The sequence below is a fragment of the Hypomesus transpacificus genome, chromosome 2 (genome assembly GCF_021917145.1).
Source record: "Hypomesus transpacificus isolate Combined female chromosome 2, fHypTra1, whole genome shotgun sequence".
In the NCBI taxonomy this organism is placed as follows: domain Eukaryota; kingdom Metazoa; phylum Chordata; class Actinopteri; order Osmeriformes; family Osmeridae; genus Hypomesus; species Hypomesus transpacificus.
The window spans coordinates 5,689,997-5,834,175 of NC_061061.1; the positions used below are offsets into that span (position 1 = coordinate 5,689,997).

A 144,179-nucleotide genomic window follows, 5' to 3' on the forward strand; every position below is an offset into this window, starting at 1 on the left:
TTTATCCAAAATGAATTCTTCAGGCCGCCGTTTTCCCAGCTGAAATGACCAAACTCAGCAGAAACTAAATGTAGTTTGGCAACTGGCAGAACCTAATTCAAAGTGACCCAAAGTAGGAATGAATGACTAATAATTTTTAGTCTTGACTGCCTGAACTATCTAAGGCTGCAATTGGTGTGGCATAACATTCCTTATCTAAAAAGAGAGGAAGGCATGTGAAATCTCATCAAAACACTATTGTAAGATGTAAGATTAGCTTCACCTAGTTTCATCTCAACAATCAATTTGTTTCTGTGTTGGATTTTTTTTTTGAATGGGTCAGGAGAGGCAGGAGAGAGTTCAATCAGTCGAGTGGATTCCTTGATTTCATTCACTTGGTCTATTGACAAAATATTCCTTTATTTCTGTTGAATTCATTAAATGGTAATGAAGCATAACTTGAGCCATCGTATCACATTTTAATAATTACATGAATATTTTCTGTTAAAATAATTGTCTAATTATTAACTCTGACTAATTTGACATATATCAGATACAAAACTATTAAGAAACTACCATCCAATGGTCACATTTGCTAACTGCAATCTCTACGGACTAATACAAATGTTGTTAGTTACTGATGAGTTCCACACAGTTTTTTTATGGAGTGAAATTAGTTGATTATTCAATTATGAACTTTATTTAAGGACACAACTGTGTTTCTCCCTTGAAAACAGAAATCTAATTTACATGGTAACTTAAGTATCTATTTATTTATTTTTTACAACCAGAACAGTCTCCAACGTTGAAACATTTAATAAAATAAACATTCCAGGAATCACATCTCATGTCTTTGAGTTCTGCTTTTTCTGAATCATCCTCTTCATCATGGTATCCAAGATCAAATCCTCCTTCCTCACGTCTGTGTTGCTGCAGCCCACCCTTGGACAACTGGAGATGACGGAAAACATACACAGAGGAGGAGGAGGAGGGAGGGAGGGAGGGAGGGAGGGAGGGAGGGAGGGAGGGAGGGAGGGAGGGAGGGAGGGAGGGAGGGAGGGAGGGAGGAGGAGAAGAAGAAGACTTTATTTATATAGCACATTTCATACAAGAATTGCAGCTTAAGATGCTTAACATAAAATCTATAATACAAGTGATAAAAGTAATAATTAAAATCGCAAACAATAACATAACTAACAAAAGTAGTAAAACCCTTCTGAGATCAAATTAGTTAAATACTTTGGTAAAAAGGTAGGTTTTAAGCTGGCTTTTAAAAATGTCTAGCGTGTTTGCTTCCCTAATATTTATGGGTAATTTGTTCCATAGCTTTGGGGCGTAATTAACAAAGGCCGCATCAACAATCTTCTTATGACTGCTTCTGGTGACCTGTAATAGGCCTGCATTTAATGATCGCAGTGTTCTAGCTGGTGTGTAGTTTACAAGAGAGTTAGCAATGTAGCTAGGCCCTTGTCCGTGTAGAGCTTTGTATGTGAGGAAAAGGACCTTAAAATCAATTCTGAAGGTAACAGGGAGCCAGTGTAAAGTAACTAAGACAGGACTAATGTGTTCTCTCCTTTTAGTTTTGGTTAATAATCTAGCTGCAGAATTTTGAATGAGCTGTAGTTTTTCAGTGGTTTTCTTGGGAAGACCAATGAAAAGTGCGTTACAGTAGTCTAGCCAGCTGGATATAAAAGCATGGATTAACTTAGTAAACATCTTTATTTTGGATTTGGGGCCACACAGTGGGACTTCAGTTTTGTCTTCATTTAATTTAAGAAACTTATCATTCATCCATTTGTTTATTGCCGACAGGCAGTTGATAATGGATTTGATGGCCGCTGCATTGTTGGGTTCAGTGGATATATATAGTTGTGTGTCATACACATAGCTATGGAAATCTATGTTATGTTCTCTATGTCGCCAAGTGGTAACATATAAAGAGAAAAAGTAATGGACCTAAACATATTAAAACATTCTCTATATAGTACTCTATTTTACAAAATAACTTCATTGGTCTGCAGAAGATAATACACAGACAATTGAAGCAAACAGGCTAGACTCCAGATAACAAACACTATGGAGATTCAAACAAATCACAGAGCTAAAGCCAGGGTCGGTAAATAAACTTAACTTTGTCAATCTGTCATCCATTTCCGTGTTGTTAGTCAGTGATTGTTTCATTAGAACATTGGTCTGGCTCTTCAATCATTCAGCAACATTTACTTTATTGGCTAAAGGATGGCTAACACATTGCAGGTTAGACTGCAGTTGGTCTATAGTAGATTTGAAAAAAACGTGGATTTGATCAAATGCGCATATTGGTTTCTAACTTTGTTACGAAGGGTATTACGATCCCTTGATGGTATTTTTCCATAGATAAAATAGCTAATCTGCAAGAGGTTTCTTCTACACTGTCACTGGTACTGCCCCAGTTGAGCTTTTCACATGGCTACAGGCTTATCGGTTGACTTAACAGCTGAAATATGAAGCTAAAAGGTTTCTAGCCTACTGCCTCTCCATGAAACGAAAATGGCAGAGTGGGGCACAATAAAGGCAAAACTGCTCAAACTAATTTGTTGGTGAGGTCCGAGATATTTTGTGGCGAAATATGGCCAATAGAAATTAATGGATGGATGTTGAGGATTAGAGCGTAGCTGTCGCCACAGACAACCTTCTGGTGACTCCAGCTTTGATGTTCTAAGATGTCCGAATTTTTGGGGGATGAAAGTAGGAGTTACCTAGCTGTGTGTGTTATGATAGTAGGTTAGCTAGCCAGCTGTAGAGATGTATCAGCAGTGCAGTTAATTTAATAGTTGATAGCAGCACGGTCGGACACTATGCACAAATGAGGCGGCTCGCAAGTAAACTTAATTTTCCCAGAAATATAAATTGTAGGTTAGTTTTTGACATCAACATATAATTGTATAGCTTTTTGTGGGTATATAGTGTGTAGTACAGGATAAGATAATAATAGAACATTATATTCTTAAAGGTTTTTTCTCCCAAAAATGTTTCGGACTCGAAACCAAAATTCGATAAGAATCGTTTTAAAAAACCAGAATCTCTAAAATTGAAACGATACCCAACCCTAACGCTGCGTGTCCACTAGAGCAACACAAATTGCTTGCCACCGCTTGCCTTCCCACAGTGCACCACACTCGGGGCTTGTCAGACAGATGAATGCAGAGTTGTAGTTCTCCAAGGTCACTGTTGTAGTTTGTAGAACGTTATGGCCAAGTGTGTAGACTTAGTTTTACGTACTCACAATATCGATCAAAATACAACTTTTACACACATGATGCAATAAATCCAATACACTGGCTAGATGTAGCATGATATTATCCACTAGGCTGCTCACAATACTTTTTTGTGTGTATTTTATTCAGCATGAAAGATTCACTGTTACAGTATGCCACTGGGTACTCAGGGTAACCAGTGATGTACCGCTGGCGGGGCTAGCTAGCTAGCAGTGCAATGTTACGTTATGTTATGAGACTGAATTTAAAAGTACAAAAACCCCACCAGCAGCACCGACAACAATGCGCCATGCCTCATTTTTTGGGTTAACCGAACATGCCTGGGTATGCCACACAGACGATTAGTTTGTCCTCCATCTTGAAATTGTGAAAGCTAAAAGTGTTTACAATGACCAACGGTTGCTACATTACAAGAAACACCAATAATCCAATTGGCCGTTGCTCGCGAAAATCTCTTTTACATAAAGTTGAGAATATCTCAACTCAAATCACTTGGATCGCGTCGCTTTGCTACCCACAGTGCAACACCAGCGATTCGCCTCCCGTTGCTCGCATCGCGTGACTGTTGTGGACACGCACTGTAATAGTAACCCGACATTATCAATATTTCATAGTCGGGTGACAAGATTGCGTTGTGTTGGCTCAATGTTGGGTTTTAGTTGTCACCATGGAGTGTCGGTAAGAACACTAGAAGACAAGGCACAGGCATTCTTTCATTTATTTTACTGTAATAGCTTCGGTTTGTCTATGTACAGTACCAGTCAAAAGTTTGTACACCCACTCCCATGTGTCCAAACTTTTGACTGGTACTGTATATGTGTGGTGTCCCATGGTTGGCCAAAGCATGCCCTCTCATCCGCTCTCTTTTACAGCCGCTCCTACATTCATTGGGTGAATGTATGTCCTGTAGACAGTGTTATCTACGGAAGAGGTGCCTGCTAGTTATCGTCATCAGGAATAGCAGGCAGCCTGATAAGGCAAGCAACTGGTCGATGGTAGCGTCTGTCCTTGACCTGGATGTCCGCTAAACGTATGTGGCCATATGCCCCAGGATAGGTGGTCTCAAACCGGCCTACAGGCCAGAGTGCTCGGGGAAGTTGGTAGTCCACGATCATCACCAGTGGTGTAGTGGTAAAATTAGAGGTGGGTAAACTATGATTTTTATTATTTATTTATTTATTTACAGGGTCGTCAAGTTTGGAGTGAGATTCCCAGAGATCCCCCCCCCGCGCATAAATGCTATTTAGAGGTGGATAGACGCAATTGTGGATAAACGCTATTTCCGAATTTCGGGAGGTGCGTAAACAGCGTTTACGTGCGTCTAGCCCCCACTACATCCCTGATCATCACGGTGGATCCAGGCTTGAGGTCTTCAGTGTCTTTCATCTACTTTCGTCTTAACTGAAGGTTGGGCAGGTACTTCTTAATAAAGCAGTTCTAGAATCTGCAAGTACCTGGGAGTGACGCCATCTCCGCCGACTCAGCAACTACGACTTGGGATAGACTACCTGCGGCAGTTAAGTGTCCTGCCACCCCATGAACAGGTAGTTTGGGGTGACGGCTCAGGATTGGCCACATCATAAGAGACATATCCCAGCGGTTTGGAATTCAGTATAGCTTCAACCTGTCAGGGGTGTCCTGAAGACTTCCTCTGTCCGTGTTTGACATCCTACTGTTGTATGGAGAGCAGCTTTGACTGAGCGGATTTCACGTTCCCACATACCTCCAAAATGTGGTGCGTTAGGGGGATTGTATTTGAACCGGATATTCTGCTTGGCCAGGTGTGTTTGGAGGTCTAGACTCATGGCGCTGAAGGCGTCCTGCAGCTCTCATCACCCCCTTGAAAGTTGGTTCCATGGTCAGAGAGAAGTTCAAAGGGAGTTCCACGTCCAGTCACAAACCGTCTCAGAGCCATAAGAAAGGCATCTGTGTCCATATTATAGAGCAGGTACAAATGAACACAACAGGTGCTCCTGCACTTAAAAATCACTCAGATCTCCCCCGCTTCACCTGGAATGGTCCAAAGAAGTCTACATCTGTAGAGTATAACGCTGGCTTTAGGAGGCGAAGGCAGGCTGGAGGGAGGTCCGCCATCTTTGGGATCGTGGGCTTGACCCTCCACTTCTGACACTATGCAGGAGTGTTGGTGCCGTCGTATAGCTTCTCTCCCTCTGAGGATCCAGAAGGTTTTCCTCATTTCCGCGAAGACTCTCTGGCCCAGGATGGCACAGTTTGCTGTCATACTGCCTTATGAGGAGACTGGTGATGAGATGCTTGGGATCCAGGACTTTGGGATGCAAGGCGTCTAAGATGAGGTCATCGACGTGACATAGTCTGCCACCCACGCGGATGAGCTGGCATCAAACTCTGGAGACAGAGTAAGAAGGCGACTGGATAGGGAAAAAGGCTTAACAGATTTGCAGGCCTGTGTTTCTTCTGGGAAACTGTCCCTCTGGGATTGCTGAATCAGTGTAGTTTCGGCTTTTTGGTAATCAGCTGCTCCTGGGTTTCCTGTCTGGCCTGTTGTCCGCTGCTGAGACCTGCAGGTGGCTTCAACCAGGTCTTCAAAGTTTGGAGTCAAAGCAGGCTGTCCTCCTGAGTTCTCGGATCTGGCTTCTGTGGGTAGGTGGCTTACAATAGAAATGTAGTTGCTGGTCCACTGCCGCATCTGAAATCCACCCGAGGCGAGCAGGGATGTCATCTTGTCTACCTGCCGAAGGGGTGCTTTGTAAGCAGTAATCCACGTAGAAACGTTCAACTGACCATCGAATCTGGTCACTTGGCTGGTAGTAGGTGAAGACGTGATGATGTAGTACAAACGTCGCACATCATGGGCTGCACGTTGTGCCGAAAGGAAGAACCTGCCACTCAGGTGGTGTTTTCGGATCCCGCCACAAGAACCCTTAGAAGGGACTTATATTGGGGAGCAAGTGAACCTGGTGAAACATCCCCTTTATATCACCACTAATAGCCACTCGATTTGTTTGAAGCATATCAACACACCTAAGAGTGTGGGTCCTGGTAACATGAGCTTATTGAGAGTTTTTACATCGTAGGTGTAGGAGCAGTTGAACACCACTCTGTCCTTTCCATTGTGGGAGACAAGGTGGTGGGGGAGGTACCACAAAAGTCTTACCACAGTGGTGTCCAACTTGATAAAAATATTGCTGTCATGACCTGGGGTGCAATCATGAGTGTATAAGGTGTATAGCAGGGGACTCAACACACAAGCCTGGGGGCCTCAGTGCTGAGTATGAGGACAGAGGAAAGTTGGGAGCCCAGCCAAACTGACTGGGGGCGGTCTGTTAAGAAGTCGTGGATCCATCTGCAGATGTCAGTGCTGATGCCCAGGCTATGTATCTTGGACACCAGTCTTCCGCAGATGATGCAGTTGAATGCAGAGCTCAAGTCCACAAACAACTTGCGTAGGTGCCAGGATGTTCAAGGTGGGTCAGCACACAAGGCAGGGCTGAGTTGATTGGCATCCGCGGTTGACCTGTTTGCTTTATAGGCGAACTGGTGCTGATCCAGTGTGGAGGGGAAGGAGGCTTTTATGTGATTTAGCAGCAGTCTTACAAAGCACTTCATAACAGTAGAAGTGAGGGCCACTGGTCTTTAGTTATTGAGGCTTCACAGCTGTTTTTTTCAGAAATGGCAGAATGGTGGCAGATTTGAGGCACTTGGGGATGGAGCAGGTAGACAGAGAGAGGTTGAAGATGGAGGTAAATATCTCAGCCAGCTGGTAAAAGTAAAAGTATAACTTTCATGCTTTTAGTTGATTGGTTAAACTCTAATTGGTGTCGGTCATTTCTTACAGCACATGAGCATTGTTTATATGAGATAATTTTTGGTTAAAGTTATTTGGGATCGAAGGAAGCTGTTATTAGTTGGAAACTAAAGGTTTTTTGACCGTCATTCTGTTGATAAATAAAAGCATTGAAGCAAGGATTTTATGTTTATCAAAGAAAGGATTGTTTTGGATAAAGTTTTTCCTTTGGATTATGACTTGTACTGGACATTAATTTTGGAAATCAATTAACTGCCACGCACCTTTCACCTGTGTTGGAGTCATGAGTTTAGCCTATTTAGGCTAAACTTTGTCTGATCGACAGACTTGTGCAAGGGAACCCTTGCGACATCTGCCGATAGAAAGGCAAATTGCAGCCTTGAAAGGCAAAGAAAAACCTTTATGAATGCGCAATTAAAATCCTTGTGCTGCCTTCGGGTCATTGTGACCCACCTTTTGCACCACGACTGTGGGTCATAATGACCCGAAGGCAGCACAAGGGGAAAACGTGCAAAATAGTTTTAAATTAGCTTTCCCTGGTGATACATTTTTCTTTGTTTGACCTGGTAAACCATGAATAGGCTACATCTTTCAGGCAGTTTTCGGAAAATGCGATTTGCACCAACAACTTAACACATCACTTGACCATAATCGGGCCAGGTACAGTGCAATATAGTCAGTGCAAAAATACTGGGTGATAAAACACATATCTAGGATTGAGTGCAAATGTTGTTTTCTTTTTCTTTCCTTCACTGCAGCCGGCGCTCGACACTTCTAATGACACCTCTTTGAAGGCGTGAAAAGGTTTACAAGCTTTGAAGCTGATTATCTAGGCTACAGCTTTCCAGGTTTACCAACATTCAGATATACATATCAACTTCTACTATTTTAAGATTTCAATGTATGACACATAATTTAAAAGCTTACTATCTGCACTTTCACACTCTGTAAAAAAAAAAAAACTGAGAAATTACCTAGGTGTTTGTACTCTGATAAAACGCGTTACAGCACGGAAGAAAGGCAACTGACCGGAATTTCTTCCTGTTATCGTGTTTGGCCTTGATCATGCTCAGAGCTGCTTCCTGGTCGTAGTAGTGGCAACATTTCCTGTTCTTCACTGGGTTCTTCATCTCCACCTGCAGGAGACAAAGATCTAGTCTCAGAGAAGCACCAACACACAGCATCTGACCACGACTATGAGAAGCTGCGTAGGGTTGGGATTTATAACGTGTGTGGGGGGGGGTATTTTCTTCCAGTTAATCAGCAGTTATCATATATTTTTTATCACCAGATCTCATAAATTCAATTCAACTTTACTTAAAGACCAACTGTTAGCACTACACATCAGAGCCCGGCAGTGGTCCTATGGCTTATTTGCTACACACGAAAGGGTGTAGACATCGGTTAGTCTGAATGTGAAAGGGGTTGTTTGTGATCACTGGCTCTCTAAGCAGTTGAGTGCCATTGTTGAACAGTGATATTAGACAATAACCATATGGCCACATAATTTTGCAACTAAAAAAACATTTATATAGCCAAATGAAGTAAGAGTAGGGGTAGCATAATGTGACTTGGCAGCACAACTACGCAGTATATTAGGTACTGTAATGTGAGAGAAATGAACTGGCCTGAGTGAGGGGACAAATGAAGTTCACTTGACTCTGTGTCACAGCAATGTCTTCGTCAAGCTCCTCCTCCATGTCCTCTGCTACGTTTGAATTGGCTAAAGAAAGAATTGAATGTCTTGAAGTTGTATGCTAAAAAAACATTACTGACAGTAATTTAACAACGTTACACGTCTTAGTAAACAGAAGACAAATTACTTCACCATGCAATTAACTAAGTAAGTTGTAAATTCAAATATTGTTGGTATTGTTGCATCCTACCTTGTTTTATGGAACTTCTAATGCTCTCCTTGAAACTGACCACCTTGTCGTGGTTTTGTAACTCAGCATCAGAGAGCCGGCTCATAGCCTCAGTATACTGGTCTCTCACCCGGTCACTCAGGGCAAACAAAGCTTCAGGGTACTGCTGGTGTCTGGCCTGAGGTGCAAAACAAACTCACTTTATATCCCTCAAAACCTAAAGTGTTTAGATGTGTTCCCTCTAGTTCAAGTTCAAGTCTTTTATTTGTCAGGTGCACAGAGCAACACAAGGTTAGACTGGGCACTGAAATTCTTAAGACAAGACAACGCAAGCACTTGGCATAACATAACATATAAGTACACAGAACAAATTTACATCTATGCTGAGCTTAGATAAGTGAACTTTCTAAATATACAGATAGCAATAAATAAACGACTATACTAACCCTAACACTAAAACTTCCTAAATTACAGATAACAATAAATAGTACGCTATACTAACCCTAATACACAAAAAAAAAAAAAAAAAAAAACCTGTTACAACCCTATAAACTAATCTAACCTAAATGGAGTACAGTGCAGTAGTGCAAATTTACAGATCAGTGACTTTGTCAATGACCAAACAGGAGCCTGGTGGCGAGGTACAGTAGTGCAATGTTACTGAAAGAGCAACCAGTAGCTGAAAGTGACAGTGTATAAGTGACTAGTGTGCAGTAAAAATGTCCATATCAGTGTCCATTGAGAAGCCTGATGACCCTTGGGTAGAAACTGTTGTCCAGTCTGCGTGTGCGCGACCGGATGCTGCGGTAACGCCTGCCAGAAGGCAACGGGGTAAAGAGACTGAAGGATGGGTGGGAACAGTCTCTTAGAATCCTGCTGGCTTTCCTAAGGCAACGTGTGTGGTAGGTGTCCTGTAGGGCTGGGAGCTTCCTGCCGATGATGAACTCAGCAGAACGGACCACACTTCGTAGGGCCTTGCGGTCCCGGTCTGTGCAGCTCCCATACCACACTGTGATACAACCAGTCAGAATGCTTTCTATAGTGCATCTGTAAAAGTTAGTAAGGATGACTGAGTCCATACCAAACTTCTTCAGTCTCCTCAGGAAGAAGAGGCGCTTACGGGCCGTTTTGACCACCTTGTCCGTGTGAACAGACCAGGTGAGGTCATTGCTGATGTTCACCCCGAGGAACTTGAAGCAGCTGACCTTCTCCACTTCCGATCCATTGATGAATAGGGGTGCATGCTCCTCCTCCTGCCGCCTCCTAAAGTCCACAATCATCTCCTTGGTCTTGCTGATGTTAAGAGAGAGGTTGTTGTCCTGACACCATGATGTCAGGGTGTCAACCTCCTCTCTGTAGGCTGACTCGTCACTGTCAGAGATGAGGCCCACGATGGTTGTGTCGTCAGCAAACTTAACGAGGAGGTTGGAGCTGTGCGTAGCCGCACAGTCGTGGGTGAACAAGGAGAACAGGAGAGGGCTGAGCACACAGCCCTGGGGGGTGCCTGTGTTGGTGATCAGTACAGATGAAGTGCGGTCACCGATTCTCACCACCTGTGGCCTCCCCGTCAGGAAGTGGAAGATCCACTTGCAGAGGGAGGTGCTTAGTCCCAGGTCCACAAGCTTGGAGACCAGTCTGGAGGGGATGATGGTGTTGAATGCAGAGCTGTAGTCAATGAACAGCATCCTCACATATGTATTCCCCTTGTCCAGGTGGGAGAGAGCGGTGTGCATGGTCAGAGCGATGGCATCGTCTGTAGACCTATTGGACCGGTATGCAAACTGCATAGGGTCCAGTGTGGGGGGCAGCGAGGAGCAGATGAATGATTTGACTAGCCGCTCGAAGCACTTCATGATGATAGAGGTCAGTGCTATTGGGCGATAGTCATTCAGACATGTGACCTTGGTGTTCTTGGGCACAGGGATGATGGTGGTCCTCTTGAAGCAGGTGGGGAGTACAGACAGGTTAAGGGAGAGGTTGAAGATGTCACTGAAGACCCCTGCCAGCTGGTCAGCGCAGCCCCTAAGGGCCCTACCTGATATGCCGTCTGGGCCAGGTGCCTTGCGAGGGTTGATCTTCTTAAAGCATAGCCTCACCTCAGCTACAGTTAGTGTAGGCACACCACTGGCTTGGCCTTCAGGTAGCTCCACTGCAGGGGGTTCACTGTCCCTCTCAAAGCGAGCGTAGAAGGAGTTCAGCTCGTCTGGCAGTAGGACAGAAGACTGGGTCTCATTGTAGCCTCTCCCTTTGTATTCTGTAATGGCTTTAAGTCCACTCCACATGCGCCTGGGGTCAGAGCCATGGTAGCTGGACTCCACCTTGGTCCTGTAGGCCCTTTTCGCTGCTTTGATGGCCTTCAGAAGGTCGTATCTGGCCTTCCTGTACTCATCAGGGTCCCCAGAATTAAAGGCGACAGTACGGGCTCTCAGCTTGGCCCGGACCGCGGCATCAACCCAGGGCTTCTGATTTGGGAAAGACCGGACAACCTTCTTGGGGACAACGTCATCAATGCAGTGCTGGATGTAGCTGGAGACAGTGTCTGAGTATTCGTTAATGTCCCCATCTGCTGCGTCCCTGAACATCAGCCAGTCAGTGGTGTCAAAGCAGTCCTGGAGGGTCGCCACACACTCGTCACTCCATAGGTGAACTGACCTCTCAACCGGTCTGACCTGTTTGAGCTTTTGTTCATATGCGGGGAGAAGAAGAATGGAGGTGTGATCAGCCTTCCCAAAGGCAGGGCGGGGGAGGGGTTTGTAACTGCCCTTGAATGTTGTATAACAATGGTCAAGGATCTGGTCTCCACGTGTGAAGAAGTCAATGTGCTGATAGTATTTGGGCAGGACTTTCTTCATGTTAGCTCTGTTGAAATCACCAACAACAATGAAGGCTGCCTCTGGGTGCACATTTTCCAGACCATTGATAATCCCATACAGTTCATCCAAAGCAGCGGCCTTGTCTACCTGGGGGGGGATGTAGACTGCACTCATGACGACCGCAGTGAATTCCCGAGGTAGATAGAAGGGTCTGATTTTTACAGTTAGCAGCTCAAGGACCGGAGAGCAGTGAGATGCTAATACCGCTACATCCGTAGCCCAGAGAGAGTTAACCATAACACAGACCCCTCCGCCCCTGCACTTCCCTGAGTCAGCTGTTCTGTCCTGGCGGTATATGGTGAATCCCGACGGGGTAACCGCTGCGTCGGAGATCTCCGGAGACAGCCAGGTCTCAACGAACGCCAGTACACAGCAGTTCCTGATGTCCCGTTGGAATTTGACACGAGCGTTAAGTTCATCCATTTTGTTGTCGATGGACTGAACGTTAGCTAGTAAGATGGTTGGAAGAGCAGGTTTGAAGCATCGTTTCCGAGTTCGAACAAGGACTCCAGCACGCCGGCCACGTTTCTTCTTTCTCCGTCTAGCGGGTAAACAGAACGGCGAAACAGCAAAGGGCCAGCTGCAGTCCGAGCTCGCACTCCGAGAAGTGGAATTAAAGTTCGTAAAATGATCCTTGCCAAGTGACAACTTAATGTCCAGAAGTGTCTGCCGGTCGTACTGAATAAACGACAATATAACATTGACAAAACAAGTAACGAACACTAAAAAGACTAACAAAAAGCTGGGTTTTTGCGGAGCTCTTGTCGACGCAGCCATCGCGTAGGCGCGCCGGAAGTTTTTTCTCTAGGGATGCGTATTGTGTAACCGTTAACCAACAATACGAATGTTAACCCTCTCCGGCTGGACCATTCAAATATGGGAACTTAAATTCCCATGGCTCCTGCCTTAATATCTTAGCCGTCCAATCACCAATTTTATTTATGAAAACTGCCAGATACTCATGACAACATAAGCTAAAAGCACATATAATTGGTTAAAGTGTATTGTCATCATTGTCATCCATCTTTTGCCTATGCGGAGTCAGAGAGGATACAATGTTAGATCTACCGCTTCAAAATGAAAACTGCGGCAATATTTCTAGTAAAGACAAGTTTCTTAACATTGTCAATTGTAAATTGTCAATTAAAAGTCAATTTGTGTCATTTTAGTTATGAAGCATTTGTAGGAGTAACGAAAGTTTTTCAGAACAAAATTACATGATCCTGCTTCTGTGTTTGTGACAGGCAGCTACTGACCGTAGTAGTTCTGCATAGCCTTGTTTTTTGCAGATTTCTGTAAAACTAGCTAAATAAACATTAGCTAGCTACACTAAGTACCCTTTAAGATACATATCTATAACGTATTTGGCCAATTTGGTCGATTGTGGAAGAAAGTCAAACCTTTTCAGTTATGGAGAGGAGTATAACTAGCTAGCGCCAGCTAGTTTTTTGGGGGGGAATTTCAATTTTTCGCTCGCCTTAGCCAACTCCTTCACCCCTACATTTAGTCACTAACGGAGCTAACTGGAAAATCAAACTTTTCCCGAACCCCATGGGGAGGAGAGCCATAACATGTAATAAAACTTTGCAAAGATTGTTCTTGCTCCGGCTTTAACTTTTGGATATTCAACAGCGTTTGCCACAACGGACCGAATGGCTTTGTTCACATCTTTCTCCTCCTCCATTACCGAACTATAACTCAAACTAGCGCACGACATCAACGTCATCGTTCTCAGCGACTAACTCTGTCCACTGATTGGACCTACAAAAAGTGGATTTGAAAAATCCAACTAATATGCCAAAATCCCAGATCTAGTTTAGAAACAAATTGAAAATTGAGCTGAAGTTCATAGGAGGGCAGAAGCACGCTAGTCAATGTCCCCAGCAACTTTTTTTTTATCTCGCAACAACTGTAGCGATTTGGGCAATTTCCGTTTTTGTTGATGTGCAGCAGCAAAATAACATTTGTACTTCCATATAGCCGCCAATCATCTTTTTTTTTTTTTGCAGACGCTCTTATCCAGAGTGACTTACAGTAAGTACAAGGACATCTATCCTATCATGACAGTACCCCATCATCTTAATAGTTTGAATTTACGAATCACGTAAATCACGTAATCTAGTGACTTTCAGAGAGTACAAGTACAGTGCAATACACTCTGGGATTCATTGTGTTTTAATTTTTTTTTTTGTTGTTGTTGTTTATGCTGCTTTTTACAAATCAAGTTTTTTTTTGTATAGTTTTTGTTTTGTTCAATATGGGTAGACGATCGTCCATTCTACATTTGATCTTGTCTGTTAACGGTTAATGGTCGTAAACAAGTGTTTGTTATCAGTAAAAAAAACAAAAAACAACACTGCTTTTTTAGAAGATACATGAGGCAATGTTGTTGAGAAGCACTTTTTGTCATATTTGCCAAAATAAACTTCACATCTTGATGGCAACCACTACATCTAAAGGTTTGACGGTGAAATCATCATGAAATTGCACGTTACTGTAGTTTTCAACCAATCTAGGCAGAGGTATTCTAAACAACCGAACTAGAGGCCCAAGAATGGCGGAGGAAGAGCTGGGAATACATTCAGTTCCAGATTTCACAGTTAAAAGACAAAGGAGAAAACACAGTACTTGAAAAGGCTACCAGCAAAAAGAGATTGGACAGTAAAACCTGAGTCAATATCGGTGTTGCTTTTCAACACTGGCAAGAACTGAGAGATTTAAAGGGGCTGCAAAGTGACGCCATGGTAGCCGTATTTCTCTTGGACTACAGTACCAGTCAAAAGTTTGGACACATTTTCCCAGACTTTTGACTGGTACTGTATGTAGTACTGAATTGTGGAGTTAGACCGTTAAGCGGTTTCTCAACTTGTGTTCAGGATCTTTTGGGCGGGGCTGAAACCATGCCTTGATGATGCAATGGAAGGACTGAGCATAGCCCCTCCCCTAATACTTTAGTAACTACAGAGCGCATAAGCTGTTATTAAAACTAATAAACTGTTATTTATTGATAGCCTAGCGATATTGTTGGAATGCTGCTTCAGCATTCCAAGTATTGTTCTTTGAATCTTTATTCAACTTCTTCATATTCTTCTTATTATTCTATTTCTTCCGCGACACCCTTCAGCGCCTTCAAATCTTCAGCTATTAAAACCGTTCAGCTATCAAAAAATTTTGCAGTTTCAGGCCATGGGCCCTATGACTTTTCAGCTTTGTACCTCTTATGCTTGAATTAATATAAATCAATATTCATAATATTTTTTACATGGTTTGCAATGGAGTTCTCTTTCAAATTGTCTCAAACTTCTTAAAACTTCTTCAACTTCCAAATTCTTCTTCTTCCTCAATCTTTCAGCTAGAGCCACCATTTAAACTTTAAAAAGTTGACAATACCATGAACTATTTTTTAATAATTCAGTTTTTTGATATTTATTCAACTTTTTTCAATATCACTGATTATGTTTCATGACTTTTTCAACTAGTTTCTGAGATTTACATGGGTGTGTACGAGAAAGCCTAGAGTGGAGACTGAATCGCTTAGAGTGGAGGGGAGCTTCAGATGTCGTTGAAAACATATTTCTAGTTTGCCAGCATTGCCACAATTTTGGCTCTTCATGCTTCGTTTTTGGATCAATAGATAGCTAATTTTGAGCTGGTCGTAGACAGTTGTCTGTGGAATCCAAAAGACTTAGGCCGAATCCCAATACTCCCCCTTACCCCTTACCCTTTCCCCTTAGTTTTGCGAGAAAGCGAGACAAAGTCCAACTCTCGCCCCATAGAGTCCAATGCAAATCTGGTGACAAATTCGTCAGAAAAGGCAAAAAACAACCAGATTTAGAAACTGCCGGTAGAGTCATATTTCGGACCGCACAGACATATAAAGGACATCTCTGGTTTAATCTATACTATATAATATCAGAACGTTAGCAGCCATAGCTGCACCATCACCGTGGCAACCACACAAACACGCGCCAGTCTCTTACACAGGAGATAGGTATTAGCTGATTATTGGAGATACAAGACAAGCTATCCAGTCAACTCGTCTCATTAAAAGACTAAGAGCACCACAACACAACTACTACCACTACCGATACTGCTATATCTTATGCCACACTACAACTACTAATTCTGCAGATGCTGCTAATATCTCTTTTACTAACTACTATGCTAATTACACTGTTTTGTTCTACTACGCCACTGAGTGCGTTCACTTGACCATGAGAAACGCCATAGCAATTGTCGGTTTATGCCAATAATATGATTACTCTGTTTACATGTGTAATTAGTTATGCGATTACTCAAACACGTCTACATGATTCTTTTTATTAATTGTTGTATGCTCCACGGACAAAACTTGCACCATCATCCTTCTGCAACAAAGTGTCGCCGTGTCTTCCTGTATCGGCCCTACTGCTTTATGTTTCATTCAATCAATACATTGAATCCTACTAAGAAAGCCGAGTAAACGCACTCAATAATACATTGCTACTGATATTACTATCCCAACTAATTTCAGCTGTTAAAACTATAATATCCTTGTTACAGCTAGCTAGCCTACTTCTTCTTGTGTTTAACAGTTCAACTTTCAGCTTCTCCCGCATTGTAGGCTATTTAAGCTCTTAGCTTTGTTAGATGATGCAGTTCAGCTTCCACACTGCCTCTTGAAATTCAACTTTTTCTTCCATTGCTTCACAACATTCAAACTTATTCTCCTGCATTGTAGTTAAGCACTTAGCTTTGTTAGATGATGCAGTTCAGCTACCACACTGCCTCTTTAGAGTGAGTCACACATTTTTTTAATTAATTTCAGCTTGCAGGTATTTTCTCATTTCTGTATTTTCAGCCATTAAAAAAAATAATTTCAGATTTCCAATGCATTTTCAGCAGGAAATGCCTTTTCTAGTTTGGCTTAGCCATACTATTATCATATTGATAACATGCTACACTAGCTTGCTAAGTAAATCAGAAATTTCCATTCGATTGCAGACCGAGAACGACAAGATTGATTCCAGGGTAGAATTCAGATGTCCTCTGAATTTGATTCTGGCTCTGTAGGCTCAAATTTAAATGGCTGTGTAAAGCCTATCCTGCAAGGAGCATCAATTTTTGTTGTAGAGTCAAACCCCCTATTCACACCGTTACAGCTGTGACGCAACTGTCTGAGCTAATCGCGGCCACTCTAGTCAATGGTGCAGTTCACACCAGATGCACCATGATGCATTTCAGAAGCACATCTTTGCAAGAGATAGGCAGCTTTTGATGGAGGTCGCGTCCAAGCCGCAAGGTAAAATACAAGATAAAAGTCTGAAAATCGGGGGCCTGATCCATAAAGCGAGTTTACCAAATGAACGGGAAAGTAACTGACATGCCTGGCTTAAATTTGCTTTATGGAACATGCCCCCGGTCACGTCAAAGTAAAAACAGTGTGCATTAAAACAGTGTGTGCATTAAAACACTGTGGGCCTCATGTACTAACGCTTTTGCGCCCACTTCAGGCGTATTTGTTTCGCAACGTGCGCGTAAAGGCATGGCGAGGTATGTACAAACATGCCACACTGAGGTAAAAGCGCAGACTGCCTGTTGCCGGAACTGAAAAAGGCAAATTGCACTTTTCTGTGTCATGCATATGCATTCACGGGAGGGTCAGGGGGAAAGTGGGAGTTTCCCATAAAGAGATGGGAGGGGATGTGTAAAGTGCGCCTAATTATGTATTCCGCTGTATGTACAAAAACCGCCTGTGAAAGCGCACTTCTATTTTGCAGTGAAAATTCTGCGCCTCTTAAAAGCAGGTTGGTAAATATGACATAAGCTGAATTATCACAGTGTGCGCTGTCTGCGGGTTGGCCATGGTGCAGATAACGCTACGCTTGCAAATGTACGTACGAGGGCCTCTGTGCATTAAAACACTGTATGCGGACTCCCAATTGTAATTCACTTCACTACATCAGTGAAAGGAGGCCAGAAGTAGAAGGATTTTACATTATGGACGGCGAGAGATTCATCCTAGAAGTTGAGCAACACTAGTTGTATATATAATTTTTTTTACGAGCACAGTGTGCGACTAAAGATTACAAATTACCGTAATCTATTTACCACACGTTTAAAAACTAGTCCCACATTTCACAAGTGGTATGCGCCAACACAGTAGAGTTTTATGTGATGATGCAGTCCAGTCAGAGATTGAAAGGTGAACAACGCTTGAAAAGAAAAACGCTGGGAAAAAGTATCCGTGTAGGCAGAGTGTGGCTTCTGGTGCTTGAGCCCCAAATGTTCATAAAGCACCGAATCAGTTGGCAAAAATACCTTTGGGTTGTCATTTTCGACACGTGCAGTCTACGCACCCTCACAGTCATTAATTTTAGTATTATAGTTCACAACATCTAAAAAAATAAAAGATAATTTATGAAACAGAGCAAGCTATCTGTTGATATGATAATAGTTAATGTTCAATGCCAAACTGTAGGTTAGTGTAAACTGTAGTTGGTGCTTTATTCAGAGGTTGCTTGCTAGCTAACCATTGCAAAGTTGGCTAGGTTTGAGCCATGATGAGGATCACTCCCCCAATGAATTGTCTAGTAAAATAACCAGACATGTAACAAACTTACAAATTCATGTCTGACAGCACAGAAAAACCTGTATTTTGCGCTCAAATTAATGCCAAACTAAATTCTAAAGTAGGCATGGGTCAATGTGTGATTTTGGTGGTAGGTAATATGCTGTTCCACAAAACCATATGCCATAGCTTGTATTCTAAACATGGCCATTTTGAATTTCTTAAGACATTTGGACCATCTCTGCTTCTAATTGGTTGCCGTCTTACCTTTCCATATTCCACAAATGTGTCCCTTAGTACACACATACACACGCAGTATAAATATGTATGTAATGAATTGTTTGTAAAACTCGAAGAAAATTTCACTGTACTCTTAAATTTCAATGTTTGCTACAAAAAAAAGCATTAAGGAGCACTCTTTGGGGAAAAAGTTAGCGTAGAGCCCTGCAGACGTGTTCAGTGTGAATAGAGCTCCGGTAGTTGACGTTGCGCAATCCCAGCATGCACCAGTCATTTTGCCATTTTGGCAGGTATGTGGAGAGCAAAGTGGAGCGCCTGAGTGTACATACATACATATTATACATAGCTTACAGTGTTTCCCCTATGTTGGCGGCCCGCCACGGTTAAATTTCAGCCGCCACGGTATCAGAATTAGAGCTGTAAAAAATTTTGGGCCGTCTATCAGCCGTGATTGTTAGAGCGCATGTCGGAGAATATCACAGACGCACTTCACAGCGCAGTTGAGATTGCGCGTGTGCATCCTTGAGAACTGAAAGTCGTATAATTTATGTTGTCAGTTCATTTAAGCCTGTTAATGTATTAGTCTATAGTTCTTGCAAATTTAAATTAAGTTAACTGGTGTTTGTTTTTATTTTCGTTGTTTGTATTCTTCCCCTGCCAGCGAAATTGCACGTCTGTTGATTCGATAGCGATTGCTGCCCTTGCTCTCGTTTTTATTTTAGGTGCATTATTATGCTTAAGTAGCCTAGTTTTAATGAATAAATAGTGGGTATATTGTTATTATTTGCTACACAATGCTTAGCCTATCAAGATCAAATGAAGCAGACAGTGTACATGCTTCCGAGTGGCCTACCTTAATTTGTAGGATAGGCCACTGCATTTACAATAAGTCGTTACGTCAATTATTAATTTGCAGCATTTATGCCATTTAGAACATACTGTAAGGTGTCTTTATGTATGCTAATTTTATTTATTTAGGGGAAATAGGATGAAAATATGTGCAATATTACATTAGCTATTAGACTATTAGATTAAGATGCTCCGAAATACAGGGTTAGCACTTTGTTTTGGCCGGGGGGGGGGGGGGGGTGTTAGACCTGACCTGCCCCCACTGCTTAAAAAAATCCTAGGGGAAACACTGGCTTAATTTGCTGCCTATTTCGATAAACGTTGATTCAACATGCCTGAACCATCAGGAAAAAAGATAAAGGGAGTGCATTTTATAGGATTCCTAAGATCCAGAGAGAAGAACCCCATAATTCCTGACGATCACCCATGGCTTCAACTGACGATCATTCAGTCTTTCGGAATGACTTATTTTTAATAAATATGTAATGACATTTTTTTTTATGAAAAGTACACTAATATAATGTACGTTAGCCAACGTTAGTAGCTAACCGTTGACAAACGTTACAGACTAGCTAACGCTAGCTAACTTACAAGTTATAAAACTGACTGCATTAACGTAACACATAGCAATTTGAAGCCGGAAGACTTCAAAAGCTGAATATTCATCACTAATCCATCTGATTGTGTCCACATATAACCCTCCAGGCTTTTGTAGGCTTTCAAAGAATCTCCAGAGTAGGACGAAGGAAAGTTGATTCAAGAGTTGTAAATATCTGGATACCGAAGGTCAGGGAAGCTTTTCGTTTCACTCGTAAAGATCGTAAAAATGACTCCAGGAGCATTATATGGATCACACTGTTTAATCGATCCAAGTTTTGCTTTATAGCTGCTTATGTATTTTGAATTAAAATGCGCAGTGAACAGGTTGAAATCCGTGCTGGAGCCGTTCATTTTAGCCACTACTATCCTGCCAAAATGGTTTGGAGACTGTTAGCACGAACAGTTTAACTTATTTTTAAAAATAAAAGTTAATAGCCTGTTCTCCTATTCTTAAATGGCCGCGGGGCAGTTAGGCTACATGACAGTAAACAAAAGCTGCAAGACACCCAATGCAACTGCCACGAGACACTTGCGTACCACTATCAACAGAACAGCAACTGTCATGTACCAGCGGAGGCGCTGTCACGTACCACTAGCTAATGTCATGTACCAGCGGAGGCACTGGCATGTACCACTAGGTGCCAGTAGAGGCGCTAACACGTACCATTAGCTACTGTCATGTACCAGCGAATGCTCTGGCATGTACCACTAGCTACTGACACGTACCACTAGCTCCACTGGCATGTACCACTAGGTGCCAGTAGAGGCACTGGCACGTACCACTCGCCCCACTGGTATGTACCACTAGCTCCACTGGTATGTACCACTAGCTCCACTGGCATGTACCACTAGCTCCACTGGCATGTACCACTAGCTCCACTGGCATGTACCACTAGCTCCACTGGCATGTACCACTAGCTCCACTGGCATGTACCACTAGCTCCACTGGCATGTACTACTAGCTCCACTGGCATGTACCACTAGCTCCACTGGCATGTACCACTAGCTCCACTGGCATGTACCACTAGCTCCACTGGCATGTACCACTAGCTCCACTGGTATGTACCACTAGCTCTACTGGCATTTACCACTAGCTCCACGGTCATGTACCCAGACCCCCACCCCTCGCCCCTCGGCTTGAAGTAACGGCCCCGTGGATGTAGGTGGTATTGCATTTACGGTTAGGTTCCCGTGTCTTCCGGTCGTTTTTATTCTATTAACTCCAGTCAACATTTACAAAACATAGAAGAATTTTTCCTGATTTTTGCAAAGTTTGAAACCAATACGAAATGGGTAAACTAGCACCCAATTTATTTGCCTCCGTCAATAAAAGTTGCCTGCAAATGTGCTCGCGGATACTAACAGGGCACGAGCACCAAAGTTCAAATTGCCCGATAGCCGATTTACATAGAGCTGAATGAGCCATAGACTTAATGAATGAGCACAGGGAGAAATGGCTTGAGTTGCCTGCGCTGTTGTAGCTAGTTTAGCAAATGGTTGTCACACATACATGAAATTGTGTTAATATAGGCCTAGTTTATTCCCGTTATTTTAAAACAGATTTGATTTTTCATAAAAACGTTAATGACATGATGGCAAATATATTATGTTAAGAGCGAGCATAGATTGTTGACATGTTTATCTGGAGCAAAGACGAAGAATAATACTTTAACTGTTAACCACAATTTATATTTTTTAATATTATTAGTCTTGCCTTCAGAAGCTTTTTTAAACACACCCATTATTCTTTTTTTGATCGTGTCATCAAGCCAGACTGATTTTGTGGGACAATGAAGGTCCTCAGTGATTATGTTTCACCCCCACTTACATCTGATGGAAACGTCTTGTAGCCTATATGGTTCTGTGAATAAGCCCCTTTCAAAGGCAAATGTTCAATAAAGTATATTTTAGACACAGTTCTCAAGCTTTTATTTATTACATTATTTCCAAGTCTTGTTAAATCACGTTATATCCATTAATAGGTGTTTGGTTTTGTAGAATGAACATATAAAACACTGGCCACATTTCTACACTGATGATAAACTGAAGGCAGTGTGAATTTCGTGGCATTTCGTTTGAATATAAAGTTGACAGTAAGCTATGGTAAGTCTGCATTATGGAAGATTTTGGTTACCAAAATAACTAAGCTTTCTTTGCCTGGCGAGAACAACGACGGAGCTGTTCATGTTAACAGTTTATTTCATCCGATACAATGCGTTGGAAATCATACTCCTATCACTAAGAAAAAAAGCAACATATGTGATGAGTTCCATCTAGAATAGCCCTATATTTAGCCCTATAGCCTATTTGTAAAAAACAAGTGGAAGGAATACTATACAGTGACAGAATACATTTCCGTTAAGTTTGCATTATGTCTCTGATTCTTATCGGACATTCTGCCCATATCTGCCACTGCAATGCCTTATCTCACGCTCGTAACCATATAAATCTATGCTTGTGACTGGTTGTCGCAAAGTATGACGTGTACAGCTAGTTGCAAGCGTGCACAAGGTCTCGGAGCTAGGGAAAAAAAGAGCCACTGTTTAAAGCTAGACCGGAAGACACGGAAGTGGAAATAAGGCCACGTCCAGTCTTGCGCTCTCGCTTGCGTCACTGCGCCACTGAGCACTTTTCATAGAAATGAATGGAGACGCCATCTTGGAAGACAAAAGTAGCTTACTCTAGTTATATTAACTCTATGCATGTACCACTAGCCGCTGTGACGTACCACTCGCTCCACGGCCACATACCACTAGTCACTTCCACATACCACTCGCTCCACTGGCACACCACTAGCTACAGTACAGTACAGTTTTGGTTCTAACTGCCTCTCCAAATTGGGCTGGGTGGTTAGGAACACATTTTTCAGTAGTGTGATAAATAAAACACATTTTATTATCACTTTACAGGGACTTTAAAGCATAATATAAAAACGATTCACATCTTGAGGGACTTTTTATAGTCTTTAAGAATACATCTGAAATCACATTTAATAGCACATAAGACTTTCTTAGTAGAGGGTGCAATTTTACTGACCTCGGTTGTGATGTGGTGAACGATTTCATCAAAGCAGTTGATCTCTCTGTCCAGTCTGGCACAGTCCACCATCATGTCCTCCAGTTTTTTTAGGTCTGCGTTTTCAGCACCTTCTATAGAACGACACACAAGCTTAAAGAAACAGAAAGAGACCTACAGTTCTGTAGTCTACTACTACTGTCGTAGTAACAAAGAATAAAGTATGTTGTATTTGCTACTTACCCTGGGATTCAACCAAGTCAAGTGCAAGGTTTGTAATAATGTCCATTCCTGTTCCGATATCTGTCTGACATGATTTTAGGCTGGACACCGTTGAGTGGACAGCGCCAAGTGACATTCTTAAATCTAGCTAGAATAAAGTAGCCTTCTCTATCGTTAGTTATTGTTAGAACAAGGTAAGAAATATGAAGTGACTAATTTCCCTTTCAAACTAGCTAGCAAAACAAGTGGTTAGCACGAGCTTACTTTCTAGTTAGCAAACCGCTAACTTTTCCGTGTCGTTGGCTAGTTTCTCGTTAGCCTACGTAGCTCTAACAGGTTTACCATTATTTTGACTGCTGGCTGCCAAGGAACAACAACTATAAACATTAAGGCAAGAAGTAGTTAGTCTACAGTAATTAGCTAAAGTTTTTAGTAGTTAGCTTGTTATTATCTCTGTCTGAACTTCGATCAATCCAGAGACACAAAAACTACCGGGATGCAATGAAGAACATCCCATCTAGTATATGCTTCAAAATAAAAGTCCGCACAATAATCTACGTTTACAGATTTTCTCCCTTTCATGCCGTGTATCACCCGATGCATGACTCTCTGGATTGGCACCCCCTCGCGGGAGCGCGCGCGATTCAAAGAGTGAAGGATTTCGTCTTGATATCGCATCCAAAAGAAGGGGAGACAGAAGTCTCACATTATACCGTCTTTGTTGTTGAATTCAAAAGAAGGATGTCTGTTATCTGTGTAAATATCAGATGCTTTTTTCAAGACAAAATCCTTAAAATTCGTCATTCAAACGGTATAGTAACGAACGCGAACCAACATTCTTGCTCCACGACATCGCGTTCTGAGGAAATATACCCCAAGTATGATCATGATTATTGCTACACAAAAGCAGGTTCAAAGTATTTCACATGGCATGGCTCTTCATACTAATGTATAGGTTCAAAGGCATGCGATGTTAATGCAGTTAGCCTGTGCGTATAGGGTGGGTTACTCAGACAGGTCGAAAACAACAGCCTTCTGATCCAGAATAGGCTATCAACTGTCCTGAAAAGGGACCAAAGGTTCACATGAGCCTACAAAAGACAAGTACTAAAAACAATGTATCAACCATGTATCAACATCAAAAGAACCATCAAATCCTTTTTTAAGATATGAAATATTATTCTTATTGTTTAAGTCAATGAAATAAATGAAAAAATAGAACATAATAATCCCTCACCTACCATGGACTATTCTGTTTTCAGACCTGTCCACCCTATACATACACATGTAGGCTATTGGTATTCAATTGATGCTATTAAATGTACATAATGCTGGCGTAGAAGGATAGAAACGTATGCGGGGGGAGAGCATTTCATGGCAGGTTTTCCATTTGATGTAAGTGCAATGCACCCCCTGCTAACACTGACTTGGAAAGTGTCACATGCCTGAAACTTACTGTGGTTACTCATACTAGTGCCCTCAGTGTACAGCAAGAATTTTTTGATGCTGGCAGGGCTCGACATTAAGGCTTCCGCTTGTCCGGGACAAGTGGATATTTTGTAGGGCAAGTGGAAGAGAACTTTACTTAAGTTAAAACTCAAACAAAATATTTGTCGCTTTGGATAAAAGCGTCTGCTAAATGCATAAATGTAAATACCTAGTACTTAAGGGACTGTAAAAGGAAGGGTTACCCAAAACTGTTTCCCGGTGTTGTAATGTTTAATCATTACATTTACATTTATGCATTTAGCAGACGCTTTTATCCAAAGCGACTTCCAAGAGAGAGCTTTACAAAAGAGCATAGGTCACTGATCATAACAACGAGGAAGTCCCAAACATTGCAAGCAGCCAAAACATGAAGCATACATTGTGAAAAAACTAAACAAGTGCCAAAAGGGAAGACCCATAAGAGCATGCAGTTATACAAGTTTACAAATTAAAACAACATGAACCACAAAAAGTGCAGGACTGTACCTGTGGAAGAACAATCAATAGTAAAAAATATTTCACAGCGAGTACAAGACTTAACTTTGTTATAACTAACCTACAAGAGCAACAAGTCACTCAATAAGAGTCATTGTGATCCTGGAGGAAACTAACAACAGGTCTAGCCAAGCATTCCTAAGTGCCGTTGTACTCCCGGAACAAGTGCGTCTTGAGCCTTTTCTTGAAGGTGGGGAGACAGTCGGTGTCCCTGATGGAGGTGGGGAGCTGGTTCCACCATTGGGGGGCCAGGCAGGAGAAGAGCTTGTGTTAGGACCTGGCAGTCTTGAGCGGTGGGACCACCAGGCGGTTGTCTGAGGAAGACCGTAGGTGACGGGTGGGGGTGTAAGGTTGCAGGAGAGACCTGATGTAGTCGGGTGCAGTCCCGTTGACTGCTCGGAAGGTCAGTACCAGGGTCTTGAATCTGATACGGGCGTTGATGGGTAGCCAGTGGAGAGAGATGAGGAGCAGGGTAACATGGGAGCGTCTGGGTAGATTGTAGACCAGGCGGGCCGCTGCGTTCTGAATCCTCTGAAGAGGGCGGGTTGCGCTCCAACTTGGAGAGGACCATTGCTTGGACTAGCAGCTGGGTGGAGTGCTCAGACAGGTATCTCCTGATCTTGTAGAGGGTGAATCTACACGACCGGGAGACTGCGGCAATGTGGACCGTGAGGGACAGCTCGTCATCCATGGTAACCCCAAGGTTCCTGGCAGAGGATGAAGGGGTCACCGTCGCCGATCCCAGGGTGATTGACAGATCATGAGAGATGGAGGGTTTAGCCGGGATGATGAGAAGTTCTGTTTTGGCGAGGTTCAGCTGGAGGTGGTGCTCGGTCATCCAGGCAGAGATGTCTGCGAGGCAGGCCTCAATCCTAGCTGAGATCCCTGGATCAGTCGGGGGGAACGATAGGTACAGCTGCGTGTCGTCAGCGTAGCAGTGGTAGGAGAAGCCATGGGAGGTGATGATTGGTCCAAGTGAGGTGGTGTACAGAGAGAAGAGGAGGGGGCCAAGGACGGAGCCCTGTGGGACACCAGTGGAGAGCTGGCGAGGGCCTGACAGTATGCCTCCCCAGGAGACCTGGTAGGATCTTCCCGACAGGTAGGATGAGATCCACTGGAGTGCAGTGCCAGTCATGCCCATCTCAGAAAGTCTGGAGAGCAGGATCTGGTGGTTAACCGTGTCAAACGCTGCAGAAAGGTCCAGCAGAATGATGACGGATGACCTGGAAGCCGCTCTGGCAGACTAATCATAGTCTTAATCATATTTACATAGGACATCATTTACTGCATCTGGCGTATATATACGCTTGGAGACACTGTCTCGGCATCCAAGCAGAGAGCAGTGAACGCATTCTCCCTACAAGGAACACAGAACCAAGGGTGGAGGCCGGGGAGGCGGAGGCAGCAGATTGAAACAGTGAGCATCCTGTGTCACACTAAGCAATGCAGAGTGCGGAAATATCCAGTTTAAATAGCCCGCCCTGCAAAGAAGGTGTGCCCCGACTTGGAGTCTCCTGCATGAACCAGTTTTGCCTGATTAGCAAGCTATTTCTGCTAATGTTTTGTTAGTAAGTAAGTAAGTAAGTGAGACTTTATTTATATAGCACTTTTCATAAAAGAATTGCAGCTCAAAGTGCTTTACATAAAATCAACAAAAACAACAATACAAGTGTTTATCTAACTAGCCGCACTCTATCTGCGCTCTCTCTGATCCATCTTAGGTCCGAGCTGCCACTTGCAGTTTCTAATACACAAACATGACAAGGGGGTAGACAGGAAGAAGAAATTTCAGCATAACATGAGGAGAGAGAGGAGAAAAAACCCCCAGACTATGCTCCTAGAGTAGTACAGTGTGGGAACAGGCAAAAAACACCTCAGCACATAAGCACATACATTGTACAACATTACAGAACCACATGACTTGCATCAGGTCCCAGACAGAGACAACAATCCTCAGGTGTCTGTTGGAAGGGGGTAGGGAATGCAAGAGAAGTCTCGCTGCAGCGCTCTTCTAGTGATTGAATGGTAATGCAAGCTAGCTAAAAACAATGTTAGTTAGCTTGGCTAAACTGGTTTTCATAGCAACAGAAATCAACAAATCAGATCAATCGAACTTTATTCAGAAAAAGGGGGGTGGCGGGAACATATACAGCAGGGGTGTCCAAACTGTTTTCAAAGAGGGCCAGATTTTATAATGTGAAAATGCTCGGGGGCCAACCGACCCTTCGGAAATGTTTTAACCATAAAAGTTACATGCAAATAATACACAATTTTCATTGTCACAATTTTTTTTATGGCAATGTAACCAAATATAAGCCACTCAGGCGGGCGTGAACAACTGTAAAAACACAATTCTGCTTTTCATTCATATCTGGAGTCAGATAACATTGAACAAACTACATGAAATACCTTAAACTTTCATGAATTTAATTTTAAACAGGAGTAATAAGTAAGGCTGTCTGTTGTCTGTTAAAACATGTAAAAGACAGAGCAAAATTCAGAAGATTATTCAGACAGTAATAGATCGTGTCACATCTGTAGGTACATAACATCAAAAGTTATAGCCAAATCTTATTCAAGAGTTTAATAAAATAAGTGCCATAAGTCCAAGTGCATATATTAACTGTGCTTTTGGATTTTCACTGTTAATAGTGACAGATGTTACTGTTAAAAACACACATAATTTCAGATTGACCAAGAAACAGATAACTTGCTGACACTAATGAGAAGGGTGATACTGAGATCTGGATTTCAGTAAACAGGCCAGGTCGGGTTTGACGGCACTGGTTGAGATGCGTAAAATGTCACGTAAGTGGGAGTCACTTAGTTTTGACCTCAATTGGCTCTTGTTTAAATTCATGGCAGAGAATGTCTGCTCACACAAATATGTGGAGCCAAATAAGCTCAGCATTTTCTTTGCATGTGTTCGCATTTCTGGAAACCTGCCTTTATGCAGCTGCTGGTAAAAGTCAACAAGAGAAAGCTGCTGGTGTCTGCCGCGCCACTCGTCGTCACACTGCAGCTCAATGAGCTCCAGCTGCAGCTGTGGAGGAGCATCATCAGGGTCCACGGAGAGGGGAGAAGAGAAAAGCAACATCTCCTTTTCTATAGCTGCAAAATCCCGAAAGCGTTTGTTTAATTCCACAGAAAGAGATGTGACGTCTGTTGCATACCTCTCCATTTGCGCACCGATGTTGTCCTGTGAAAAACTGTCAATTACCTCTTTCAGAGCTGGGAAATGTGCAGTGCAGGGTTCTGATTGTGACAAGTGTCTTCGGAAAAGTTGCAGCTTGCTTCCAAAGGCCTTGATGTGTGCATATAGCTGGCTCACCACTGCGTCTCATCCTTGAAGATTAACATTCAGTGCATTCAGATGCTTCGTTATGTCAACCAAAAAAGCCAAATCTGCCAGCCATACAGGATGTGACAGTTCTTGCATTGGTTGCCCCTTTTCATCAAAAATTTCTGATTTCCCCTCTGAGAGAGAAAAATCGCTGCAACGCAGACCCCCGACTGAGCCACCGCACATCGTTGTGATATATTACGTCTCCGTATTCAGCCTGGATGTCAAGCAAGAACTGCTGAAACTGGCGGTGGTATAGAGCTTTAGATCGAATGGAATTTATTGCCTTTACCGCCGGTTTCATAACGTGATAAAATTTGAGAATTTTTGCGCAGAGAGCCTGCTGGTGAATTATACAGTGGAGTTTTATAGCGTTACCTCCTTCTTCGCTGACTTTATTGCAGATCAGTGTGGACAATGCACGTCGTTCACCAGTCATGCGCACCATCGGTAATAATCCCACAAACTTCTACAGCAGTGACTGTAACAGCAGTGAATAAATCCGTTCCTCTTGTTTGGCCTTTGAGGCTTTGGAGGTCAAGCAGCTCCTCTGTTACCTTCATGTCGTCATCAACTCCTCTTAAAAAAATCAGTAGCTGTGCAATGTCAGATGTATCTGTGCTTTCATCACAGGCTAATGAAAAATAATCAAAAGTCACTCCCCTGTCCCCCAATTGTCTATGAATATCTGATGATATGTCCTCAATTCTCCGTGCCACAGTATTTTACGAGCCAGGCAAACGTTCATAAATTCTTGCTTCTTCTCGGGGCAAATGTTCTCCACCATTTTCATGACACAGTCTTTGATAAACGTACCCTCTGTAAAAGGTTTGTCATGTTTAGCTATTAACAGGGCCACTTCGTAGCTTGCTTTGGTAATGTTTTCATTTGAATCATTGTGCTCCCCCCCAGTCTGGCAAAGCCCAGGAAGTGGTTGCTGCTCTTTCCCTGGAAGACAGTTTACTATATGAGGTGGTTAAAACCACGGTTCTTAGAGCGTATGAGTTGGTTCCCTAAGCTTATAGGCAGCGCTTTAGGACTCACAAGAAAGCCGGGCCTAAGACATTCGTTGAGTATGCATGAGAGAAGCAGACTCCGTTTGATCGCTGGTGTACAGCCAGCAATGCTACCGATTACGCGGGTTAATGTTGTTAGAGGACTTTAGGAACACCCTCCCAGATCATATTGTAGTTCATTTGCACGAACATAAGGTGGCCATGTTGGCACAGGCCGCAGTGTTAGCAGACGAGTATACATTGACACACAAGAGCGTGTTCCCTGCATCCCATGCTGAGGGTAGACAAAGCGTGTCCCCTGCACCCCGTTTTGAGGGTAGACAGTTTGTGCCGTCGGTGCCTCTTCCAGCTCGCCCTTCCGCCAGCGGACCATCCCCTACGAAGGCGGCATGTGAGTGTTTCTATTGCCGCCAGTATGGTCATTTGATCGCAACATGTCCGGTTTTGAGCAATAAAGACCGACGTCCCACGCCTCACGTTAGTAAACCAAAAGGGGTGAACCTGGTTGGTTGTCGTCCAGGGGGGCTCTGCGCAAAGGCCGCGCCCATAAAACCCGACAACATTTACACCCCGTTTCTGTTAACTGGCTTGGTCTCCCTGACAGGGATGCAAGCTGATAACCGGCTGCTGATTGAACCAGCTGATTACAGATCTTGAGAGACACCGGTGCGGCGCAATCAGTCATACTTACGGATGCGCTACCTTGGTCGGCAGATACGTATTGTGGATCACATGTTATGCTGCAGGGTATTGAAATGGGGACAAGGTCATTGGGTCCATTTGGCGTCCAACCTAGTGACAGGGCGTTTCCGTGTTGGGGCCATGGACAGTCTGCCTGTAGGGGGGTCGCACTGCTGTTGGGAAACGACATAGCAGGTGGTAGGGTGACCCCGGTACTAGAGGTGTTAGACAACCCGACCCCTGCAGTAGAGGGGGACCTGTCAGGGATTTTTCCTGATGTTTTCTCGGCGTGTGTAGTCACCCGAGCTCAATCCCAGAGACTCGGTGAGGTGGTGAACCGCCTCGGTGAGGTGGTGAACCGAGTTTTGGGCCGGAAGACCATGAGGGGTGAGGTTCCGTGTGTGCTCCCTGAGTCGGCTGGTTTGAGTCCGGCTGACCGAAGAGGCGACGCAGTAAGCCTGCCCAAGTTGGATGCGTTCCTTGTGTCGATCACACCTGAGAGAGTGCCCGAACAGCAGAAAAAATATGTATCTCTCTGTAAATGCCTTGCTTCTGTTGTGTTGCTGGGAGAAGCAGAAACAAGGAAACATCCTACTTCTTAGAAAACGGGGTTCTAATGAGAAGGTGGGAAGCCCATGCGTCCGAAAGAGCCTGGAGCGCAGTACACTAGGTGGTGGTACCTACCCCGCTTTGGCAGCAGGTGTTGTCCCTGGCCCATGATCAGGAGTGGTCAGGACACCTGTGATCGGGGAGCCGTTCGAAAGAGTAATAGTAGATTGTGTCGGCCCTTTGCCCAAAACCAGAGCGGGTAATCAGTTTTTACTAACAGTGATGTGCAGTGCTTCTAGATATCCAGAGGCTATTCCTCTTCGGAAGATCACTAACAGGGCAGTAGTTACAGCGTTGATCAAATTCTTTTCTACTTTTGGTCTGCCCAAAGTGCTGCAAACAGACCAAGGCACAAACTTCCTGTCTCAGTTGTTTGCAAAAGTGTTACAGACATTATCCATAACTCACAATGTATCAAGTGCGTACCACCCGGAGAGCCAAGGTGCCTTGGAGCGGTGGGACCAGACCCTCAAGGCGATGCTGCGCAAATATTGTGCGGAGGCCCAGAAAGACTGGGACGAGGGGGTGCCACTGGTGCTGTTTGCTATACGCGAGACAGTGCAGGAATCCTTGGGGTTCAGTCCGGCGGAGCTTGTGTTTGGAAACACGGTTCGTGGGCCGCTGAAAGTCCTGAAGGATGAGATCCTGAGTCCTAACACAGTGGGCTCTGCTAAAAGAAGCGTGGTAGACTACGTCAGCCAGATGAGTGACAGGCTGCATGTTGCATGTGCGGTAGCCAAAGAGTCTCTGTCTGCCTCGCAACAGAGAATTAAACACCGGTATGATAGAAAGGCAGTAAGCCGTGACTTGACTCCAGAAGATCAGGTTCTAGTCCTTTTGCCGGTCCCTGGATCTTCTCTGTCGGCGCATTTTTCTGGTCCCTACGTGATCGAGAGAAAAATTTGCGAGACAGACTACGTAGTCAGGACCCCAGATCGGAAACGTTCATCCTGCGTGTGCCATGTGAACATGTTAAAGGCCTACCATGTTCGCGGGTCCCCAGTTGGGACCTCAGGTATGCCGGTAAACCCGCTGTCGTGCCTGTGGCTCACGTAGGGTTTACGAAGGAGCCCATGGCCGAGGATGAGCAGAAGGATGGGTTGGTGGTGCACAATACTCTCCAGCCAGGTGAACGTTTGTGTTTGCAGATGTTAAAGGCACTCCACGCCCAGTTGGGGCATCTGGAGGTAGAGCAGGCAAAGGACCTTAGGGGTTTGATCAATGGTTTTCCCAGCCTATGTTCCCACCTGTACGTCTGTTTTGGAGCATGACGTAAATGTGGGGAACGCTGCTCTGATCAAACAGCATCCCTACCGTGTGAACGCTGTGAAGAGAGCCGCGATGAAAAAACTGGTTGGTTACCTGCTAGAACACCGGATGGCAAAACCCAGTAGCAGTCCCTGGAGCTCCCCTTGTATACTAATTCCCAAACCCGACGGTACCTTCAGGTTTTGCACGGATTACCGCCGGTTGAATGCTGTCACAGTGCCCGACTCGTTTCCGTTACCACGCATTGACGACTGTGTCGACACGATAGGTGCTGCTGCCTATGTTAGTAAACTTGACCTACTGAAAGGGTATTGGCAGGTGCCTCTGACCTCTCGTGCCTCTGATGTTTCGGCCTTTGTTACTCCTGATGTCTTCCTGCAATACACGGTGATGGCGTTTGGGATGCGCAACGCCCCCGCCAACTTCCAGCGGCTGGTCAATATCGTGTTAGGCGACGTACCGAACTGTACTGCGTACTTAGACGACTTAGTCATCCATTCCGCCACGTGGTCTGACCACATCTCCACCCTTACAGATGTGTTTCAGAGGTTGGAGAAAGCGTCCTTGACCCTCAACTTGGCCAAGTGCGACTTTGGCAGGGTTACAGTCACATACTTAGGCAAAGAGGTCGGACGTGGACAGGTGCGGCCTGTGGCGGCCAACGTGAAGGCTATAGTTAACTTTCCGGCCCCTCTGACCCGTCGTCAGCTACGTCGGTTTCTGGGGATGGTAGGCTACTACCGCATGTTTTGTCTGAACTTTTCCACTGTGGTAGCCCCTCTGACTGACCTGCTTAGCCCCAAGACACCGTTTCAGTGGTCTCCCAGTTGTCAGGCTGTTTTCGACTCCGCCAAGATGCAGCTCTGTACTGCCCCAGTTCTTGCTGCCCCTAATTTCGAGAAGCCTTTTAAACTAGAGGTAGACGCTAGTGCCATAGGGGCTGGAGCAGTGCTTCTGCAAGAAGATGGGGACGGAGTGGACCGTCCTGTCTGTTTCTTCTCTCGGAAGTTCAACCCATGCCAATCCAGGTATTCAACCATTGAGCAGGAGGCTCTCGCCCTGTTGTGGGCTTTACAATTCTTCGAGGTGTACGTGGGCTCGAGCGCGTTGTCTGCGGTGGTCTTCACGGATCATAACCCCTTGGTGTTTTTGAGCAGGATGTACAACCAAAATCGCCGCTTGATGCGGTGGGTCTTGCTTGCCCAGGGGTTCATGTTCAGGGATCTAGCAATGTGGTGGCCGACGCCTTGTCCCGTGCATGGTGTTAAGGGGCGTATGTGTTGTGTTGGCAGAAAAAAAAACAGGGGATTTGTGTTTTTTTGGGGGGGGGGCGTGTTACGTGTCCTGCCCTGTTTGTGTGTGTGTTAACTGTTTCCTTAGGAGATGTGGGGAGTGCCCGCCAGCGAGTCACCACCATCACATCATCACCAGCCCCGCCTGCATCCAATAAACCACTCATCATCCAATCAACCAATCACGGCCGTTTGCACCAAGTTTATAGGGCTGTTTGTGTAGAGACTGGGGGGGGAGCACACGTATGCTGACGTTAGTTGTGACACGTACCCCAGCACACTTACTGACATCATTCACACAGACATTCCAAGGCTCGTGTCTTTTTTGTTTTGCTCCCTGTCATTCTTTTTGGTCCATGTGGGTATGTCAGTCTTTGTGTAAGGTGTCTTTGGATGTTGTTGAGTCATGCATTGTTCGTGTGACCCATTGTTTGTTCTTTAGTGTTCATTGTTTGTTTCTTCGTTTTCCAGGGGAAAGGGGAAAGCATCCCGGGAGTGTTAAGGCTAGAGGCCCCAGGGCTTACATCACCCATGGCTAACCTCTGTCTAAGAACACTAGGCAAGACCTGGGCGGACCACCCCTTGTACTTCAGGTCGTGAGCCTAGCAGTATCTGCAGGTTAGTAAGCTTAGGGCTTCTTTTGGATTTTTACTTTCTTTGTTTTGGTTCGGCTCAGCCCCTTTCCCCCATTTACCGTGTTAAGGTTGAATAAACCTAGTTCTGAACGGTATCCCTGTTTGTCTGCTTGGTCTCCTGCCTCCCGCACAACCGTACCACCACACACCCACGTCATAGAGGGCCCACGTGTGGCAGCGCATTACTGTCTCCTCCAAGGGAGTGCGTAACAGCCCGCGTGAAGAATCGCTGTTGTGAAGCCAGAGCAGCTTTGAGTTGTTTAACTTTTTCAGCATGGTCACTCGCCGTTAGCTTGTCAAATGCGTTAGCATGTGTTGTCTGGTAGTGTCTCTTTACATTGAATTCCTTAAACAAGGCAACAGTCTCTTGACAAATTAGGCAAACACAATTGCCTCGAGTGTCAGTGAAGAAATATTGTAATTCCCATTTCTCCTGAAAGCGGCGGCCCTCACTGTCAACTTTCCTCTTTTTACTTGCCATGGTAGAAATGATCGGAGAAGGGTTCGCGGCAACGTGTGTTTGAAAGTCGGTTGGACAAGTGTGTGCAACAGTAAAGCTGTACTAACGATCACACTGTTGCCTTGTTCTCGCGAGACGAACATTTGATCGATGCCAAAGTAAAAGTCCAATACCCTACCCTAGCGGTTGAAGGAGGAATTGCTTTTGAAAGTTTTATTATTTATTTAACAGTGCTGGTGGGCCATAGATAACACATTATAAGACCGAAGCTGCGGGCCACATGAAATCTGACCGCGGGCCGCGATTGGCTCGCGGGCCGGACTTTGGACACCCCTGATATACAGTAAAAGTGAAATGGAACGCATCTTACTGCCTTGAAGCTGCGTGCGCATCCTCATTGTTTGTAAACACAAGACCCCATCTATATGTAACGATAACCTCCAAGCTAGCAATTTTGCGAAATCTGATTGCAGTTTTGTATACCATATGTACTGTGTTATGGTTGTTTTAGTTAAACAATTTGCTAAATGAATTAAATGCCTGTTAAATGAAAAATCCAACTATAAATGTATAAAAGAGTGTTCCAATCAAATCAGATAAAACATTTTAACCTACAGGTTTAAAAGGCTACCTGTGCCTAAACTGAGTTGCAACATCCTCCTAATTGCATTCACTCTTATTCCCATAGCTATTGTGTTCTGAAACTACATGTGTGGCCTGCACATACATACTGAATTTCAAGCCAATTGGAGTCATGGTTCATGGTCAAGATATTTGCACGTTTTAAAAATGTTCACCGTACATGGTGTACTGTATGGGTATAATATGGGTATATAATAAGGCAACTATAGATACATTTCTGACATTTTTGACTCATGTGGTGGAAATGCCATTACTTTGAAAATGGACAATTGGGGCATGGCCTGTAGTGCTACCTATCGGCTAGGGTTGCTTTCGTCAACGAAAATTAATTAAATATCGTTGTCAATGAACCTTTTATAACGTGATAAACGAGACGCAACGTAAATGCTAGTTATGTGACAATGACTATAATTAAATGTACAGTATAATGCAATATCGTTGACAAATTAAAAACCAGACAAAATATTATAACGTTATTTCGTCTCATTTAGTCGCGTTAGTATTATTAGCTAACTCATGCGGCTGTGGTTTGTGTCTCATTTTAACGTTAGCTTTAGATGTTAGCTTTAAACATTAGCCACTAAAGCTGAAAATGACAGTCTGAGACAAACGTGTGTCGAGTGTGTTTGTGTTTGTTTGTGAGAGTGTGAAGTGGGTTAATATGTGTGACTAGTGTGTGTACTGTGTGTTTGTATTTGTTTGTATGAGAGTATAAAGTGGGTTCTTAGTTCCTACCTGACTGACTGCATCTCTTGTTGACCAAATAATGTAGCTAGTTTTGTCATTCACATAGCAATCACATTGAACTGAATTTGGCATCAACAACATGACTTTGAATACCTTATTCTAAAACCAATACATACATTTAAACTTAAGATGCATGAGTTCTAAATATTTCCGACGCTCCCACCAGAGTGACTTATTTTTCAGAAACGGAAGCTAGTTAGCTTCCATTACCTGGCAACCTAGCATAATACTCGTAGCAATGCTGCTACCGGCTAGTGTTAGTTGTTAGCCTCCTCATTGTAAATTTTGAAGCCAAACTATAGCGTTTGTCATTTTTGTCTATCGGAAAATAGTCAGTTGGAATGTTAGAAATTGCACATGTGCGACGTTACGCTGTGAAACCCGCATTTGAACGATCATATGTCGCTACTCCTTAACGGGTTAAACAAATGGTTTTGGCATTAACATGCCACTCGAAACTATTGCTTAGACTACTGTTTTGATTAAAAAGAGACTAAAATACAATTTTCATTGACTTAAACTAGACTAAATGTCCTCAGTTTTCGTTGACTAAAACTAGACGAAAATAGTAATGGTTAAGTCTGACTAAAATGAGACTAAAATGCTCAGCCTTTTAGTCGACTGAAACTTGACTAGACGAAAAACAGTATGAACGTGACTAAAACTAATAAAAACTAAAATGACAGCTTGACAGAGACTAAAACTAAAATTGAAACAGGCCGCCAAAAACAACACTACTATGGGCAATGGTGGGCCATTTGGGGTGTGGTAGTTACTCATGGCCTATACTATCAATGTTTCAGGATTTTGAGAACTTTTTACCATTGCACACAAAATGGGAAATGCAATTACACCAAGGTCCACAAGGGATTTTGCTAAAAGCCAAGGAGTGAGGGTGGGGTCTTGGTCAGCCCACAATTTCCAGAAAGGATGTGCGTGTGTCTCGCCAATCTTGCATGTGTGTCAAGGGCCAGGATGAGTCAGTGAGAATTTGAAGAGTGCGCGCTGTGGAGCAAGGGAGACAGGATTTTGGAAGAAGCCATAGCAATTAGTCAAGCATGTATGGCAAGCCGTTTTTACATTTATTTCTATAAACGTACTAGTCACTATTTTAAAGTTACTTGTACTTATTCTTTAGTTACTAGTAACTAATCCAATAGTTACTAGTATCTATTCCTGTTTTACTACTAACTTTCATTAGATACTAGTAACTAATCCAATAGTTACTAGTATCTATTCCCGTTTTACTAGTAACAAATTGCACATTTTTACAATTGTATTCTATGGGGCTCTGCTTTACAGATATTTACTATTTGTTTCCAACTAGTATCTATTCCAATAGTTACTAGTAACTATTCCCGTTTTACTAGTAACTTTTCATTAGATACTAGTACCTATTTTTTAGTTACTAGTAACTAATCCAATAGTTACTAGTATCTATTCCCGTTTTACTAGTAACCAATAAGTACTAGTAACTATTGCCAACAAGATATCTAGTTAACATGCTAATTAGGTTTAGAAGATATCTAGTTAACATGCAAAATTGCTTTTGAAGATATCTATTTAACATGCAAATTAGCTGCTGAAGACCACACCTCACAGAAGACGGCACTAGAGAAAACATATCGACTCGAACCGATTTCAGAAATGGCACACACGTGTTAATGAACAAATTCCAACAAGGCAACATACGCCACGCACAATTGATTGCCTATTGATTCATCACTGGTGAATTTAAGAAGACTCAAGGCATTTTATCGATGGAGACAATGGAAGAACTTGTTGCTAGTCTTTCAGAACTCCGAGCTCTCATCTATGGAGGATTATAGGGGCCAAAACTAAATAAATAAATACTTGGATAAATAATAATTATATAACACAAAGCTTAAATAAATGACACAAAATATATAAATGTTACATGTATTTGTGTGTATACATATATATATATGTTTGTGTTTTCATGTGTTTACATTTATTAATTTATACTTACATTTATTAATTTATACTTACATTTATGTATTTATACTTACATTTATCCACGGGGCGGGTCAAAGCCTCTGATTGGTGAATAAACAGTATTACACACCAGGCAGGCTCAACCAGTCGATCAAGCTCTCTTCAACCTAGAGGGATCCTCTATCGCCTCACTCTACAGCTGCTAGGGGTGTGCGACACTGCACGATGTGGTATAGATCCGATACCAAGGAGTAAATACAGGGCCAGTATTGCCAATACCGATGCTTTGGGCTTAGAAAATCAGTGGAGGGGCAAAGTGAGTTTGAGCGAAGTTTGACGGTGTTTGCACAACCACTATGATGTAAAGGGAGTTGTGTACTCAGTGTGGAATGAAACTTAAGTATCGATCTTATCACGCTATCAATCAGGCTATTGATACCAACGTTGGTATCAATAGTTGCCGGGTTTCCCAACCCGGCCACTGTCGGTCTTAAGATCGATATGCCCACCACTATGCTGTATCATCTCGCTGAGGATCGTGAACACATTTTCATTGATGTCTGTGTCAGTTAGGGCCAATATCATTCCTATAATTTCAGCGAAGCTCTCAATATGATGTAAAAAAAAAGTGAACTGGCAGGTGCCTCCATCTCTTCAGCTTCCGCCAACATTTCGACCACTGTAGCATTTAATATTTCATTCATTGAATCCGCACAAGGTGCTGCCACCTTGGAATAGTCAAAAGCAGTCGATTCAAGTTAAACCACCAATCAGAGGCTTTGACCCGCCCCCTGACTTTGTGACTGGGGGACGACAGATTTATTTTGCTGCAGGAAGTTTCACCGTGGATAAATGTAAGTATAAATAAATAAATGTAAGTATAAATGTAAACACATGAAAACGTAAACATATATATATATATATATATATATATATATATATATATATATATATACACACAAATACATGTAACATTTATATATTTAGTGTCATTTATTTAAGCTTTGTGTTATATAATTGTTTATTTATCCAAGTATTTATTTATTTAGTTTTGGCCCTTATAATCCTCCATACTCATCACCACGCACTCGATGTCAATAAGAGAGCACAGCGAAGACGCCTTCTCAGACCCTCGTATGCCATTAGGTAACTTTTGGATTTCCCTTTTAGAATAACATTACTCATACCATGGTAATATGGTTAGCCAAATATACCTTGTATTAGAGATCCCCGTAGGTTATATTACTTAAACTAGCTTGCTAGCTGTCGAGGGCTGTTATCTACCTAGAATACCAGAGCTTGGCTTATCAAAATGTTCTAGCCACTGGGCAGGGCACAAGGCAGGCTAGGCCGTAGGGGAACCTATTAATGTTAAATAACCTCATAAAGTGACATTGTTATGCCTTTAGACCTTTAAAAAACAATCACCATGGCAATAACTACACAATGGAACATGCATTTAGCTTAGCTTAGTTCTAACAATAAGGGCCAATATATGGTTATGGTGTTGCATGACAAGTTATTGGCTATCCAATCAGAATATGCAAAATGTGAGTCATTAAACAGTTGTGATGGATCCCTTACCTGTGTTGCAGCTGGCTAGGGCACACACTCTTTTACACTTGTGTCCTGTCGCTCCCCACTGTCGTATCTGAGGCAAAGGCTACTATTTGACTAGTTCCAAATTTGTGACCTGTTTTTCATTACTGCAGGTACATGGATGACCTCCGCGAAGCAGGACGACTGACATTATCCACCTCTGCTGCTCACCAGGCTGCTGCGCTGCTATTTGAAAATGGCGTGGGCACAGAATTGGACATGGAAGCTGGGCAATGCTCTGTGCTGTCACAGTCAACCAACACAGCTTACAAAGTAAACTTGTTACACTTCACGTGTGAGGAGTGAAGTGTGGAGAGGGTGGCGGGACTCCCGCTTCCTGGGGGTCCACATACAGGACAGCCCTCCTGGAGTGTGAACCCCTCTTTGCTGCTGAAAAAGGCCCAGCAGAGACTACTTCTCGAGAACACTCATGAGGAATAACATCACACTGCTGGGGTCCTTCTACCGAGCCTCTATTGAAAGCATCTTCACATACTGCATATGTATTTGGTTTACCAGCTGTACAGTGGCTCAGAGGAATGTTATCCTTTTTACTGATTTTAAAGTCAATGAATGATGCATTGACTGGAAGCACTTTAATTTTGTTGTACCTGTGACAATAACAATAAAGATCTATTCGATTGTGTTGGGGGCACAGCCTGGCCCAAGGAAAATGCTGTAGACTGTAGTTACATGGAGATTTTTATTAATGGACCCAGTTGTATTTGTTAGAGGACAATTTTATACATTTCATTTAGTCAATTATATATGCATGAGATGATCAATAAAACTACCATACCTGAGAAATCCCCAGAACAATATAATGATCAATTCTCGCAACTGGCTGAGCCTACAACATCAGAACAATGGCCATTTGGTCTCATAGACACAAGCCCTTGTATTCCACACCTACACTGGTACAACATGATACTAGTGTCCATTTCTCACAGGCAGACAGTCTGAGAGGTCAACCATCCCAACACATATTTCCTACATTATATTACACTAACTGCAGCTGAGGTGAGGCAGCGCTTCAAAAATATCAACCCTCGTAAGGCTCCTGGCTCAGACGGTGTATCAGGTAGGGCCCTCGGGCTGTGCTGACCAGCTAGCACGGGTCTTCAGTGACATCTTACACCTCTCCCTGAGCCTGTCTGTACCCCCCACCTCCTTCAAGATGACCACCATTATCCCTGTGCCCAAGAACACCAAGGTCACATGTCTGAACCACTATTGCCCGATAGCACTGACCTCTGTCATCATGAAGTGCTTCGAGCGGCTAGTCAAATCATTCTTCTGCTCCTTGCTGCCCCCCACCCTGGACCCAATGCAGTTTGCATACCGGTGCAACAGGTCTACAGACGATGCCATCGCTCTGACTATGCACACCGCTCTCTCCCACCTGGACAAAGGGAATACGTATGTGAGGATACTGTTCATTGACTACAGCTAAGCATTCAACACCATTATCCCCTCCAGACTTGTCTCCAAGTTTGTGGACCTGGGACTAAGCACCTCCCTCTGCAAGTAGATCATCAACTTCTTGACGGGGAAGCCACAGGTGGTGAGAATCGGTGACCGCACCTCATCCACACTGATTACCAACAGAGGCACCCCCCAGGGCTGTGTGCTCAGCCTTGTTCACTCACGATTGTGCGGCAACACACAGCCCCAACCTCCTTGTTAAGTTTGCTGACGACACAACCATCGTGGGCCTCATCTCTGACAGTGTCAGCCTACAGAGAGGAGGTTGATGACCTGAAATCATGGTGTCAGGACGATAACCTCTCTCTCAACGTCAGCAAAACCAAGGAGATGATTGTGGACTATAGGAGGTGGAAGGAAGAAGAGCATGCACCCCTACACATCAACGGATCCGAAGTGAAGGTCAGCTGCTTCAAGTTCCTCGGGGTGAACATCAGTGATTTTCTATATATATGTGAGGTTGTCTCTTGCTGTGGTCAAGAGGTCACGCAGCGGGCCTTTGACAATACACATATATATCAGGGAATGTGCTGTTTAACCTTTGAGAAAAGTACAAATAATGAGTTATGACGCATCACCTGTGTGTTGTTTCTCCTGTGCATTAAGTTGTGAAATGTGTATCGTTTAAGGGCATGTTTTGGTGGTTACTATATCTGTATGGGCCAGCTCATGTATATAATGGACCTCGAGAGACTTGTTTCTCACTCATGCTATCCCTCTGTCATGGACTGATGGCATGATCCGACATCGTTACTAATAAAACCGAGTCAACCCTTTTCTAATTGTCGTGCCTCCTTCCGGCTTGCTTGAAGACAGAGATCTCATCCTTACAATCAGCAATGATCTCACCTGGTCTGTTCACACAGACAAGGTGGTCAAAGCGGCCCGTAAACGCCTCTACTTCCTGAGGAGACTGAAAGTTCAGCATGGACTCAGTCATCCTCACTAACTTCTACAGATGCAATATAGAGAGCATACTGACTGGTTGCATCACAGTGTGGTATGGGAGCTGCACAGACAGGGATCGCAAGGCCTTAAGTAGTGTGGTCTGTTCTGCTGAGTTCATCATTGGCAACACAATTCATGATGAATTCTCTTAACCTTCATATATAGCATCGTCAAGAAATAGCTATTCAATTGAAATGTACTCAAAACAGAAAATGTCATTGATAATCATCCAACTTGTTGTAGTGCTGATACTTCTGGCTTGTACATTTTGCCATTGAACCACAACTTCCACCAGTTATTTTGGGACAAAATGCATATGAGATATATTAATTATACAGGGATGGTACCACACTGGTCCCATGGGAAAATACAAATAATCATTAAGATATGTCTTCTTTCTCTGGTGTCTTCTCCGCACGGACAGACCCCGCGTCAAACGTCATGCAATTGTTGGAAATATGTGTTGGACTGTTTGATCTCTTAGACTGTCTGCCTGAGAGAGGTGGACACACTAGCATCATGTTGTACCAGTGTAGGTGTGGAATACAATGACTTGTGTTTATGAGACCAAATGGCCATTGTTCTGATATTTTAGGCTCAGCCAGTTGCAAGAATTGATCATTATATTGTTCTGGGGATTTCTCAAGTATGGTAGTTTTATTGATCATCTCATGTATAAATTGTCCCCTAACAAACACTACTGGGTCCATTAACAAAAATCTCTGTGTAACTACAGTATACAGCATTTTCCTTGGGCCAGGCTGTGCCCCCAAAACAATCTCATACTATACAAATGAAGAGAATAGATCTTTATTGTCATTGTCACAGGTACAACGAAATTAAAGTGCTTCCGGTCAGTGCATCATTCATTGACTCAATATCAATAAAAAGGATAAATTGCTAAAGTGCTAAAATTACTCAAATAAATAAGAATAAATATACCTAAGACAGTACTGTGAACAACCACACACAGTCATTACATAATACATAACATAACATTGTGCACATTGTTTTGGCAGCATTAACAGTGGTGATTGCAGTTGGATAGAAATTGTGTTTTAGTCTGTTTGTCCTTGCCTTGATTGATCTGTATCGTCTGCCTGAAGGCAACATTTCAAACAGGGAGTGCCCAGGGGTGTGTCTTTTATGATGTTCTGGGCATTTTTGAGACAACAGGATCTGTGTAGGTCTTCCAGTGCGGGGAGAGGGCAGCCAACAATCTTTTGAGCGGTGTTGATGACCCTCTGGAGCGTTTTCCTCTGAGCCACTGTACAGCTGGTATACCAAATGCATATGCAATATGTGAGGATGCTTTCAATGGAGGCTCGGTAGAAGGACCCCAGCAGTCTTTGTGTGATGTTATTCCTCCTGAGTGTTCTCTGGAAGTACAGTCTCTGCTGGGCCTTTATCAGCAGCTCAGAGGGGTTCACACTCCAGGATGGGCTGTCCTGTATGTGGACCCCCAGGAAGTGGAAGTCCCGCCACCCTCCCCACACTTCACTCCTCACACGTGAAGTGTAACAAGTTTACTTTGTATGCTGTGTTGGTTGACTGTGACGGCACAGACCACTGCCCAGCTTCCATGTCCAATTCTGTGCCCACGCCATTTTCAAAAAGCAGCGCAGCAGCCTGGTGAGCAGCAGAGGTGGATAATGTCAGTCGTCCTGCTTTGCGGAGGTCATCCATGTACCTGCAGTAATGAAAAACAGGACACAAATTTGGAACTACAAATAGTAGCCTTTGCCTCAGATAGGACAGTGGGGAGCGACAGGACACAAGTGTAAAAGAGTGTGTGCCCTAGCCAGCTGCAACACAGGTAAGGGATCCATCACAACTGTTTAATGACTCACATGTTGCATATTCTGATTGGATAGCCAATAACTTGTCATGCAACACCATAACCATATATTGGCCCTTATTGTTAGAACTAAGCTAAGCTAAATGCAAATGCGCTAAATGCGCTAGCAAGCTGGTTTCAATAATATAACCTACGGGTATCTCTAATACAAGGTATATTTGGCCAACCATATTACCATTGTATGAGTAATGTTATTCTAAAAGCGAAATCCTAATTTACCTGATGGCATACGAGGGTCTGAGAAGGCGTCTTCACTGTGCTCTCTTATTGACATCGAGTTCGTGGTGATGAGAACTCGAGTTCTGAACTGTCTCCATCGATAAAATGCCTTAGAGTCTTATTAAATTCACCAGTAATGAATCAATAGGCAATCAATTGTGCGTGGCGTATGTTGCCTTGTTGGAATTTGTTCAATAACACGTTTGTGCCATTTCTGAAATAAATTCGCGTCGATATGTTCACTGTAGTGCTGTCTTCTGTGAGCTGTGGTCTTCAGGAGCTAATTTGCATGTTAACTAAGCTAGATATCTTCTAAAGCCAATTTGCATGTTAACTAGATATCTTACATTTACATTACATTTACATTTATTCATTTAGCAGACGCTTTTATTCAAAGCGACTTCCAAGAGAGAGCTTTACAAAGCGCATAGGTCACTGATAATAACAACAAGATAGCCCCAAAGCATTGCAGGTAGCCAAAAACAAAAGTACACATTGTGAACAACCAAAAATGAGTGCTAAAGGGAAGAAACCATAAGAGCATGTAGTTAAGCAAATTACAATTACACAACATGGATCTCTAAGTGCAAGTGTACCTGTAGGAAAGCAATAAAAATAGGATTAAATATAATACAACAGTTTAAATCAGCTACCACTAACCAACAAGAGCAACAGTCTAAGCAAGAGTCATTGTGATCCTTGAGATAACTAGCGTTGGGTTCAACAAACCATTCCTAAGTACCGTTGTACTCTCGGAACAAGTGCGTCTTGAGCCTTCTCTTGAAGGTGGAGAGACAGTCTGTGTCTTTGATGGAGGTGGGGAGGTGATTCCACCACTGGGGGGCCAGGCAGGAGAAGAGCTTGTGTTGGGACCAGGCGGTCTTGAGCGGTGGGACCACCAGGCGATTGCTTATGACGAGTAAAAATGACTACTTGATAGTAACATTTAAAATGTTACTAGTAAAACGGGAATAGATACTATTAACTATTGGATTAGTTACTAGTAACTAAAGAATAGTTACTAGTGTCTAATGAAAACTTACTAGTAAAACGGGAATAGATACTAGTAACTATTGGATTAGTTACTAGTAATTAAAGAAAAGGTACTAGTGTCTAATGAAAACTTACTAGTAAAACGGGAATAGATACGAGTAACTATTGGATTAGTTACTAGTAATTAAAGAATAGTTACTAGTATCTAATGAAAGTTACTAGTAAAACGGGAATAGATACTAGTAACTATTGGATTAGTTACTAGTAACTAAAGAATAAGTACTAGTCACTATAAAATAGTACGTTTATAGAAATACATTTTAAAACGGCCTGCCATAAGCATGCACATTTCAAATATTCACAATAGATCTACTTTTCGTCTTACATTCAACTATTTCTCAGAAGTACAAAATATTGTCAAGAGTCTTCATATGAACTTTTGATTGAATCAGAGTTGAATCAGTTTTTGACCGGTGGATGTGTAAAGATTATTTTACCATTAGCGATGAATTAGATTTCCTTTAATTCAATCATTTTTGGAGATATGAAGTTGCCTTCGCACATGGTAACATTTTGTAGTGTCTTCCTCATGTGGAAGAGATCTAGTCCCTAGGTAAATGTGGCACTTTATTAACTGCAAAATGATTGAAAAATTAAAATGTTATATGATTGATGTAGCATAAGGTATGAGCTTCAGGTTGTGGTCATTGTGTCTCTGCAACTGTGTTCCAGTGTAGTGTAATCAACTGAGAAAAAGCATATGATTTGTTAAAAGATGTATAATCTCATTAGACAATGGCACATTTACATCACAAAGTTGGCAAAACAATGTTGGTTATTTAAAATGTTAATCTACTTTACAACTTCATTATTGCATTAGTGATACATTGTTGGTCAAATGAGGCCTCAAGTAAAAAAAATTTACAACAGAAATTAGACTGAAAAGATCTTCATCCAGATTTTCACAGGACCGTCCTGAACTCATCAAAGATGAAACTGGGCACATGAGCTTCTGCCACCTACGGTCATAAAGACCAATCAGTAAACGATGCATGATTTTCAATATCACCTAACAAAGAAAATACTGAGGAAATACCATGTTTTATTGTTGTTATTAAATTCCTACCTTGCGGGGAAGTTTAGTGTACCGAACATAATCTTCTAGGAACATCAATGCTCCAACCACATCAGATGGCATGTCTGGGATTCTCTGACTGCAAATGGCAACATTCAGAGTCAGCTTTATTCACGCCAAGTAAGTTTGCACAAACAAGGAATTTACTATGGCAGGAAGGTATACACGATAAACATGTAACAGTTTTAAATATAAAATGTAGGAAATATAAAATGACGAAAATATTAAATGTATAGAAAATGTACAACAGTATCTTAATAATTCTAACCACTACTATGCAATGTACAATTACTTTATAAAAAATATGCAATACACATAAAATAATGAAAAATACTTTTTTTAAGAAATCCCCCAAAAGAAAAACACAAGAAAATGGAATTATGATGGCCAAAATATTAAACCATTTAGGGCTTTTGATTTAACTTAATATTTACCTGGTGCACTGTTCCATTATGGATCGAATAAATTGACCAATAAGAGCTAAGAATTGCTCAGTGTATCTGGAGTGAAACTGCTTGAGAAGGGTGAGCAGACCAAGCACCAGTGGTGGCCAGTCAATAGGGTCTGTGGCTTTCCTGCATGTCATCCCTGTACAAAACAGAAATAAGTCAACAAAATGTAGAAACTAAACGTAATGGCAGTCTGTGATGAGATAAGATGGTGGCTGTTCTTACTCCGGTCTCAACTGAGTATAAAGGATGTGCTATGACAGTAAGCTCTGGAAAGGTTTTCAGGCCTCAAACTGACTTACTTATCAAACCATCTTTGTTACATTGTCTCACCTTGGTTTTTGCTATACTGCAGTTTGGGCAGCTGAGCAATTATGAAGAGGAAGTTCACGATTGGAAAATAAGGCAGGCGCTTGGTGGTAATGTAGATCTACAAGACATGAATTGGACCATTCTCTATTATATTTGTTAGTCATTTTCATTCTCTTACGATTGTTGTCTTTGTTAAAATGGAAGCCAAATCACTATAGTGCTGTCGTCCCTTCTGTACACACCTTGTTGAGTGGATTATGTATGCCAGCAGCCTCCAGATATGCTGTGATCTCGTACAACAGAGTGTTGTCCTCCTTGGGGTAAGGAAGTGATGGGTCCTGGTAGTGGGCCTCAATGTCTGCCAGCAGAGACCTACAAGCATATATATTTATACCAGTTAACATACACAGATGCATAATACATTAAAAGGGGCAATTGATTGCAAAACCGATTTGAAATGAACATACAGTGAACCTCAAAGTCCATTGACACCTCTTTCCTATGCAAATCTCAAAATGAACAAATTTGGCTGTAAAACGCTAGCTTTTCCACAAAGCCACCGGACTGACGTCAGTCCGGGGGCCGCCTTTTTTGGATCTGGTCTGTATCTTTGTCACGCCCCAAAATGAACATCCAGACCAGCCCGAGGTAGCGTAGTTCTCCGATACTAGTTTAGCTGCGCGCTGCTCTGTGTAGGCTACTTCTAAGGAATTACAAAGAAGAACGTTTATAATTATAACAAGGACATTGAAAATGGACCACGGTCGTAAATGCTGTGTTCCAGGCTGTACAGGGAAGGTTGACACTCATAGTCTTTCCAAGGAGCCAAACATTCGACAGGCGTGGCTGCTGTTTGTCTATGAGAAGATCCCTGCGAAATTCGACACTCAACTATTAATTTGCTCATTAATTTTAACATTTCACCCAAGACAGTTTTGACAACCTTGGACAATTTCAAGCAGGATTTGCTAAGAAGCTGAACCTGAAAAGAGGTTCCGACCGTATGCTCATTGCAACCGCAAGCTGTAAGTACAGTATGATTTTGTCGCTAACAGTTATTAGCAATGCTAACGTCTCCTGTATCTAGCATAGGTAGAATGCTAAATATTTTTCTAAACACATAAACATACTTTACTTAGCAAATGACTCTAGCTAGACTAGCTGTAGTCGGCATTAGAAGGAAAGCTTCCGAAAAAATAGCCAGAAAACAAATAGCAGTCTGGCCTATTGCTAACGCCTGTCTAGATTTTCTATTTGAAAGAACTGGAGAAAGGCAGGTGCTAGATATAGGATACGTTAGCATTGCTAATAACTGTTACCGACAAAATCGTACTACAGCTTGCGGTTGTGATGAACGTAAAGTCGGAACGCACGTCTTTTCAGCAACAGCTTTGTACCAAATCCTGCTTTACATTGTCCCAGGTTTTCAAAACCGTCCTTGAAAAGGTTCGCGCAAATGTGTCGAGGGTCAAACTGCACAGGGATCTTCTAAGCTACGGTATAGACAAACATCAGCCATGCCCGTCTAGTCAACTTTAGCTAGACTCATCTGCTTTTTATTAGCTGATTTGCAAGGAATTCAAAAACAGCTAGGTAGCGAAAACACCTAGACTGTAGGCATGTAAACTAGTTTAGCTTGGTAACGCAAGAGCATAGGTAGAATGTGTGATGATTTATAGTTTATTGGCAATTGGGGCTATTGTTTTATGTTCCTGACGGTTTCATTCAAATAAATGTGTGTGTTTTATGTAAATCTATAATTCACAATGCATGATTGTCCACATCTTTTTCAGGTTATTTTTCAGCAAGATATTGTAATGGAAATTTTGGTCATATGCATAGATGTATGTGTATGAAATCTATAATCTTCTATGTTCATTGGTAAGAGACAGGAAGGGAAGATAATTAAGTTGAGTTCAAAGGAATGTGAAGTGCTGATGGCTGTGTGGGCAGCTTGCCCTGGGGGATGGGTGAAGCATCTTATATGGCCTTCTATCCTCTGGTCACTGTAAGGGGTCAATGAGACAGTTGCTCTGAACTTTGGCTAGAAGGACTGTGTCCTGTTTCATTGTTTGTGTTAATTAAAAGTATTGTTTGAAGATGGTCACACAAAGGACAGTTGACCATTTGACTGGTCAACCCCTGTGGCTTTATTATCTACTGCTCTGGAGAGAGCTGTGACATCAAAGAACTTTGGGACACACCGGAGATGTATTGTTTCAAGCTGTCACTAAGTTGAGTTAGCCAATCACAGAGTTTGCTACATTGATTGATTGACCTTATAGAATGCCATTTGATCTTAAGTTTATATAAGGCAGTGCATGTGTGATGGTTGGCATCACTCTTGCGAACGATTTGTGGCTAGCACACCCTTCGTCGAGACTGATCACAAAGTACTTTGTTTAAATCATATGTAATTGTATAATCTAAATAAATTGTATTTGAAACCATATCTCTTGACGATTCAGATTTACACAGTGCCATTCGAATTCTTCCTTAGCAATATCTAGAGCTAGCTAACTTAAGCTGAGTTTAATCACGATACAGACCAATTATCACCCTACGTCACACAACTGTCAAGCAGGCTCAACTGCGCATGTGTTGTAGAAATGTTGGTCATATGCATAGATGTATGTGTATGAAATCTATAATCTTCTATGTTCATTGGTAAGAGACAGGAAGGGAAGATAATTAAGTTGAGTTCAAAGGAATGTGAGGTGCTGATGGCTCTGTGGGCAGCTTGCCCTGGGGGATGAGTGAAGCATTTTATATGGCCTTCTGTCCTCTGGTCACTGTAAGGGGTCAATGAGACAGTTGCTCTGAACTTTGGCTAGAAGGACTGTGTCCTGTTTCATTGTTTGTGTTAATTAAAAAGTATTGTTTGAAGATGGTCACACAAAGGACAGTTGACAATTTGACTGGTCAACCCCTGTGACTTTATTATCTACTGCTCTGGAGAGAGCTGTGACATCAAAGAACTTTGGGACACACTGGAGATGTATTGTTTCAAGCTGTCACTAAGTTGAGTTAGCCAATCACAGAGTTTGCTACATTGATTGATTGACCTTGTAGAATGATCTAAAGTTTGATCTAAAGTTTATATAAGGCAGTGCATGTCTGATAGTTCTCTATCACTCTTACGAACGATCTGTGTGGATGGCACCTCCTTCATTAATGACTGATCAGCAAAGCTTTGTTTAATCATATGTAATTGTATAGTCTAAATAAATTGTATTGAAACCTCCATCTTTGACTATATTCAAATCTTCACAGTCCAGGAAGAATTTTCTTTGACACATGTCGGTTGCAAAAGACGAACTTCTCCCCGGTCTATTACACTTGGATTGTCGATCAGGTCATCATATATCTCTGGCCACTGGATTGCAGGCCTTGATATTAACTTTTTGAGGCTCTTGGCCTTTGGACAAATACATTTACGTTTCACTTGTCTATGCACAAAAGTCACTTGACCCCGATACCCTTAAATAGCCTGACCAAGTGATCGGGCAAAACTAGCCTGGCTAACGGAGGTCGCTTTCTCAGGCAAATGTCGAAAGAAACAGGCTTGGTTAAAGAAATCAGAGATGCTGGCCATCTTCATCAGGCTCGTATCTACATTAGGCAGTCCTCACTGACGTTTTCAGATGTAGAATGGAGTGAAATACAACATTGTGCACACTGCCAGTGAGCAGGTCTGACTGAGGCTAACGTCAGTGTAAAGGGGACGCAGTCTCACTCAGATTGCCAGTTTAAACAAATCAGAAAAATAATCAGACCAGCTGGCTAAAAGCAGAATTCCCATATCTCTTGAAAGCTGCCCTGCTCGACTTTTTAGATGTAGAATTGACTGTAAAAATGTAAAATTATGAACTTTGAGACATGACGTGAAGACATGGTTGTCGCTCGACTATGCGGTCTAGACTGTACCGGGCGACATTCTCACTCAACTTTCAAGACTTTTGTGACCCAAATCAAAATTCTGATGCGACAGATCAATGGGTAATCGCTTTTTCTCTTAAAGGCTGTCCTCTTCGACCTTTTTGGTCTTTTTAAATCTAATTGTTTGTATTACCTTTTGCCATTTTAAATGCTATCCTTTCCCGTTTTTCTGCAACCACATTGTAACCATTTGGGATGCACGCGCAAACAAAAAATTGGTCTATAGTGTGGTTGCTAAGCTGTAACGTTCTACCAACCTAAGTCAATCCAGTTTGCTTCGAAAACAGAAGTGGAAACAACTAACGTTATCATGTCAAATGATATGCAGTCAATCTGTTGAAAACAGTGTTGTGTAGACACAATAGATTTGTTTGCGCGTTTTTATTTCAAGTCTCCACCTTTGGTGTTTCAGTGAGTGCTGTTGGCCGTGTTGCGTTTTTGCTCCCGTGCTTCACTTGTTGAAAACCCACCAATCAACGCGCAGTTCATCTAAATATTAATAAGCTTACCATAAAAGGAGAAAATCTATAGTTTTTTTCCCAGGCACATTTCAGAGGATCTATCAGGGGGCATAGAACAGCACCCGGGCCATTTTCAACCCAACCAATGTTACATACCCTATTCGGAGACCTTAAGGAACAGTGTGAAATACCCCCCAAAAAAAGTCAATCACCCCTTTAATAATGAACCTGCTACATTGTAGGGGAAATGTTTTCATACTGCAGACAATGCATGAACATTTTGTAAACAACAGCATTGTCCTCTCCTGTTTGCACAATAATTTTGAAAAGGGAAGGTGGGTGTTGAGAAGGAAACAGACTTGTTGAGGTTCTCCAGAGCTGCAGCGAGGTGTTTGGAATCAAACTTGCAAGAGTAATTCAGCTCGTTGGCAATCTGCTGCCTGAGGATCTGCATCTGGCCCACCTGGATTGTTTACAACAAAAACATTTAGTCATTCATCCTTGATTTCTACATGCTGCAATCTCACAGAGCACAATACTAAATTGTCCAAGTAGTGACGATTGTCGTGAAACACCAGAAAGGTATGACAAACCTTCACGATGGCCTCCAGGTAAGAGCCCCAGATCTTCTGTGTTTTGGCCACAGCACTAGCATAGACTTTACTAGCATTTGCTGGGATGGAATAAATACCTTAATTTATTACATTTGATGGATCAGGGCATTATTTACAATGCTTCTGACAATATTATCATGATACTTACCAACAATGCCTTTAACTGGGTTGACGGCACTCAACATGGATTTAAAGACGTCAACCACCGCCTTGTCTCTTAAAATGGTTTTCTGTAGCATTGTCAGGAAATTCTGATGGGAAATACATGAAAACATTTGTTTTATCCATACAGTACCATACAATGTTCTGTGAACCATCTGATACAATTAACTTATTATGCCAATAACTAAAGTTATTGGTTATATGTTTTTCCATTGTCTGGGAATGAGCAAACATTACACTTGAATTACACACTACAAAATACTGTACTGTATGATTACTCTTTATGTGTTGTAAATCACAAAAGCCATGTCAAGCTGTCAATTAGAATGACTGCTGAGTCACTAGTGAATTCCACTGATGCAAGTTATGATTTTCTTTTACATACAGTCATACAGCCCATTGTCAAATTGTCAAGTGTACCGACATTTTGAGCCCTTTATGCACCCTTTTCATAAGTCTGCATCTTTGGAGAAGGGTTCAACTGCAGACAATCTCTCCTCAGGCTGTTCTCTACTCAGGTCCCTCTCATCCAGGTGTTACCGTCCCCGCTGGTCGGAGAATGTACTGTATTTATATTAATAACTTACATTAAACTTCGGTTTTAGCAGAAATCAACAGTGTACATAGCAAAAATGTGTATCGCGACTAGTGTTACGTATGGCGAAAGTATGGAAAGGTAGTTGGCTAGACCCATATTTATGCCATAAACATAGGCTAGTTTAAGACAATAAATAAGTAGAATGGTAAACAAACAAGCATGGAAGGTGAAACCAACATTGACTTAAACATGGTTAGAAACTAGAAAAATGCATTTCCTGCTGAAAATGCGTTGGAATGCTGAAATCTGATTTTTTTTTAATGGTTGAAAATACCTGCAAGCTGAAATGAATTTAAAAAATGTGTGAATCACACAAAAGAGGGAGTGTGGAAGCTGAACTGCATCATCTAAGTGCTTAAATACAATGCAGGAGAATAAGTTTGACAGCCATGCCTGTCGAATGTTTGGCTCCTTGGGAAGACTGAGTGTTAGCTTTCCGTGTACAGCCTGGAACACAGCAATTACGACCGTGCTCCATTTTCAATATCCTTGTTATAATTCAAAACGTTCTTCTTTGTAATTCCTTATAAGTAGCCTACACAGAGCAGCGCGCAGCTAAACTAGTATCGGAGATAGACGCTACCTCGGACTGGTCTGGATGTACATTTTGGGGCGTGACAAAGATACAGACCAGAGCCAAAAAGGGGCGGTCCCCGTCCTACGTCACACCGGTGGCTTTGTTGAAAAGCTAGCGTTTTACAGCCACATTTTTTCTTTTTGAGATTTGTATAGGAAAGAGGTGTCAATGGACTTTGATATTCACTGTATGTTCATTTTACCCACAGAACTGTCGTTATTCAAGGTAAAATCGGTTTTGCAATCAATCGCCCCTTTAAAGGTCACATGACATGAAAACTTCACTTTAGGAGGTTATTTAACATTAACATGATTTCCCCTAGCCTGCCTTTGGTCCCCCAGTGGCTAGAATTTTCGATAGGTGTAAACCAAGCCCTGGGTGTTCTTCTCCGCCTTTGAGAAAATGAAGGCTCAAACGCTCTGTTTGAAAATCTGCTCCTTGTGACGTTACAAGGAGCATCTGCACAACCAGTGCATATCTTAATTTTATTTTTGCTGGAAATGCGCCGACACAACCTCTCAAAGTTTTGCATGTCTGCGCCAAACATTTCAGCCACCACTGTTTCCTTAACTTGAGCCAATACAAATTTGGCCTTGCTGGCCGTCTGAAATTAAATTCTGGATCAGTACTCCTTGGTCCAGCTACAAACCATGTAAGTCAACTAACGCTATATCATTTTGTTGCTTACTATATGGTTACCTAGCTTGCTACCCTTAGAATCTGGCTGTAACATTAGCTCTGCAGCTATCAGCTGAGGTAGCCTACTGTCGCTAATGTAAAGGTAGATAACATCAAGTATGTGTGTGAATACACATTCTCTAACGCAGTGTTGTACGCTTCGTTGTTATGTGGATAACGTTCTGCTGTTGGTGTTATGGCGCGGGCGATATCCGCCTTTCCCCACATTGAAATTACTTAGTGTGCAGCTCTGCAAACCAGGGTTATCAGATGAGAATGGGCAAATTTGAGGCATCTTACAGCAACAGGTCAACGAGCCACTGCGATACATCCACTGTAAACATTAGCTCATGGTGCCGCCTCTCTCCTCCTCATTTAGCATTTAAAGCTACAGACACAGAAACAACACGTTCTGAGGAAAGCTCATTGTGGGACTACTCGTAGTGGTTATAATTCTGCACCAAGGCTGAATTTTGGGAAAGAGACTTCAGATACAGTATTAGGGGACCACTAAGGCCTAATAAAAAAGCATCCAAAAACAGCATTTCATGTGACCTTTAAATAACCTACAATGCGGGAGAAGCTGAAAGCTGAACTGCTAGACGAAGTAGCCTAGGCAAGCTAGTCGTAACAAGAATATTATAGTTTTAACAGCTGAAATTATAGTTGGGATAGTAATATCAGTTGCAGATGTAGCCTATCATTGAGTGCGTTTACTCGGCTTTCTTAGTAGGATTCAATGTGTTGATTGAATGACACATACAGCAGTAGGGCCGATACAGGAAGACACGGCGACACTTTTGTTGCAGAAGGATAATGGTGCAAGTTTTGTCCGTGGAGCATACAACGATTAATAAAAAGAATCATGTAGACGTGTTTGAGTAATCGCATAACTAATTACACATGTAAACGGAGTAATCCTATTATTGGCATAAACCGACAATTGCTATTGGGTTTCTCATTGTCAAGTGAACGCACTCAGTGGCGTAGTAGAACAAAACAGTTCTATTAGCATAGCAGTTAGTATATAATAAGAGATATTAGCAGCATCTGTAGAATTAGTAGTTCTAGTAGTGGCATAAGATATAGCAGTAGTGGTAGTAGTTGTATTGTGGTGCTCTCTCATTTATGAAACTGTGCGTAGGATTCTTACTAAAAGTGTACGTACGCCCAAAAGCTTAAAATGGCGTACGCACAAAAAAATTCTGATTTATAAAACCGTGTACACCTGTATGCAATGTTCCCTTTATAAATCACAGATTACCCACAAGTGTGCGTACGTGAATCAGCATTGTACCCCGCCCTGAACACGCCCATTTCTAACCATAAATAGTCAATGCAAAGCACCTCATGAATGCTAATCTAGTATCTAATCATGACCATGGGATGCGAGGGTTCTTTACAGTGAATCATAGCGCATGAAATCTTCTCAGACACTGTTAGCCTATTGGTGGAGCCCGAAAATGTGGTGGCCGGTAGATCACCAATTTAAAAAACTGCGAGTGGCGTCAACTGTGCCAGATACCGCAAGTCGAGATTTGAAAACAAAAGCGTTTTATAAACATTAATCTATTAAAGTCTGGACTGATAACGAGGACGTGGTGTAGCTAACGACTGTATTTCCAGTTTTTCACATATGATGATATATGCACAGTATTAAAGAAATATATTTGGTTATACCTACACTGTGTTCTGCAGTTATCTAAAGGTAGGATTTGTTACGTTATCCTGTATTCCATGCAGTCGGGGAATCTCCCCCTTCTGCACTCCCGTAGTGGACTATGGATGGTGAGACTACATACGGTCATCTGCGTCGCCAATTCCAACTGTTTTTAAAATGTGCGTAGGCCTATGGGAGGGTCAGAGTTTGCGTGGAGGACCGCACATTCTCCCGTCAAGTTTGTTTTTTATAAATCACAACCTTTTCGTGGAAAGTGGCGTACACACATTTTCAGCCCCGTTTTGTGCGTACGCAAGCTTTATAAATGAGACCCCAGGTGCTCTTAGTCTTTTAATGAGACGAGTTGACTGAATAGCTTGTCTTGTGTCTCTCCTAATCAGCTAATACCTATCACCTGTGTTAGAGACTGAGTGGCGCGTGTTTGTGTGGTTGCCACGGTGATGGTGCAGCTATGAATGCTAACGTGCTGAGGGCAGAGAATAACAGAAATGTAGCTAGAATCCATACCTCAAACAACTTAACCTAGACGCAGAACTATACGTCCACTCCAAAAAATTTGGATATTTTCCGAGACCCAAGACTCTGCTGAAACCAGAGATGTCCTTTATCTGTCTGTGTGGTCAGAAATACAACTCTACCGGCAGTTTCTAAATCTGGTTGTTTTTGCTATCTCTGACGAATTTGTCACCAGATTTGCATTGGACTCTATGGGGCGAGAGTTGGACTTTGTCTCGCTTTCGTGGGGCTCTGAACAAATGTGTAAGTCTGTTGGATTCCACAGACAACTGTCTACGACCAGCACAAAATTTGCTATCTATTGATCCAAAAACGAAAATTGTGGTAATACTGGCAAACTCGAAATATTTTTTCAAAGACATCTGAAGCTCCCCTCCACTCTGAAGGCCGATATATGCTTCTGCGTTTTTCGAAAAAAACGAACACATGGGAACGCCCTCTACGAGCTCTCCGTCAGCCCTCGGAGAGCCTCGGAGAGCTTGACGTGCACCTCCTGAATTTTCAAACTATCCGTCGTAATGGCCGAAATATGCTTCGGCGTCTCCGTTTACGGATGGGAGGGCGCACGGATGCGCACGGATACAGACGGATACGGACGGATAGACGGCGTTTATGGTTCTCCGTAGGCTGTGGGTACTGAAAACAATTCACCGCCAGAAGAGTAGGTGGCGCAACGTTTTTTTGTGAGATGTAGTCGAGTGTTTATTTACCTAGGTTACCGAGAAGTCAGAGCAAATTTACAAATTAGCCGTTTCATCAATAAAATATGCACATTTTCAGCAACTGCACTGCCCATTTTTCGTCACATTTTAATTCAGATGCTGATTTACATGTACTGTTTAGCTGAAATATGAATTTTAAAAACTTACAGCAATTGCGGTCAAAGGATTCTGTTCGTCCTGTTTTTCACGGCAACCCCGCCGTAGCTCTCCGTCGCTTTCCGAAATTACGATGGATAGTTAGAAAATTCAGGAGGTGCACGTCAAGCTCTCCGAGGCTCTCCAAGGGCTGACGGAGAGCTCGTAGAGGGCGTTCCACGGAGACAAGGGCGTTCCCATGTGTCCGTAAAAATAAAAATGCAGAAGCATATATCGGCCTTATTTTCGGAGAGCGACGGAGAGCTACGGAGCCTTGGCTGTGATTGGTCAGTATTAAGAACCGCTTGCGTCAGGGGCGGGGTTGCCGTGACCCCCTTGGCTGTGCGTTTCAGTCTGCACTCCAGGCTTTCACGTACACACCCATGTCAATCTCAGAAACGGTTTGAAAAAGTCCTGAAACATAATCAGTGATATTGAAAAAAGTTGAATAGATATCAAAAAGCTGAATTATTTAAAAGTAGTTTAGGGTTTTGTGAACATTTTTAAGTTTAAATGGTGGCTCTAGCTCAGTCGTTCTCAAAGTGTGGTCCGCGGGGTTGCGGCATTTCTAACATACAACTCAGAACAAAGAGAACACAGTCAGTAGTGGGCTAATCTATTAAAGTAGACTACACATGTTCCGCATTCTGACACCGCAGCCTCTGCATGGGTTGTACCATGTGAGAGAGTTCTCCCCTCCCAAATAGAGTTGGTTGGGTCCATAACCCGTCTTTTCCAAAACCTTTTCTAAGATAGGCTACCAATAACTGGGCCAGGCGGCCCTACAGTAACGATACGCGTCAGGGATGATGGATGGGAGCAGGGCCGGAGTGATGGCATCATTAGACAAGGTTTTACCAATAAATAAAAAACTGCTGTTTATTTTACATAAAGCTCAAAAAACTATTCTGCGCTCCACAAATGGCCACAAATGTTCGCATTAAGTGTGGAAATCTCTATCTTGCATCACATCAAACCCATAGGGTTTGCGTCCAAGGTTTGGGCTCGAATGTTCACAACGTCTGGCTCCGTGCCTGATTAACATTGGATCGTTAAGCAGTCTCAAAACCTTTATTTTTTTCTTAGCGGAAACCATAATTAGCAAAATACAATATCCCTCAGAAAATCATGTGCCGCTAACAATTGTATGGTGCCAGGTCTGGGTAGGAGGCCTGTTGTTCCGGGGATATACTATTTAGTTGGATGGTCCGCAAGTTTTTATTTATTGGCGAAGTGGTCCTTGGTCTGAAAAAGTTTGAGAAACACTGCTCTAGCTGAAAGAGTGAGGAAGAAGAAGGATGGTTGAAGTTTTAAGAAGTTTGAGAGGATTTGAAAGAAAACTCCATTGGAAACCCATGTAAAAAATATTATGAATATTGATTTATATTAATTCAAGCATAAGAGGTACAAAGCTGAAAAGTCACGGCACCCATGGCCTGAAACTGCTGAATTTTTTGATCGCTGAAGATCTGAAGGCGCTGAAAGGTGTCACGGAAGAAATAGAATAAGAAGAATAAGAATATGAAGAAGTTGAATAAAGATTCAAAGAACAATACTTGGAATGTTAAGCAGCATTCCAACAATAAAAGTACAGAAAGCTCACTGATGGTTAATATAGCCAGAACTGTGTGTAGTTTGTCTTTTCATGATAAATTCCAAATAGCTTTTATCAGATTTGATCCAACAACATGACTATTTTGCAGATAATGCAGCAAAGTGCTGTCCCATTCCTATTCATAGCAATTTGAGCCCTTGCAGCCTCTTGCACTTCACTTCAATCACTTACCATGTGATGTCAAGTAAGTCTGTGAGGGTTCAGGGTTTATGGGGGAGATTGGGCCTCACTACCAAAGACTTGCAATTTGGCAAGAGAGACTTGTTCAAGATGGCAGCAAACAGCAACCATCACATTTTGTAATCCAATAATTTTGCACCTTTGTCTCTACTTCTGATCTTACCTGTAGTTCCTTCACAATCATGAAGCAGAGGAGTCTGTCGAGGCCATTGAGTCCAAAGGTTCCCAAGGTGTCCTGGATCTCTGAGAAGAGACTGTTGTTGGTCACCTCCAGGTGAGTCTTTATGTCGTACCACGTGTTCATCTGGTCAATGTAGCAGGTCACTCTGAAAATATACAAAGCTTAGACGTGCACTGAGAACAAAGTTTACTACCAAGTTCTGCCACTATCTGCCCCATCTCAGTATGTAGTACTGTAGGTTGGATTTCTAAAAAGACAAAAGGATTATCCAAGTTACAGAAGCCATCTACGTTAAACTCTTCAGAGCAAACTATATAGTCATGTGAACAAACACCCCATGAAATATTTTGTTATTTTTTGGGAAATATGAACAGGGTTCGGCCGTTTGTCAACCCTCAGATTGAAGAGGAAGGGGGTTCCATTCTGGTCGTGGAACGACGGATCCCGGAAGGGGCCTGGGAGTATGCCCATCTGGTCTACATGTGTTTTGTGAATCTGGAGAAGGTGTATGACAGAAACCCCCGGGAAATACTGTGGGAGGTGCTGCAGGAGTACGGGGTGGGGGTGGCCCTTCTTAAGGCGATCCAATTCCTGTACACCCAAAGCGAGAGCTGTGTCTGGGTCCTCCATGAAGTGTAGTTTATTTTGCGTGGGGGTTGGTCTCCGCCAGGGCTGCGCTTTGTCACCAATCCTGTTTGTGATATTCATGGCCTGGATATCGAGACGTAGTCGGGGTGGGGAAGGGTTGTGATTCAGTGGGCTGGGGATATTATCGCTGCTTTTTGCGGATGATGTGGTCTTCTAGTCATCATCAGTCCGTGACCTTCAGCACTCACTGGATTTTTTCGCAGTTGAATGTGAAGTGGCTGGGATGAGGATCAGCACCTCTAAATCTGAGGCCTTGATTCTCAGCAGGAAACCGATGGAGTGCTTACTCCGGGTAGGGAATGAGGACTTACCCCAATACCCCCTTTCCACCAAAGGGAACTGGGAGCTAGATCCGAGCTGGTGCTAGAGCCGGTTCGGAGCTGGTTCAATTTGCGAGCCTTCTAAGAACCGGTTTGCATTTCCACGGGCTTGAGAGCCACCAGAGAGCAACGTCATTACGTCACTGTATATACGTCTTATCTTTCCCAGCAACGCTAGCTCGGCAGTGCCAAACACGAAGCAAAGCATATTAATTCAGAGTTTATCAATCCAAAGAACGCTAAGAACGCGAGGTTGAGATGCGTGTTTTCTTGGCTATTGCGCAATACCCTGGACTCACAGCACTATGACAACACTGGCATTATCAGCGCAACATTTTATAAACTTTTGCTGTATAGTGCTGGTTTATTACATTTGTGTTAAATATAGGCTCATACTTAATAAAGTTCAAAACAAACTCAACATTTGTGTTTGTCATTTCACTCATTTGATAAGATTATGATCAAATGCAGCAACTAGTGTCTGCACTGCACTGCACGATGCTAGCTTGGTTATCGAAAATTCTGAGCAAATTTACAAATGAGCTGTTTCATCAATAACATAAGCACATTTTCAGCAACTACACTGCCCATTTCTCGTCACATTTGAATTCAGATGCTGATTTACACATACCGTTTAGTTGAAATGTTTTTTCCTGTGATCCCATAAATGTAGTTTACTGTTGAAAGCTACCTATAAGCTCTTCTTCCATGGCAAAGTGCTGCAAACGTTAGAAAGATTTCACTCATGCGACGCACCTGCTGTCCTCATCCAAATCCGGACAAGTGCGGTAGATTAGCCGCAGCAGTGCAGATTGCATTGTCATGAAATATTAAGAAAAACTCATATTGTGCTTCAGAATTATACCGTAATGTACATTCTATGTCATACCGCCAAGCCCTACTGTCTATCAGTCTTCGGCATTGAATGGGAGAATGTTCTTACAACTCCATGCTGACTTTTTTCAGTTGTGTGATGTGAGGATTTTCGAATCACCCCACAGCATTTCAATAGGATTAAGATCAGGGGCCTCATGTATAAACGTTGCGTACGCACAAAAAGCTTGCGTACGCTGGTTTTCACGTACACTTTGTAATGTATAGAGATATACTTGTTGTGAGAATGTGTGGACCGTCCGTAAAGTCTTGTTTGGCTCTGTAACGTGGCAAATTCGAACTGAAAAGTGCCAAAACTCACCAAATATTACAGAATAAAGTTTCCACTAATACGTTTACATTAACTATTTAAAAAACTTAAAAATAAAAGTTTGCTCATTAATGTGGATGATTACATCAAAATTCCAAAACGGAAAATGCTATATAGCCTTTTGTTTAATCCGCCACCACTTAATAACTTCTGATAAACTTGAGGGTGTCAAACAAGACAAAATCATTCAGGAAATGCATGTCATGATAACGACCCTATAGCTGCCATGCTGTTACGATGCGCCACCACTTGTTTCTTCATTTAAAGTTTTACATCAGACCATTTCTTCTTAATTTCTGCCATGGTCCGGTTCACTGAACCCACAGCATTTTTGGCCCTATAATAATAATAATGATTTTATTTGTAATGCACTTTACATTTAGCTAAATCTCAAAGTGCTACAAGTTAAAAACAAGAAAGGGCGCAAATAGTGACAGTTTTCCAATCCGCCTTGTAAGTCGCTCTGGAAAGAGCGTCTGCTAAATGACTAAATGTAAATCCGGCGACTTTCTTTTGTCGCTAATACCTGATGACAGTCTCAATCTCACGTTGATTGTGATTTATAAAGGAAAGGTGCGCAGGACCTGGCGTACGACCGGTTTTATACGTGAATATTTCTGTGCGTAGATACTTTGAGTTTTGGCCGGAAGCCATCTTCTGGTATGAAAGCTGCGCAATCCTTTATGCCCATGAGGCCCCAGGGTTTTGACTTTTTTCTCAATTTCTTTCTTTTGAGCCATTCCTTGGTGGATTTACTGGAATGTTTTGGATCATTGTCATGTTGCATAGTCCACATCTGCTTCATCTTAAGTGTAGGTGTTACATTTTCCTCAAGCACCTTCTGATGCAATGAAGAATTCCAAGTGTATTATAGAATAGTGAGCTGGCCAGGCCCTGTAGCAGAAAATCAGCCCAAAACCATGACATTTCCACCCCCATGTTTCACAGTTGGTATGAGGGTTCTTGTGCTCAAATACTGTCCTTGGTTTGCGCCAAACATGTCTTCTGTTACTGTGCCCAAACACATCAACTCTGGATTCAGCTGTCCAAAGCAAATTTTCACAGAAGTCCTTGTATTTGTCTGTGTTCTATGGCAAACTTCAGTCTTTCCCAGATGTTTTATATTTTTATGTTTGGTTTCATTTGTTAGCCTATCATGTACAGTTCGGCCTAAGGGGTGTTTGCAATGTTTACATGAAAGTTTAGATTTTTTCCGTTGTGCTATGCAATGCAGTAAAATAGTCTTGTATTTTTTGTATCGCATTCGCATAAGGAAGACACACCAACTGGCCGAGGAGACTAGATGTGTACGTTGTGAACATTGTTTCTGTCGTATGCCCGTTTGTGGAATGGACTGCATTTATATAGCGCGTTTATTTATACCTTGGTGGCACCAAAAGTGCTTTACATTTTTCCTCTCATTCATCCATTTATACTCAGTGCTCAAGGACACAGTCATACCAGTGGTGTTAAGCTACAACTGTAGCCACAGCTGCCCTGGGGCAGACTGACAGAAGCGTGGCTGCCAATCAGCGCCTACGGCCCCTCCAACCACCACCAACATTAATTACCAAGATTCATTCACATCCATACGATGCATTGTGGATTGCTGTCCTTGCCTCAAGAAACCGACCAAGGAGACTTAAGTGGTAGCAATAGTGCACATCTCCGTGATACAGCTAGTGATTATAATGTCGTAGTTGATTTGGTGTTAAGAGTTTGTGCACATTAGAAATGTGCAGGCAGTTTTGATATCAGTAAACACTCTGATCAATACAGAAAGTATCCCTATATTTTGTTGTTCTGTTAGCTAGCCAGCATTTCATCCATAAAAGCAAACCCTTTGAAAGAAGCTAGTTCAATGTTATGCCAGCAGTTAGAACTGCTAACCTGGCCTTATCAGTAAAAGCAAATTTGCTTCTAAATAATGAAACAAAATGTTCCCATTTTCCATACTACAAACTCGGGTGCGTTAAGCGCTTAGTTTCATTTAATTGTGAATGCCTTTGTTAATTACATTACTTCATTAACAAAACAATAGTAATGGAGATTATACAGCCTCCTACCTCTAGTGAACATTAGTCCAAGCGCTTAGTGAAGAGTATAGTGCGAGCTCAACATGGCTGGAAAAAATAGATCGCAAAACTGGCCGCAAACAATTTTTGGGAAATGTCGAAATGCTTATCCAAACAATGTCAAATGCGGCACTGCACTCCATTGGATCATCGAAAGGCCACCTGCAAAATTTGAACTTTACAGAATGCCCGGTTCTCAAGATAAACATGGGAAACTCGCTACCCTAAAACAACATTAAAAAAAATATACAGACGCACACAGACTGAGATTTATGGCATTATTACAGAGATTACCTTCATCTCTCGAAATTGTAAAAAGAAGATCAAACGTCCATATATTAAAAAGGAAAATGGACATAAGACACCCAATGAAAACCTCTTTTTCAAATGACTTATATTTACAACTTTTACTGTGAACAAGACCCTACCTGGGATCAGTGATCCGCAGGATCTCCCGGCAGAGCCGACCTATAAAAGTGGCTGACTCGTCAACAGAGGGGAACTTGGGTATGGGGATGTGAGTTGACTGGTACACGCTCTGCCAGTCCTGGATCTGAACAAACACACATTCACATTTAATAAATTAGAGAGACCAGGGCACTTTCTGCAACATTTTCATCCTCTCTCAACCTAAAAACCTATGGAAATCCAATAAAATCACAAATGTATACGCATCTGACTAAAACTGAAAAATTGTGTCTTCATTTTATGTAATTCAGCTGTCACTACAATTATCCTATCACTATTCAATGCACAGATTTTTGTTCTTTTTTTTTTTATCCAACCCCAAAACATACATACATATATATATATAAATTGCAACCAAATGCAAAGAAAAAAAAAATTCTGTATATGTAGGAGGGAACCTACCTTGGCTCTGAGAAAGCTGTTGCACTCCTGCTCCACATTGTAGTTAATGATACGAGATACCTCCTCCTGCCAGATTTTCAGCCCATAGATACTGACATAATCCTGAATGTACTCAAAGGAGCGGTAGAAGCCATCCATGGTGGCAGCCATTTCCTTCAACTTGGGCATCAGCTCACTGGGCTGCAATTGAGGTTCAGTCCCATAGAGTTCCCAACATAATACTTCTGCTAATGTGTTTACTGACAATAACACTGAAACTAGGATGAAACCGGTGGGTTCATGTGATTATTTTTTTGTAATCCTTTCTTTCTCAAGCATTTCCTTCAGTGGACATACATTCACAAGAATGCTGCTTTCATAATCAAATTATGATGGAAAAATATTCCTCAGTATTGTATACTGTATATATTATTGTATTCAAAATTTGTCCTGATGGGTTGCATCTCCTACCTTGGCTTTAGGGTTGAAAATGAGGCCTTTGTGCAGAGCGTAGGCAACTCTCCTCACCAGCTCTTTCCTGATGCCATCTTCTAGGAGCTGCTTGGGATCCACCTAAAACCACAACACCACAAATGGAGTCAGACAACTTTGTGGAGGATCTACCAGACACACCAGAATGTTTTTCTCTGTTTGGGTTGGGACATTTTTCAGACTCAATCTTAAAATCAGGATTTAGAAATATACTTTCCGTAACAGTGCTTTAGCCACAGTATTATGCACACATGTAAGGTTTAGTAATGGAGCACTGAACAGTATTAGTTTACCTTGATAATCCCAACCAGTGTGGTCTTCATCATCAGAATCCCTTCTGTAAATATTGAGATGGCGTGGGTAAGCTTGGCCACCTTTTTACAAAAAAATTATAGGAACATTCAGAGAAATTGCAAGTTTTGCCTCTGAGTTATTAATTGTGTGTCCTACTATAATTCACATTCCACTGCCCCACCCACCACCACCACCACTAGATGTCTGTGCTACACACCAAATCTAGATTACAGTTGGCCTCCTATGAATATTCCAGAATATTCATTTGCAGGACACATCAGACCGTCAATTAGCACACCTACTCAGAGACACTTGACAGATAAAAGCCTACCTCATAGCGAGCTCCTAGTTGAGAATAGTCCTTTAGCTTGTCCTTGTCCAGACGAGTAGGAACCTCCATAATATCATGAATCTGCAGTTTAATAATCTTGGCCAGGGAGGTGAACATGCTCTCTGGGATGATCTGCAGCACCTGATGGGAAACAAGTTAAGGAAACATTTATACATTATGTTTGTATTTATCCCTAGTCAACAACGTAAATCATTTGGATTGAGTCAATCTTTTGTAATTGGAAACCTATTTATGACTCAAATCTGAGATTTGCCACATGTAAGATTAAGTAACAGATTTGAAACCATATTCATAGACGATTCGAGTCAGATTAAAATATGACTCCTGGTCATTCAACGAGTCTGAGAGATCAAAAAAAATGTTGGTGCCTGAGAGGTTATTTTTTATGTCACTCCCTTTTAACATTCAGTCATACCAGTTTGGGACAACACACATTTTACATTTATCAGACACTTTCATCCAAAGCGACTTCCAAGACAGAGCTTTACAAAAGAGCATAGGTCACTGATCATAAAAATGAGGTAGTCCCAAACATTGCAAGCAGCCAAAACATGAAGCATACATTGTGAAAAAACTAAACAAGTGCCAAAGGGAAGACCCATAAGAGCATGCAGTTATACAAGTTACAAATTAAAACAACATGAACAACAAAAAGTGCAAGACTGTACCTGTAGAAGAACAATCAACAGTAAAATATTTTACAGCAAGTACAAGAGTTAACTTCGTTATAACTAACCTACAAGAGCAATAAGTCACTCAATAAGATTCATTGTGATCCTGGAGGAAACTAACATCAGGTCCAGCCAAGCATTCCTAAGTGCCATTGTACTCCCGGAATAAGTGTGTCTTGAGCCTTTTCTCGAAGGTGGGGAGACAGTCAAGTGTCCCTGATGGAGGTGGGGAGCTGGTTCCACCATTGGGGGGCCAGGCAGGAGAAGAGCTTGTGTTGGGACCGGGCGGTCTTGAGCGGTGGGTCCACCAGGCGGTTGTTTGAAGAAGACCGTAGGTGACGGGTGGGGGGGTCGGTTGCAGAAGAGAAGCGCAATTCAAAACATATAACTGGTTTACGGCTGGGTGTCACCCTGCCCCCACGTCTCATATGCTAAAATCTATAGTTGCTGGGTAAAGTCTCTACTTGATGGGTCTCACACCTCATTGTGTAATTTACTGGAGCATTGCCAGTCATATGTTGATAAGTAAGGGTCAAGATGTGGTCTTATTGGTTGTTCTTGGGTACAAAGGGAATTATGAAGCATTGTTCTGTGGATTATTGATTTCCTGAGGGCTTCTCCTCAGCTCAAGCTTCTCTTACTCCTCCTTCTCTCTCAGATTTACAACAATCAAGGTAGAGTAGGTAAGAGTTTAAACCTTAATTTTGTAACATGTTTGGTTGGTAATTGATTTCATTCATTTGAAATGTTATTAAATATCTATTTCATTTTAACCTTACTTTGACCATTCTTGCTCTGATTTAACCCATCTCTGGGTTAAAATCTTGGGACAGAAATCTGTGTGTGTGTACAAATTAGAATGGGTTTAGTTTCCCATGCTCAACTAAAGAACCGGACACTCTGCAAAGTTAATATTCTGCATACGTTCTATTTATATGTTTCTATTTGAGTTGTGCTGGGATTTACGTTGTTTGGATAAGCATTTTGACATAAAAGAGCTTATAGCGTCTTGCTGAGTGAACATTGAGACCGCCGCATTGACTGCGAGTGATCAAGGCTGTTGTTTAATATTGAGTCGTGGTAAAACTTAAGTCTTATTGGAAGAGCTTAAGGGACAGCAGTTAGATAACTAGTTTACATTGGTCAAAGAGTAGTTAGCCAGTGAGTCAGTTTCGGTGGCAGAGAACTCAGGGTCGCCTTTTGTTTGACAGTAATTGGGGGTATGGCTGCAACAATGAATCGATAAAAATCGGTTATTAAAAGCGTTGGCAACAAATTTCATAATCGATTCGTTGTGTCATGCGATTATTACGCCACTCAATATGTCGCGGGGATGTTTGAGTGTTTAAAAAAAAGTTTCGTTGAGCGCGGAGCTGAGTTAGAGAAAAGGCCATCGGAGAGACGCTGTTGAGTAACTTTGTTCTGAAACACATGGCGGAGGCAGAGAAATCCGTATAACCCAAGTCATCTAAGGTGTGGAAGCATTTCACACTAAATACATCGAAACAGTGTGTTAATTGACCGAGGTGAAGTTAGTTTCATATTCAACATTTGTCTCACATTCCAAAGACACTACTTTGCAGCATCACGTTAGGGACCGGGTGAAAACAACCCATAGGCCTATCCTTTTTGAAAAATGTAGACTTCTATAATATTTTGGGGAATATAAAACCTTAAAACCTTAAACAGACACTTACTGTATCTTAACAATGTCTGGTATACTTCCACAGCCTTTACTTTTCCAATGAAGTTTCTAATAAAATGATAGAAAATCATTAATCTTTGAAATACCTTAATCCTCGCAAATCTTAACTTTTTTCAAAATTGTGTCAAAAAATCTTAAATATACACCAGATTATTTTAATAAAGTCTGGCCTACTTCCAAAACCTTTCAATTTTCCATAAAGTTTTGAACAAATAAATTGCTAAAAATAGCATTAAATCCACGCTAATATTAATAACTTTTTCAAAATTGTGTGCCTGTTTGTGCAAATTCAGAAGATTTGTTTGCACTGTGAATTTGCACAGTCAGATCTGTTTTTGAATAAAGGGTTGGAAATCAATGCTTTTTATTCTTATTATTATTAGGGGCCAAGCAGCGAAGCCTAACCTATTGTTATTGTTAGTTTTATTATTATTAGGGTTCTTCCGGTAGGAGGGAACCCTATTGTTATTGGTGGTATTATTAGGATTCCTCCGTAAGGAGGAAACCTATTGTTAGGGGCCAAGCAGCGAAGCCGCGAGGCACCTATTGTAATTGGTAGTAATATTAGGATTCCTCCGTCAGGAGGAAACCTATTGTTATTGGGTGTGCTTTACCTTCGCCAAGGGCACAACCATTGTTATCTCACATATATATTATTATTATTTATTTATTTTCCCACCCCTAAAACTTTGTCAATATTCGGACTACATAGACAACCTAGGTGTCAAACGTTCCGTCTTGGTAGCGATTGAGTTGCTTGTATTGGGATTTACGTTCCGTTGCACAGTTTAGGAGGTTACAACGTTTTTGTGGCGTCAAAGTGCATTTAGTTGACGAAGGGTAATCTGTGCTAGCTACGTCATCACGTCAACACACGTTAGCAACGATGCATGGATACAACGTGATAGAGACGTTCTAGCATGCAAATTGGAGCTTGGATTACGAGTGAAAAATCCCACCCCAAAAAAATCCCAACCATTTGGCTTTGTTGAGAAAGCGATTTCGAGTGGAACTGCCATCTCGGATTTTTGATTTAGTTCGCTAAAGTCTTTGTGAATTGAGCGAGTGCGGGTTGCCCGTGAGACCGCCTAGCCTTTTAGGCGGCAGCCATGCTGAGTGTCATAGTAGTATTTTCGTAGTTCAATTTTACACGAAAAAACTGAAAGAGGGAAATTTTATGACGATATGACTATTGTGAAGACATCCAGGTGGTGAGATTTTAATGTAGGTCGCTGTAAAAACTTTGATTTGTTTGCTAAGTGAGAGCCCCATCAGACTCCATTGACGATTGCGGCAGCAACAACAGTGTTGTCGATCTGCGTCTGATGAGTCTTTTCTTAATTTCGTACCAGGGTCAATTCTACATCGAAATGGAGAGCAGTGTTTTAAAGATATGGCAATTGTGAAGACAGCCATCGGGTCAGCATATTTTTGTAATTTGTGTAAAACTTGGAATTTGAGTGAGACCGCGTCTTGTTTTGACGTTACAGACTCGGCTCGCCCTCTGGCAGTGTGTAGTAGCAGGCTACAGTCCGTTTGGACCCCTCCACATTTGCGATCAAAATATTAGTGCATGACTGGTCTACTAGTCCAGCGATCTTTCCATTGCTTCACAATCAAATCCGTTCCACTTTATCAGTAGGGAGAATACGCATAGCAATAGAATTCCACTCCACATTTTCTAGAAAAACAGCATCACGCACGCAGATTCAACTCCCATACTCTTTGATCGACGCATCGCGCTTGTAGCTAGCACTTCAGACATGACTGTTCCACAGACGAGATGGACATAAGGAGGGTTTTTTCGAGGAAGAGGAAAGTAAGTCAAAGTTGCCCAGTTTTCCCTTCAGTGGCCAAAGCACCCTTATGAGACATTCTCTGACTATAATTGCATTAATTAAGTCACAAAGATCCTTCTGCAAACATTATGATTATTGCTAGCTAGATAAGCAAGCTTTTTACCTACATCTAGCACTAGGCAATACCATACTTTATTTACCCATTACAAGTGGAACAGCATTTGTTGATTTCTTAATCTGGGTCTGAAATATGTTGTGCTTTTGGCCGTGTTCAGACCTAGGCGTCTGTTTCAGGCAGAAAGAGATGACAAGGATGTTTTTTCCAAGTAGCTACAAAATAAATTGCTGGTGTTTTTTTATTGCCATAACAACCGTGAGCTAATCTGGAGTTAACCTTAGCTAACATGCTAGTTTTTCTAACGACTGAAAAAGAGAGAAGAAAAAAACCTTTATTTCAGAATTGTCTTCCAATTTAAATAAGGTTGCTCAACTTGTAATTTTGGCTATTCGCAGAATTTTATTGCTACATGTTAGTCTGTAACATGAAGGCAAAACTGATTCAACCATTAAAACCATATATCCTCTGAAAGCTTATACCCTCAGGATGTTATCTAATGAGACAAGAGACACGTCCATCTCTCCATATTAGTATGCTGCCCATGCATAATAAATTCGATATTGGCAAATGAAGTAGGCTATATGGCTGATACTTTTTTGGGCTGTGCCATTTAGGGAAACTGATTCAACCACCTAAACCATGTATTTTCTGAAAGCTTACATCCTAAGGATGTGATCTGTGGAAAAGACTACAGGTTTGAACACAAATATGATCATTTCTGAACTGTCCAGTCATGCTTTAGGGAGATGCTATTTTTTTTATTTAGCCTACACAATTATTAGGCTACTAAACCTATACCAATTGTGAATTTTATATGCTGATAACATGATTTACATCTCAGAAATCTTCATATGAAAAATATACATTAAGCTTATTAATATCAATATGAAAGAATTCTCAATGCATCTCCATGTCTCCTGATACAGGTGGTAGACATTGAGAGTGAGTCAGAGGCAGGGGCAGCATGCAGGGGCAGTGGAGACAGCTCTGTTGCTGAGGTGAGTGCTGAAAGGTGACAGGTAGTTGAAGATGTCCCATTGCTTATTGTGAAGTTTAGTTTTCAAAATATTTTTGTGTCCAGCCCCTCAGTATATGTATAACAACTATGGTAAATAGTTGTGGTAAATGCACCAGAACGCGGGAAATTGCATCTACATCTTAAAAAAAATTCTAGGGGAGAAACCCCCAGACCCCCGCGTAATGTGTGGCTACAGTACTGTCTTCAATGCCACAACTATGGCTAAACTTTATTATGTCTTATTACACGGCTGTTCTTTAATGCTGTAGAATGCTCCATTCACTGGAATGGGGCTTCCCAACGTTTTGCGGTGAAAACATTTCTCATATTTGACCATTGCTATGCATATTTGACCGCTGTCAAGGGAAGTGGCCTTTTTGCCTTGGTTTCACGTCTTTCGTAGCACTCCGCAAGTAGTCCGGTAACTTTTCAACCCCTGCGTACTCTGTTGCTTAGCGACGTCAGCTGATTTGAAGCCTAAATAATGCTCAAAGTCTATGTTCAACTCTTTGGCGAACTATTTCTCTGCTAATCAACAATACGAATGGTAACAAATACATTGTAAAAAGACACACTGTGTTAAGTTATTTTTGTTGGCGAGTAGCAGTGTAATAAGTGGGATATTGTATAGAATGCTGGTCATTATCGGAGAAATAAGCCCCTTCATGGCGAAACAAAACTGCCGAAAACTGCGCTTCGCGTCATGCCTAACAACTCCCCTTACCTGTTCTAAAATCAACGCAAACCACGGCCTCTTGGGGCTTATTGCTTAATTATCCCTTACAAAAGAAACGTTCTAATTTCCTGCGCTTTCAAATAATCAGTGGAGTGTGGATAGCAACAGCAGCTAGCTTGCCTCTAGCAAACTGCTTTTGAATTTGCCATGTCCCCCTAAATTAATATTGAACATGTTTACTTTTTGTGGGACTTATTTTTCCAGTTAGCAGACGGTACTATTTGAATCGCAATTCCATCTGAAATACTGCCTGTGACAACGTTGTAACGGTGCATTCACACAGCAGCGGGGCGGGCAGAGCGGGGCGTCGTCTTCCAATTCATTTTCAATGTAACCAGGCGTTGACGCCCGCGTAGGGCATTGTGGGAAGGCGAGCGGGGCGTCGACGCACGAGCGAAAGTTGGATTTTTCTCAACTTTATGTAAATAGGAGCGTGAAAACGCCAGCGATGGCCAATCGGGTTGGTTTTTCTTGTTTCTTGTAAAGTAGCAACTGTTGGTCATGGTAAACATTTCTAGGTTTGAGCAACTCATCGTATGTGTGTCTTCATACCCAGTATTGTATGATATGTCTATGTTCGATTACAGAGACATAAACAAAAAGAATTATGCCTGGCGCAGGGTTGCTGAGGTTGTCGGCGTCCTTGGTGTGTTGTATTTTGTACTTTAATTCAGTTTCTTCACATTACGTAACTTTCTTCTGTGCTAGCTGCATAGTCTAGCTAGCTCACCCGGCACAAGATTGACATTCAACGCTGAATTGCTGGCTGGCAGCCACTCGCTATCCATACAGTGAATGGGTAGTGGCAAGTCATAATCTAGCGATTGATTTGCAGAGATTTCGAGTAATATAATAAAAGGTTACACATGTCAACGTTTATGTCTGATGCAACTGAAGCAAGCAAGCACACCCTACAATTTCCCCAGAAATTGTACCCTCTCTAGTTAGGGTTCCTCCGGTAGGAGGGAACCCTATTGTTATTGGTGGTATTATTATTTTTTACCCATGGGAGTCAATGGCAGCCCCTAGAGCACAATGGTAAAAAGTTGTGAAATTTGGCATGTTGAAACTGCAGACCATTAGTAACTACCATACCAAACATGGGCCATGTCAGACAATAGGTGGCGCTACAGGCCACGCCCCAATATGTCTATTTTCAAAGTGATGCCATTTATTTCTCATGAGGAACAAAAAAGCCTCAAGAACCTATAACGGCCGCCATATTGGATTTTTCTGTACAATAAAGATTGAGGAAACACGTTTTTTCACGACTCCTCCTACATTTTTGGTCGAATTTTCTTCAACGTTGCCAGAGAGGATCTCCAGACTAAGCCTCACAAAAGTCATCACTGGAATTTTTATTTTCGAAATCGTTTGTCCGGTAAAGCCAATCAAAATCATCAACAAAGGAACCAAACAGGAAGTTGGGTCAAATCTCAGCAAATCTTTGCGATATCAACACCAAACTTGGTATATCGGTGGAAGACACTACAACATGTTCCCATGTGAAAAATTGACTTAATATCTTAAAAAATTACTGATATAAAGCAAATCTAATTTATCGCTAACGCTAAAATAATGCTTTACACAGTCACCGGTCTAAAACAGATACTCTGATACTATCACTAGTTCATATAAAGACTCTTGAGAATGTTTAGTATTCAAATCTGAAAAAAAGTTGAATGTAAGATGAAAAGTAGATTTTTTGTGAATATTTTAAATATACATGCTTGGCTAATTTCAGAGCTTTTTGGCTAAATCCTCTCTGCCCTCCTCCTGCTTTTTCCCTCTGTGTAATTACTGAATCATGTAGCATCTCGGCGAATTCATCAAAAAGGTAGAGGAGGGCAGCTTTTAAGAGAACAAGCAATTCCCCACAGACCTGTCAGCTCAGAATTTTGATTTAGGCTTAGGCGGCAGCCATGTTTTGGTCACGTCATGTTCATAAGTTCACCATTTCACAGTTCGGTCGACACCAAAAATGTGTTTGTTACCAAACCTCGAGGAGGGAATTCTTTAAGAGATGTAGGAATTGTGCTTCTAGCCAGATGCTCCGATTATTTTTGTGATTTGTGGAAAACTTGCAAGTGGAGTGAGACTGCGTCCCGGGGGTACATTGTTTTGACAAAGCCTCAGTGACAGACTCGGCTCGCTCACTCACTGGCAGTGTGTAAACGATATCGTAATTCACTAAATTCTAGTCCTAAAACGTCAGGGAGGGCTGCTTTTTGTAGACAAGAGTCTACTGAAGATAGCCAGTATGTAGGATCTTTCAAAAGAAGCATATTTCATTTGTCATTTTCCTGAGAAAGCGACCTACGTTAGCCAGGCTAGTTTCACTCGGTCAGCCTATTTAAAGGTCTCTGACAGTCAGAATCACTGTTTACAGGCAAAGGTCGAGCTGGTCTTTGATCAGATGTGTATATTGACCAGTTTGGAACTAAATACTCTTGCCAGAGCCTGGAATCTAGCCAAATGTTTGGAGTGACTTTGCATGGCCGGGTCTCCTTCAGTTCAACACATTTGGATTCAAGTTCAAGTAATGCCACTGCATTTCACAGTCAAAACTGTAGTTTATGTCAAGTGTAGATGTAAAAAGCTTCATTTTTCACAACTGACATGGATCCTTTCTTCACTTTTACAGGTCTGGAGGGTCATGCAGAGGCCTGCTCAACAGAGTTCAACAGAGGATGCTGAGAGAAACACTGATCCTTGCTGGACTACCCCCCTCAAGCTGGACAGAATAAGAATCAGGACAGATTCTCTTCAGCCCTGACCCCAGGACAGCTTCATCCAGCTGGCCTGCCCTAACTGCCTGCAGGCCCTGCCTGCAGGCCCTGCCTCCCTGCTTGGCCCTGCTTGCCCCTGCCTGCAGGCAGTTGTTTAAGTTGTTATAAGTTGTTTCGGCAAGTAGATGATCATGGGCTGTGCCATAAACCTTTTGCCAATGAGATTATTCTTGATTGTAAGATGACTGTGGTTCTGGAAAGCGGTTTAAGCCATCTTTGAGAAATTCTGGAAACAGTGTTGCGAGCAATGTGTTTTGATTGTGGAAGGCAATTTTTGGTCGACGTCTAAACTTTATGCATCCGCTACAGCATTTCTGCTTTGGCTTGACTTGTGCTGGGAGGGAGGTCAACGGCATGGATTGGGGGATAGTGTGCGGGCAGGTGTATTTTTATATAGGGTGAAATGGAATGAGAAATGTAATACAAAATGTCTGAAAGGGGTGTATTTATGTAAACGTCCACATTGCCTCAATATCTTTGTGTCAATAAATCAAATATAATTTTGACTGATGGTTTTCAAACCTTATTGGGTTCAAGATGACATCACTCTGAAGTACCATCAACAATTTCACGTTGGCATGTCAAAATATGATTGAATTTGAGTAGTTAAAACTTTGGCTGAATCTAACAACTCTTACCACAGAAGAAACAGTGTACTTTTTTATACAGTAGCCTAACTGAACATGACAATATTCAACACTGAGAATAGCTCAATGGACTGGGACAGTGATCTGAAAAGTATAAGGTTGCAAGTTGAATCCAGCAGCAGTCTTTTAGCCTGTCTTAAATGTGAATATCTGTTTAGTTAAACAGGATGACATCATTATGAAATACCATGCGCAATTTCACGCAATTCCACTTTGAAATGTCAACCGTTTCTTAACCTTTGTCCCAAAGCTGACCAAAGCTAATACTGTGCCCTTTCTACTCATACATTCTCAACAGTTGGTGTGTAGCAGAGAGGACAGAGAGGCTGCCTTGTAACCTTATGCTCATGAGTTCAAATCCCCCGTCAGCCTATTGTAGTTGGCCCAACATGAAGTAGTTTTGCTCTCTCGTTGTCCAACTTCTTTTTGAGTTTTGACAACATTTTTATAGTTTAAATAGTGGCTGTAGCTAAAATATTGAGGAAGAAGAAGGATTTGAAAGTTGAAGAAGTTTAAGATTTGAAAAAGAACTCCATTGGAAAACCATGTAAAAATATTATGAATATTGATTTACATTAATTCAAACATAAGAGGTAGAAAGCTGAAAAGTCACAGCAGTCATAGCCTGAAACTGCTGAATTTTTTGATAGTTGAACGGTTTTAATAGCTGACGATTTGAAGGTGCTGAAGGGTGTCACGGAAGAAATAGAAGAAGTTGAATAAAGATTCAAAGAACAGTACTTTGAATGCTGAAACAGTATTCCAACAATAAAACTGTTTGTGCTCTTTCCCCCCCACCCCTCTTGCCCACAAAGAATCGATAAGAGAATCAATAAGGAATCAAATTGATAAGCAGAAATTGATAAGGAATCGGAATTGTTAAAATCTTATCTCATCCCTAATCCTCACACAAACTAACAAAATTATTTTAAATTTTCTAAACGGTTTGATCGGTGCAGCCGATCTAAATCTGCGGCAAAGCCGGCAAACAGGAAGTTGGGTCGTATCTCAGCAAATCTTTGATGGATTCAAAGCTGCATTTACTCAGAACCCTGAACTGAGGATGTCTAAAATGTTTTTCGTTCATTTTACCTTCTTAACCGGCTTCGACACCTCATTGCTGCTTGCAGCTATATTTTGTTTTTGTTTTTTATTTGATTAATAGATTAATCGAAAAAAGAATCAACAGATTAATTGATTATTAAAATAATCGTTAGTTGCAGCCCTAATTGGGGGGGCTGTAGATTCTTGGTTTAAAATCCGCAGTCACCTGGAATCAGCTGAGAGCGAATAGTGTCTTGCCGAGTGAACATCGAGACCGCCGCATTGACTGCGAGTGATCAAGGCTGTTGTTTAATATTGAGTCTTGCTAAAATTTAAGTCTAATCGGAAGAGCTTAAGGGACAGCAGTTAGATAACTAGTTTACACTTGTCAAAGAGTAGCTAGTTAGTGAGTCAGTTTCGGTGGCAGAGTACTCAGGGCTGCCTTTTCTTTGACAGTAATAGGGGGCGTTGTATCTGAGCATTAGCATATTTAAGGCGGTTAGCACTGCAGAGGCAGCCTCGTCTGGCAGCCTCGGTCGAACGAAGACTCGGTCGAACGAAGACAAGGGATTCTACCTGCGGGAGTCCACCAAGGATGGCCGATCACCTCTTCTGATAAGCATCACCCTATTTATATTATATTCTACCTAGAACATTTTCACGTGTTTCCTGAGCATTCCTGTTCATTACATTACCCGTAGACGTAGATATGTCAAGTATATACGGTCAACTTCTAACCTTCACTACCTATCCAGATCTTCTCCACCTGCCCTCTCTGATAGTCCTTGGGGACTTCAACATCCACCTCCAAGGAACGCAGGCCGTCGACTTCTTGTCTCTCCTGAACTCCTTCGACCTGACACTGCTGAGCACACCGGCGACTCACAAGGCAGGCAAACAGCTAGACCTCATCCTGACACGTAACTGTATCACTGACTTAACCTCTGTAACCCCACTGCACATTTCTGATCACTACTTTATCCAATTCTCTGTCTCTCTAACTCCAACTCCTCCTCGCCCCTCGTAATTTTCCGGCGCAACCTCCGCTCCCTACCCCCCTCCCATTTCTCCTCTATTGTAACAGCCTCCCTCCCTCTTATTGACGAGTTCTCGTCCCACCCCACTAACACTGGCACCAACACCTTGTTAATCACTTGAATCTTTCTGTCCTGTCAACCAGGCCTCTACGATCTTCTCCTCCCTTTTATTCAAACCATCTCCCCCTCCATCATAACTTTTCTTTTCCGTGTCCCAAGATCCTGCTCTCCAGACTTTCTGAGATGGGCATCACTGGCACTGCACTCCAGTGGATCTCATCCTACCTGTCGGGAAGATACCTACCAGTTCTCCTGGAGAGGCAAACTGTCAGGCCCTCGCCAGCTCTACACTTGTGTCCCCCAGGGCTCCGTCCTTGGACCCTTCCTCTTCTCTCTGTACACCACCTCACTTGGACCAATCATCACCTCGCATGGCTTCTCCTACCACTGCTACGCTGACGACACGCAGCTGTACCTGTCGTTCCCCCCGACCAATCCGGGGATCTTTGCTAGGATTGAGGCCTGCCTCACAGACATCTCCACCTGGATGACCGAGCACCACCTCCAGCTGAACCTCGCCAAAACAGAAGTTCTCATCATCCTGGCTAAACCCTCCATCTCCCAAGATCTCTCAATCACCCTGGGATCTGCGACGGACGGTGACCCCTTCATTCTCTGCCAGGAACTTTGGGGTTACCATAGACGACAAGCTCTCCTTCACAGCCCACATTGCTGCAGTCTCCCGGGTTGTGTACATTCACACTCTACAACATCCGGAAGATCAGGAGATACCTGTTTGACCACTCCACCCAGCTGCTAGTCCAAGCAATGGTCCTCTCCAAGTTGGACTACTGCAACTCACTGCTCACCCGCCTGGTCTACAATCTACCCAGACGCTCCCATGTTACCCCACTCCTCATCCCTCTCCACTGGCCCGTATCAGATTCAAGACCCTGGTACTGACCTTCCGAGCAGTGAACGGGACTGCACCCGACTACATCAAGTCTCTCCTGCAGCCTCACACCCCCACCCGCCACCTACGGTCTTCTTCAGACAACCGCCTGGTGGTCCCACCGCTCAAGACTGCCCGGTCCCAACAAAACCTCTTCTCCTGTCTGGCCCCCAGTGGTGGAATCAACTCCCCACCTCCATCAGAGACACTGACTGTCTCTCCACCTTCAAGAAAAGGCTCAAGACGCACTTGTTCCGGGAGTACAACGGTAGTTAGGAATGGTTTGCTGGACCCAAAGCTAGTTTCCCCAAGGATCACAATGACTCTTGCTTAGACACTTGTTGCTCTTGTTGGTTAGTGGTAACTGATTTAAACTGTTGTACTCGCTACGAAATATTTCATTTTCTTTTATCTTATTTTTTACTGTTGCTTGCTTTTCTACAGGTACACTTGCACTTATAGCGATTCATGCTGTTTAATTGTAACTTGCTTAACTACATGCTCTTATGGTTCTTCCCTTTGGCACTTATTTTGGTTGTTCACTATGTGCTTCATGTTTTGGCTACCCGCAATTTTTTGGGGCTATCTCGTTGTTATCAGTGACCTATGCCCTTTGTAAAGCTCTCTCTTGGAAGTCGCTTTGGATAAAAGCATCTGCTAAATGAATACATGTAATGTAAAATAATGAAAAAGTAATTTGCTGCAGCTTGGCATCACAGCCCCTTCACTCTGATTGGTCAGAGGCTGGTTAGTAGAGAGAATGACAATATAAAGTGGATATACTTTCAGTATCAGGGAATTTTGTTACATAAATGTGTTAACTGATGTCTAAACTGATTAAGTTGCCTCCCACAATTGAACTAATAGGATTAACAAAGGCATTCACAATTAAATAAAACTAAGCAAGGAAAATAGGGAAACTCTATTTTACAACTGATATTCAGCTACTTTCAAAAGGGGCTGGCTAGCAAACAGGACGACAATATGAAGTAGATATACTTTCAGATATATAGATCAGTGAATTGTTACATAAATGAATGTGTTTACTGATGTCAAAACTGATGTAGGCTTCAAGTATGGTATGGTGAATTACATAGTGCACGACTTCTGTTATGATGTTTGTGCTGGTAAGACAATTTCACCTCTTAACAATCCTGTCAAATCTGGATAAAACGCCTAAACAAGGCATACCCAAAGTAAATTGAAAGCTGTTCTTGAAGAATTTGGAAGGCATGCATGTCTCTTTTGAAAGGTGACACTCTTAAGTTCATTCCCTTGTTGTCAGAATCCCTCTAAGTGCTACTGGTTTTGACTAATAAAGCTTCAACACAATGAATTATAATTATTTTATTTCCGCCCCCAAAACTTTTTTGCATACAGATGCCTGCAGATACCTTTAGGTAGGAGGTATTAGCTGTAAGACACAATAGGACCACAGCATGAAACCTTACCTAATATAAGTCAAAAGTTGAATACAATACCACAATAAATGTATGTTTGACATGTACATTCATCCTATTCCCTTGCTAAACCATGGTCAAATACTTTGGATAAAAAGTAGGGCTGTCAAGCGATTAAAATATTTAATCGCGATTAATCGCATTATTTCACATGATTAATCGCAAGTGATCGCAAAGTATTTAATCTGTTAAGATTTTACCCCAATAAATGATTTAAAAAAACAAAACATTAAAAGGGTGTACTTAAAAACTTCAAATAGGCCTAACTGGATGATCATGTCCATATAAGAAGTTCAGATGGAACACAACTTAAATTGTGAGGGAGTTTTATTCACTTACAAACTATACTGCTGTAGCTATAATAAACATCTACAAAATTTGACTTATGGAAAATAAAATACATTTAAGACATGTTGTCTCATAGCCTACTACGATATCCTGCTCCAAAATATTCAAATCTCACCTCAAAAATACTTCAGATCCTTAAGCAACCACAGATTGACCTTAATATTGAACAAGACAATTTCTATTTTGTTGAACTCAGTCAGCTGCTCGCCTTTTTTGCGAATGTTGTCTGCCATTTACAGTGCTAACGTTGCTGCTGCTAGCTGTGTGCTTTGCTTGCATGTGATAGTTTAGGCTGGAAGTACTCTGGTGATAACTAAACTCCTGACAATCTGTACACACAGCCCTAGTTTTGTCAACCGAGCCGTCTCACAACTTCTTACAATGGAACTTCACATCTAAAAGCCCTCTCTCCATCATTCAGCAACCGTCGGCAGTCGAAGTCATGTGACGACAGGCGATTCCCGGGGTCGAAAAGAAGCCTGCGTTAACGGCACAATTTTTTTGTCGCGTTAAAGTGAGATTGCGTTAACGCGTTATTAACACGTTAACTTTGACAGCCCTAATAAAAAGGTATTACTTTTCATAATTGTTGTCTCTAAGGAAAGGTGGTACTCTGAGCAATCATATCCCATATCCAAATCCTCCATTAGTATGCTGACACACAGCAACTTAAACATTAACACATGAGTGTTTTGTCTGAATTACGCAGAAAAAGGTCCGTTTCTGTGAGCCGTTTAGCACAAGGACTTTTAAGTTGAAAAGTTCCAATGCTACCCCTAAACCTGTAAAATGCTGACTTCATAATTTCATTGGCTATACGGTCACAGAGTTCATTTGTGAAACAATTTTACCTTTCACGTAAGCCACGCCCACCTTAGTTACCGTTACTCCGTCAAGCGTTGCTTCTTTGTATAGCGGGTACTACTTTAAAATGCTGTATAAAAGTAGCATACTTGTACTGGTCAGTGTGATGATTCTTTTTAGAGAAATACCTCCAGATCGAGGGGAAACAGATTGCAATATGCAGTGAATATATTCAAATCAACAAGGAGGGGGACATTTCAATAATGAAAAAAAACATACTGTATTACACTACAGTAGTCCCCAAACTACGGCCCACGGGCCGAATACGGCCCAGCCCACGCATTTGGACCGGCCCTCTGAACAATGCCAGAGACATTTATAAAAAAAAATATATATAAAAAACGGTTCACACTGATTAATATGCATAGGTAAGTAAATGTTTTGATTTCAATAGCAATGAATATGAAAACATTTCAATACTCTTTTTATAGGCTATATATCCCTTGATATGTACGGATGTACGGTGCATAACAAAATAATAAACTAATCTAGCATAATAAATACATTTAAAAGCATAGAATCTCCACAATAATACTGGTAAACACTCCGGCCCATGTAATTTTCTGTTACAGACCGACCCGGACCCACATTAAAGAAAGGAAAAATTATCTGGCCCTTGCAGAAAAAAGTTTGGGGAGCCCTGTAGTAGAGGGTCAAGGTTAAACTGCTTCAGTGATTAAAGCAAATCAATTTGTAATTGTTTAGCATCATGTTCAAGTTGATCATATATTAATCTGAATTAAATGAAATGAAATATGAAGTTTCCAGCACAGACCCATGTACTAGAGCTAAATACGTACTGTTGGAGTGTAGCTGGCTGCAGGGCTGCCAACTTCTCAAAAAACCTTGGAGTGAGATTTGGTGGGGCCAACTAAAATGTTGCCGCGTACAAAGCAACCTCCCCTCGAGACGAGATTTCACGTGTGTGCACCATGCATGTGTCTCACGGCCAATGCGTGAGAGTTGGCAGCCCTGTGGCTAGATGGCTGTCATGGTCTAGCTGGAGTTAACGCTATGTTAGATGTGAGATAATATTCACAAAACTTAGTGCTGTAGTGGATTTTAAATGATTACTTCCTAGTATGATTAACTACTGCTAATATTATCATACTAGTAGTAGTGGCTAAATACAGTGTCAGTGGACAACATTGCGTTAGCTTCTGTAGCTCCTTACCTGGCCTCTAGCTCTATCTAGCTTAGTTTTACAGCAGTCAGTTTAGTTTGTTGGTAATAGTAGCTCTAAAAGCTAGCTACTATTAATATAATATTATAAGTAGGCCTAATCATACTAGTAAACTGTAACCATACATTTTTTATTCAGTTTTGCGATGTAATCTGACATCTAATATCTAGCATTGGGCTTCAGAGAGAGTACAATAGCAACACAGTACGTTGAAACAGACAAAAGTACGTTTGTTGATCTTTAAGATATTCAGCTGAGAATGGGGCATACCACACTGTTTTACTCTTGGATTTTGGGCTGTGGAAAGGGGAAATTTACTCTCCGCTCTAAACTCCTGGGGTACTACTTGCTATCGGATTTGTATGTCTGTATGGCATTTTAATGACCGAAAGCTTGACAGAGCTTCTTCATTTACATTTAGCAGACGCTCTTATCCAGAGCGACTTACAGTAAGTACATGGACATTCCCCCCCAAGGCAAATAGGGTGAAGTGCCTTGCCCAAGGACACAACATCAATTGGCACGGCCGGGTATCGAACCAACAACCTTCTGATTAATAGCCCGACTCCCTAACCTCTCAGCCATCTGACTGCTCTTCAAGAAGTGACCGATAGCTAAGCTAGGATTGGTCAAAGCCGTTTTGGGGGGGAGAAAGCACAGATTTTGGGAGCCACCTGGTTGGCTTTAGAAGGCTATGGACAGGATATGGAAGCTCCTAATGGGTCACCACAAAACCACAATTTGACACCACAAAATCCGTCCGGTGGGCCGTTTAACAGAGAACCAACATAGTACATTTTTGACAACATAACATTTGCAATTTATAGGAAACAGCAGACGAATGAAGGCTACATAATCATTTGCATGAATGTAGGCTACCATAGCATTGGCAATTTCACAAAAATAGATTTGGAGATTGAACAATTACTGAAGATGATAGAGAATGTCAATAGTGATATGAGAAATTCCATGAATTCCATGAAAAGACACAGTGATAACATTTCATGTGGGAAACATGACCATTTCTAATAGCGAACTTACGTAGAAGCTGAGAGAGGAACGGTGCAACAGAGAAAGATTTTGTTGTCTTGGCCGGAGAAGATAATGTCATTCGATTTGGATGTGATGACTATAATAGGCATATTCATTTTTCAACCCAGCGCGTTAACATGAGCGAAGTAGGGCTAGGCCAACTTACAATTTTTCAGGTAGTAGGCTACACCATATTCGACGTTGAACTATGAAAAATAAACCGTTGTTGGCAGATATTGCATTCAAAGTTTTTCGGGTCACCCGGTACTTTGTAAATGTAAACGTACTTTAATGAAATGCTGCCATACCACAGATTTCTTTGCCATTTTGACTAATAACACCGACAAAATAGGCTATGGCAGAGTTTGTAGTTCTGCAGCCAATTGTGCTTGTGCCGTGTGCAAAATACCAAACCAAAACAAAGCGCAGATTAACGAAAGGGAAAACAGTAACACATTTCTTTTAAATTATATATTTTTTGAGTTGCTTTATTTGTCTTAAATAATATAATCTACAATTTATGTAGAACATTTAGTTAATTCAGCAATGATGACACAAGCAGGAATCAGATCTCACACTGCCATAAGGCAGCTCAACTAAAAAAAATCTTAGTCAACCAAGAGCATATCAACCAGAAAAGACCAGCCCTAATTTCTAAACACTACCTTTCTGACGTAGGCCACAAGCTCCCCAGAGTAGAATTGGGAGACACTGAGGAGATCAGGGCTGTTGGCCTGGTTGATGCGCAGCAGGGGCAGGTCCAAGGCAGATGCCAACTGTTCAAGTTAAAGAAATGTTAACACCAGTGCAGGTTTTCATATATTTTGTTATCTTGTTTATCCCACAACCAGTTTATCTGCTAAAACATTTGATGGCACCATATCCTCCAATGATTCATGTTATTGTTTTGCATTTATATGAGTACAATAAATGAGAATTATACCTTTAGAAATGTGTCTCTCAGCTTAGTCACCATGGAGGGGTTCACTCGGATGCTCTCCTGCATGATGGATGTGAAGCTGTGGGTAGCGAAAGAATAACATCTCAAACAATTACAGTATCCACTGACAATAACAGTCCAAACGAACAAACTCAGACTAAGAGCGATTCACAAGACCCCATATGAAACGGAAAATAGACAGCTGCAGGCCCTCGCCCAGTAAAGGGAAACCGGGGTAACCTCCTGGAACCAGACCCAGTGAGGGGAGCTCACCGGCGAGCGTCTGGTGGCCGAGCCTCAGCCGGGTACAACCCAAAAGAGCTACACGAAGCCACCGCCCTGTGGGCCCACCATCCGCAGGGACAGGCATTGGGGTCGGGTGCTTTGCAAGTCAGTTGGCAGGCAAAGGCAAGGACCTGGGTATGCTGACCCCCGACACTGCAGACTGGTCCCTAGGGATGTGGAATGTCACCACCCTGGCGGGGAAGGAACCGGAGCTGGTGTGGGAGGTGCAGCGGTACTTACTTGATATAGTGGGCTCAACTCTATTCATAGCCCTAGAGTACTAGAGAGGGGCTGGACTATTCTTTTCCGGAGTTGCCCAGGGTGAAAGGTGCAGGGCGGGTGTGGGAATACTCACAAGCCCCTGGCTGAACGCCACTATGTTAGAGTTCTCCCCAGGGAAGGTTGCATCTATGCGGCTGCAAGATGCTGGGGGGAAAACTGACTGTCGTGTGCTTATGCACCGAACCACAGGTCAGAGTACTCGGCCGCCTTGGAGTTTCTGGGTGGCGTCCTAGAAGGGGTTCCATCTGGGGACTGTATAATTATGCTGGTTGACTTCAATGCTCATGTGGGCAATGACGGAGAAAGCTGGAGGGGGGTGACTGGGAGGAACGGCCTGCAGGATCTGAACCTGAATGTTGCCACTGGACTTCTGTGCTAGTCATGGATTGGCCATAACAAACACCATGTTTGAGCATAAGGGTGTTCATAAGTGTACTTGGTACCAGAACACCTTAGGCCAAAGATCGATGATTGACTTTGATTTCATATTATCAGACCTACAGACATATGTCTTGGACCCTATCAGGACTGGGAATGTTGGATATTGTTCACAAGTGATGGGAGGAAGGAGCATGGAGAGATTATATATCAGTTGGCCTGGGAATGCCTTGGTATCCCCCAGGAAGAGCTGAAAGGTTTTGCAGGGGATATGGATATCTGGAATACCCTGCTTAAACTGCTGCCTCCACGACCCAGCCCCGGATAAGCAGAAGATGATGGATGGACCAACAATGTCTACATACAATTTGTAAACCAGGTCTGGTACAACCCTTACCTGTCTATGATCTGCCAGGCATAGGACAGGTCTCCTACTATCTGCATGGTGATCAGGACCTCTTCCTTGATGTTGATGGTGCGAATCATCTGGTGCAGGAACTTCCTGGTGTCAGCCAGGAACTGGCACACCTGCAGGTTGGACTCAAGCTGGTGGAACTCCTGGACCTGAGTGTAAGGAAAATTACATTATGGTACTATGGTATTATAACACAGCATAGAGAAGTAGAGAGTGTAAAAAGCTATAGTTCTTACTTCGACCAGGGCCTGGATGAGCTGTACCGTCTTCCTCCCTGCAGCAGTGGAGTCTTCATAGTTCAGAGACTCTATCTGCTTTGAAATTTCTCTGAACCATGCCTGGAGGTTCTCTATGGAACACAGAAGGAACTTATGATAAAATATTAAAAAAAGATTATGTGGTGAGTTTAGTCAAAAGAAAGGAAATTCAAATGACCACCACAACCCTAACTAATCTCAGTGAACTCCGAAAACGATTGAGTTCCCACTGTCAGACCATGGGAGAGGCTCGGCTACCGCAATCTATAGTTGGAGGCTCAGGAACATCATAGTTGGAGATGTACAAGTCTGAGCATGCTTGCCCAACTGCTTACCAATGTTGGGAAAGTTCACTTTCTACATTTAACTAGTTAAGTTCATAGTTCAAAATGTTGAACTAGGTTCACAGCTCCAAAAAATTAACTAGTTCAGTTCTTTTTTTCAATATGTTATGAGCTATAATTTTCTAAATGATTTCCACAGCCAGCTATTATATTATTAGTTTAACGCTGAAACTATGTGTCAGATTTCGACACAATTTGTTATCCTTATCCAACTAGGATTTACATTGGCATTGAAGGGACTGCCTTCCCCCATTTGTTGCTTTAACACTTGTTGCTGGCTGAAGAAGGAAATTAAGGTTGAACTTGAAAGTGCAACATTCAAAGTGTCAAACATTTCAACATTATTGAGGCACTTTTAGATTGTTTGGCAGGACTGTTACCGGTGTGTTTTTCGCCTGGAAGTCTCTAGAAAGCTGGCACCTTATTGAACGAAATTTAAAAAAATGAACGTGCCGTTCACAGACACCAGAATGAACGCGTTCACAGTATCATTCATCAGGCAGTAATACAGTACGTTCAGTTCACGTTCACCAAAATTTATGAATCATGAACTTTCGTTCACGAAATGCTGCTTACTATATTGCACGAAATGCTGCTTACTATATTATCGGTGCTTGTATTTTGAGTACCGTGTTTTTCTGAAAATAAGCAGCATGTTCTATAAGTTGCACCCCAGCAGAATGGGAGCTTTGTGTTTGTAAATCGGAGTACAGGCCGCACTTAAATCGGTAACAGCGATACCGTAGCGCCAGCTAGCGTTTAGGAACATTGCTCACGACTGTTCATTTCCCCAGACGCACTTTTCCATAGGACAGCTTGGATAGCCACCTAACTAGACAACATTCCCAATCAGGGTGACAACTCAAATGATATAACTACAGACCATAGCATTATACATATCAAAACAGATAGAACACAACAATAGATCTCCAAACAATGCTTATCTAACTAAGCTAATGCCCTTAAACTTCATAGCTTTTCAGCTTGCCGCGGGGCATTCTGGGTACCAAGAGCACAAGGTGTGTTCGACTTGCTCCAGCGGACTGACTTGAAGCAGTGAATTCTGGTTAGACTTTTTGTCCGACTTGAGACGGCGTTGAGGCTAGGTCACTGTGACGAATCCATCAAAGTACCGCAACAACATTGACACATGTTTTGTATTTATTCTGACACCTTCAGTTTTGCCAATGCTCAAATCCGGACCAAACTGTTTAATTGAAGTAAATATTTGTTGAAGGGTTTTAGTCCGCCTCTTACACTGGATCAGAACAACACGTACGTGTGGATGTTCTTCATCGACTTCAGCTCTGCCTTTAACACCATAGTACCATCCAGGCTCATCATGAAACTACAGAACCTGAACATCAGTCCCTTCATATGCAGCTGGATATTGAACTTCCTGACAAACAGGCCACAGGCAGTACGACTAGGTAACATCACCTCAACCAGCCTAACACTCAGCACTGGTGCCCCAAAGGGTTTTGTGTTAAGCCCACTGTTGTACTCCCTTGTTCACCTATGATTGTGCAGCCACTTTCAGCTCCAACACCACCATTATCGGCTGCATCAAGAATGGTGAGGAGTCTGCCTACAGAGCAGAGGTGGCAACAATGACATCCTGGTGTCAGGATAACAGCCTGCTGCTCAATGTAGCAAAACCCAGGGAGTTGATAGCGGACTACAGGCGGCTGCAGGGAGAACATGCACCCATTCACATCGGGGGCACAGCTGTGGAGAGTCAAAAGTTTCAGATTTCATGGTATCAACATCAGCGAGGATCTAAGCTGGACACACCATATTGGTGTGGTTACAAGGACAGCAAAACAGAGGCTCTTTTTTCTACGGCGACTGCGGAAATGGACTGCACTATACTGACCAATTTTTTACCGCTGCACTATTGAGAGCATACTGACTGGTGGCATTACAACATGGTTTGGCATCAGCACTGCCCAGGACAGGAAGGCACTACAAAGATCAAATCTGCACAGCGTATTACAAGGACTGCATCACCATCCATTCAGGACCTTTACAGCCAGCGCTGCAGGAGAAAGGCCAAGCGGATCATTTCTGACCCTAGTCATCCCTGCCACAGTCTTTTCTCCCTCTTGCCTTCTGGAAAGCGATACAAGAGCGTAAGGTCCCGTACCAGCAGATACAGTGATAGTTTTTACCCACATGTCATAAGGATGCTGAACTATCCTTGAAATATCTTTTTGCACTACATTTTGTAAAATGCATTTTTTACACCCTTTTTCTCCATTCTCCAGTATTTAAATTATTTATTTTCCAAATTGAACGGACATTGAGCACAAAGAATTTCATTACTGATAAATGCTGTTTATAAGTATATGATAATAAACTTGAACTTGAACTAACGGAAAGACTACGTTTAATTGAGTTCTGGTTGTATTATCAATCTGCAGATTGGAGAAAGAGTTTAACATAGCCCAATACATAAAATGACAAATTTCAGTGCACTGCAGTACCAAGCAATGCACGAGTATAGGCAATCTTACAGCATTGTGTAACACACTTAGGTTGTGGATAGTATGTCCAGAAAAAAGCCAAGTCACTCATTTAGTGGCAAAATCCATTGCTATGTCTACAAAATTGTTTAAGATAGTATAAGTTTAGCTAGCTTGCAAATCGACCTTCCCTTACAAAAAAGAAGTTTATTAAAGTATACTATAAATGTACTAAAATATGGATAGTACACTTTTAGTTCACTTTTGATATACTTTTAAGACGTATACTTCGAAAAAAATTTCACTTTTGATATACTTTTAAGAAGTATGCTTAGAAACTGAAAGTGGTATACATTTCTTCTGGAGTAGGATGTACATTTTCTATTATTATACAGCAAAAACAGTCAAAATACTTTTAAAGTACATTACAGGTTAAATGTCTTAGATCCATCTTGTATATTCTAATTATTCATGTCCAGGAAAATCTACAATGCATTGCAGATAGAATCTTTTTAGAAGCTGTAACCTTAATCACTGCCAAAACATTTTGAAGCCCTATACTCTTATACTAATAATTGCAAATTGGAGTATTAATGGAAAAAACGAAAAAGCTGCTTGAGAAAGAAGTCAACAGAAGAGTTGCATTATGCATTTGAAGGTTATACTGTCAAACTGACTGAAGAATTAAATAAAAAAGTGAAAAAATGAAGATAAAAAATGGCTCATTGGCTGGTCAATTCCCATGATGCAAGGCGGTAAACAGTGTTAAAATTTGCTGATAAGTTTGCCGTTTGTTCGAAATATAAATGTTACTTCATAAATTTCGTTTTTTAAATGTGTCTGCTTAGACTGTAGTGTTTGGTTGCGTGGTAATTGTCATTGTTGTGCTGATTTACCATTGTAACCATGAGTTAAATGACTGTTACATTTGATAAGAACCGCTGGATTCCTGCACCGGTAATGCATACGCTGAAAATAGCTTATTTCAGTGAAGAATCTGCAGTGTCACTCGCTTCTCGGCCTTTTGGCTCAGATCAAGTGAGTGTCTGTCCTTAATTGGACAGACATTGACCCTCCCCCGTCGATACCGGATCGCCGGTATCGGGATCCGGTGACGGAGGCGGGTCGAAGCGGTTGCCTGCCTGGGGGTTTCGGCCCCGACGCCAGGCAGGGACTTGTCCCTTTTCAGGGCGTTGGGTGTCTTGGCACCCGACGTCGCTGGTACCCCGAGAAGCAGGCCAGGCTGCTAGAGGGAATGGACGGTCGACCGGACGGAGCGCCGGAAGACCAGATTTCGGAATCCTCGCAAGAGGATAGGAAATCCTCGCCGAAGGGCAGCCTGGGAGAAGTGGCACAGGGATGGAGCCTTCCCAGGGGCCGTCGCGATAGAGGGCAGTGGGCCAGTCGCTCGACTCCACTGGCGAGGACGTCGAGGGAGGAGAGGGAGACGGAGCCATTTGGGCGGAAGCCTGGATCGACATCGTCGAACTCAGACTCCCCTTTGTAACCCCCTAGGGGGCAATTGTTATGTGCACCGCCTTGGCGGTTTATGTCCTGTACCCTCTTGTGGGATTCTGTATGTTTTTGACTGTCTTTGTTGATTGTCTTTTACTTTGAATTGTATTTTAGAGTTGATTAATGCTTCTCTTTTCTTTTTTTTGAGAAGACAAAAAAAAAAAAAAAAAAAAAAAAAATCTGCAGTGTCACTTGGCGAGGGGCCCCATTCTGGTCAAGTGACGCAAGATCAGCGGCGTGTGAGGGCTCCCTAAACATTTAAATATATTAGTAAATCACAGTAAATTTACATTTTCAAGTTTACTTCTTGAAGTACTTAAAATAACTGAAAGTACACTTGAAAGTATTACGAAGTATACTTTGAGGTACTTTATGAAGTATACTTCATGAACTAAAAGTGCACTACACAGGTTACTTAAGAGTATTCCAAAGTATACTTTGAAGTACTTTGGAAAAAAAGTGTACTAAATGACATAAAAAGTGGGCCAATTCAGTTTACCTGGAACAAAAATTGTATATAAGTAAGTACATTGCTAGTATACTTTAAGTACCATGATAATAGTATACTTTTTTATACTAAGTATACTTACAAAATAAACTTGAAGTATACTTTTTTGTAAGGGTTTCTATGTTCATCGGGAGTTGCCGTAGGCATGATGCGGATGTAAGCATTACGTGAAGTCAGTAAGGGCTGTTCGAAGGGCGATGTCAAGAAGAGCAGTGGGAAAATACAAGTTGTGAAAAGGGACCGCGTCAGTGTCTTATTGTCCACAGACCATATAAAATTATATCTAAAACAAACCTACAAAGGTTACACTACTGAAGTGTAATTAGCCAACAGTGGCGGCTGGTGAAAATTATTCTAGGTGGGGCTGTGAAATATTCAGTCAATTTAGTAACCATCCTAATACAATTGAACACTAACTGCATGATACGAGTTCTTTGTAAAATAGTAATTATGTAATTAATGCACACAGCTATAGGCAAATGCCACATTTGTGGACTATAAATATCATTACACTCAGTTCAGAAATATTGAAAACCACGGACATCTGGGCACTTGAGCCACTCTCCCTGGTATTATTAGAAACACAACACAATAATTCCTGTAAAACTAAATATTAATTACTTATAATCTTTGATAGAACGTGCCTGTTCTTATCCACTTCTTTGTTGTTTCTCCTCACCTCAATCCGGTGACCTTCGTCCAGTTGCATAGCGATTGTTTTCTCAGATAAATGTTTAATGTCCTTAACTCCTGTAACAGTCCATGCTGTATCTGTTCCGAATGTTATAAAAAGCAAGCACGGGAAGCAAAATAAGGCATTGACATGACTGCATCCAGCTAGCCAGGCCTTTCTGTTGTAGCTTACCAATCGTGGGAGAAACCTTTGTGTATGATTTACCTCTACCCTTTTCGCTCGCCTGTTGTGTAATTTTGATGTCAGGTTGGGGCAAACTCTTTTAATTTTATTTTCTCCACTAAAGTTCTCCTCTTAAAAGGATTTTGGAGAGGATATCTGACAGAATTTGAGAAATGAGAATGTCTGAAGTCCGGTCCTGAGTCATTCATTTTCAATAACGTTAAGAAGGGCCTACAGTCGCAAAATCAATTCTATACTCTAACTCCGCTTGGGGCGCTAATTCCAGAGCCCTTTAGGCATCAGTTTTTAGGACGCTGATTGGCTAAATATGTGTTTCTTGTTAGCAACGGTCAGCAATTCACCTATCGCCAGCAGGTTGGTAGACGTTTCGATGGGCGCTTTTTCTATCGCCCCAGATGTCGAGCATGAAGTAAATTTATCCCGAAACAGAATTTTAGTATATATATATACACACAACACGTTATTGTGTATTTTTAACACAGTCATGCTTTAGTTATTGTTTAGAAAACATATTACATGAAAACTAAAATCTAAAACACTTTTCATCAGGGAGGGCGGCGCCATATCACCCTCTATTGACCAGCCGCCACTGTTAGCCAATGTCGTTAGCGATGCTAGCGTTAGGTTGCTAGCTGTACAACATTTCACTGGGTCTTGCAGCTGTTTGATTTACTGAAATAATAATGAAATGTTATGTTCTACTAGCCATTTGCAAGTCACTGTATTTCCAAGCCCTGATAGTGTAACTGACACAGTAGGAAGAATTCCTCTTTTAAGTAATAAGCCCCCGTTCAAGTGTCGAGTAGTGATGTGTCGTTCGTGAACGATTCGTTCATTTTGAACAAATCCTTAGAAGGACTCGGGAGTAACGAGTCCTCTCAAAGAGAGATTCGTTCTTTTTCTTGTGGCCGCTAATCGGGAGAGGTAACCGTTTCCTCTAATAAACCAATGCAGGTCATGTGAAAAGGGATCCAAAGACCCGTACAATCACCCAGTCGGGAAATTAAAGAATAATTTCTGTTTCCTCAAGCTACCAGTACTGAGCTTATGCAGGTCACGTGAAAAAGGATCCGAGGACTCGGTTGGCAGAGGAACGAAACAATAGGTGCGTTCGACATGGACCGACTTCATGCAGTGGTGCAGCCGGCTGCAGGCGGCTGACTTGAAACAGTGAATTCTGGTTAGACTTTTTGTCCGATTTGAGACGTCGCCATCAAAGTACCGTGAGATCGATTCGAGAACTGCCGGCTGTGTAGCCGAGCGCATTTTCTTAAGAGCAATTGCACGGGTTCTAGTGACGACACAGCTATTTCTTGATTGGCCAGACTCACAAACGACAACTTGGAAGCGTGTTTTGTAATTATTCTGACACCTTCAGTTACGCCAATGCTCAAATCCGGACCAAACTGTTTAATTGAATTAACAAATTATTGAAGAAAGGGTTTTACTCTGCCTCTTTACTAACGGAAAGACTACATTTAATTATAAATAAAGTAAAGTAAGCAAACAGCTCTTAATCGGCCATGACTGACGTCAACGCAGCAAACCACGAGAAGCTGAAATATCCGACTTCACAGAGTCGTTTTTAACTCCTCCCCGGCTGCAAGCGGCTACTCTTGCCGGTCATTTCATGCAGCCGCAGTCCATGTCGAACGCACCTACTGATACGAGGACTCGGTTGGCAGAGGAACGAAACATTGATCCGAAGACACGGTCGGGAGGTTAACGATTCGTTCATCTGCCGGGTACATTTACATTTATTCATTTAGCAGATGCTTTTATCCAAAACGACTTCCAAGAGAGAGCTTTACAAGTGGAAAGGTCACTGATAATAACAACAAGATAGCCACAAAGCATTGCGGGTAGCCAAAAACAAGAATCACAAATTCTGAACAACCAAAAAATAAGTGCCAAAGGGAAGAACCATAAGAGCATGTAGTTAAGCAAGTTACAATTAAACAACATGAATCTAAGTGCATAGGCTCAGTATTAGTAGCTAGATAAAACAGAAAACATTGGATATTTGGATAAGGATCTTTGGATCATTTTTCACGTGACCTGCATAGGCTCAGAAGAGGAAACAGAAATGGATTTGTTTACCTCGTTCACTTTCGCATGACTAGGTTTAGTAAGACGTGAATGATATTCGTTCCCAAGTAATAATTACAGGTTTTGTTATTTAAACTTTTTGTACTTTACTTACAGTTCAGTGCAGCATAATTGTTGAAATGAACGAACGACTCCAAACAGATTTCTTCCTTTTAATGAATGAGATTCAAAGAACTAAGTCCGTAAAAGGATCCAAACTTCCCATGTCTAGTGTTGAGCATTACATTTTGCACATTTCGCACGGCTGGGAATCGAACCGGAAACCTTCTGATTAATAGCCCGACTCCCTGACCTCTTAGTCATCTGACCCCATTATCTTACAACTGTATGTTGTAAGATAATGTATCTTACTATATAGCATGCCGTCAAATAATGTATATTTTTGTACTTTGGTTTTAAAGTAATAGTGTAAGTAGCTAAACATCTTCAACTTTATATCTACACAACCTTTAATGACACTCAAACCCTTGGTATCAATGTGGTGTAGCTCAATGTGGTGTAGCTCAATGCGGCATAGTTTGTTTTTCATCGAAATTGCGACTTGAATGGGTCTTACCATTTTTCTCTACCCGGGTAAGGGGCTTCACTCCAGAGAAAACCTCTGCCAGCTCTGTCATCCTCTCAGAACCTTCAGTCTTGTAGCTTTCCCACTTTATCTGCTTCTCAGTCAGCATCTGTTTGAACATCTAGGGGACACAGCAGCAAATGGTCAGAGGTTTCAATGTGGACCAACAACCACTTTCAAAGTCTAGTTTGTGGCTCTGTGTGTGTGTACCTACCTGTGTGTACACACATATACCCGGACCCCCCCAACATAACAAATTTGTATTCCTATATATTGAACCCATATACACACACGTTAAATATATACTGGTTAAATAATACTTTAGCACAATACTGTAGATGCACAGGTATGTCATACAGCGTGTTCATGAGACAGACCTCTTTCAGGGTGAACTCAAACTGGGCTGTGTCCAGCAGAAGCTGGAAGAGGATCTTGGGGTTGTACTTGGAATCGTTGATCACCTGGTCTTTGATCTGGCGCATGCGCTTGTTGTTCAGGTCATAGGCTACATGAAAAAAATACACATAAATGTCAGACAGTTTCATGATGGAGAAAGTTCTGCTTTCATAATACTTTAAATACCATTTTAATCCCCTAAATATGTGACACGCTCTGGTGAAAAGGGGCTGTGGTCGGCAATTCCGTATTTCCCGCTAGGAGCCTAAAGAGTTTTTTATTTTTACAGTTTTCTTTTTCTTGCATATTACAAAAGTTAGTGTTGAGTAAGTCATCCAATATAATAAACAAAATGTTTAGGATCACTAAATACTCATCATTTGTTCTTGTTTACCTAAGCTTCCAGTTGAGTTGTGGGCGCATAATGCGAGATGTGATATGCATCACGGTGCAGCCTGTTACTTTTAGCGCGGATAGGGGGTCAATAGTCCACTAATGATTGCTAGATGGTGCTTCTTGCACGCAGCCAAGGCCAGTTTGGTGAAGTGGCCTTCATCAATCAGCCATGTTGATAGTTGTGACTATTTCATTAGAACAATTGCTATCTAGCCCTTCGATCATTCAGCAAAATTGTATTTATTATAAAGTGTGTCACACACATTAAGGGTTAGACTGCAGTTGGTCTATAAATGCGTAGCCCGATATTGTGAACATTGTATTGTCGGTTAACAATGATCGTGTTGTCTTGAGTCAAAATATAAACACAAGAGACATCTTAAACATTCAATGGTCTGATAGATCCAGTTATCTTGGCAAAACATTTATTGTTCAAAATTGATTGTCAGGGCACAGTCCAAGTTAGCCTGGTCCTAACCAGACCCTCGTACATTTCATTTGTACAGAGGGTCTGGGATCTCTCGATTGACAAACGTTAACTTCCTTGAAGGCGGGTCCTCTGTTGAAGTTTAAAACTATTGGATCCACCCAGAGCCACTCTGATTTGCCATAACCAATCGCAAGCGTTCGCCTTAGCCAACTCCTTCACCACTACTGTAATGGAGCTAGCTGCCGTAGCTCGAAAATCAAACTTTTCCCAAACCCCGTGGGGAGGAGGGCCACAACATCATGGCCACCAACAAAACTCAGCAAGGAATGTTCTTGCTCCGGCTTTAACCTATATTCGGCAGCGTTGCAACAACCGCAGAATAGTTTCGCTCGCATCTTTCTCCGCCGCCATTACTGAACTACTCAAACAAAAGCACGACGTCATCGTTGTCAGCCACTCCCTCTGTTCGCTGATTGGACCTACAAAAAATGTGTTTCTGGAAACCGACTTCAGAACCGACATCCTAGACCTAGTACAGAAGCAAAATCCAAATTGAGCGGAAGTACGTAGGAGGGCAGAGCCAGGCTAAGTCCAAGTAGGGCTATTGCAAATATGAGAGGCAAGTGTAACTAGTGGAAATTCTCACATTTCTTCTGAAATTCGTCCTTTTATTTATTACTGCAACATTGGGAGCGTGGATCTCCGATTACACATGAGTAGTAGAGCATTGTGTGCAAATACAATTTGGTGGCCTATTTACAACTAGAAGGACAGACAGTAAACATTATGTCATAGCAGAAGCAAACTCTACTTGAGTTTACTAGAGGGCTGTAGCTATCAAATATTTTAGAAATCGAGTATTCTACTGAAAATGTCATCGATTAATCAGATAAAACGTAATTTTGCTTAATTAAAGAGCAATAGTAAATATACAAAAGTAAATAAGGCAGGTCTCTTAAAATGAACAACTAATAGGTTTCCTTAAATAGAAAAAATAATAATAATGGATAGCATGCAATCATTGCAATGCATACAACAATATTTTCTATAAAAAATAAACATGTAGTTATTACCCATTGTTTCTCTGTCTTTACTTGTACTGTGAACAATAACAAAGGTGAATGAGATCAATTAAGTGCATTTAAGTGCCATACATTCTGGGTTTTAAAGAAAGCATTTTCTGAGATGCAAAAAACATAACTTTTTGGAAAGTAATTTATTTTAATTAGCAACAAAACTAAGGCATATATTAAAATAAATAATACAAAACATTTCAGAACAAAAAGTTTCAAAATGTACAGCTCAGGCATAACATAAGCCTTTACGGTCATTGTCTTCTTCTTGGGATGCTTTGTGGCAATTAGAAGGCAAATATGTGTGGACAGGAACTTTGAACAAGAGTCCACGCATGTATAGTTTCACTTATTTTGGTTCTGAGTGCTTTAAGCCAATACATTCATGAGAATAGGCTGAACCACCTTTAATGTCTCTCACTCGATGTGTGTTTGTGAAAGTCTTTAAAGACTTTTAAGGTCTTTGCCAGCTTTGCCAGTGTTGGATAGCGTGCTGCATTCATAGATCAGTGAATTTGGTTAGATAAATTAATGTGTTTACTGATGTCAAAACTGCAAAACAAGTCATTCAGAGATGACAGAGAATTTCAAGTATGATCTGAGAAATCATCACCAGCTGCATAAATTGCAATCTATCTATTTCTTTATAATTCCAGAAATCTGTTTGTGTACCACAAATTTTCTCAAGGGCACTTTATACACTATCTATAGTTTAAGTAACCCTTTCTGAAGGCGTGAAAAGGTCTAGGGCCCTATCTTTTACCCAGCGCAATTGACTTTGTCAACGACGCAAGTATCATTCCAAGTTCGCACTCGACTTTTCCCTCCACAGACGCACGTCGGTAAATTAGGGAATGACCTTGCGCTCCCGGGGGTGGTTCAGCGAAAAAAGGAAGCGTGTTCCGGCGCAAACATTCCCTGGTGCTATTTTGCAGTTTCAGAAAAACTATTAATCTTAAATTAAGTAAAAAAGTACAATAGTTAAACTAATTCTTAGAACTAAAGAATTAAAAAATATAACAATTAAAAAAATAAAATATATATAAAAATAAGAATATGATTTTGAATAAGCAGCATGAATTTAAGACCCATATGTTTATTGTTTGCACCTTCCTGCCACAGTGAATTCCGTGTTTCTGTAACATAGGCTACATGGCGAATAAACCGAGTTCTGATTCTGATGGCCACCTCCCCCTCCACCCTGACAGCAGACAAATTCTCCTCCTTCTTTGAGAAAAACGTTGCTGACATTAGCAGTCGGTTCCCTGAACCCACCTTTCCTACCCACTCACCCTCTATGACTGACCCAAATAAATGTCTCAACGCTTTCTCTCCCCTGTCCGAGGCAGAGATCTTTGATATCATTCTATCTCATTGCCCCACCTCCTGTCCCCTTGATCCAGTCCCCTCCCCTCTCTTTCAAACCATCTCTCCCTCCATCATAACTTTTCTTCTCCATGTCCTTAATTCTTCTCTTACTTACGGCACTTTTCCCTCTGCCTTCAAAACAGGCCAGAGTTAGCCCTCTACTCAAAAAAACCCTCCCTTAACCTTGCCGTCCTCCAGAACTACAGACCAGTATCACTATTACCCTTCTTTTCAAAAACAATTAAACATGCTGTATCTAACCAACTGTCAAACTTTCTCTCTCAGAACAACCTACTTGACCCCAAACAATCTGGCTTCAAGACTGGCCACTACACAGAGACTGCCCTTCTTTCAGTCACCACTGCCCTTCAGTGTGCCGGAGCGGCTTCGAGGTCATACGTCATCATTCTGCTGGACCTTTCTGCAGCATTTGATACAGTTAACCATCAGATCCTGCTCGCCAGACTTTCTGAGATGGGCATCACTGGCACTGCACTTCAGTGGATCTCATCCTACCTGTCGGGAAGATCCTACCAGGTCTCCTGGGGAGGCAAAGTTTCAGGCCCTCGCCAGCTCTCCACCGGTGTCCCACAGGGCTCCGCCCTTTCTCCCCTTCTCCCTGTACACCACCTCGCTTGGACCAATCATCACCTCCCACGGCTTCTCCTACCACTGCTACGCTGACGACATGCAGCTGTACCTGTCGTTCCCCCGACTGATCCAGGGATCTCAGCTAGGATCGAGGAGTGCCTCACAGACATCTTCGCCTGGATGACCAAGCACCACCTCCAGCTGATGACTCCTCATCATCCCGGCCAAACCCTCCATCTCCCACGATCTCTCAATCACCCTGGGATCTGCGACGATGACCCCTTCATCCTCTACCAGGAACCTCGGGGTGACCATGAATGACAAGCTCTTCCTCACAGCCCACATTGCTGCAGTCTCCTGGTTGTGTAGATTCACCCTCTACAACATTCGGAAAATCAGGAGATACCTGTATGAGCATTCCACTCAGCTGCTAGTCCAAGCACTTGTCCTCTCCAAGTTGGACTACTGCAACTCGCTGCTCGCCGGTCTCCCAGCATGCGCAACCCGCCCTCTTCAGAGGATTCAGAACGCAGCGGCCCGCCTGGTCAACAATCTACCCAGACGCTCCCATGTTACCCCACTCCTCATCTCCCTCCACTGGCTTCCCATCACGGCCCGTATCAGATTCAAGACCCTGGTACTGACCTTCCGAGCGGTGAACGGGACTGCAACCGACTACATCAAGTCTCTCCTGCAGCCTTACACCCCCAACCGCCACCTACGGTCTTCTTGTGACAACCGTCTGGTGGTCCTACCGCTCAAGAGCACCCGGTCCCAACACAAGCTCTTCTCCTGTCTGTCCCCCCAATGGTGGAATCAACTCCCCACCTCCATCAGAGACACTGACTGTCTCCCCACCTTCAAGAAAAGGCTCAAGAAGCACTTGTTCCGGGAGTACAACGGCACTTAGGAATGTTTGAATGGACCTGATGTTTCCTCCAGGATCACAATGACTCTTATTGAGAAACTTGTTGCTCTTGTTGGTTAGTTGTTACTGACTTAAAATGATTGTACTTGCTGTGTAATATTATTTTTTGTTGCTTGCTTTTAGCCACAGGTACACCTTTGCACTTTCAAGGTTCATGTTGTTTAATTGTATCTTGTTTAACTACATGCTCTTGTGGTTATTCCCTTTGGGACTTATTTAGTTTTCACAATGTATGCTTCATGTTTTGGTTACCTGCAATGTTTGGGACTATCTCATTATGATCAGTGACCTATGCACTTTTGTAAAGCTCTCTTTTGAAAGTCATTTTGGATAAAAGCGTCTGCTAAATGCTTAAATTAAATGTGAGTGGGCAATTTAGTGCAAGAAAACTGCTCTGCCTTTCCCATGCAATGTCACTACTCTATCTTTTACGGCCCTGACGAGAATGTCGGTCTCCTTGGCTGTGAACCGCTCCTGGCGAGCGCATGGCAAATCCGCCTGGCAAATCCGCTGTTATTATAGCAATCCGCCATGGAACAAGCGTGCCTTCTCTTAAAGGGAATGTGAGATGACACTGATTGGTATATTGCACGTTATGCCCAAACCACACCCATTAATAATGTAACTACTCCAGACCAACCCATTTTAAATTTGCACCAGGTGCAAAGTCATTTATCCTGCCGGTATAATAGCAACAGCCCACAGTCCCGCCCACAAAATTACTTGCGCTTTCCGTTTTGATACTTTCAAGATCAGATTGGTAAAATAGGGCCCCTAGAATCTTTCAAGGGGGATTTCTCTGCAAGAGCATTCCAGGTTTACCAACATTAAGATACGTGTATCTTCAACTTTTTTACAGATTTCAATGTATGACACATCATTTGAAATCTTTCAATCTGCACTTTCACAATCTGTAAAAAACTGAGAAATTACCTTGGCTGACAACAGCCCCTTTTCACCAGAGCATGACACATTTTGCTTCAGCACTAGCACCCTCTTGTAGTAGAAGTAACCACTATATTTTCATTCCGGTAGGGATCTCACTATATTATTCACACTTATTCTATCACTATACAAATCTTCCCATTTAATTAAGTGACGGTCCTAATGTGCTTATGTAAGAATCAGGGACACATTCTTAGTGGGGAAGGAGAAGGGAGATCTTTCTGTTGGAAACCTCACCAGACTCTGCAGTGTGGAGCATGAGCCAGCGGATGGCGACGTTGCAGTCCCTCAGGCAGTTGAGGAGTTTGGGGATGTTGTCCAGGACGATCTCCTCCCTCAGGAATCCCTCCTTCAGCAGCTGCTGCATCTGGAGCTTCAGACCTTCCAGGCTGGCTGCATAGCGATATGCCTGTCCAGTTGAGAGTTCAGTTCATTTTTATACATTTCCCGAGGGCATTTGGTGGTAACACTTTAGATGAGCTCACCAAATTCATAATTTGTTAACCAATTTGTTACTTATTAGTTAACCAATTTTTACTTATTAGTTCACGGTTTGTTCACCATTAATTATTTGTTGTTCATACAAAATGTATCATTAGTAAAGCATTAGTAAAGCTAAACCCTAACCAAAACTTAAACCCTAAACCTAAACTCTAGCCCTAAACCCGAACCCGAACCCTAACCCTAACTGTGTGAACAAATGCTTTACTAATGATACATTTTGTATAAACAATAAATAACTAATGGTGAACAAACCGTTAACTAATAGGTAACAAATTGGTTAATAAATTATGAATTTTGGTGAGCTCATCGAAAGTGTTACCCATTTGGTTGCAGCATAAAGGCATATAACATAAAACACTCAAGCCCTTAAAAACAAACAAACATAAAACTAGAGAGGGTTGAATTTCTGGGATTTTTTTAACGTAAACTCTTTACCAGCTGAGAGGATAAATGAATATCGAAACCAATTTGTCTAAAGAGTTACTTTAGAACCAATTGGAATGAGAAAATTCAGAAGAGCTAAACCTCTGGTTAACTTTTCCCCCGATACTCTCTACATAAACTCCCATAGACTGCAAAATGAAACATCTCAGTTCACATATTAGATTAATTACAGCTTTGTACTTGTGTACCAGTGGAGGCTCATCAGGGGAGGAAGAGGAGGATCATCCTCCTCAATGACATTTTTTTTTTTCTCATTTTTTTTAAGTTATACATTTTAGATAAAATTACTAAATATATAAATATTTAACCGAACATTTTATTAAAATACATAACATTGAACTGAAGGTCTACAGCAGCGTTTCTTACTGGGGGCGGAACTGCCCACAAGGGGGCGTTAAGTGTACATCAGCTGGAAGCAAGCCTTTTAAAAGAGGGTCATTGAGGTGTTTTTTGGGGGGGGGGGGGCGTTTGTGTGTGTTTTTTGGTCACAAGCCGCCACTGTTGTGTACCTTGTGCACTAAAGATGTCTTCCAAATGGCAAATGTTCAATACTGGAAGCCTGGACAAATGTATTTACAGCCCTTAGATGTCAAATATGTCTAGTACTACATCTGTATTGATAACTGTCATTATACCTGCTCTCTAATGTTGGCTGAGTCCAGGGTGTAGTTGAGGGCAGTCTTGGCAGCTTTGTAAGGTTCCCATGCTTCTACCAAATTCACTGAGATTCCCATGTAGATGCTAATGACCTGGAGCAAAACCATGTCAACAAACGGCGCAAAGGCTGACACACACAAAAAAAATACAAAACATACAGTGGAAAAAGGTATTTGATCCACTGCTGACTTTGTACGTTTGCCCACTGACAAATAAATGATCAGTCTATAACTTTACATTTAAATGTTTTCATTTGGCAGACGCTTTTAACCAAAACGACTTCCAAGAGAGAGCTTTACAAAGTGCATAAGTCACTGATAATAACAACAAGATGGCCCCAAAAACATTGCGAGTAGCCAAAACATGAAGCACATATTGTGAACAACCAAAATAAGTGCCAAACAGAAGAACCATGAGAGCATGTAGTTAAACAAGTTACAATTAAACAACATGAACGGCTATAAGTGCAAGTGTACCTGTAGAAAAACAAGCAACAATAAAAACAATATATCACAGCGAGTACAAACATTCTAACTAGGGCTGTGAAAAATAACACGTTAACGCATTATGATTAAATTACAGGATTAATTCGTTATTTTTGTTTAACGCATTTAACGTAATATAACCACAATTCCACCCAATCTGCAACTTCTGGATGAGAAGTAGGCCTACGTGTTCCAAAAAAACTAAGATGGAACATCCAATAAAACCAAAGTGATATACACACTCTGCGGCAGGGCTCCAGACTGCGACCAAATGGTCGCATTTTGCGACCAGTTTTTGAGACAGTGCGGGTATTTTTTACAAGCACTCGCGCATGTGCGACCTACACATTTTGAATTCATTGGGTGTGCACAATGTCAGCACACGTTAGCAACAACGCATAGATACGACGTTCTAGTAAGACAGCGATATCAGCTTTCCTTCTGCATTAGTACCGTAGCTTAAAGTCTGTGACAGTTGAGGCTATTTTTCGCTAGGTACCTATAAACCTAGCTAAAAGTCTTGGAAAGTTTAGGATATTTTTCGCTAGGTTCATACGAACATGTCTTAATCTGCCAGACAAGTGGGTGCCCCTTCGTTCTTTTGGTGAGCAGTTTCACGAGCTCTTCTTGCCCGGCGTTATGGAGCCTAGCAGCTAAATACTTAGCACTAGCGTTGCTACTGTATCCCTGCCTGTGTTTGAGATGTTGCGCTGTTATACTCGGCAAGTATCGTGTTGTGGTGTCGGAGGACTGATCGAAAAGTGCATCATACATTTAAGTCATTTAGCTGACTTGCATGTACAGTACGCAATGTCACATTAAATAATGTATTTAAACTCAAGCGTATATGGTGCGTCGCAGGGGCGATTCTAGGATCAGACCTTTAGGGGTGCTCAGCCCCCAATGAGAATGTGACATGAATACAGTGCCTTGCAAAAGTGCTAAACGTAAACCCCCTTGCTTATATAAATCCCTAATTTCACTGGATAACAATTAATACATTTATGTATTATTATGCAAAATATTGAATGAAAAAACTAAGGATGTCCCTTTCTTCATGAACTACCAGCATCAAATGATAATAAACAATATATTTAAGAAAATATAAAAAAAATATTAGGAGTGCTTGAGCACACGCAAAATCAAAGAAGCACACTAATGACAAAAATTCGGAATATCGGTAATATGTAATTAATCATGATTAATCCACAGAAACCTGTGATTAATTTGATTAACATTTTTAATCATTTCACAGCCCTAATTTTAACCACTAACCACAAGAGCATGGTAAGCAAGAGTCATTGTGATCCTTGAGGAAACTAACATTGGGTCGAGCAAACCATTCTCAAGTACCGTTGTACTCCCGGAACAAGTGCGTTTTGAGCCTTTTCTTGAAGGTGGAGAGACAGTCAGTGTCTCTGATGGAGGTGGGGAGTTGATTCCACCACTGGGGGGCCAAACAGGAGAAGAGCTTGTGTTGGGACCGGGCGGTCTTGAGCGGTGGGACCACCAGGCGGTTGTCTGAAGAAGACCGTAGGTGGCGGGTGGGGGTGTAAGGCTGCAGGAGAGACTTGATGTAGTCGGGTGCAGTCCCGTTCACTGCTCGGAGGGTCAGTACCAGGGTCTTGAATCTGATACGGGCTGTGATGGGTAGCCAGTGGAGAGAGATGAGGAGCGGGGTAACATGGGAACGTCTGGGTAGATTGTAGACCAGGCGGGCCGCTGCGTTCTGAATCCTCTGAAGAGGGCGGGTTGCGCATGCTGGGAGACCGGCGAGCAGCGAGTTGCAGTAGTCCAACTTGGAGAGGACAAGTGCTTGGACTAGCAGCTGGGTGGAGTGCTCAGACAGTTATCTCCTGATCTTCCGGATGTTGTAGAGGGTGAATCTACACGACCAGGAGACTGCAGCAAATTGTAATGGTAGGTTTATTTGAGCAGTGAGAGACAGAATAACAACAACTACAAAATTGTCAAGGCTGAAATACCCATCCACGACCCATTTTCAATGCCCTGGCTGAGGGAAGGAGGTTCTCACCAATGATTTGACGGTACCGGTACATGGCCCCGTCCATCATCCCTTTGATGCAGTGAAGTTGTCCTGTCCCCAGAAAAACACCCCCAAAGCATAATGTTTCCATCTCCGTGTTTGACGGTGGGGATGGTGTTCTTGGGGTCATAGGCAGCATTGCTCCCCCTTAAAACACGGTGAGTTGAGTTGATGCCAAAGAGCTTGATTTTGGTCTCATCTGACCACAACACTTACACCCAGTTCTCCTCTGAATCATTCAGATGTTAAACTTCAGAGGGGCCTGTAAATGTGCTTTCTTGAGCAAGGGGACCTTGCGGACGCTGCAGGATTTCAGTCTTTCACAGAATAGTGTGTTACCAATAGTTTTCTTGGTGACCATGGTCCCAGCTGCCTTGAGATAATTGACAAGATTCTCCTGTGTAGTTCTGGGCTGATTCTTCACCGTTCTCATAATCATTGCTACTCCACGAGGTGAGACCTTGCATGGAGCCCCAGACCGAGGGAGATTGATAGTTCTTTTGTTACTTCCATTTGCGAATACTAACACCAACTGTCGTTACCTTCTCACAAAGCTGCTTGGTGATGGTCTTGTAACCATTCCAGACTTGTGTAGGTCTACAATCTTGACCCTGACATCCTTGGACAGCTCTTTGGTCTTGGCCATGGTAGAGAGTTTTGAATCTGAATGATTGATTGCTTCTGTGGACAGGTGTCTTTTATACAGGTAAAAAAAATACAGGTAAAAAAAAATCTAGACACATACTAGGGATGCACCGAATCTATATTTTTATATATATATATATATATACACACACACACACACACACCGAATGTAGATTTTTGGGGATCGGCCGAATACCGAATCCACTGGTTAAGATTCGGCCGAATCCAAAACCGAATACCAAGTCCTACTCCCACCCTCAGTCCATTAACACAGTAAACATATTAACGAAGTAAACAACGTCCACAGCAGTGTATTTTTTCTTTTTGCTGTAAATTATTTTTTTTAAATAGGCCTAGGCAACATTATGCCAGGAAGACAAGTGGGAAAAACTATTTAGACAATTACAATATGCCTCTCAAGATCCAATCAATATAAAAAATATTTGCCTTTTAGATTTCTTGAATTTCTTTCGGATGTTTCATACGCGAATGTTTTAACAGCGGCAATGTTGTGTATTGTTAAGGGTCCTTGCCACCACGAGACAAATCTGCATTGCAAATTGAACATGTATCTCGACTTGAATTGCCTTATTTTGACTGAAAGTACTGCCAAACAACACTTTTTCTGGTTACGAGTTGCATTTTTACTTTATCTCAGCCTACTGCATTGAATGGTCCACCTACGTAAACACCTTCCCGTAATCAATGGCGGCGGCAGTATGTCGACCAGCGTAGTGCAACCGTACGATTCGTTTTCGGTTGAAAAAACATTAAGGTTCGGCCCAAAATCGAACCCCGTCAAAAAGCCCAATATTTGGCTGAAACCGAATCCCGGATTCGATGCATCCCTAACATATACATACATATACACACACAGGTTCATTCAGAAACGTAGACTGAAACCAGTGTTCAAATTGCAAAGGTTAGGGTTATTATAATTTCCACAGATTTTCATCCAGTATCACAGATTGTCTCTCACCCAGTTATCGGGGAAGTACTTGTCCACTATCTCTCTCATCTTAGCCTGCTGAGTGTGTAGTATGGAGGGAGTGAAGTACAGGCAGACATACAGCATGGCTGCCTGGTTAGCCAGTGCTGTGCTACGGTGCTCAGGCAGCGGGTATGCAGAAACCTAATTAGATACGAACATACAATGAGCACTGCAAATTCCCATGGAAAACATTTCATTAATCTCTACATAATCCTAATAATTAGATTTTTGAACTGTATTTAACATTTACCGTTTCAACTGTAAAATGCTAAAGGTGCTTGGGTGATGCGTTAAGGCGGTACTACAATACTTGTCTCACTCTGCAAAATGCAAGAAATGCTTCGCAAATATTCTAGACAGACCCCTGCTGTATTGAGTAGGCAGAATAATGTGCACATCTACAGTCTTGCCTGGTTGTAGATGTCATCTGAGCGAAGCCTCCCAATCACCATGCTGATAAACGTGGAGCCGATAGGGACTCTTTGGAAGTAGCCCTCGGGATAGTTGGCTGGCCGCTTGGCCGCAGGCTGGCTAGAGTAGCCTGTGCTGCGCAAGAGCTTACAGATGTCATCCAGATTGGAGTCTGCAGAGGAACGAGCAGCACTGAAATGAGGAAATCAAATAGAACACGTTAATGGGTACTGAGAGGCACAATACAGTAAACCAAATAAACACTTGTGTTCCAACACTACAAAGAGCTATTTAGGTGGTATGGCTAAACGCAACTCATTCGATGTGAACACACGGCTATTAAGATCATCAGTCTCTCACCTGTATCTATAATAGGACACCAGCATCCTCTCCCTGACTTCACCTTCAATCTTCTGGTCAATGACCAGCAACATGACTCCATAGAGATACAGGGCCTCACACTAGACAGGATGATATACAGTGGACAGTCAATCCCTCTTTGCCAAAGCGATAGGCGGCACAGGAAGATTGGCCAGTAGATACCATTTTTTTCAGTAAACATTTTAGGGTACATTTTATTAATATAAATCTATGATCTGCACATTTTAGAGTGCAGTTTTTTTTTTTGCACTGCCACATGATTAAATGGACAGGGTGGGGATGTGATCATAGATCAAAAGGTATTACTCCAAGTAGATTAGTAAATACAGATGCTGATAAGTACATAACTAAAATGCGCTAATCACAATTGTTTTACCAGAAGTTGTTTTCCATCTTCATTCATCAGCACAGTTTCCAGGGTCTGCTGGATGTAAACACCTTCGTGCAGATCGTCCAAGTACCTACAGAGATGACAGACAATGTTAGTAATGTCAGAATCTAGTTTGTAGGCCTGGGCTGTATTCACAAAACATTTTATCTTACCACTTAGAATTCTCCTAAACAGCAGTAAAAGTTATTAGCTAAGAGTGTCCTCCTAAAACATATTCACAAAGCTGCTTGGACCAACTTTTACTAAGGAAAAATCCTAAGGTAAGACAAAGGGTGGGGTTGACCTTGTTGCTATGAATGATGTCAACAAGCTTACAAAGCCCACAGTGATTGGCTAATAAGGGATGCATCGCTGTCAATGATTTCATCATAGAAAAATTGTAGAGCGAGGTATTATGTTCCAATATGTAAAGTAAAAAAAAAATATATAAATTGCAAATAAAGATGTGCAATTATAGGTTGTGTCACTAATTAAACAAGTATATGTTTAGCCAATTGTCAGTCTCTTACATGTGCATCTCGTAAAGAAATAGCGAATATGCATAAAGGCCACTGTATGAATTGCAGATGTGGGGTCTGCAGAGAGAATATATTGTTTGATGCAATGTTATGTGTTCTACTGACGGATGGCTGAGTTAATAAGTCTGTCTGCGCTGCATTTTCCCTGTGGCCAAGTAGCATTGAGTTGTCAACATTGATCTCCGGTGTTACTGTGTAATTTGACTGCAACCCTGATAACTCTACTACTATTATAATACCTGATGATACCTTTTCAAAATCTCATGATCATGAAATTTTTCTAAAATGTTTACGTTCCAAGGTGGATTGCCAGCAACAGACATTTTAGGGTTGTTTGTGATTTGGTCTTACTGATTTAGGAGTCCTCTTGACTTTTCACTGATTTAGGAGCTAGTTTTAATGCAAAATCGCTTTGTGATATATTCTACAGAAAAGAATTAGGAGTCCTACAATTGGGACTGACATGCCCATTACTTTAAAGAGTTACTTCTAAATCGATAAGATGTTTTGTGAATATGGCCCCTGGGCTGTTTTCTGAGAAGATGCATCAATACATGGCCTGGCAAAGGACCGACAAGGTCTCTGTGGACCAGCAAGTTCACACACAACTGCAACTTTTGAATAGCTGTTTTAGAATGAATGTCTTCATTTATTAACAAAAGGGTATAAGCTGTAGATCAGCAAATGCAAATTTCTGACAAAGTACATAGCTATTGTTGTGTTCTTTTACCTGATTAGATCCACAATGTACTTGTGGACGCTTTCAAAAGCCAGGTAAAATCTTGAGAGTATCTCGATGTTGTTCTCACGGAATTCTTCATCCAGATCCTGAAGCTCTGGTTTGGCCTCCAGCTTACCCTCATAGTACTCAGGGCCCTATGGGAGAGGTGGGGTCATTACCCAGTTTACTAAACCTCTAACACGTTGCCTTTACATATTTCACTTTGGGTAAACAATGTATCAACAAATGTATTTGCATTTACCAAACTCACAGTGCATGGCCATCAACATTCACACATAAGGCATACAATGCATCATTAGAGAGAGAGATGGCGCCGACGATGGCAGCCACGGTAGCTTGGTGTGCTCTGTTTTGTCTTGTTTTGTCTGTTAATTCAGTGTTCTGCCAAGATTTACGGGGTTCTCTAACAAGAGAAGCACTTCTTAACATCAGGACTACAACTCCTGTGGATTTATTTCCCACTTTTCTGCTTCCAGCGGCAGACTTAGTGGGAATTATAGTCAAAGCCACTCTCGGCTTTGTCCTAGCAGCGAAGAATCGTAGGAGAGGTAAACGAGCCGGTGCTTTGGTGCGACTTCGTTGGCGCGGAGTGCGCACAGCGTTACCGGGGATATTTCTCTCCAACGTTCGTTCGCTGAGCAACAAACTGGACGAACTTCAGCTACTGGTATGGAAAGACAGAGACTTTCGTTCATCTTCCGTTTTGTGCTTTACGGAAACATGGCTGAGTGAAATGATCCCAGACTCTGCACTACAGCTAGCAGGTTTCAAACTGCTGAGAGCGGATCGTGACTCCCTGCTTTCTGGCAAAACGAAAGGTGGTGGTATTTGTTTTTTTTATAAACAGTGGCTGGTGTGAAGATGTGACAGTGATTCTGCAGCATTGTTCTCCTGATCTGGAACCATTTTTTATTAACTGTAAACCTTTTTACTCGCCACGTGAGTTTGCTTCATTCATACTGGTCGGCGTCTACATGCCCCCTCAGGCTAGCGCCAACGAGGCTCAACGTGTACTCGCAAACCAGATATTGTGCGTGGAGCATGAAAATCCAGATTCCTTGGTTATTGTGCTAGGCGACTTTAACAAAGGCAATCTCACTCAAGAACTCCCCAAATACAGACAATTCATCAAATGCCCTACCAGAGAAGAGAACACTTTGGATCACTGCTACTCTACTATCAGTAAAGCATACCATGCGGTTCCCCGAGCAGCACTGGGTCACTCAAACCACGCCATGGTCCACCTGATTCCTGTATACAGGCAAAAGCTTAAGCGCTGTAAGCCTGCTGTGAGGACATCGAAACAGTGGACCAGTGAGGCTATGGAGGAACTGCGGGCGTGCTTGGACTGTACTGACTGGGACTGGGACTGTTCATGACTGCTACCAATAGTCTGGATGAGCTCACAGAGGCTGTGACATCATACATCAGCTTCTGTGAGGACTGCTGTATACCAACACGCACCAGGGTGAGCTACAACAACGACAAACCCTGGTTTACAGCTAAACTCAGAAGGCTGAGGCTGGACAAAGAGGCAGCATTTAGGAGTGGGGACAAGAACAGATTCAAGGAGTTGAAGAACAGGTTTAGCAAGGCGGTGAGAGAGGCTAAACGACTGTACTCGCAGAGACTGGAACACCAATTTTCTGCTAACGACTCTGCTTCTGTCTGGAGAGGCCTCAGGCAGATCACCAACTTCAAGCCCAGAGCCCCCCACTCCACTAACGACTCCCGCCTGGCCAACGACCTGAATGAGTTCTACTGTAGATTTGAAAGACAATTGGACAGTCCTGAACAACCCCTTTCCACTCATGAGGCCCCCCCCCTTCCCCCATCTACAGTGACGACCCTCTCCATTCAGGAGAGAGAAGTGAACAAACTGTTCAAGAGACAGAACCCCCGCAAAGCAGCTGGGCCGGACTGTCTCTCCGGCCACCCTCAAGAACTGCGCTGACCAGCTGTCTCCGGTGTTTACCTACATCTTTAACACCTCCCTGGAGACATGCCATGTGCCAGCCTGTCTCAAATCCTCCACTCTCATCCCTGTGCCCAAAAAGCCCAGGCCAACTGGACATAATGACTACAGACCCGTCGCCCTGACCTCTGTGGTAATGAAGTCTTTTGAGGGCCTGGTGCTGGCACACCTTAAATCCATCACTGACCCTCTACTGGACCCCCTGCAGTTTGCCTACAGAGCCAACAGGTCTGTGGACGATGCAGTTAATTTGGCCCTCCACTTCACCCTACAGCACCTGGACTCCCCAGCATCCTACGCCAGGATCCTGTTTGTGGACTTCAGCTCTGCCTTCAATACCATCATCCCAGCCCTGCTTCAGGACAAGTTCTCCCATCTGCCAGATTCCACCTGCAGGTGGATCACAGACTTTCTGTCTGACAGGAAGCAGTGCGTTAGGCTGAGAACACAAGTCTCTGACTCCCAGTCCATCAGCACCGGATCACCTCAGGGCTGCGTCCTTTCTCCTTTGCTCTTCTCCCTGTACACCAATAGCTGCACCTCCAGTCATCCGTCCGTCAAACTCCTGAAGTTTGCGGACGACACCACCCTTATTGGGCTCATCTCTGGTGGAGACGAGTCTGATTATAGGTGGGAAGCAGCCAACCTGGCAACCTGGTGCAGCCAGAACAACCTAGAGCTCAATGCTCTTAAGACAGTGGACATGGTTGTAGACTTCAGGAAGAATACAGCCCCACTCACCCCCATCAACCTGAGTGACTCCCCAGTTAACACTGTGGAGTCCTTACGCTTCCTGGGCACTATCCTCTCCCACGACCTCAAATGGGAACTGAACATCGGTTCCCTCATCAAGAAAGCACAACAGAGGATGTACTTCCTTCGGCAGCTGAAGAAATTCAACCTGCCAACGACAATGATGGTGCACTTCTACTCAGCAATCATTTAGTCCATCCTCACCTCCTCCATCACCGTCTGGTACGCTGCTGCCACTGCCAAGGACAAGAGCAGGCTGCAGCGTATCATCCGCACTGCTGAGAAGATGATTGGCTGCAATTTGCCTTCCCTCGAGGATCTGCACACCTCGAGGACCCTGAGGCGAGCGAGGAAGATTGTGGCCAACTCCTCCCACCCTGGCCACTCCCTGTTTCAGTCACTCCCCTCCGGCAGAAGGCTGCGGTCCATCAGGACCAACACTTCACGCCACAAAAACAGTTTTTTCCCTTCCGCTGTTGGCCTCTTCAACAAGGCCAAGGGTCCACACTGACTAAATGACTTCCTGCTAACAACTCATTACATTTACACAATTCTACCTTGTACATTTCTATCTTTTGTAATATTTGTATTTTTTGTATTTTCATATTGTAATTTAGCAACTTGTATTTTATTTGTAACAACTTATATATTTTACTGTACATTTTATTTAATTCTAATTCCACTTAGTACTGCTAGTTTATGTACCCTTAGTATAGATAGTCCACATATTTTAATTTTAGGTTCCTATATGTTTATTGTATGCACCTTCCTGCCAAAGTAAATTCCTTGTCTGTGCAAACTTTCATGGCGAATAAATCCCTTTCTGATTCTGATGAAATCCTATGATGACAATTGGTTAACAATTTCGCCAAGCAAATACCAAGAAATAGGTTGCTGCTGTTTGTCTTTCAACTACAGTTGCAAAATCCACGATGGGACTGAGCTTGAAAAGCTTTGGTGACTTTTTGTAGTACAAAATTACTGTCAATCAAAAGGAGATGCAGTCTTTCGACAGACCCTCCAATCATCACGCGGAAGCCCAGCGTCCAGGCCAGCCCACTCCTCCATTCGCCAGACTTGGATTGACTACTGCAGCCTAATGGACAACATGTTTTCGATCGTTTCAAACAGACTGGTATGAAGAAAAGATGGCTATATGGCTGTGCTAACATTCAGCGGCTGTAGGCTGCTTGTACCGTTTAATGCGTTTACTGTTTTGACATATTATCTTAACAATAAATTAGGTAATCTGTCTTTCATAACTCAGTGCCTAGCCTCTTACTGACATCACCGCACGTCACAGCCGCCATGTGTTTCAGAACAACGTTACTCAACAACGTCTCTCCGATGGCCTTTCCTTTACCTCCACGCCGCGCTCAACGTAACTTTTTTTTTTATACTCAAACATCTCTGCGACTTATTGAGTGGCATAATAATCGTGCGACACAACAAATCGATAATGAAATTCGTTGCCAATGCTTTGAGGGCATGAGGCGGGAGGCTGCAGGCTTAGGCCATACACTCTTGCCCCGGTGGGCCGACGGGGTTGGGGTGGTCCAAACTATCGGCCCATTTCTATCACGAACAGGCCTTCCCTCTAACATCGCTAGCATCTCATACTATTCGCAGGGCCGGCCCAAGCCTTTATGGGGCCTTAAGCAGAATTGATTTGGGGGCCCCTCGGCGTCGCCAATTATTATTATTTGTTCTTAATTACCGTATTTATTTGATTAAACTTCGATGTATTACACATTGTTCATTTTTGGTGCCCCGTTTATTCGAGGGTGGCGTTTATTTGAGGGCGACGTTTAATCTAAGAAATATGGTATTCTAGGCTGTCTGCGCTAGCATGCTAACGTGTTAGTTTGCTACATTAAATGTTCGTAAAGATAGTTTTAACAGTACGGTCTTCTAAATCACCGATTAAGCAACAATCAAATGCTGCTCCTACCGTATTTCTGGGGTGGCGTTTATTACACAATGTTCATTTTTGGTGCAGCGTTTAATCAAGGGCAGCGTTTAATCGAAGAAACACAGTACATTAAACTGTAATTTCGTGTGCTCTAGGGGGCCCTCTGGTGGCCACGGGGCCCCTAAGCAGCCGCTTTGTTTGCTTATGCCTTGGGCCGGCCCTGCTATTCCGTATTTCACAGCTTGATAACGTATTTTGCTCCAAGACCTTTAGTAGGTTCCAGTAGCGAACCGTGACTCTTAAACCTTGGCCCTCCGACCTAAATTACTCGTCGGGAAAAAAACACAAGATACAGCGCGCACAGCATTAAGGCCTACATGAAATTGTGTTGGTCATTAAGCACTATTTGAGCCAGCCCTTGCGGCACTATTCATGTCATTGTGCACAATGACGTTGCGTTGGTACCTCCAGATTGACCGGTCATTCTGCACTATACTATAACATATAGTTAGGCTCTCAAAAGCTTTGGTTTTCTGCACAAAATTAAGTTCTGGTGTAGCATTAAAAGTTAACCAACGGTGCATAACAAATATGAAACAATGTCCTCCTAACTAGCGGGAACGTTACTCGCAGCTTGTCAATTTAAGAATTGATCAAATACAATTATAACAGATTACTTTTAAAATATATATTTTTAGAATAGAGGGCCCTGACAATTCCCCACTGGTAGGTTCCAATCACTGAATGAGATTTATACTTCTCCTCGCGATCTGTATTCACACTGGTGCCTATTTTTCGAAAATGTTCTTAAGTGTCTTCCGAAATGTGTTCTTACGGACTTCAGAATTTCAACATAATAAATTAAACATATGTTATGTCATTTTTTTTGTAATCATCCCAAATAATGTTAAGCGTATGGGTATTTTTCCAAGTAGGCCAATGACTTGTCGATACGTACGATGCATTGAGTGGGCAACGCGCCGTGTATTGAGTGGGCAGCGCGCTGTTTACTGAGTGGGCCGGTCTAGCAGTATAACTCCCGGGCCACTTTTTTCCCCAGTCCGCCCTGCACGCAGGTCCGCTTTTCTTGAAGACAGACCACAATTTGTTATCGCTGAGGTTTGACTGCCTGATTCACAAATAAAAGTACAGGGTTAGGTAAAGTACACCCTAACCCTAACCGTTTCTAAAAAGCTAGTACCGCGGTACAGTAGCCTACTTGTAGGCTATACCGTGCAACAATATTTATAGCCTCAAGAAAACCCAAATATGTGATTAGAAGGCTACATTTGGGTATTTTTTTAAGTAGGCTATGCCCCGGGTAACCAGTTTTATCAACCCAAAACAATTTTGCCTGGACGCTAATATTGATATGATCAATATTGCAAAACTCAACAAATGTAGTAGCCTACTCTTTTGGGACTCATACCATCTCACCTTGAAGTAGCTGAAATCACATATGATGTCTCCATATTTTTGCTGATCACTCTTGTCCTTGAGTCTAAAGACTGCAGGGATGAACTCAGACAATCGAAGGAGCTCCGCGATGATTGCGTTTCCTCGAGATACAATCCTGAGAACGGCTTGGCCGCACAAGTTGTTCTCTGCTAGGAAATCCACCATGGCGGAAGATCCAGGAAAAGGCTTTCTGCGTTATTATATTTCTGCACACTCCTGTCAGGAAAGGAAAGGGTGAAAAGGAACCAAAACCCACTTCTGATGTTCAGGCATGTAGCTTACCAGGAATGCAAACAGGCTGTCTTTCTCGACGACAACATGTAGGCTAACAGTTCATTATGTCAACTGTCACATTCGCGTGATCGTTAAAATCATGTTTTAACTAGCAACAGTCGATCAACAATCTAAACAGTGCTAAATTCCATCCTTACCGCTAAAATCTGCTTTCGGTTATGTAGAACTCATTTGCTAAATCATTTTATTGTTTCAGTTCCTGTTTACCGTCATGTGACAAGGAACCACATGATTTTCCACTGTTTAAGACAAGGTGTCTCGATTTAATGTCCTGGCATGCCGAATAAGCAGACGGATATAGGCCTATATCAAATGCAATTTCAGTGTTAGATTGTAATATTTACAAAATAGCCCTATATCTTTTCACACATATTTTTCGGCGTCATATAAGCTACACCGACACAATGAATAACACACCATGATAAAGAAAACTACAAACTACTAAAATTACATGCGGAGTCCATTAGATGGCGACAGACGATCACAAATATACAGTTAATGCATTTTGTTATTGGCTAAAAGTAATCTTGCCATTATATGCCATGCACCTGGTTTCTTGTTGTTAGGATGTGCTGAAACTCTACCTAGAAAATCAATAAATGTATGATAAACTCTGATTCATAGCCAATGCCATGGCACAAAATGGCTGCACAATTGGCCACTGCAGTAATGCCTCGGAGCCTGACCCTCTGCTTCTCTAGAGACATGAGACATATTACTCATTTAGAGCCATATCAGAGCCATGGGTTGAGCAGAACAGATCACTTATGGGTTTCCAGGGAGGAAATTACAAAGTGGAATTATTAAATTTGTTTTTCTTCACTGACATTTTATTTTCAGTCAAATATTGTGTCTGTGTGTGGTTGTGCTCTGTTCTTTTGCAAAATACATAGTACTTTTCATGGCAATAACTTAACATTCCCACTTAAAATAAATGTATCTCACTGAAATTAAATGTATCTCATTCATTCTCGTTGTGTCTCCATGCCTTACTCAGCTATTATTCAAGGAAACATTTTATGTTTTAGTTAGATACTTAACTGTCATGTATGGGTTATCTTTCTCAGATAACCATGTTGAACATTACTCTGTGACTCACAGCACCAGTTCTGCAAAGTGCAGGTGAGAACAAGTAAAGTATACTGATGAGATTTCAAGGTTTAACAGAAGTTTTAGAGATCAGACTGCTGTCTTTAAAAAGAACAGACTGCAACAGTAGCATCTGTTGATGGTCTCATAATTTACAGAGACTCCGGGTTTGCATGTTTAACTGAAACCTATGTCTTGTGATTCAGAGACTCAGGACCTCTTATCTTCCAAAGCTGTGTCCCATGGGTAGCCTCTACATTGACTAGACAAATAGAGGCACATTTAGACAAACAAAGCACAGCACCACATTAACTAATCAAATGCATGCAAATATAATCCCAATAGCTCTATTTGTTTATGTAGCCAAAACTTGTTCCTGCATTTCCTTGTACTACTAAATTCCTGTCCTTAAAATAAGAAACAAATTAAAATATTCTTCAAATAGATTGTTTGAATGTTTCTGACATGAGATTCTGTATATTATTACAGAATGGATCATGTTTATTCTGCAAAGGGTGTGTTCTATAGTCTTAGTTCTCAGCTGTTCATGCCTTTGTCCAAACCAAAGAATTTCCAGAATTTCAACCCACCTGGTTGTTCCTTAAAAAAATGTATCTTTATTTGAAAGCATCTAGGAACAATTACACAGCCTAGAATAGGAATTCTGAATTTCCATTTCAAATTTTTTGTTAGGAGCAAGAACTTTTAACGAGTAAAAATAGTTGTCGCCATCTACATTAGACATTCAACCTCAATTTCAAACTGATAAATCGGTCTCACTTTAACGTTGACTCTTAAATCATCTTTGCTCCCTAGATTGGGACAGGTACGTAGATAGGCCTAGTTAAGTAGGTATATACTTTATTCCCTCCCAAGGGTAAATTGTGGATCAGTGACAACTCAGCCAGCTGAACTCAAACCAATGTGCTGTGGTGTTATTTATTTTTCCACTCCACATAAACCTAATGGATGCAGCTTTGCTGATACTGTACCTCTCAATTAGCCAGTTACATAATTACAGTAAAGGTCATATACTACACTCTACAATACTGCTCAGCCTGTTGTTATTTTTGATACCTTATAAGAGAGAATAATATTTAGCTGTAAAAATGTTTTGCATCTCTAGAAATATTTTTTTGCATCTGTCGTAATATTCTTTGCATCTGTAAAAAGGTTTTGATTGTGAATACTTATTGAGTGAACACGGTTTGTACATGCAAAATATTTTTTACCAACCATTTTTTTACAGATGCAAAACCTATTTACAAAAGCAAAACCATTCTACAGATGCCGAAAAAGATAGACGCAAAATATGGTTTTCTTTCATTTGACGCCATAAAAAGCAGTAACAGAACATAATCTAGAGACAACCAGAGTGCAATGTACCTCGGTTGATAATTAAGCTTTGTTTGGTAACTTTGATAAAGGAAAGCCGTGTTAACATGGCTTGATGCATCCAGAGGAGTAATTGGCGGCTGGCTTTGTGCATTACCCCTGTGGGAGGACAGGTGTGCTTACAATCACCCTGCTGCTCCAAATCCAGGCAATTTTCAGCTCAACAGATGGATAAAACAGTAAGGGGTTTACACAACATTTTCTTAATACACTCTAAGGATGGAAAGACATTTTAGATACAACATTATATGTTGTTTAAATTGCCCCAAACGTAATTACAATGCAGATTTAGTTTGTAAATTTACAAACCAATTGATGGAATTTCAATGCATAGCAAGTAAGCCGCAGCAGCAAAGATACTGCTCCACAGCTCCTGACGAACGCTGCTTTGAAATTTCTCCTTGCTCTTGGTCCAATCTGCAAAATCACTTTGTCTTACATACCCCTACAGCTGTAAAAAGAGATGAAGAAGGACATGCCTGAAGAAGGCCAAGAAGTGTAAACTGTACATATGTCTCCTTATAGTTTAAAGTATTAAAGTATACTATAAGTATACTAAAATATGGATAGTACACTTTTAGTTCACTTTTGATATACTTTTAAGAAGTATGCTTAGAAAATAGTTCACTTTTAATATACTTTTAAGAAGTATACTTAGAAAATAGTTCACTTTTAATATACTTTTAAGTATGCTTTGAAAATTGTTCACTTTTGATATACTTTTAAGTATGCTTTGAAAATTGTTCACTTTTGTAAGAAGTATACTTAGAAAAATGTTCACTCTTGATGTGCTTTTAAGTATGCTTTGAAAATAGTTCACTTTTGATATACTTTTAAGAAGTATGCTAAAAAACTGAAAATGGTGTACATTTCTTCTGGAGTAAGATGTACGTTTTCTATTATTATACAGCAAAAGCAGTCAAAATAATTTAAAAGTACAATACAGGTTAATTTTTTTTTATCCATCTCATTCTAATTATTCATGTCTATGAAAATCTTTTATGCATTGCACATTGAATCTTTTTTTGTTACTGAAGCTGTAACCTTAATTACTGCCAAAACATTCCGAAGCCCTATACTCTTATACTCTTATATATATTATCAATTGGAGTATTAATGGAAAAAAAACGAAAAAGCTACTTGAGAATTTGAAGGTTATACTGTCAAACTGACTGAAGAACGAAATAACAACGTGAAATAATGAAGATAGTGTGGCTCATTGGCTAGTCAATTCCCATGATGCAAGGCGATAAATAGTGTAAAAATGTGCTGATAAGTTTGCAGTTTGTTCGAAATACAAATGCAACTTCATGAATTTTGTTTTTAAATGTGTCTGCTTAGAATGTAGTGTTTTGTTGCTTGGTAATTGTCATTGTTGTGCTGGTTTACCATTGTAACCATGAGTTAAATGACTGTTACGTTTCACAAGAGCTGGATTCTTAAGAGCTGAAGTCTTGGCAGTAAATAGCTTCTTTCAGAATCTGCGGTGTGACATTGTGGGGGCCCCGTTCTCGCCATGTGACACTAGATCTGAAGGGCCCTTAAACATTTTTATTTATTAGTAAGTCATAGTAACATTTAATTTATTAAGTTTACTTCTTGAGGTACTTACATTAATTTAAAGTGCTGGGACAAAGTTTCTTCTGGTTCTTGAACACTTTTGTCTTTCCTGGAGGAGAGGGAGGTATTCTAGCAGCCATCTCTTCCAGAATAGCTTGGCTATATACTGGCTCTGTCTCCAGTGTCTTCTGTGGTAAAGGTCAGAACTTGTGTAGGCGGCCAATTTGTGATCCTCAAACTCTGCCGCCGAGAGGCTGAATATGGGAAACCAAGGTGCCAGACGCGCTTTGTAGATTTGTATTTATTTGGTCTTAAAACAAACAAGGTTGTGCATCCAGTATAGCGGTCAGCAAAATACGACTTCCCCCGTCACCCCCTCCTCTCCTCAAACACACAGGTGAACAAGTTTAAATAACATAACTTCCTCCGCCCCCCACCAGGTGCCCTAATTACCGCAACCTGGCTCTTACATTCTGGCCCCTAATTATTACAGTCAATACACAGTAATAATTACATATACATGACACACGCAGAAGAATACAGAACACAATAATCGAAAGTCCATCATACAAAACCAATCCAATCTTCGGTTCTTCGGTACCCCCAGAGGCATAAAAGTAAAAAAATCTTCAATATGTCAAGACAATTAAGTCAAAGTCACGTTATTCAAGTAATGAGATCATGGTTCGGCTGACTCCTGCAGAAGACAGATCTTAGACACAGGCCTGCATATACAGCTGGTGTGGGTCTTGATCCAGACTCGTCTTACGAGTCCTCTGCTGTCTGGAACCACGTTGGTTATCCTTCCAGTGATCCAGGAGTTGCGGGGCGCAGAATTATCCACTATCAATACGATGTCTCCAGGAATGAAATTACGCTTAATCTTCATCCATTTCTGTCGTTCCTGCAGTTGTGGCAAGTACTCCCTAGTCCACCTTTTCCAGAACAGGTCAGCCATGTATTGGACTTGCTTCCATCTTCGCCGTGCATACATGTCTTCTTTCCAAAACAGCCCAGGAGGTAGACATGGTTTAGTTTTGAGAAGCAGAAGGTGGTTCGGAGTTAACGCCTCCAAGTCGTTCGGATTCCTTGGTGATAGGTCTACTGTTAAGAATTGATTCCACTTCACAGAGCACCGTGGAGAGTGCTTCTTCATCCAGACTTTTGTCCTCAAGGACCTTCCTAATAGAACGAATCAACCTCTCCCATGCTCTTCCATGATGTGATCCAGTAGGCGGGTTGAAGGTCCATTTAATTCCTTTCAACGCGAGTGCGTCATTGATCTGTTCCAAGTTCCATCCATCAATGGCCCGTCTCAACTTGCGCTCTGCGCCGACAAAGTCGGGGCCGTTGTCTGACCACAACTCTTTGACTTGCCCTCGTCTTGCGATGAAGCGTCGCAGAGCATTAATGCAAGAATCTGTGTCCAGTGAGGAGGCAACTTCAATGTGTACTGCCCTTATCGCCAAACACGTGAAGATGACTCCATATCTTTTCACAAGGCTCCTCCCACGCTTAACCTCGAACGGACCAAAGAAGTCGACTCCAACATGACTGAATGGAGGTTCTTCCGAAGAAACTCTATCCGCAGGCAAGTCCGCCATCTGCGGTGGACCTACAACTCCATGTAGCCGTCGACACACTACACATTTAGCCAAAATCCACCTTATGGAACCACTAGCACCAGGGATCCAGTATCTCTGGCGTAATCTCGACAACATATGATTCCTACCTCCATGGCCAACCTCTCGATGAATATGTTGTAAAATGAGGTCAGAAATATGAAGGTCTTTAGCTAGTATGGCCGGATGTTTTGACTCTTCAGGCATGGCAGCCCTACTCAGCCGTCCTCCAACCCTTAACACACCGTCTTCCAGTTTCGGATTAAGTCTACGTATATGGCTTCCCCTTTTCACACTTTCTCCCTTTTGCAAGCATGAAAACTCTTCTGAGAACCTTCTTATCTGACAGAACATGATAACCTCAAGTTCAGCTCCTCTGAACTCTCCCGATGAGAGGTAACCACCACAGAGCTTGTTCCTGGAATCACGAGTGTCCTTAGTGAGAGCATCTTCATGTTGCGCTGCATCAGTAAGACATGCAGTGTCCTCCGTTCTCCTGAGTTTCAAAAGCAATGCCTTGAATCTTAGGATCCAACCCATCACTCTTATCAGACGTGTCCAAGATGAGGTGCGATTTATCAAACAAGTCACGGCATCATCTTCATTCCTTGTTGTAGAAACCCCAATTGCAGCTGATACCTTTACCTCGAAGTCTTCAGATGGAAGTTGCTGTAATCCGTCTGGGTTAAAGGGCCAGCATTCTTTTAACTGTAAGAGAAATGAGGGACCGGATATCTAAAAGTCGTTGTTTAGGAATGGCTCCGCCCTTACACCTCTGGAGGCAAGGTCTGCAGGATTGCGTGCAGTGTCCACAATCTCCATTGAGATGCGTCACAAACCTTAAGAATTTCTGAAACCCTGTTTGCTACAAAGATTCGAAATCTCGAAGTCTCATTCTTGATATACTTTAAGACAGACGTAAAGCCTTTCCATCTTCTGGCTTAATTATTGGCCATTAAGAGACCTTATCCAAACAGGCAGATGCAATCATATGCTCGTTTCCAAAGTGTTCATGCAGTAAAGTCCTTGCCTTTGCAAAGCCCGAGCCTTCAGTCATATGTTGACAGCTCCTGACAAGTTGTTGTGGTTGTCCCCTGGTGTACTGTTCCAGAAAAGGAAGGCTGTCTTCAGCATTGTTGGTTCTTTCCTCAATTATGTGTTCAAAGGACCTCATGAAGGCATGGTACTGTAGAGGATCACCATCAAATATTTGCATATCCCTTTTAGGCAGTGATGCAAGACATTGCTGACGCACCAGCATGGATGTTATCTCATTCTGTTTCTCCATTATAGACAACATGTGGCTCGGGTCCCTGTCAATGTTCATGAAAGAAGGTGTATGGATATCTCTACGATGAGGCACTGTACTAGCGTTTGGAACTGTGCTCTGTCTCATAAGCCCCAAGGGCATCTGCTGGAGATGAATGGTATTGTCTGCCCTTTTCTGTTTTGACCCTCCAAAGTGTATTTCAGAATTTCCCATTGCCAATCTTCCCTTCTCATCCTTTCCAAGTTTATGTGGAATGAAGATATCTGAATCGATATTAAGAGCTTCAACTGCCTTGTCATGTTCCTATTGCAGTTGTCATGGTTTTCTTGAAGTATGACTCCATGCCATTAGATCTGTGAGAAGTGGCAGTTTGCACCCCAGATCCACAGGTCCTTAGAACATTCACTTTGGCCACTGATGCAGCTATATCTGTGTCAAGCTGAAGTTGTTCCTTTCGTTGTCTTAAGTCCTCTTCCTGCTTCTCAAGAGAATGTTTTTCTTTCAGTAAACCATGACGGGCAAGCAAAGCAGCCACTTCAGCCTCCGCTCTGACACATGCGGATGAAGTAGTGGAAACATTTGAACCTTGTTTTCTGCTGCTTAGGTTTGATATACTGTCATGTGGCAATATGTCATCCTGGTCGTCCTCCTGGTGAGATGAGAGTGGCTTTGCCCACTGTCCCATTTTTCCATCGTCATGAACTCCACTTTTTTTCTCAAGCAGAACTTCCTGTGGCTCAATGTTATTGGTCAGCTCTGAACGAGGCCGAATGGTTTCTGAAATCCACACTTCAACATCCTCAACAAATCCTTGATTGTATCCAGTGATGCTTGTGAACAATTAGTTTTGGTTTCTTTGTTCATCAGGTGGTATTAAACACATCAGAGATTCATGCAAGGCAGTGACAATTGCAACAGAACGTCCAACTGTGCTTTAACTTGTGAAGCATTTTGTTCATCCTTCATGAGCTCTTTGAGAGACTGTATATGTTTCTTTACCTTGCTTAATTCCTTGTTACGCTGGTTCTGAATTGACTCAATCCTGTTTGCCAGAGCCTTTTCAGTCATTGTGAGTTTTCTCTTTTCCATTTTTGATGAAGTTGAACCAGCCCTTGAACTACTCATCTTGTGCATGTAGACGGATGCAAATCACATATCAACGCAGCGTAAAAAACCCAACACCGACAGCCGCTGCAATCACATACAAGCACGCTAACCAGCGCGCACTGTTTGGCTGGGTTTCTCTCGGGCGGCTGCCATCCTTCGATACGTTGCCGGGGCTTACGTGTGTGGTTTTCGCGTTGTTTCCTTTCCGCTGATTTTGAGGTTGTTTGCTGACAAACGTAGGCGGCCAATTTGTGATCCTCAAACTCTGCCGCCGAGAGGCTGAATAGGGGAAACCAGATTTGTATTTATTTGGTCTTAAAACAAACATGGTTGTGCATCCAGGGGGCTATTCGTCGTAGCTCGCTAAGCAGTTTAGCGAGCTAATTTTCAGGCTAAGATAAGACACGCCCCTCTTTTTGGTTCGTGGAAGCAACTTTCGATAAATCACCATAGTAACATATCAATTAGCACTAACCTGCTCGAGAGCAGGCTAACGTAAGTGTAGCTGGATAAGCTTGCCACACCCCCGGAAAATTATTGGCAGCTCCCTTTTTGAGAGACCCAGCTGACCAAGGAGATATATTCTAGTTCGATTAGCTTTCCATACCAATAGAGTTCTTCGCGATCGCCAAGATCTTTTATTTCACACGGATGAGTTCTTGTTTGAGCGATATCGATTCAGCCGACAAGGACTCATTTATTTGCAAGACCTTCTCGGGCCGTACATTGCAAATATCACACGCCGCAGCAAGTTTTATGCTTTATGAGCTTATGCTGCTGTAACGCTGTTTTAAGAAATGTCTTATCTGTTGTCCCTGTGCTTTTTATGTTTCACTGTGGGAGAGTGGGAAACGTCATATCGATTCCTTTTTATGTCTTGACGTGAAGAAATGGACAATAAAGCTATTTGAAACTCTTACTGTGCTTCAGACTCTGCATAGCCTTGAGGTTTTTCGCGTCAGGTAGGCTAAATTTTTATACAGTACAAGTGATGCAGAAAACATTGGCAAAGCCACAGCATGCGTTGCTGTAAGAAAAGTGTAGGCCTACTTGGCGCTTAACCAGCTGATGAATCAATTCATCATATTCCCTGGCCATGTCCCAGTCAATGAAATCAAAGAGGGATTTCCACATAGGCCTACATGCATATACACATATATAGGGTGATATCAGGTAAAATAGAACCTGCAACATCACGTGGACATCGGGGACAGTGCCTCTGGACTGGCAGACCGGGGTGGTGGTTCCCCTCTTTAAAAAGTGAATCAAAGAGGGATTTCCACATAGGCCTACATGCATATACACATATATAGGGTGATATCAGGTAAAATAGAACCTGCAACATCACGTGGACATCGGGGACAGTGCCTCTGGACTGGCAGACCGGGGTGGTGGTTCCCCTCTTTAAAAAGGGGGACCGGAGGGTGTGCTCCAACTTTAGGGGGATCACACTCCTCAGCCTCTCTGGGAAAGTCTATTCAGGGGTCCTGGAGTGGAGGGTCCGTCGGATTGTCGAACCTCGGATTCAGGAGGAGCAATGTGGTTTTCGTCCTGGCCGTGGAACAGTGGACCAGCTTTATACCCTCCGCGGAGTCCTGGAGGGTACATGGGAGTTTGCCCAACCAGTCTACACATGTTTTGTGGATTTGGAAAAGGCGTTCGACCGTGTCCCTCGGGGGCTCATGTGGGGGGTGCTCCGAGAGTACGGGGTACCGGATTCCCTGATCGGGGCTGTCCGGTCCCTGTACGACCGGTGCCAGAGTTTGGTCTGCATTGCCGGTAGTAAGTCGAACTTGTTTCCGGTGAGGGTTGGACTCCGCCAGGGCTGCCCTATGTCCCCGATTCTGTTAATTACCTATATGGACAGAATTTCTAGGCGCAGCCAGGGTGTTGACGGGGTCCGGTTTGGTGACCTCAGGATCGGGTCGTTGCTTTTTGCGGATGATGTGGTCCTGTTGGCTTCATCGGGCCGTGACCTTCAGCTCTCACTGGAGCGGTTCGCAACCGAATGTGAAGCGGCTGGGATGCGAATCAGCACCTCCAAATCTGAGGCCATGGTAATAGACCGGAAAAGGGTGGAGTGCCATCTCCAGGTCGGGGAGGAGATCCTGAACCAAGCGGAGGAGTTCAAGTATCTTCAAGGTCTTGTTCACGAGTGAGGGAAGAATGGAGTGCGAGGTCGACAGGCGGATCGGTGTGGCGTCCGCAGTGATGCGGGCTCTGCATCGGTCCGTCGTGGTGAAGAAGGAGCTGAGTCGAAAGGCGAAGCTCTCTATTTACCAGTCAATCTACGTTCCTACCCTCACCTATGGTCACGAACTATGGGTAGTGACCGAAAGAACGAGATCGCGAATACAAGCGGACGAAATGAGCTTTCTCCGCAGGGTGTCCGGGCTCTCCCTTAGAGATAGGGTGAGAAGCTCGGTCATCCGGGAGGGGCTCAGAGTAGAACCGCTGCTCCTCCGCGTCGAGAGGAGCCAGCTGAGGTGGCTCGGGCATCTGATTAGGATGCCTCCTGGACGCCTCCCTGGTGAGGTGTTCCGGGCACGTCCCACTGGGAAGAGGTCCCGGGGAAGACCCAGGACACACTGGAGGGACTATGTCTCTCGGCTGGCCTGGGAACGCTTCGGGGTCCCCCAGGAAGAGCTGGTGGAAGTGGCCGGGGGAGGGAAGTCTGGGCCTCCCTGCTTAGGTCGCTGCCCCCGCGACCCGATCCCCGGACAAGCGGCAGATGACGGACGGACGGAGGTAAAATGGGTCATTTAAGGTTTGGGGGTCCCAGCCCTGACAAGTAACAGGGGATTTGATTGCTTTATGGTTGCTATGGTGGGCCGGCCAATAATTCAAACAAGCATGCACCAGAAAGCTGCATGGTAAGTAGCCTGGCATACCAAATCTAACTAAACTATTATAAGGATGATAAATCAATTTTTTTTAAACACGCGCATAAAAAAACTATGCATAATATCTGTCTTGATGGCATCAATCACAAATAATGTTGTTAGTTTGGTATATGAACATATTTCTTGAAAAAATAGATATTTTTCTTGGTGGTCCAATTTACCTTAACCCACTGAGGTAAAATGGGCAACATGGTTTCGGATAAAATGGGCCATCATCTGTGTCACTCACAAACACACATACACAGGTGTTGGAGAGTGTGAGTGTGTGAGGGTGTGTGTGTGTGTCACACCGGAAAGGATACAAAGATAAAACAGGGATGGAAAGGAAGGCCAAACAATTACAATCTGTGGAAAGAGGAGAGGATGAAGGGGGCCTTAGATGAATACATGGAAGGAGAGAAGAAAGGAATTACAGTGAGTGTGCACCTCTTATTATGGGGTGTGCCGCGACCCACACTGCAAAGACGCATCAGTGGAAAGGTGACTGGCAGTGAACATGTGTCAGGGCGGAAGCCCTACCTTCCACAGGAGGCAGAAAGGGAGCTTGCTGCCACCCTCAAGACATTGGCGCAGAGGGGGTTTTCCTTCACAAAACATGATGTCCAGCAAGTAGCCTTTGATTTTGCAGCCAAGAACAACATATCTGGTTTCTCCAAGACAGCAGGGAGGGCCGGATATTACTGGTTTAAGATCTTTCTAAAGCACAACCCAGAGCTTGGAATGCGCAAGCCAGAGGTCCTGTCTGCAGCACGGGCTGCTGGACTCAACAAAGAGGTGGTTAGCCAGTGGTTTAACCAGTATGAGAGCCTTTTGGTCGAGCTCGGTATTGAGGGCACATAAATATGGAAGTGTGACGAGTCTGGGCTTCAGGACAGTGGCGTAACTATAGGGAGTGCAAGGAGTGCAGCTGCACTAGGGCCCATGGCGAAAGGGGGCCCGTCCTCGATCTCACCGTAAAAGTGAGACAACCTGACCGGGCCCCTTAAGGCAATCTGACCGGGCCCCTTGCACCGCTGTAATTCTGCAAGTTATGGAACACATATGATCCACTCTTATCAATTCGCAAACATTTCTCAATTATGGTGTCAGTTATTCAGAATTATGAGCTATCACCTGCCCAATAAACAGTCAGTGTTAACAACAGCAAATAATTAATTTTTCCTCATTTGCCTTTTGCTGAATGAAACAAATGTCGTTTTTATTAAGTAATATTGCCCTCGAAAAATAGCAAGGATGTCTGGGTAATATTGTTGTCAAAGATTCCCGCCCACCCACACACGATTGTTCCCATCCAGTTGTTGGAATACCACAGACAGTTGTTGTTGGGATACTACAGTTGTGTTGCATTAGAGTTTTGAAGCGAATTAGACTACCCCATGCCATGCCCTTTAACATAAAAGTGGCTCCAGAAAGCGGCAGGAACGAAAAGAGCAAGATGTAAGGGTGGCAAAGCTGTCAAAACTATCCTCATTTGGATTTGTGGCGAAGCGTGTTGAAGAGGACGCTACGTCTGACCCCCAGCCCGGCAACAGCAATGAGGGTGAAACTCAGCCACCAGGGTAGGCTAATAATTACATAACGTTTACTGTCTGGTGTATGCAGTTGACATGGCTATTAAACGTCATAAAAATGCACATATAGGCCTAGGCTACCAGGCAGCGGCCAGGTTAGATATAGTAAACTATGTGCAGGATGTAGTCGGAAAAAGCTAAAGCTAGATAGACTAAATGTAAACTAGCATATCTAACGAACATAAAATCAAATATTCACCATCGAAGTGACTGTTTTTTTTTACTAGTACCCAGATAGCACACATGACAGATTGAAACGTCATTCATAACGTCGGATAAGCCTCGGTAAATGATCAGATTTTCTTCTCATCTCTGTGCTCTATTTCAAACGTCGCAGATACGTCAGCTCATGACTGACTGTTCCATTATGCTCATTCCGTGTTGTAGCAAGCATAATCTAGAGCCAGAGACTCGCGAGTCAGAGCCGTTCACTTTTTAAACCGTCATCTATCTTCACATAGAAGGAGCAGTCGTTACCCTTAATTGTACATCATGAGTAGCCTAAATTTCCTTGCGCATCGCTAAGCTGAAAACTCAATAATTTCGCCTGAAGATAGGTCGGTAAGGGGCCCGTTGGTGAGATCTGCACTCGGGCCCGACAAGTCCTTGTTACGCCGCTGCTTCAGGATCATTTTTTTTTAAATTATGGCACATTTGAATATGTTTGTTTAATGCAGTTTAAATGTTATGTGGCTGTATAAGCAACTGTGTTTAAAAATTTTAATTGATGATAAATTACTATTTCCCTTTGCAGTTTCACTGGCCCATTTTACCTGAACATCTGGTCCATTTTACCTGAAACTGCTTGTGCCAAAAAAGTTGGCACAGCTGATGTTTCAAGAACTGTAAGGCCTTAATAATTATATTTTATTACATCATTTCAACAAAAATTATCAAAAACAGTAATTGGCAATCATAAAAACACATGGAAAATGCATATATGGTATTGTATTATTGTCCCAAACGATTTACCAAAAAGTGGCCCATTTTACCTGATATCACCCTAGTACCTACATATATCCTCATAAGTGTCTATGAATTCGTATCAATTAGATACTCTTTGGCCTTGTTTTTATACTTATTCTGAAAGAGTTGATATTATTTTCGCTAGCAAGATCTCATTTGATGATTAATTTCCGTTAAGCCTACTGCCAGCAGGCACATTTAAAGAAATGTGATCTGATTTATCGGGGTAATAAGGCACTAAAAAGGAGCTTATACATTTTACCAAAATACGCATTTCGTTTATCGGCAATTTTTTGCCAAGCTGCCTGTCTTGCTCTGGCAGCGGTGGCGGTGTTTGACTTAGCCATAATAATATGCTTATTGTCTTCGTAAAGACTCATTATAATAGTTTGCTCAGATGGCGAGAATATCACCGCTCTCTCTTTCGTCTTTTCCGCCATCATACCGTTAGAAAATCACGGTTTTGGTGATCGACCTTTCCTGCCTTTTGAAGTAGGACGTGCTCGTGCACTTGCCCTGACAAGTTTAGCCTGATTGAAATTAACCACATGATTTGGATGCGGATCAGCCGTCGACGAACCGATATTTGCGGTTCTCAGTTAGCTCGCTAATGTTAACGGACTAAAGGGACAATTGATTAACTTAGCTTCAACCCTTACGACAAACGGGCCCCAGTATAGCGGTCAGCAAAATACGACTTCCTCCGTCACCCCCTCCTCTCCTCAAACACACAGGTGAACAAATTTAAATAGCATAACTTCCTACGCCCCCCACCAGGTGCCCTAATTACCACAACCTGGCTCTTACAGCTTGAAAGGACTCGAGGGGGCAGAAATGGGTTAGTTCTGTACAGAAGTATGTAATTTGGAGTTAGGGCTTCTAAATCTTTTGGGTCATCAGATACTTTTGTTATAGGCCGGCTGTTGAGAATTGCCTCAACTTCACAGAAAACAGTGGTTAGGCCTTCATCATCTAAAGTTTGCTGCTTCAATACTGAACATAGGACATGCCTTACCATACGTATGAGGCGTTCCAAGAACCCACCATGGTGAGAGGCAGTGGGGTGATCGAAGCTCCACTGAAACCCCCCCCTTCCTCAGAGTTTGTTGGATCTTTCTGTGTTCTATGGCTTGAAGTGCTTCTCTCAGCTCTCTCTCTGCACCTACAAGGTTAGTGCCATGATCGAATCTCATGAGTTGTGCTGGGCCTCTTCGACACAAAAAATGTCTGATGGCATTGATGCACAAGTCTGTGGTTAAACAGGCCACCTCCAGATGTGCTGCTCGGCTGGTCATGCAGGTGACGCCATACCTATTCAGCATGCTCCTGCCCCTTCTCACCTTAAAAGGGCCGAAGTAGTCAAGACCAACGTTTGTTAATGGTGGCAAATCTGTGAGAAGTCTTTCACCTGGCAGATCAGTCATCTTTTGTTCACCAGGTTTTCCAATGTTCTTTCTGCAAGTCACACAGTGATAGAGAACCTTCCGTGCAGCAGTGTTTGCATTTACAATCCAGTATGTTTTTGGTACCTGGGATAGCATATGGTTCCTTCTTCCGTGTCCAGTTTCAGCATGGATGCGGCGCAGGATCAGAGTGGACACGTGATGGTCTTTAGCCAGAATGGCAGGGTGTTTCCTTTTCTCTGGCATGGCTGATCTCCTCAGACGCCCACCCACTCTGAGAATGCCACCATCCAGCATCGGATCCAGTCTGCAGATGCAGACTGGATGACGTGAGCTCACGGAATGCAAGACTGTTGGTGGGAGGACAGGGGGGTTTGTATGAGGTGAGCGCTGGAGAGCTATTTAGAGGGCTAGAACATTGTATAGCGGGATGGTATTTGTACTAACCTGTCGGTAGTATTTAAGTGAAGGTATTTATTGTTAGTTAGGCGGAGTAAGTAGTATGGTAAGGTTAATTGATTCAGGAGGGGGATAATGGGGATAATGGGTGATGCTGCGCGGAAAAAGTGCAGAGCAGAGCAGGTGGAGGTGGAGGTAGTTGGGGGTTAAGGGGAACAGCCGACCACACCTCTGGCAAACAAGTACGTAAATGCCGAAATGTCCTGAGTTATCAAAAATGTTATGGTTATTGGAAAGTTATGTAGGTAGGGGAAATTAGGGTTCCAGAGTTATCTTTTTGTCATTTGTTTCTCCATATTGGGATGTGTGCCTGCTGCCACGGGTTAATAAAAACCTTCTGGGATTTACTCTAAATCTTTAAATCACTGCCTCCAAGTTTTTGGTCATTGTTGAACTGCAGGTACAAGAGGTTTCAGAAAGCAACAGGGGGCGACAAAGAGACACCAGGCATGGGTAGTCTTTTGGAGAAAGAGGGATACATACTGAAGAATCAGATGCTGTATCAAGTGAAAGGAGGGATTGAGACATTGATGGCCAGGCCCCATGAGGCAGAAAGTTATGACACTAGCCCATTCTATCCCATGGTCAGGACATCTAGGGAGACACAAAACCCTTGCCAGAGTTGGTAGCCGGTTTAGTTGGCCCAATATGTACACGGATGTTGCAGAGTTTGTCCGTACATGTTCTCAGTGTCAGTTAACATCAGGCAGAGCAGCCCCACGGGCACATCTTCATCCTCTTCCGATCATCGATACACCCTTTGCACGTATTGGGATGGATATAGTCGGCCCATTAGAAAGAAGTGAGGGGGGGTACCAATACATGTTGATAGTGTGCGACTATGCCACAAGATACCCTGAAGCATTTCCCCTTAGGAACATCAAGGCAAGGCGGGTAGCCAATTGCTTGGTACAGCTATTCTCACGGGTGGGGGTGCCAAGAGAGATAGTGACAGATCAGGGCACAAATTTTCTGTCCCAACTTCTGAGACAAGTGTACAGTCTCTTAGGCATTCAAGGCATTAAGACCACGCCGTATCACCCCCAAACAGACGGGTTAGTGGAACGGTTTAACCGTACCCTCAAAACCATGCTCCGCCGCTTTGTCTCACAGACGGGAAAGGATTGGGATGAGTGGCTGCCATACCTCCTGTTTGCATACAGGGAGGTTCCACAGGCCTCCACTGGCTTCTCGCCCTTTGAGCTTCTTTAAGGTCGGAAAGTGAGAGGTCCATTGGACCTACTGGAGGAGCTCTGGGCGGGGCCCAAAGACGAGAAGCAGAATGTGGCACTGTACGTCATCCAGATGAGGAACAGGCTGGAAGAAATGTCCGCTCTGGCGCATCAGAACATGGAGATGGCACAGAAAAAGCAGAAAACATGGTATGACAGAAAAGCCGGGGAAAAAACCTTTGTGCCAGGCCAAAAGGTGCTGCTGCTACTGCCCACTGATGACCGCAAACTCCTTGCCAAATGGCACTGCCCCTATGAGATCACCAAGAAAGTGGGAGACGTCACCTATGAGGTCTCTATGCCAGAGCGGGGTAAGAAGAAACAGACTTTTCACATTAACTTGAAAGAATTCCATTCCAGAGAACAAATGGAGACGCAGTTGTTTGTCCGAGCTCTGATCGAAGTAGAGGAGCCTGAGGAGCAGTTCTTCCCTGTTGGGACCACCTCACAGACCGTGGACCTTTCCCACCTGGAGAAAGGTAAGCAACACCAGGTGAAGGAGCTGTTAGATCCCAATGTGTTCCAGGAGAAGCCTGGGCGGGCAACGGCAGTGGAGCACAACATCATCCTGCCAGATACATCCCCCCAGCAGTTGAGCTACCGGGTGCCAGAAAGATTGGTGGCTGCCCTGAGGGAAGAGCTGAATGTCATGCTGTCACTGGGAGTTGTGGAGCCCTCCTCTAGTGACTGGTGCAGCCCATTGGTACTGGTGCCGAAGCGTGACGGCACCATCAGATTCTGCATAGACTTCCGGCACGTCAATGCCCTTAGCAAGGTGGACCCTTACCCGATGCCCCGGATTGACGATCTGGTGGAACGGTTGGGGGAAGCGAAATGCATCTCCACAATCTACCTTTCCCGGGGCTATTGGCAAGTGCCCCTTAGGGAGCGCGCAAAAGAGGTGCTCTCCGGACTCCCTTCGGCCTGTACCACTTTCGGGTAATGCTATTTGGCCTGCAGGGGGCGCCAGCAACTTTCCAGAGGCTAATGGATGGTGTTCTGGCGGGCATCCATGAGTTTGCCGCAGTGTACCTGGATGTTGTGGTCATCTACAGCAATAATTGGCAGGATCACATGTATCACCTCACGCAGGTCCTCGAACGCATCCGAGAAGCAGGCCTGATCAACCCGAAGAAGGAAGTCAGTTACCTGGGCTACGTGATCAGCAATGGCGTCATCCGGCCGCAGGTGGGGAAAGTGAAAGCCATTCGCAGCTGCACACCTCCAACAACAAAGAAGAAGGTGAGATCGTTCCTGGGATTGATGGGATGGTATAGAAGGTTTATCCCTAACTTCTCCGAGAGGTCATCTCCCCTTTCGGATCTCACCAGGGCTGCGTTGCCAACCAGAGTGGTGTGGACGGAGCAGTGCGAATCGGCCTTCCAGGATCTGAAGGGGGCAGTCTGCAGCGACTCAGTCTTGTTGAGCCCGGACTTCAACAGGCCCTTCATCGTCCAGACGGACGCCTCTGGGGTGGGGTTCGGGGCAGTCCTGCTCCAGGAGGTGGACGGGTCCCGAAGGCCGGTTGCATTCATCAGCCGGAAGCTGCTACAGAGAAAGAGGAGGTACTCTGCGGTGGAGCTATAGTGCCTGGCGATCAAGTGGGCGCTTGACTCTCTGTGGTACTACCTCCTGGGGAGATCGTTCCAGCTGGAGACCGACCACAGAGCGCTACAGTGGTTGGAGAAGATGCGGGACACCAACTCCCGTATCACCAGGTGGTACCTGTCTCTCCAGCCATACAGCTTCACAGTAAACTACCGGCCGGGTGCTTCAAACAGGGTTGCAGATTTCCTCTCCCGCATCCCCGAGGATGAGGGGGAGGGTGTGTGAAGATGGTGCCCTACGTGGAGGGGCGGGGCTGTTCCCTGAGACGACAGCCATCGTCTGTAGAGGAGGGGGGATGTGTAACGGTGCGGCTGCCCGTTACCGCGAGCAAACAACATACCGTCGTGAGGGAGCCGTCCATGCACCGCATGGCGAACGTTGTGCGGGGCTGGGCGGTGGCACGGTGACAGTCTACGTCCGGACAGAGGACAGAACCGACGGAAAGTCAGAAGGGTCTTTTAAGACGTGAGCGCACGGAATGCAAAACTGTTGGTGGGAGGACAGGGGGTTTGTATGAGGTGAGCGCTGGGGAGCTATTTAGCGGGCTAGAACATTGTATAGCGGGATGGTATTTGTACTAACCTGTCGGTAGTATTTAAGTGAAGGTATTTGTTGTTAGTTAGGCGGAGTAGGTAGTATGGTAAGGTTAATTGAGTTAGGAGGGGGATAATGGGCATAATGGGTGAGGCTGCGCGGATAAAAGTGCAGAGCAGAGCAGGTGGAGGTAGTGGGGGCTAAGGGGAACAGCCGACCACACCTCTGGCAAACAAGTACGTAAATGCCGAAATGCCCTGAGTTAGCGATAATGTTCTGGTTATTGGAAAGTTATGTAGGTAGGGGAAATTAGGGTTCCAGAGTTATCTTTTTGTCATTTGTTTCTCCATATTGGGATGTGTGCCTGCTGCCACGGGTTAATAAAAACCTTCTGGGATTTACTCTAAATCACTGCCTCCAAGTTTTGGTCACCGCCGCAACATCGGCCATCCTTCAGTCCCTGGTGGAGGTGGGGAGCTGGTTGCACCATTAGGGGGCCAGGCAGGAGAAGAGCCTGTGTTGGGACCGGGCAGTCTTGAGCGGTGGGACCACCAGGCGGTTGTCTGAAGAAGACCTTAGGTGACGGGTGGGGGTGTAAGGTTGCAGGACAGACTTGATGTAGTCGAGTGCAGTCCCGTTCACTGCTCGGAAGGTCAGTACCAGGGTCTTGAATGCGTTGATGGGTAGCCAGTGGAGAGAGATGAGGAGCGGGGTAACATGGGAGCGTCTGGGTAGATTGTAGACCAGGCGGGCCGCTGCATTCTGAATCCTCTGAAGAGGGCGGGTTGCACATGCTGGGAGACCAGCAGGCAGCGAGTTGCAGTAGTCCAACTTGGAGAGGACCAGTGCTTGGACTAGCAGCTGGGTGGAGTGCTCAGACAGGTATCTCCTGATCTTCCGGATGTTGTAGAGGGTGAAGACCGCGAGACTGCAGCGATGTGGGCCGTGAGGGATAGCTCGTCATCCATGGTAACCCCAAGGTTCCTGGCAGAGGATGAAGGGGTCACTGTCGCAGATCCCAGGGTGATTGACAGATCGTGGGAGATGGAGGGTTTAGCCGGGATGATGAGAAGTTCTGTTTTTGCGAAGTTCAGCTGAAGGTGGTGCTCGGTCATCCAGGCGGAAATGTCTGTGAGGCAGGCCTCAATCCTAGTTGAGATCCCCGGATCAGTCGGGGGGAACAACAGGTACAGCTGCGTGTCGTCGGCGTAGCAGTGGTAGGAGAAGCCATGGGAGGTGATTGTAATGACCGGCTTTTTGTCTTGATGTTTGTGGGCTGTCTTACGTCATCACGTCATCACGTAAGGTGTGTGCAGCTGTGAAGCGCTGAATTACCTCAGGGAGGTTTGGTGCGGACGTTGTTGTAAGGAGCAGCATTTCGTTTGTGGATGGTCGTGTTTTGTGAACGTGGGTCTACATTTGTTTGGTTTCCCTTTGGAAAGCGGAGCGAGGTAATTTGTATCTGTATCAAACTTGTCATACTTCTTGTAATATTTTACCTCCGCACGTATAATTGAATGTAATTGTAGCACATGTTCGAGACATGATTTCCTTTGTGCTATGTGTGTATTTACATTGTTGTATTTGTGTATTCTTTGTGTAGTTTTACGGTGTCTAGAAGTCTACGTGTACTATGTATGTTGATGCATAGTACTACAAGGAAATCAACGTCGAACGGCGAAGACTAATAAAGACATCAGTGAGAACCCTCTGCCTCCTCGTACTTCCACCAAGGGGTTGCTAACAGTAAAACTCGACGCTTCAGCAAGATTCGACGTTGGAGTAAACGCTTCAACAAGACTCGACGTTGGAGTAGCAAGATCGGTTCAACAAAGACTGAAAGCAGGTCCTATTGATTTGGTGTTTTGATAAGTTTAATGTACGTTAATGCAGAGTTGTATTAGCTATATTTACGTGGCTAGGTATTTGAAAAGTTTGAATGTCTGACTTATGGTGTTGCACAAAAGATCGTTTCCTGTTTGTTAAATATTGGAGTGTCAAAATCGATGTCTGATACGAGTAGGTCAGTACCCTATTTAAATTAAAGACAGACAAATGGAGAAAGACACAATTATGCAAACAGGAGCAGAAGTTAGGGAAACGTCAGCCTCTGCAGAGGAATCTAACATTCCTTCAGAAACTCAACAAATAAGATCAAGTTCACGAAAGGGAAGTCTTACAAAGAAAGGCCTAGAGATGCGTAACCAGGAATCGAAGAAACACGAGAAGGCTTTTAACATGGCTTATGACTCCTGGAAGCAATTAGCTAAAGAAACTAGGTCTACATTAAAAACGTTCTGCTCAGGTGAAGATCTTGACCAAATCCAGAGAGACGTTCAAAACAGACAAGATATACAGGTCCTTCTCAAAAAAGTAGCATATTGTGAATTAGCATAATGTAATTAGCATTACATTATTTTCCATAATGTAATGATAAAAATTAAACTTTCATATATTTTAGATTCATTGCACACCAACTGAAATATTTCAGGTCTTTTATTGTTTTAATACTGATGATTTTGGCATACAGCTCATGAAAACCCCAAATTCCTATCTCAAAAAATTAGCATATTTCATCCGACCAATAAAAGAAGTGTTTTTAATACAAAAAAAGTCAACCTTCAAATAATTATGTTCAGTTATGCACTCAATACTTGGTCGGGAATCCTTTTGCAGAAATGACTGCTTCAATGCGGCGTGGCATGGAGGCAATCAGCCTGTGGCACTGCTGAGGTGTTATGGAGGCCCAGGATGCTTCGATAGCGGCCTTAAGCTCAGCCAGAGTGTTGGGTCTTGCGTCTCTCAACTTTCTCTTCACAATATCCCACAGATTCTCTATGGGGTTCAGGTCAGGAGAGTTGGCAGGCCAATTGAGCACAGTAATACCATGGTCAGTAAACCATTTACCAGTGGTTTTGGCACTGTGAGCAGGTGCCAGGTCGTGCTGAAAAAATGAAATCTTCATCTCCATAAAGCTTTTCAGCAGATGGAAGCATGAAGTGCTCCAAAATCTCCTGATAGCTAGCTGCATTGACCCTGCCCTTGATAAAACACAGTGGACCAACACCAGCAGCTGACATGGCACCCCAGACCATCACTGACTGTGGGTACTTGACACTGGACTTCAGGCATTTTGGCATTTCCTTCTCCCCAGTCTTCCTCCAGACTCTGGCACCTTGATTTCCGAATGATATGCAACATTTGCTTTCATCCGAAAAAAGTACTTTGGACCACTGAGCAACAGTCCAGTGCTGCTTCTCTGTAGCCCAGGTCAGGCGCTTCTGCCGCTGTTTCTGGTTCAAAAGTGGCTTGACCTGGGGAATGCGGCACCTGTAGCCCATTTCCTGCACACGCCTGTGCACGGTGGCTCTGGATGTTTCTACTCCAGACTCAGTCCACTGCTTCCGCAGGTCCCCCAAGGTCTGGAGTTGGTCCTTCTCCACAATCTTCCTCAGGGTCCGGTCACCTCTTCTCGTTGTGCAGCGTTTTTTGCTACACTTTTTCCTTCCCACAGACTTCCCACTGAGGTGCCTTGATACAGCACTCTGGGAACAGCCTATTTGTTCAGAAATTTATTTCTGTGTCTTACCCTCTTGCTTGAGGGTGTCAATGATGGCCTTCTGGACAGCAGTCAGGTCGGCAGTCTTACCCATGATTGCGGTTTTGAGTAATGAAACAGGCTGGGAGTTTTTAAAAGCCTCAGGAATCTTTTGCAGGTGTTTAGAGTTAATTAGTTGATTCAGATGATTAGGTTAATAGCTCGTTTAGAGACCCTTTTCATGATATGCTAATTTTTTGAGATAGGAATTTGGGGTTTTCATGAGCTGTATGCCAAAATCATCAGTATTAAAACAATAAAAGACCTGAAATATTTCAGTTGGTGTGCAATGAATCTAAAATATATGAAAGTTTAATTTTTATCATTACATTATGGAAAATAATGAACTTTATCACAATATGCTAATTTTTTGAGAAGGACCTGTAGTTAGCCAAGAGTACGCCCCCTTGTTACGCAATCAAACCACAACACCAGAGATTATTAAAAGAATGGATACCTGCACCACGCTCACTACAGAAATATATGATGTGGTGAGCAAACGATTAGAAACATTAGATGATACTCAAAATGAAGAAACTGTCAAAGAAAGAGTTAGACAAATGTTAAACAAAGATGAGTATGAATCTGTTTTTGGTTGTACAAACACAGATACAGTCATGTCAGAGTCATCTCAAGATACTAATATATCCCAAGAGATTAAGTCAAAGACCTCCTCGGCTTCCAGTAGGAGAGCTGATGCAGAAGCAAAACTTGCAGCCAAAATAGAGCAAGCAAAAGCCATGCAAGAAATATATGATCAGCAAGCAAAACTGCGCAAAATAGAGACTGACTGGAAGCTTAACGAAGTACAAATGCAAGCAGAAATTAAACAGAAAGAAACTGAGATGTCTTTAAGACTTGATGAGGAGAAAACAAAGCTTCAGATGCTACAAGCAGATAAAGAAGTTAAAGTAGCTGCAGCTCGTGTAAAGGCATACAATGATTTTGAGGACAATCCTGAAGATTACAACAGAGGTGAAAATGAAACAGAGTTTGGTGCAGAGGAGTGTAATAACAGATTCCAGCTAAATCCTAAGGCAGAGCCATTCCAGTACCAACAAATCTCTCCTGAGGTGAAGACTAGTCAAGAGACTGTGAGCTTAGCCCAAACATTAGTAAACTCCTTAAGTTTAAGTCGACTTCCTGTTCCAGAACCAATTATTTTCACTGGTGATCCACTTAAGTTTGTCAACTGGAAGATGTAATTCACAGCCCTCATTGACTGCAAAGTAACTCTAGCAAATGAGAAGATGTTTTACTTGAAAAACTACCTGGCTGGAGAAGCTCTAAAGGCCGTTGAAGGATTCTTTTATAGAGACTCGGAAGATGCGTATCGAGGTGCCTGGCAGGTCCTTGAAGAAAGATATGGCAATTCTTTCATTGTTCAGAGAGTCTTTCGAGAAAAACTTATGAAGTGGCCAAAAATAGGAGCAAATGATCCTCTCTCCTTGCGAGAGTTTACAGACTTTCTACAAAGCTGTGTTTAAGCAATACCGCACGTAAAGGGTTTGTCAATCCTGAATGACAGCGAGGAAAACTTCAAACTACTCAAGAAACTACCCGAGTGGATAATAAGGAAATGGAACAGACTTGTGGTAGAAGAGTTGGATGCGTCTGGTGACTATCCAAGCTTTAAAAGGTTTGCAGAGTTTCTGAAAAAGGAATCCAAGATAGCTTGTAACCCTGTTACCGCTTCACTTTTTTTGAGCTGTAAGGTCTCAGAAGATAAATTCCCCAAAAGAGTCAAAGCGCTCAACACAACAGATAAGGTTAAGGGTGCTGCACCAAAAACACAAGAGTTCAATCAAATGAAACCATGTTCTGTTTGTGAGAGTGAAACCCACTACATTGCCAAATGTCCTACCTTCGCAGCAAAGTCTACAGACGACAAAAGGGCTTTCATTCTTGAAAAACGACTTTGTTTCGGATGTCTCAGAACGGGACATATTACCAAGACCTGTAAGAAGAGACACACTTGTGGCACATGTGGACTGCGTCACCCTACTTGCTTGCACGAAGACCGAATCAAGGGAGCAGTGAAAGCTTTAAGATCAGACGCAGAAGTAGAGACTAGTCAAGAAGTCCAAAATGTTATGTCTTATGCACTGACACAACGTGCTTCTGCTACGTCCAGTATCGTTCCTGTCCTCATCTCTACAGGGGAGGAGCCACAAAATTAAATACTCACTTATGCTCTACTTGACACCCAAAGTGACTCCACTTTCATCTTGAAAGACTTTCTTGATGAACTAGATGTTAACAGTCAACCAGTGAAGCTTAGGCTCAGCACCATGACAGCCAATGATACTGTCACCACTAGTTTTAAAGTCAGAGGTCTACGAGTTCGAGGACTCAGTGGTGGAAACCCCATTAAGGTGCAGCAAGCCTATTCATGTGACTTCATCCCTGTTGACAAGTCGTATATACCAACCAAAGAGACAGCTTTGCAATGGCCTCATCTTAAGCACATAACAAGTGAGCTGTCACCACTCCAGAGCTGCGATATAGGGTTGCTGATTGGATACGACTGTCCTTCAGCATTGGCTCCGTTAAAAGTAATAGTCGGCAGTGAAAATGAGCCTTTTGCACAGAAAACAGAGCTTGGATGGAGCATCATAGGCCTTTGCAACCCCCATCTGGACAGACAAGGAAGCCAAAGCTTTGTTCATCGAGTCTCGGTGAAAGAGATATCACTTCCATCTGCTAACGATGTTTTGAGGGTACTGGAGTCGGACTTCAATGAGAGGAGCTATGAGGACAAACATGTGTCCCAAGAGGACGTTCGTTTCATCAGTCTTCTTAGCGACAAAATCGAGCAGAAAGATGATGGACATTATCAACTACCTCTTCCCTTTAAGAGTAGCAGTCCTCCTTTGCTACCTAACAACAAAAGGCTAGCTACTGCTCGACTGCATCACCTGAAGAAAAGGCTGAAGACCAACCAACGGTATTATGACAACTATAAGGTCTTTATGGAAGAGATGTTAAGCAGGGGAGATGCAGAGCCAACCCATCCACCATCTGAGAGAGAAATGGCATGGTATATACCACATCATGGTGTATACCACCCTCTAAAGCCAGACAAGTTGAGGGTGGTGTTCGACTGTTCTGCAAAATTCTGTGGTGTTTCTCTCAACGATACTCTGCTCACTGGCCCAGACTTGATCAACTCCTTGGTGGGAGTACTTTGCCGCTTTAGGAAGGAAGAGGTTGCTGTGACCTGTGATATCGAAAAGATGTTCCACCAGTTTCGTGTTCCTTCAAATGATAGGAATTACCTGAGGTTCTTGTGGTGGGAGAATGGAGACTTGGAGAAAGAACCTCAAGAGTACAGAATGGCCGTGCACCTTTTTGGTGCTGCCTCATCCCCTGGATGTGCCAACTTTGGCCTTAAGTACTTAGCAGAACAGTACAAGTCTGAGTACCCGTCAGCGTCGTCATTTGTGAAGACAAATTTTTATGTAGATGATGGCTTGATCTCCGTTCCTTCGATCCAGGAAGCTAAAGAGCTTGTCATTGAGTCTCAAGCACTGTGCAAGCGTGGAGGTCTACGACTTCACAAATTCAATTCGAATGAGAAAGAAGTTCTGCGCTGTGTAGACTCTTCGGAATGGTCAACAACCATCACCCCACTCAACCTTAACCCTGAAACTACAGGACACGTTCTTGGCATTCAGTGGTCCACGAAAGATGATACGTTGAGCTTTGATGTCAAACTGAAGGACCAGCCAGTAACACGTCGTGGGATACTGTCAATCACTGCTTCAGTGTATGACCCTCTTGGGACCATCGCTCCCTTCCTTCTTAAGGGAAAATGCATCTTGCAGGAGTTGTGCCGTAGGAATGTTGGATGGGATGACGCCATTCCTGAGGATGTGCTTCCACGGTGGGAGGAGTGGAAAAATAGCCTCCAGGGGCTGAAGGACTTCAGCATTCCAAGGTGTTACCACCCTCCGTCTTTCAGTGACATAGTTAGGACTGAGCTGCACCACTTCTCAGGTGCAAGCAGTATTGGATATGGTGCATGTTCTTTTCTTACCTGAGGTTCAAAAATGACAAGAATGAAATACACTGCAGTCTTGTGATTGCCAAAGCCAGAGTGGCACCCACAAAGATCAAAAGTATTCCACGGTTGGAATTGACCGCAGCTGTTGTTGCCGCAAAGTTGAGTTCTATGTTAAAGGCTGAGCTGGAGATGAAGATTGATCAGGAGTTCTTCTGGACTGACTCACAGGTGGTGTTAGCATATATTAATAATGAAGCAAGGAGGTTTCATGTATTCGTGGCAAATCGGGTGCAGCTGATAAGAGAACTCACAGACACAAGCCAATGGTTTTACGTAAATACATGTGAAAATCCTGCTGATCACGCCTCAAGAGGTCTTTATGCTTCAGACTTAACGACAACAACCTGGATATCAGGACCTAAGTTCCTGTGGGAAAGAGAGGTGTGTCCCACACTCAACTCTTCAAATAACTTACTCGTGGGTGACCCTGAAGTCAGATCAGCTCAAGCTCTTGTTACCAAAGGCAATGGCAAATCAGACTTCCTTAACCGTTTCAGACATGTATCCTCTTGGAGAACACTCCTTAGAGTAGTTGCTAGAATAAAACGGCTGGCTTCAAAACAACAATGTCCCAATGCGATTATAACTGTGGAAGAGTGCAAAAGGGCTTCTGAGAGTGTGATAAAGCTTCTCCAAGAACATGTTTTCTCCCAAGAGATAAGGATGCTCAAAAAGGGAAATGTTCTTCAGGACTCAAGTACACTCTTTCAACTTGATCCCATCTTGAAAGATGGTCTCCTTCATGTCGGAGGAAGGTTGAAGCTATCATCTCTTAGTGAAGAGTTAAAACACCCAGTCATTTTGCCTAAGGACAATCATATCACAGACCTTATTCTGACCCACTACCATACCAAAGCTTGCCATCAAGGGCGGTATCAAACACTAATGGAGCTCAGATCCAATGGATTTTGGATTGTAGGTGGTAGTAAATCCGTTGCTAAATTGATACATAGATGTGTACGATGCAGAAAACTCAGACGGCCAACAGAAGAACAGCGTATGGCTGAGCTTCCTACAGAGCGTGTTGAGGCCTCAGATCCGTTTTCTTACATGGACTGCTTCGGTCCATTTCTTGTAAAGAAAGGTAGGAAGGAGTACAAGAGATACGGACTCATCTTCACGTGCCTCTCCTCTAGAGCTGTTCACATCGAAATGCTCGAAGATCTGACAACAGACATGTTTATCAACGCTCTAAGATGTTTTATTAGTCTTCGCGGAGCAATACGTCAACTCCACTGTGACTGTGGCACCAACTTTGTAGGAGCTAGAAATGAGCTCAAAGAAGCTCTCAAGGAATGTTACGTCAAGGCTCTTTAACGCTCCTTCAGCAAGTCACACTGGTGGTGTCTGGGAACGCCAGATTAGGACTGTGCGCAGTGTGCTGAATGTTACGCTCTCTCTCTGTGTCCAGGCAGACTTGATGACTCCTCTCTTAGAACCTTGTTCTACGAAGCGATGGCTATCGTTAATAGTCGTCCATTGACAGTAGATGGTATTAATGACCCTAAGTCACTGGAACCGTTGACGCCCAACCATCTAATAATGATGAAGTCAAGGATTGCTCTTCCTCCGCCAGGCACATTTGTGAAGGAAGATCTCTATGCAAACAAAAGATGGCGCAGAGTTCAGTACCTCATAGAACAGTTTTGGAGTCGGTGGAAAAGAGAATACCTAATGAACATATCTCTACGGCAGAAGTGGCATGTTCCCCGAGGAAATGTTAAAGTTGATGACGTAGTCATTATCAAGGAAGACATGCTGCCAAGAAACCAATGGCAGTTAGGCCGAGTGGTTGAAGTCACTCATGGAAGTGATGGCCTAGTTAAAAAGGTGAAAGTTCAAACCAGTGAGCGATCGAAACCTAATCAGAAACACACTAAATCTACGATAATTGAAAGACCAGTTCAGAAATTAGTGGTCTTACTTGAGAGTAATACATGACATACTCATATCAGACAAATGGTTTCTAAATGTGATTTGTCAATGCATTTACTTGTCTGAGTTTAAGTGCGGTCATCAAAGTTAATATCATGTATGATTTGTTTAATGTGTTTGTTTATCATAACATGATTGGTGGGAGTGTAATGACCGGCTTTTTGTCTTGATGTTTGTGGGCTGTCTTACGTCATCACGTTATCACGTAAGGTGCGTGCAGCTGTGAAGCGCTGAATTACCTCAGGGAGGTTTGGTGCGGACGTTGTTGTAAGGAGCAGCATTTCGTTTGTGGATGGTCGTGTTTTGTGAACGTGGGTCTACATTTGTTTGGTTTCCCTTTGGAAAGCGGAGCGAGGTAATTTGTATCTGTATCAAACTTGTCATACTTCTTGTAATATTTTACCTCCGCACGTATAATTGAATGTAATTGTAGCACATGTTCGAGACATGATTTCCTTTGTGCTATGTGTGTATTTACATTGTTGTATTTGTGTATTCTTTGTGTAGTTTTACGGTGTCTAGACGTCTACGTGTACTATGTATGTTGATGCATAGTACTACAAGGAAATCAACGTAGAACGGCTAAGACTAATAAAGACATCAGTGAGAACCCTCTGCCTCCTCGTACTTCCACCAAGGGGTTGCTAACAGTGATGATTGGTCCAAGTGAGGTGGTGTACAGAGAGAAGAGGAGGGGTCCAAGGACGGACCCCTGTGGTACACCAGTGGAGAGCTGGCAAGGGCCTGACAGTTTGCCTCCCCAGGAGACCTGGTAGGATCTTCCCGACAGGTAGAATGAGATCCACTGGAGTGCAGTGCCAGTGATGCCCATCTCAGAAAGTCTGGAGAGCAGGATCTGGTGGTTAACCGTATCAAATGCAGTAGAAAGGTCCAGCAGAATGATGACGGATGACCTGGAAGCCGCTCTGGCAGACTGGAGGGCAGTGGTGACTGAAAGAAGGTTAGTCTCTGTGGAGTGGCCAGTCTTGAAGCCCGGTTGGGGTCAAGCAGGTTGTTCTGAGAGATAAAGTTAGACAGTAGGTTAGAAACAGCACATTCAATTGTTTTTGAAAAGAAAGGTAGCAGTGATACCGGTCTGTAGTAAACCATCCATATGCTGACAGCTTTTCACTAGATCCCTAGCTTGGCCCTTTGTATATTGTTCAAGGTAAAACAATCAGTCTTGTCCACTGTGTTTTACTCTCACTGTTATGTTTAAAGAAGTTCATAAATGACCTAAACGCCAAGATATCGCCATCAAAGACAGTAACCCTTTTAGGTGGCAATGTAGATAATTGCTGCTGTCTAAGAAGCATAGACGTGATTTCATTTTATCTATTCAAGATCGCAATTCGATTACTGGGAGCTACATTGACCTGACCTGCTCTTGTTCAGACAGCATAGGACCTGCCTGGGAGATTACAAGATCATCAACCAGCGGTCTGTATTCTGTACTGAGCTCAACTTTGTCAGAGTGATTAATGGATTTCTCCTTAATAGGTTTCAAAACAGCATTACCTCCTTGAGTTGCATGATCTGCCTGCAGATTCAATGCAGACTGTGACCTTTGAGCTGGACCTATGGCCTCTGGGGTTTCCTGGAGTATCCAATGTCCTATATGG

The 144,179-nt window shown here is 42.8% G+C and overlaps 2 protein-coding genes across 3 annotated transcripts; both read right to left on the reverse strand.

Annotated features, from left to right (window-relative positions):
* Window positions 1-364: 364 nt before the first annotated feature.
* Window positions 365-23,823, reverse strand: nsmce2 (NSE2 (MMS21) homolog, SMC5-SMC6 complex SUMO ligase). The gene is made up of 6 exons (XM_047036078.1): window positions 23,259-23,823; window positions 23,037-23,149; window positions 8,910-9,066; window positions 8,652-8,746; window positions 8,053-8,159; window positions 365-930 (listed from the first exon to the last, which is right to left on the reverse strand). Exons 1-6 carry the CDS (start codon window positions 23,371-23,373, stop codon window positions 825-827), a joined length of 693 nt encoding a protein of 230 aa, XP_046892034.1. The 5' UTR covers window positions 23,374-23,823; the 3' UTR covers window positions 365-824.
* A 21,910-nt stretch (window positions 23,824-45,733) lies between these two features.
* Window positions 45,734-114,478, reverse strand: washc5 (WASH complex subunit 5). Of its 2 annotated transcripts, XM_047029861.1 has the most exons (29): window positions 114,377-114,478; window positions 113,925-114,161; window positions 107,836-107,981; window positions 106,573-106,657; window positions 106,176-106,276; window positions 105,815-106,007; window positions 105,393-105,545; window positions 101,215-101,328; window positions 99,869-100,040; window positions 93,882-94,009; window positions 93,496-93,625; window positions 85,101-85,213; window positions 84,847-85,013; window positions 83,508-83,583; window positions 83,230-83,340; window positions 65,141-65,281; window positions 64,809-64,889; window positions 64,495-64,596; window positions 64,045-64,224; window positions 63,603-63,727; window positions 58,910-59,072; window positions 52,031-52,133; window positions 51,862-51,941; window positions 51,628-51,731; window positions 47,111-47,240; window positions 46,890-46,986; window positions 46,542-46,695; window positions 46,099-46,186; window positions 45,734-45,991 (listed from the first exon to the last, which is right to left on the reverse strand). In XM_047029861.1, the coding sequence occupies exons 2-29, from the start codon at window positions 114,108-114,110 to the stop codon at window positions 45,935-45,937; spliced, it is 3,480 nt and encodes a 1,159-aa protein (XP_046885817.1). In that variant the 5' UTR covers window positions 114,111-114,161; window positions 114,377-114,478; the 3' UTR covers window positions 45,734-45,934. The 2 variants fall into 2 exon arrangements, with proteins under 2 accessions (XP_046885817.1, XP_046885826.1); XM_047029870.1 differs by lacking the exon at window positions 113,925-114,161 and having other exon boundaries at window positions 114,228-114,388.
* Window positions 114,479-144,179: the final 29,701 nt, after the last annotated feature.

Excerpts from the sequence above, each read along its gene's own strand:
- washc5 (XM_047029861.1), bottom strand. The coding sequence starts at position 114,110 with ATGGTGGATTTCCTAGCAGAGAACAACTTGTGCGGCCAAGCCGTTCTC. Across the intron at positions 100,041-101,214 it reads CAGCCAACATTAGAGAGCAG|GCATATCGCTATGCAGCCAG; the intron begins GTATAATGACAG and ends TCAACTGGACAG. Across the intron at positions 64,225-64,494 it reads TTTTCAACCCTAAAGCCAAG|CCCAGTGAGCTGATGCCCAA; the intron begins GTAGGAGATGCA and ends CCTCAATTGCAG.
- nsmce2 (XM_047036078.1), bottom strand. The coding sequence starts at position 23,373 with ATGTCACTTGGCGCTGTCCACTCAACGGTGTCCAGCCTAAAATCATGT. Across the intron at positions 23,150-23,258 it reads TGACTTGGTTGAATCCCAGG|AAGGTGCTGAAAACGCAGAC; the intron begins GTAAGTAGCAAA and ends GTCGTTCTATAG. Across the intron at positions 8,747-8,909 it reads TAGAAGTTCCATAAAACAAG|CCAATTCAAACGTAGCAGAG; the intron begins GTAGGATGCAAC and ends TTCTTTCTTTAG.